This window comes from Ceratotherium simum, chromosome 8, assembly GCF_057802395.1.
Source record: "Ceratotherium simum simum isolate JZ-2026a chromosome 8, ASM5780239v1, whole genome shotgun sequence".
NCBI classification, from domain to species: domain Eukaryota; kingdom Metazoa; phylum Chordata; class Mammalia; order Perissodactyla; family Rhinocerotidae; genus Ceratotherium; species Ceratotherium simum.
Genome location: NC_141907.1, coordinates 34,801,171 through 34,925,814, shown reverse-complemented (window position 1 = coordinate 34,925,814; position 124,644 = coordinate 34,801,171). Strand labels below are relative to the sequence as shown.

The 124,644-nt window shown below is 36.6% G+C and overlaps 1 protein-coding gene across 2 annotated transcripts; it reads right to left on the bottom strand.

The window, feature by feature from the left end:
* Nucleotides 1–29,575: 29,575 nt before the first annotated feature.
* On the bottom strand, nt 29,576–117,655 carry SLC30A9 (solute carrier family 30 member 9). Of its 2 annotated transcripts, XM_004419016.3 has the most exons (18): nt 117,425–117,652; nt 108,622–108,789; nt 96,692–96,754; nt 92,588–92,687; nt 90,860–90,952; nt 90,019–90,101; nt 78,881–78,939; nt 71,669–71,736; nt 69,104–69,206; nt 58,387–58,442; nt 54,921–55,056; nt 51,997–52,036; nt 50,856–50,927; nt 50,288–50,395; nt 47,826–47,991; nt 42,933–43,062; nt 40,602–40,715; nt 29,576–33,723 (listed from the first exon to the last, which is right to left on the bottom strand). In XM_004419016.3, exons 1-18 carry the CDS (start codon nt 117,534–117,536, stop codon nt 33,679–33,681), a joined length of 1,716 nt encoding a protein of 571 aa, XP_004419073.1. In that variant the 5' UTR covers nt 117,537–117,652; the 3' UTR covers nt 29,576–33,678. The 2 variants fall into 2 exon arrangements, with proteins under 2 accessions (XP_004419073.1, XP_087290378.1); XM_087434252.1 differs by lacking the exon at nt 96,692–96,754 and having other exon boundaries at nt 117,425–117,655.
* Between the last annotated feature and the right edge of the window lie 6,989 nt (nt 117,656–124,644).

Sequence of the window (124,644 nt, the reverse complement as noted above, 5' to 3'; positions counted from 1 at the left end):
AAAAATGAACAAATGTTGGGGCCAGTCTGGTGGCATAGTGGTTAAGTTCGCCCGCTCCACTTTGGTGGCCCGGGGTTCGCAGGTTCAGATCCTGGGTGTGGACCTACGCACCACTTGTGAAGCCATGCTGTGGCAGGCGTCCCACATATAAAGTAGAGGAAGATGGGCACGGATGTTAGCCCAGGGCCAATCTTCCTCAGTAAAAAGGGGAGGATTGGCGACAGATGTTTGCTCAGGGCCAATCTTTCTCACAAAAAAAAAAAGAACAAATGTTGCTTGCTTGTGGTTTTCAAACCGTGATCTGAGTACAAAAGCAAAGTAGCTATGGCTAAATAAGGTGGCATGGCTGTGGCTTCCCACTTTCAGTTATTGCATAAAACATAAATCTGACGTATCATCCATTACAAAAGAGCAAAATTGAATAAATATCATTTTATAAATCAGACTTAGTAAAAGCTAAGACAAAACATATTGTTTCATTTTAGGGAAAATAAGAAGATGTTTTATTTTTGTACTAGAAGATGCAACGTTTTAACCAGCAGATTTGGATGAAAAAGCCATAATTTAGTCCAAATAATTTGGGTTTGAATTCGGATGTCAGTTAAAATGAAATTAAAATTTTGTTATTCACCAAGCATTAAAAGAGGAATATTAAGTAATTCAGGTTTATTAATATTTTGTAGCAGGACACATGGGGTAAAGCTGCAGAACAAGAGTATTAGGAACAAATTCAGCAAGGTTGCAGGATACAAGATCAATATACAAAAGTCAATTATATTTCTATACACTAGCAATAAATCTGAAAATGAAATTAAGAAAACAATTCCATTTACAATAATATCAGAAGTAGTAATATATTTAGGAATTTAACAAAATAAGTGACAGACTTATACAATGAAAGCTACAAAACATTGGAAGAAATATAAAAAGATCTAAATAATGGAACAATGTCCCATGATAATGGAGTGGAAGACTTAATATTGTTAAGATGGCAGTACTCCCCAAACTGATCTACAGAGTCATTGCAATCCCTATCTAAATCTCAGTGACTTCTTTGCAGAAATTGACGTGCTGATCCTAAAATGCATATGTAAATACAGGAACCCAGATAGCCAACAGAAATAAATCCTTACATTTATGGTCAAATAATTTTTAGCGAGGGTACCAAGACAATTTAATGGCAAAAGAATAGTCTTTTCAACAAAAGGTGCTGGGACAACAGGATATCCACAGCAAAAAAAATGAAGTTGGACCCTAACTCAACACCATATGCAAAAAATTACTCAAAATAGATCATAGACCTAAATGGAGGAGCTAAAATTATAAAACTCTTAGAAGAAAACATAGGATGAAATCTTTATGGTCTTGGATTAGGCAGTGGATTCTTCTTCAATATGACACCCAATAGCAGAAGCAACAAAAGAAAACAGTAGATTAATTGGACTTCATCACTTTTGTGCTTCAAAGAACACCGTGAAGAACAACATGACAAACCACAGAATGGGAGAAAATATTTGCAAATCATTTATCTGGTAAGAGAATTGTAGCCAGAATATATAGAACTCTTAAAACTCAACAATAAAGACAAATAGGCCAATTAAAAGTGGGCAGAGGATCTGAATATACATTCTCCAAGAAAGATATACAAATGGCCAATAAGCACATGAAAAGATGCTCAACATCATTTGTCACTAGGGAAACGCAAATCAAACTACAATGAAATACCACTTCACTAGGATATAGGATAGCTAAAATGAAAAAGACAGTAACAAATGATGAGGAAATGGAGAGATTGAAATCTTCAAGCATTGCTGGTAGAAATGTAAAATAGTGCAGTCATTTTGAAAAACAGTTTGGCATTTCCTTAAAAAGCTAAATACAGAGTTATCATATGACCCAGCAATTCCACTCATAGGTATGTACCCAAGAGGATTGAAAACACATCTCTACACAAAAACTTGTACACAAATGTTCATAGGAGCATTGTTTATAAGGGCCAAAAAGTGGAAACAACCCAAATTTCCATCAGTTGATGACTGGATAAACAAAATGTGGTTTAGCCACACAATGGAATGTTATTCGGCCATAAAAAGGAATGAAACACTGTTACATACTACAACATGGATGAGCCTTGACAACATTATGCTAAATGAAAAAAGCCAGACAAAAAAGGCCACATATTACATGGTCCCATTTGTATAAAATATCCTAAATAGTCAAAATACGAGGTAGGTAAATTTTGGACAATGCTACTCAGTACACAGTTCACACAATTAAGGAACCAAATGTATTATGATATAATGTCTTTAAAGTTGATTGTACATTCATGCAACATATATTTATTGAGAGACTGATGTCCTGGCACTTCATCGGGCACCATGTCCCAAGAACCAAAATAATAGCCAGTGGCTGGGTAACCATTTGGAGAAAAATGACAAAGACGTATTATAAGAAAATTCCAAGTTCCACTGAGCAACTCATTGTCCCAAATAAAGCTGTATTCCAAAGCTGAATCAGGCATAAACTAGACAAAATAAGTGCCACGAAGACTGTGTCTCTGTCACACCAAGACAGTTAAATTTGACCACCTCAGCCACAGTACATGCCAGTTCAGGGAAAGAATCATTCATATATGATTTGGTGTACTCCCAAATCCTGACTGAATCATTCTTTTTTTCTCTTTTCCTTTTATCCCCCTCTTAAAGTTGACGTTCAGACCTCACGCAGACACAGTCAATGATACACAGTCTGTCAGGAAACAGATGGCACCATCAATTTGGGAAGAGTTTAATAAAGACACTTGGTACAAAGGCATGGGCAAAGTGGACTGGCACTAAGGGAGAGTGTAGTATCCAGACCTAGTATCACCAGGGCACTGTTACTAGCGTGAAGGCATGAGGCGAGTGAGTGGTGGGTGGCACTGGAATTAGGGCTGTGTGGAGAGGGCTCCCTGCTGGGACATGTGACCTGCATGTGAGGAACATAGTTAGACTTAGCAGAGCCTGCAGGGAAGGACCCAAGGGAATCAATACTCTGACCTCTCTTCTCTCTCCCATCTCCTTCTGATGCTCCCCTTTAGCTGAAAGCAGCTGAAAACCAGAGGGCAGGAGAACCCATTGACGTCCCTACAGGTCAGCCTCCTGGGACACAGAGCAAGGTGGAGAAGGGATCCAGGGAAGATATTCAGCACAATGGATAATGGAGATGAGTCAGATAGTTCAGAGGTCTCTTTGGTTTCACTTCATTGATCCTGATAGTTGACTTCTTTACATCAATGACCTCTTAATTCTTAATAATTTGAAAAGTTAACATTTATTAAATCAGTAGGTTAAGTGCTTTGCTATCATCATCGCATTGAATCTTAACGAGCCTTTGAGGTCAACTCTAATAGTATCCACACTCTACGGATGAGTAAACTGATGCTTAGAGAGATGTGCCCAAGGTCACAGAGCTGGAAGTCATGAGGTGGTGAAGCCGAGCTCCTTATCCAGGCAGTCCAACTCCAGGTGAGACCCACTCCAATAAAACTGATCTTTGAAGGTAACATCTATAAGACTCTCAAGACTGACCAAAAAGCTAATAAAATGATTAGGCTAATAAAACAGTAACTGCCTCTTAAGTCTACCCAGCTCTGGCTCATCAAACTATGATTCATCTCTCAATTTGCACAGATGAATATTGGTGCCATTCCTGGGTTTCAGGTGAGTCTTGGTTCTGATTCAGTCCTAACGCTCCATGGACACACAGTCTCAATGCCTCTGCCAACAGTCCTCTATGATCCTTTGTCCTGAAGTTTAAGAAACATGCTTACTGCTATCAATAAACAGATAAATGAAGTGGGATAAAATACATCTAAAATAGAAACATGCTGGCTACAATAAATAAACAAACAAGGTGAGATAAAATTCATCTAAAGTAGAATATCTTGGTCCTCATACTTATCAATTGTGAATTTTAATAAAATGGGTTAAACCGTGGTTTTGAAATACAGCTTTAAGATAAACATTCATTCTTATTTCACAAAAATATTACGGACCAAATAATCCTGATTTTTTTTTTTTACCTTCTTTAGTATTAAAATCAAAATTCATCAAGGCACAAGAATGTTTACTACCACTCGTGAAAATGAAATATGAACAGTAGGCTGCATGGTTAAATGGAAACAGAGGGACTAGTAAATGTAACTATAAATACAGACATTTTTTAAAACCCAGGGTCTACTTCCCAACAGCAAGTGAGATTAAAAACAGAGACTCTTCACTCTCCACCAGCTTCTAGGGAGAAAGTCAGGCCCTGTGGAGATGTGAGGAACAGGTGGATGAAAATGTCTTCTAGTCTGTGTCTTTTTTTGTACCAATGACAATGATTCTTTCTTCTTCCTGGCAACACAGAATTATTTTCAATTCAATTCAAAAAACATAATAATTGTGTTTGATTATGGCTTGTGTTGTGTTTTCTATTAACATTTTGTGCTAAATAATTACCCTTTCAGTTTCTGGTGTATTTTTGGATAGACTGTTTTTCTATCTGTATTTTGGATAGACTGCAGAAGAATGTCAAAGCCAAAACTAGGCACATGACATGAAATATATGATAGCTTTAAAATTGGTAAAGATTGGGGAATTCTGTCACATTTCTCTCTTTTTTTTTTTTTTTTTGTGAGGAAGATCCGCCCTGAGCTAACATCTGATGCCAATTCTCCTCTTTTTGCTGAGGAAGATTGGCCCTGGGCTAACATCGGTGCCCATCTTCCTCTGCTTTATATGGGACGCCGCCACAGCATGGCTTGCCAAGCAGTGCGTCGGTGCGCGCCCGGGATCCTAACCAGCAAACCCCTGGCCACCGGAGTGGAGTGCAGGCACTTAACCACTGCACCCCCGGGCTGGCCACTGTCACATTTCTCTTTAAGGATACCTAATGGGGAAAATCATCATGAATCTATGGGGAACTATAAACATTTGTTTAATGAAGAAATGTATAATCCTGGTGAAAGGCATAAAAGAAATCCTTTCTTTTGTGTCATTAATAATTGAGAAGTTGTGGATAGAAGGAATTTAGAGATCTTCTAATTCAGCAGGCAATTAACATCACTTATGGGAAAGTAAGGCCTAGAAAATTCTAGTAATGTGCTCAAGTTCATGCAGCTATTTACCAGCAGTGCCTAAATGAATATCGAAATAATGCAGTCCCCTAGAACCGTAAGGTTTTTACAACCACTTGTCCAAATTTCTTATTGGTGTCTCCATTTATTCCTTGGCTGCAGGGAAGCCCAATGTTAAGTTATACCTTAGTATTCCCTTAGCTCAGCTTTTCTGGTATGCTTATTGTCTACCACTGTCAACCATCTTTTTCTGTTCTTGTCTTGGCATTTATCTGTGAAAGTTTTTTGTCACGGTGCTTTATTATTACAAGGTGTGTATTTCTACGTGGAAATAGTTGAAGTCAGATAATAAGTATATTAGAATGCTTCCTGGAACGTAAATTGTAGTGTTCAAAACCTGACCTCAGAAATAAGACATTTCCTTCACCTCTCCCTACCACCTACTCCCCACCAACTCCAACACTAACAAAAACATTACAAACTGTTTGTTCCAATTTATCAATCTGGAATCTACCTTCTCAACCTTGCTGTCACTTCCCCACAAGGGTTCTGTCCCCTCTTTGTCTGCAATGAGGATAGAGTCTGATGGATAAGGAAAAGTGAGGAACTTGCCCAGAGGTAAGTAAGGACATGTGATGTCCGGGGGACCTGATCCCTCCCTCCCTGGAGTCCTAGTTAGGAGCCTTTGAGCAGAGCAAGCTCTGAACACAGATCTGCTGTCTGACAGGAGCTGGAAAGGGAGGTAACTTAAGGAGTGAGAAGCAACTGTGGTTTTAAGCTACCAAGGTCTCAGGGTTAGTTTGTTCCTGCAGCATAACCTAAGTCTATCTTGACTCGTATTACAAGAGTGATTCTGACTCTTGGGTCAAGACCACTCTGAGAATCATAAAAACTAGGGACTCTCTCCCTAGATGAACATATACTCAGGGTTGTCCAGGAAATTCCAAGGGGTTCTTGAAATGCCTAAAGCTTATCCATGGTCCCCATATTAAGGACTCCTAATCTAGAACCTTCTCCTCTGCTCAGAATCACTTTTTCCATGACAGCTTATCTTACGGCATTTTGTTTCTTCCCATAGTACTTGTTGGCTACATAGAAAGGCTTTGGAGTGAAATATACTGCTCTAAAATGTTAACATGAAGTGCCCAAATTATTAGTCTGGAAAGAGGGTATCAGAAAGATAAATGAATGAGCCTGTTCCAAAAATGAAAATTCCACTTTTAAAAAAGCATGGTGTTTGGACCGGCCCCGTGGCTTAGCGGTTAAGTGCGCGCGCTCCGCTGCTGGTGGCCCGGGTTCGGATCCCGGGCGCGCACTGACGCACCCCTTCTCCGGCCATGCTGAGGCCACGTCCCACATACAGCAACTAGAAGGATGTGCAGCTATGACATACAACTATCTACTGGGGCTTTGGGGGAAAAAATAAATAAATAAAATTATAAAAAATAAATAAATAAAAAAGCATCATGCTATAGTCGTTATTGAAACAAAGCAGCTTTGCTCCCCAAAATACCCTAAAAACTAATGCATATACCTTCTCAAAATTATGCCAAGCCTTAATCTGGTAGTTTCCTTAATATTAAAAACTTTATGGTACACTAATAAAAATATTTATAAGGAAACATTTTTTAAGGACAATTATTCCACACTAGAAACAATCCTTCCCACTTAGTTAGCCAGACAAGCCTGCCCATTTGTATTGCAGGCTGGCACACACTGCAGACTCAGCCACCCACAGCATTCCCTGCATGCCCCTGCACTCCCCCTGCTCGCCTTTGCTGTAATCAGAAAAACAAATGGAAATGTTTGAGTGCCTTTACTCTGTGCAATGATATCTGTTCAGAGAGCAGATGTTTCTGTTGCCTAGGTTCTAAGGGCCTAACCGTGAAAATACTTGGGGAGAATATTTAAAATCTGGTCTCTTAAATTTGTTCCTAAAATAAAGCTAATTTTAGAAACAACCATATAATGACCCAATGCTTCTGTAAAGTACCTTTAAAGTCGTTGTTTCTTGTCTCTTCCTGCTCTGCCTCTTACCCAACATCTAACAAAAATTAACTTTAGTTCCATTTCCCTTTTGAGCTATCTGAAGCCAAACACCCATTTTACTTTATATTTCCTTTTATTTCTTTCTTCTTCCTTTTTTTTCTTTTCTTTTTTAAGCATTTGTTGAGTGTTTAGTATGTGCTGGATGCTATGCAAGTGGTCAGTCCTGGGCCCTGCCCTTGGGTCTCCAGTTCCCTTTCACCAGAAGAAGATGGGGTATGGAGGAAGAGTGCTGTGATCGTTTCAGAGCGACATTGACGCACCTTTCACACCAGCTGCAGCTGGTCCCTGGGCTCCAACCAGTGGGCTCTGGTTGGAGAGAATCAGAAACAGCCCCTGCAAGATCTGGTCTTGGTCTTGGTGAGGCAGGGAAGAGGGATCCTCCCAGTACCACACCTGGCTCGGTTTCTCCCAGGACACAGCTCGCGATGAAGGCAGTAGGATCTGGGTGTGCCCCTTATGTGCTGTAAGTTACATGGTTATAGCTGATCTTACAACTTCTTATAAATGGTCCACACTCATTTTTTTTTTTTTTTTTTGATGAGGAAGATCAGCCCTGAGCTAACATCCATGCTAATCCTCCTCTTTTTGCTGAGGAAGACCGGCTCTGAGCTAACATCTATTGCCAATCCTCCTCCTTTTTTTTTTTCCCCAAAGCCCCAGTAGATACATAGTTGTTATGTCATAGTTGCACATCCTTGTAGTTGCTGTATGTGGGGCGTGGCCTCAGCATGGCCGGAGAAGCAGTGCGTCAGTGCGCGCCTGGGATCCAAACCCGGGCCGCCAGTAGCCAAGCGCACGCACTTAACCGCTAAGCCACAGGACCGGCCCCAGTCCACACTCATTTTTAAACAGAGTGCTGGAAGTGAGGCGTTTTCTTCTAAAGTCCTATGGTTAAAGCCTATGTTACAAAGAAAAATTCCTAGTTAAATCTTTATTCCTAAAACCATCACCCTTTTATCAGAGTGGAAAGAAAAGGATAAATAACTTGCAAAATGATTGCAGGTGACAGCCCATCCTACTCAAGAGACTACACTAGAAATATCTTGTGAAAAGTAAATCACTTGGGTCCAAGCATGCTAAAGTTGAAAGAATTGTTTTATTACTAAACTATATCATTTATTGTCAACTTCTGGCTTGGTGGCTTTGTGATAGTTTCAAAGTCTTCAATATGTTGGTAAAAGAAGAAAACGGCTATTCCCATTGAATTTGTGGATAACAATGAATAGCCACAGGAATATCCTGGAAATTTGAAAGGAAAACAAGCAACATCACCTGGTAATAATTCTTTGGGGGGGGAGGGGACAATCTCCTCAAATTGTTCCAAATAGGTCATCCTGTTATCTATCATGGTATTCGGTTGCTTTCATAGCACTTATGACAATATGATAATTACATATTTGTGTGATTCTTTGTATAAAGCTTGTATGCCTCATGAAACTTTTAGCTCTATGATGTCAGGGGACATGATTAATTTTTTCCCCTTTTTATGTCTTTTTCTAGCACAGTACCTGGCATAATGCATGGAGCTCCAAAATATTTTTTAACATGTTAGTGTACTGTGCTCATATATGTGTATATACGTAGATGATGAACACAGCAAAAGGCTTTTAAAGATTTGAAGAGATTTGTGGGAAATAATTTAGGTTGTGCTAATTGTGGTCAGTGAGAAACCCTCAACTGGAGAGAATCTAGGCATACCCTGACCTGTGAGCGAGAGTGAAGACAGATGGGAAAACACTCAAGAAATAATTTTATGTAGCTTCACTGTAATTTGAAAAGTGAGAATATATTTTAGTTATATAGGCATGCAGAAATTTAAGTGTCAAAAATATACATCACTGATGAAGACAAAAGCTTAGTTCTCCAAAGTATTCTACACACACAAGTAGCTAGAATGCATACACACACACGATACTACAATACCTTGGCGTTAAATAAAGTGCATAGACCTTGAAAGACACGTAGAACCTGAACTGAAACCCCAGCCCCGGTACATCCTGGGTGTGTCATCTTGGGCAAGCTATTTAAAGCTATTTGAGTCTCAGTTTCCTTATTTGTAAAATGATATCTACTTCTTCCAGTTAATGTAAGAATTAAAGCTAACATCTTGCTATTTGTTTTTTGTCTCATCTTTCTTTTATTCCTTATTCACTGCCTTGTTTTGGATTAACTGAGTATTTATTATGATTCCATTTGATCTTCACTGTTGGGTTATTAGCTATACCTCTGTGTGTGCATGTATGTGTGTGTTAGTGGTTGCTCTACGATTTACAATATACATCTTTAACTTCTCACAGTCTGCCTTGAAATAAAGTCATACCATTTCATGAATAGTGTAAGAATCTTACAATAATGCACTTCCATTTCTTCCTTCGTGTTCTTTGTGCTATTGTTGTCATATATTTTAATGCTACATTTTATAGGTTTTGAATTCAATTCCATTTTGGTCAAAGAACATACTTTGTATGATTTAAATCCTTTTAACTTTACTGACACTTTTTTTATGGCCAAGCATATGGTCTTTATTGGTAAATATTCTGAGTGCCCTTCAAAAGAATGTGCATTTCTGTTTGGGGGTGGAATGAACTATAAATGTCAAATAGGTCAAGTTGGTTGGCAGTGTTGTTCACATCTTCTATATACTTACTAATTTTTCGGTCTACTTCTATTGATTATTGTGAGAAGGGTGTTGTATGGATTTCTCTATTGCTCCTTTCAGTTCTTTCAGTTTTTGCTTCATATATTTCGAAGCTCTGTTTTTAAATACCTAAATACTTAGGATTGTTCTGAACTTTTGAAGAATTAACCCTTCTGTCCTTATGAACTAACCTTCTAGATCCCTGGTAATACCTTTTATTCTAAAATCTACTTTGTCTTATGTTAAGACATCTATTCCAGCTTTCTTTTGATTGATCTTGGCGTGGTATAGCTCGTTCCATCCTATTACGCTTAACCTATATGAATGTTTATAATTACAGCGGATTTCTTATAGGCATCATATTGTTGGGTCTTGCTTTTTTTTGTCTAACCTGACAAGCTCTGCCCTTTAATTGACGTGCTCAGACTATTTTACATTAACTGCTGTTGTTGATATCGTTCAGTTTAAATCTATCATATTGCTATTGGTTGTCCCAGCCTTTGTCTCCTTTTTTCCTCTATTTCTGCCCTGTTTTAGATTGTATATCTTTTATGATTCCACTTTATGTCTTTTGTAGGCTTATTCGCTGTACCTCTTTGTCTTCTCTTTTTCTTTCTTTTTTCAGTGGTTGCTTTACAGGTTAGAGTGTATATCTTCAACTTATCACGTTCTGCCTTCAAGTATTATCCTAGCACTGCAGGTGTAAGAACCTCATAACAGTTACTATTTCTTCTCTGCTAGTATTTGTGCCATTGTTGTCATACATTTTAGTTCTACATTTGATATTTACCCCATAATATGTAATAATAATAATAATAATAATAAATTATTTTTGCTTTAAACAGTCAACTATCCATTAAAGTAATTTTAAAAATAAGAAAACATTTTTATATTTAATCACTTATTTCAGTGCTTTTCATTCCTTTGTGTTGATTCAGATTTCCTTCTGGTTTCATTTTCCTTCTGCCCAAAGGACTTGCTTTAACAACTCTTGTAGTGAGGCCTGCTGGTGATGAATTCTCCCAGCTTTGTGTGTCTGAAAAATTCTTTTTTTTCACCTTCATTGTTGTAAGATATTTTCACTGAATACAGAATTGTAGCTTGAGAATTTTTCTCTTTTGGCATTTTAAAAATGCCAGTCCATTTTCTTCTGGCTTGCATAGTTTCTGATGTGGAGTTTCCTCTATTTCTTATCTAAGTATCTCTACATATATGTCCTTGTTTCTCCAGCTGCTTTGAAGATTCTTTCTTTATCACTGGTTTCTCAACTTTGATTATGATGTGTCTTGGGTGGTTTTCTTTATATTTATTCTGCTTGGAGTTTGTTGAACTTCTTGGATCTGTGGGTTTATATTTTTCATCATATTTGGAAAATTTTTCAGCCATCATTTCTTCAAATATTTTTCTGTCCTCCCTTCTTTCTCCTATCCTTCTGGCACTCCAATTACATGTTGTAGAAGGCAGCATAATGGCTCCCCAAAGATGTCCACATCCTAACCCCCAGAATCTGTGAATGTTAGGTTACATGGCAAAGGGGACCTTTAAAAAGGGAGATTATCCTGGATTATCTGAGAGGGCCCAATGTAATCGCAAAAGTCCTTAAAAGTGTAAGAGAGAAGCATAAGAGAAAGTTAGAGTGATGCAACAAGAGGCCTTGACTCACTGTTGCCGGTTTTAAAGATGGAGGAAAGAGGCCATGAGCCAAAAAATGCAGGCGGCCTCTAGAAGGTGGAAAAGGCAAAGAAAAGGATTCTTCCCTAGAGCCTCAAGAAACAAATGCAGCCCTGTCAACACCAGTGAGACCCTAGTTGGACTTCTAACCTACAGAACTGTAAGGTAATAAATGTGTGTTGTTTTAAGCCACTAAATTTGTGGTAATTTGTTACAGCAGCCATAGCAAACTAATACACACTAATATGTTAGACTACTCGGTATTGTCCCAGAGGTCACATGGATTTTTTTTTTCTGTCTATGCTTTATTTTGCATGGTGTATATTGCTTCAAGTTCACTAATCTTGTCTTTTGCAGTGCCTAATATGCTATTAATCCCATCCAGTGTTTTTTTCTTTTAGGATATGGTATTTTTTATTTCTTGAAGTTCCATTTGTTATAAATATACATATATTCATTTATATCTGTCCTCATTACACTCATGTTTTCATTTACGTTCTTGAGCATATCTATATTTATATAGCTGTCTTTAGGTCCTTGTCTGCCAATTCCTTCGTCTCTTGTCATTTCCTGGTCTGTTTTTCTCCTAGATGTGGGTCATCTTTTCCTGCTGGGAATTATTGGTTGGATGCTAAACATAGTGAATTTTATGTTGCTGACTGCTGGATTTTGTTGTATTCTTTTATGAAGTGTTGGATTTTGTTTTGGTTTGTAGTTAACTTTCTTGAAGATCAGTTTGATTCTTTTGAGGCTTGTGTTTAAGCTTTGTTCAGGTAGGTCCAGAGAAGCCTTTACCCTAGGGCTAATTGAACCTCACTATGGTGTGACCCTTTCAAGGATGCTACCAAACATCCTATGTATCATAAGGCCTCTCCCTCCCGAATGATGAAAAAGCTAACTATTCCCAGCTTTGTGTGAACTCTGGGAATTCTTAGGTCTATTGATTTCCAATTATTGTTTCCCCAGTTCTGAGGAGTTTCACCACTTGCGTGCACAGATCAATACTTAACCAAAGACTTCAAGGGAATGTCTTTACAGATACGTAGAGATCTCTTTCTCTGTACCTCCCTCCTCTCCTATAACACGATCAACAAATTCTATCTTCCTTGAACTTCAGTTTCATCTCAACTCAACAAGACCTCCAGGCTCTGTGTGGGTTACCCTTACCTGTGCTGCAGCCTGGAGACTGCTTGAGGCAGTAACCTGGGGCAGTAGCCAAGGCCACTTCTTTTTTTTTTCTCTTCTCTGGGGAATCCTCCTCTGCCTCCTGTCCAGTGTCTGAAAACAGTGCTTCCTTCATATATTTTGTCTGGGTTTCTAGTTGTTTACAGCAGAAGACAATGCCCATTGCAGTTAATCCTTCATGGACAGAAGTGGAAGTATATGACTAGAATTAAATAAGATAATATGTAAAAATGCGTAGTAAGAAGGCACTCAAGTGATTATATGAATCAATGAATGATTTGAAATACCTTCAATAATGATAGTAATAATATCAGCTAAGGCTAATTAGGCTCTTACTAGGTGTGAAATAATATAGTATTTTACATCTGAGATCTTATTTAATCCATATGAGGTTGGGTAATGCTGTTATCTCCGTTTAATAGATAAGAAAACAGAAGTACAGTGAGTAAAGCAATTTGCATAAGGCTACACATATAGTAAGCAGCAGAGTCAGAACTGGAACCAAATACGCCTCAAAACCAGTAGCTATATGACCCCGAGTACAGTGCTTTTTGGTGTATAGGAATACTTAAAATGAGTCAAGATGATAAAACAGTGAGATTGATTCCTTTAATCAACAAACCAGAATTTATATCTTCAAGTGAGTATTATTCTTCAACCCTTGAAAGAACAAGAACTTATTTTAACAATATTCATAGCAGGGTTAGGGCTCCTGCTGCAAAATGAACTGAGTGAGCCACAAACACAAAGTGGATTTTATTATAGTGTCCTTATTTTTAACCCCAAATAATAATAACCAGCTTACCCATGCGCAGTATTCGTCAGTCTTGGATCCAACTAGTTTTGATTGCTTCCAAAAAATCAAATTTATCCTTAAAAGATGAAGATATCCATCATTTCATCAAGGCTGTTTTTAGAAATGGGTCACAGATACTCTGGTTAACTCCCAAGCAGGTGTTCCAAACACATCCTAAAGATGGCAGCATCATTAGAATCAGATGATAGCCTCACAAGGGATTACTTTTAAAGGAACACTTAGTTGATCTTTAATGTTTATTAAAAATACTATTGACATTATTTCATGGTCATACTTTGGATACAATTCCAAATTTACCCTCAAAAATTAATTAGATAATAATGCATTCCCTTATAAGAGAATGCATAGTATCTTTCTTTAAAAAGTGTTTCAATTTTGCAACCACAATAATTACCTATATGTCTTTAAAGATATATCTATTTTAAAAGATGAGATATTCCTGTGCCAGTAGGCTGCATATCCAAACATCTGAAAATAATCTTAGTCCTTGATAGTCAAAGTGTGGTCCATGGGCCAGCAGTTTTAGAATTAATTACCTATGAGCTTGTTAGGAACACAGAATCTCACCCTTACTCCAGATCTACTGAATCAGAAAATCTGTATTTTAACAAGATTCCCAGGTGATTTTTATGCAGGTTGAAATTTGAAACACAGCTCTAGCTGATCCTGTGAAGAGACAACATAATTTACAATGCCAATGAAACAACTATGAAGATAAGGAAATTCTTTCCCTATAGAATAGTCAGTGATGACTATCTTAATTAAGGAGAAAGTTAATTCCACAGTTAAGTTTTAGGAATGTAAATCTTCAAGGGGACTTTAGCCAAATTTAGGTGGACCAGAGATGAGTATCAAAAAATTAAGTAACTAAGCCATAAAATTCCTAAAAGAAAACATAGGCAGTAAGCTCCTTGACATCAATCTTGGTGAAGATTTTTTGGATTTGATACCAAAAGAAAAGGCAACAAAAGCAAAAACAAACAAGTGGGACTACATCAAACTAAAAAGCTTCTGCACAGCAAAGGAAACCATCAACAAAATGAAAAGGCCACCTACTGAATGGGAGAAAATATTTGCAAATCATATATGTGATAAAAGGTTAACATCTAAAATATGTAAAGAACTCATACAACTTAATAGCAAAAAACCAAACAATCAGATTTAAAAATGGACAGACGATCTGAAGAGGCATTTTTCCAAAGAAGATGTACAGGTGCCCAACAGGTACATGAAAAGATGCTCAACATCACTAATCATCAGGAAAATGCAAATCAAAACCACAATGAGATATCACCTCACACCTGTTAGAATGGCTATTATCAAAAAGATAAGAAATAGCAAGGGTTGGCCGGGAAGTAGAGAAAAAGGAACACTTGTGCACTGTTGGTGGGAATGTAAATTGGTTCAGCCACTATCAAAAACAGTATGGAGGTTCCTCAAAAAATTAAAAATGGAGCTACCATATGATCCAGCAATTCCACTTCTGGTTATATATCAGAAGAAAACAAAAACGCTAACTTGAAAAGATATATGCACCCCCACGTTCATTGCAGCATTATTTACCATAGCCAAGATAGGGAAACAACTTAAGTGTCCATCGATAGATGAATGGATAAAGAAATTGTGGTATATATATACAATGGAATATTATTCAACCATAAAAAGAATGAAATCTTGCCATTTGTGACAACATGGATGGACCTTGAGGGCGTTTATGCTAAGTGAAATAAGTCAGAGAAAGACAAATACCATATGATCTTACTTATATGTGGAATCTTAAAAAAAGAAAAAAAAAAAAAAACAAGCTTATAGATACAGAGAACAAGATTGGTGGTAGCCAGAGGTGGGGATGGGGTGGGCAAAATGGGTGAAAGGAATCAAAGCTACAAACTTCCAGTTATAAAATAAATAAGTCATGGGGATGTTATGTACAGCATGGTGACTATAGTTAATAATACTGTCTTACATATTTGAAAGTTGCTAAGAAAGTAGATCTTAGAAGTTCTCATCACAAGAAAAAAATTTTTCTAACTGTGTAAGGTGATGGATGTTAACTAGAATTAGTGTGGTGATCATTTCAAAATATATACAAATATTGAATCATTATGCTGTACACCTGAAACATAATTTTATATGTCAATTATACCTCAATAAAATAAAGTAAGTAACTTATAAGAAAGTTGAACCCCTTTAATCTGAAAACACTGCCAAGCTTTGAGGGGTGGTCCTACTGCAACACCAGGCCTGTCTTCAGGACACAGCAAGGTCCTGGGCCTCAGAGAAATAAAGGTAGCTAAGAGATCCCAGGAGGAACCTTACAGGGCTGGGGCAGAAAAGGAGTCCCATGGAACAAATGAGGTGGAAACAGCTGTGACATCTATTTCTTTCCTTCTGGAAGTCCAAACATTTTCCCATTTAGAATAAACTGAGAAATTCTATATCAAATATAACTGCCTGTAAAATTTTAAATTGCTTCAATCTGAGTTTAACAGCCACCTCTCCTTTCATCTCTTACTAAGTCATCTTAAAGCTACATCTAGAATTCAATAAGAAAAATTACAATAAAAATGGGTTTTAGAGTTTTCTCAGATTTATTTAATATTTCTACTGAGAAGGGATAAATCACAATTCAGAACTCCAGCAAGAAACAATACCTTGAAGCTACACTTATGAGGAAACAAGTTAAATATACAGAACCTCCAGAGACAGTATATATACCATTTCAAAATAGGCATGAGACTCTTATACATTTTGATTCTCCAGATCCAGCAGAAATGTAGCAAAGTGGAATTCACTCAATATTGAATGCTAGCGTCAATCTGTATTAACACTCAGGGGAAGGGGTCTCAGGAATGAAAATGTACTCTAATATTCCTGTTAGAATAAGATTGCATTAGCCTAATTAGACATAGCGACCAATTGAAGATCAATAGCTGTATTTTTGTACACATTCTGTCCTTCCTGCCTAGAACACTCTCCACCCCGCTCCCTCTGTGCCTGGCCTTAAAGGGCACTTCCTCGAGGAGGTTTTCCCAGCCCCACTGCCTGGGTAGTTATGAGGTAGCACAGTGCCTAGTGACACAAGGGATGCAAAAAATATTTGTTGAGTGAATGCAATAATTGAAAGCTGTTTTTTAAAGTTTTTAGTTTTCCAACTTAATAGGACAATTGCCCTAGTCTTCTCTGACATATTATTTTTATGATGAACCATAGAGAGATCAGAGAGTGTTTCAGATTATATTAACAAAGAATTAAGCACACTACCATGTTGAGTTCCAACAGTATATGTCCCTATGGCTAGGGGTGGAAATCCCTGTGGGAAACTTTTGAAATCTAATGGTATTAAACCCAAGTTTAAAAATAACTAAAAGAAACCAGCTTATCTTCAGTCTTTTCCCTTTAAAATATTTGGCTCTCACCTCCTTTTGAAAGAAGGTATTAAAATTAAAATTCTAATTCAAGGATTCTCACATCTTAGCTTTGTAATACTCTAATGTTTTCAATTATCTCAAGATCAAACAATTGTTTTTCCTATTTAATTATCTTTTTATTATAAAAGACAAGCTCATTATAGGAAATCTGTAAATGACAAAAAAAAGAAAAGAAAAATTGCCCATGTATGAGCATTGTTAATATTTAGTGTATTTCCTTTCAGTCCTTTTTCTATGGACCCAAAATTAGAATTATTCTGAATATAGTCATGTATTCTGTTTTTATTTTCCCACTAAAAAATGAATCTTAAGCACTTTCTAAATTTAACAAAACTAATAGTTGTTCAAAACAATATTTTTAGTGTGCACAATAAAAAGTAAGGCTGTCTCCCACTGCAATCCCAAACCTGAACAGTAACAACTGGAATTGCTGGGTGTGGATTCTTACATTTTTCTCTTTCATAAGCATTTTGCCATATTATTAAATACTCTGCAAGAAATTCTTCCAAAGACTGCGTTATATTCTACCTTATAAATATGCCATGCTTTATTTAACCATTTTCCTAAATTTTTTCTAGTTTTTTCATACTGAAGCAGCTCTGTTTCCTTAGATTGTATTCCTAGAAGTGGAACGACTAGGGCAAAAGGTACGGACTTTCTCCAGACTCTTGAAACTTACGGCAAAATACCCTCCACATAGGTGGCCCCAATTCACACTCCCATCAGCAGCACATCAGCACACCTATCTCACAAATCTAGTTTTGATGAAGATTAATATTAATCCACTTAAATGATATTTGATAAGCACATTATTACACTGTACTAGAGCCGGCCCCGTGGCTTAGCGGTTGAGTGCGCGCGCTCCACTGCTGGCGGCCTGGGTTCGGATCCCGGGTTCGCACCGACGCACCGCTTCTCCGGCCATGCTGAGGCCGCGTCCCACATACAGCAACTAGAAGAATGTGCAACTATGACATACAACTATCTACTGGGGCTTTGGGGGGAAAAATAAATAAATAAATAAATTATTACACTGTACTGTAATCATTTATATGAGTTTATTCTTGTCAGTTAACTAGACTGTGAGTCAGTAGACTGAGTCCTTGTCTTTTTTATCTTCATACCTCTTGAGACTAGCATCATACATGAAACATTCACTTATTCAACAGATATTTTTTGAATGCCTATTATGTGTCAGATGGCATTCTAGTTTCAGCTCTAATGTATATTACATTCTAGTGGAGAGACAGAAAATAAACAAGAGTAAAATTATAGTATGCTAGGTAATAAATGCTATGGTCAAAAATAAAGCAGGGCAAAAATAGGGGTGTGAGAAATGGAGAGGGTTTGCTATTTGTTATAGGGCAGTGAGGAAAGGCCTCACTGATAAGATGGAATTTGAGCAGATATGTAAAGAAGCATGCTGTGCAGGTATGTGGCAGGAAGGATATTTCAGGCAGGGCAAAGGCCCTGAGTTGAGAGCATGCTTAGGATGTATGAAAAGCAGAAAGAAGGCCAGTCTGGCTGGAACAGTAAGGGACAGAATAGTAGAAAACGGGGTCAGAGAGAGTGGGGAAACTCATCATGGAGGACTTGTAAGCCTTGTCAGGACTCTGTTATTCTGTGCGAGATGAGAAGCCATTAGGAGGGCTTTGAGAAGACAGATGACATGACCTGACATATTTTCAAAAAATCACAAGCTGCTGTGTTGAAATAGAACATGGGGGAAACAGTTGAGGCTTTTTTGAAAATTCATGTGAGATATGATGATGGCCGACATTAAGATAATAATTGAGATGATGAGAAATGGATTCTAAATATATGTTGGAGGTATAGCCAGTGAATCTTGCTAAGCTGTTGAATGTCCATTGTATGAGAAATGGAAAGGAGCCAGGCATGAATCCAAGGTTTTGGGCTACTGAGAGGATGATGGTGCCATTTACTCAGAAGGAAAAGATTGCAGAGGAGATTTTTTTGAAGGTGAGGTGAAGAAATTGGGAGTTTTGCTTTTGGGTATGTTGATTTTGAGATAGTAGTCATCTCCCAAATCTCAGTGATTACATTGGTTGTGGGTTACTTTTCTTTCTGTCCCATGTCTTTTTTATTCAGGAATCTAGGTTGAAAAAAGCCCCTATCTGGAACATGTCACTCTCACGGAGGAGGGAAAACAGCTATGGCAGAATCACGCAATAGCTTTTAAAACGTCTGCTCAGATATGGCATATGTCACTTATACAAGCCAAAGCCTGTCACATGACTAAGCCTAATGTCAATGGGCAGTATGGCAAGTCATATGGCTACGGGATGATTATTCACCAGGAACGTATAATATTCTTACCACAGGGCAGTGAATAATTGGGAACAATCATATAATTTACCACATGACCCAAGTGGAGATGTCAAGTAGGCCACTGGGTTTATGAGTCTGGGGTTCAATGCAGGGAATTCAGGTTTTAAGTCATGGGATTGAATTACTCAATGAATGAGTGTAGACAGAGAAGAGACATAGCCCTGGGACACTCCAATGCTTGGAGGTAAGGGAAATGAGGAGGCACTTGCAAAAGAGACTGAAAGAGAGTGGCCAGTAAGGTAGGTGGAGAACTGAGAGAGTGGAGTTCTGCAGGTCAAAGATTCAGTGTCAAATGCTGCTGATAGGTAAAGATGAAAATTTAAGACTGCCCATTGTATCTAGTAGTATGGAGGTCAAGGGCAGGGTTAGTCGAGAGATATTGACCAATGCCTAATTGGAGTGGGCTTCTGAGAAAATGGGAGAAGAGGAGAGCAGCAAGTGTAGATGACTCCTTTGGGTTTTGCTGTAAAGAGAAACAGAGAAATGGGAAAGTAGTTGCAGGGTTTTTTGTTTTTAGGGTTTTTTTGTGGGTGTGTCATTGTTTTAGTCTGTTTTTCTGAGATGGGAGAAATAACAGCGTGTTTATAAAAATCCAGAAATTTTGTGAAGATCTTATACATTGTCAAAATTAGGAAGCTTAAGTGAACCTGGAAAAGCAAACAAATTAATTCTTCATGGGCATTGCTCAGAATACCTTCCATTAAGTGGCCTCAGATTAGGATCCCAACATCTTCTATACTTGAAATAGCCTGCCCATCACTGGCCCATGATTACCAATTGCTTGGTTCTCATCCAGGCAGGCCTTAGTGACCCCAAGAAGGCCAGAGGCCACAGCCATGAGTAACTCCTCTCTTCTGGTTCTTGAAAGAGGGGATGATCTGGATGAGACATCCGCCACCTTTGACCATCAGGAATGATTTAGCTTATCTGGTTGACAACACTGCCATTACCGTCCGTCTAGAAGGGTGCTACTGGCTTCTAGTACATCACATGTATCATAGTATATAGTAAGTGCTCAACAAATTTTGACATGGGCTGCCAGTCCATACGAAAGTATCATAAAGAAATTGGATGAATCTGAATAATTCCTTAGAACTTCAAGAACTATTGATGTTAGACCATCTATCACCCAATCCCTTAATGCTCTTCTAATCCAACCTGATCTGCCATAGTTCCAGGAGTAATCTAGAGTTAATCTCCTTTCAACAAAATTTAACAAAACAGAGATAATAGCATTCATATTGCAAAAGGATTTCTTTCAATTGTGAGCTCCTCTAGTGCATTTAAAAATACAGATTTAAAAATATTTAATTTACATACCTTCCAGGAACTTATTTCTTGTATAAAATGTGGTAAACTAAACCTGTAACTTCTTCCTTTCTCACCATTTGAGCCCACCAACCCCATTTTCATCCCTAAGGCCTTTAGATGACCAATGGTGTCATACTGATTTAGCTCTTTGCTGGAACACCACGTAAACTAACATTAACCCTCAGAATCACATAATTTATCAACCTGAGAATTTTTGATGTCTCAAGAACACTTTTTTAGGGTTGACTTATTCCTTAATGTTCGGCATGCTGATTGTGTATTTGAGAGATGAAGTCAAATTCAAACTGTTTTGAAGATGAGAAATTTACTTGTCCAAAGTAACACTAGTTGGTAGCCTAAAGTTACAGCCCAAGAGCTAATTTATATATCAATACATTTCTAAGAACTAAGCTAGAATTTCTTTCTTCTGCTTCCAACAACAGGAACTACAATTTTTTTTTATTGTGAAATTTTTGTTGTACATTTTTGTTTATCAGTCACCATATAAGTGCATCCCCGCACCCCTTTTGCCCACCTCCCACCCCCCTAGGCCCTGGTAACCACCAAACAGTTCTATCTGTGCGTGTGTTGGTTTATCTTCCACATTTGAGTGAAATCATGCACTGTTTGTCTTTCTCTTTCTGGCTTATTTCACTTAACCTAATACCCTCCAGGTCCATCCATGTTGTTGCAAATGGGACGGTTTTGTCTTTTTTTATGGCTGAGTAGTATTCCATGGTATATATATACCACATCTTCTTTATCCATTCATCAGTCGAGGGACACTTGGGTTGCTTCCATGTCTTGGCTATAGTGAATAATGCTGCGATGAACATAGGGGTGCATAAGCCTCTTTGGATTGTTGATTTCAGGTTCGTTGGGTAGATACCCAGTAGTGGGTCATAAGCTGGATCATAAGGTATTTCTATTTTTAATTTTTTGAGGCCTCTCCCTAGTGTTTTCCATAGAGGCTGCACCAGTTTGCATTCCCACCAGCAGTGGATTAGGGTTCCCAATTCTCCACAGCCTCTCCAGCATTTGTTGCTTTCTGTCTTGGTGATTATAGCCATTCTAACGGGTGTAAGGTGATATCTTACTGTGGTTTTGATTTGCATTTCCCTGATGACTAGTGATGTTGAGCATCTTTTCGTATGCCTATTGGCCATCTGTATATCTTCTTTGGAGAAGTGTCTGTTCATTTCCACTGCCCATTTTTTGATTGGGTTGTTTTATTTTTGTTATTCAGTTGTGTGAGTTCTTTATATATTATGGAGATTAATCCCTTGTCAGATATATGGTTTGCAAATATTGTTTGCCAGCTGGTGGGTTCCCTATTCATTTTGGTCCTGGTTTCTTTTGCCTTGTAGAAGCTCTTTAAGCTGATGAAGTCCCACTTGTTTATTTTTTCTTTTGTTTCTCTTGTCTGAGTAGACATGGAATTCAAGAAGATCCCTTTATGGCTGATGGTGAGTAGTGTACTACCTATATTTTCCTCCAGGAGTTTTATACTTTCAGGTCTCACCTTCAGGTCTTTGATCCATTTTGAGTTAATTTTTGTGTATGGCGAAAGAAGGTGATCTACTTTCATTCTTTGGCAAGTGGCTGTCCAGTTTTCCTGGCACCATTTATTGAAGAGAATTCCTTTCTCCACTGTATGTCCTTAGCTCCTTTGTCAAAGATTAGCTGCCCATAGATATGAGGTTTTATTTCTGGACTTTCAATTCTGTTCCATTGATCTGTGTGTCTGTTTTTGTACCAGTACCATGCTGTTTTAATTACTATCACTCTGTAGTATGTTTTGAAGTCAGGGATTGTGATGCCTCCAGCCTTGTTCTTCTTTTTCAGGATTGCTTTAGCTATACGGGGTCTTTTGTTGCCCCAGATGAATTTTAGTATTCTTTGTTCTATTTCTGTGAAGAATGTCCTTGGGATTATGATTGGGATTGCACTGAATCTGTAGATTGCTTTAGGTAGTATGGATATTTTAACTATGTTTATTCTTCCAATCCAAGTGCATGGAATATTTTTCCATTTCTTTATGTCATCATTGATTTTGCTCAATAATGTCTTATAGTTTTCATTGGATAGGTCTTTCACTTCCTTGGTTAAATTTACCCCTAGATATTTTATTCTTTTTGTTGCAATTGTAAATGGGATTGTCTTCTTGAGTTCTCTGTTAGTTCGTTGTTGGTATATAGAAATGCAACTGATTTCTGTAAGTTGATTTTGTACCCTGCCACTTGGCTGTAGTTGTTGATTATTTCTAAAAGTTTTCCAATGGATTCTTTAGGGTTTTCTATATATAAGATCATGTCCTCTACAAACAGCGAGAGTTTCACTTCTTCCTTGCCTGTTTGGATTCCTTTTGTTCCTTGTTCTTGCCTAATTGCTCTGGCCAGAACCTCCACTACTGTGTTGAATAAGAGTGGCAAGAGTGGGCACCCTTGTCTTGTCCCTGTTTTCAGAGGGATGGCTTTCAGTTTTTCCCCATTGAGTATGATGTTGGCTGTGGGTTTGTCATATATGGCCTTTATTATGTTAAGGTACTTTCCTTCTATACCCATTTTGTTGAGAGTTTTTATCATAAATGGATGTTGGATCTTGTCAAAAGCCTTCTCTGCATCTATTGAGATGATCATATGGTTTTTATTCCTAATTTTGTTAATGTGGTATATCACGTTGATTGATTTGCAGATGTTGAACCATCTCTGTGTCCCTGGTATAAATCCCACTTGATCATGGTGTATGATCTTTTTAATGTATTGCTGTTTTTGGTTTGCCAATGTTTTGTTGAGAATTTTTGCATCTATGTTCATCAGGGATATTGGTCTGGAGTCTGGCTAAGGGTTTGTCAATTTTGTTTATCTTCTCAAAGAACCAGCTCTTTGTTTCATTGATGCTTTCTACTGTTTTTTTTTAATGTCAATTTCCTGTATTTCTGCTCTGATTTTTATTATTTCCCTCCTTTTGCTGACTTTAGGCTTTGTTTGTTCTTCTTTTTCTAATTATGTTAGGCCTAGCCTTAGGTTGCTTATTTGGGCTTTTTCTTGTTTGTTAAGGTGGGCCTGTATTGCTATGAGTTTCCCTCTCAGGACTGCTTTTGCTGCATCCCATATGAGTTGGTACGGTGTATTTTCATTTTCATTTGTCTCCAGATATGCTTTGATTTCTCCTTTAATTTCATCAGCGATCCATTGGTGGTTTAGTAGCGTGTTGTTGAGTCTCCACAGCTTTGTCACTTTCTCGGTTTTTTCCTTGTAGTTGATTTCTAACTTCATGGCATTATGGTCTGAAAAGATGCTTGTTATGATTTCAATATTCTTAAATTTATATAAGCATAGCTTGTTTCCCAACATATGGTCTATTCTTGAGAATGTTCCATGCACGCTTGAGAAGAATGTGTAATCTGCTGTGTTTGGATGGAGTGCTCTGTATATGTCTGTTAAGTCCATCTCATCTAGTTTTTCATTTAGGTCCCTTATTTCCTTATTTATTTTCTGTCTGGATGATCTGTCCATTGATGAGAGTGAGGTGTTAAGATTCCCTACTATTATTGTGTTGTTGTTAATATCTCCTTTTAGGTTTGTTAATAGTTGCTTTATGTACCTTGGTGCTCCTGTATTGGGTGCATATATATTTAAAAGTGATATGTCTTCTTGGTGGAGTGTCCCTTTTATCATTATATATTGCCCCTCTTTGTCTCTCATTACCTGTTTTATCTGGAAGTCAACTTTGTCTGATATAAGTATGGCAACACCTGCTTTCTTTTGTTGGCCATTAGCTTGGAGTATTGTCTTCCATCCTTTCACTCTGAGCCTGTGTTTGTCTTCAGAGCTGAGATGTGTTTCCTGGAGGCAGCATATTGTTGTGTCTTGTTTTTTAATCCATCACACCACTCTGTGTCTTTTTATTGGAGAGTTCAGTCCATTTACATTTAGGGTAATTATTGATATATGAGGGCTTGTTGTTATTTTATCGCTCTTTTTCCGGTTCTTTTGCATTTCTTTTGTTTCTCATCCCATGTGTTTTGGACTACCAATGCAGTTTGGTAGTTCTGTATGGGGTTTCTCTTAGTTTTCTCTTTCTTTATTGTGTGTGATTCTGTTCTGATTCTTTGGTTAGTGGTTACCATGAGGTTTGTATAAAAAATCTCATAGATGTGATAGTCCATTTTTTGATGGCCTCTTATTCTCTTAGACTAAGTTGATTCGATCCCTGTCCTCTTCCCCTTCTATGTTATTGTTGTTACATCTTATTCCTTCTTGTGTTGTGAGTTCGTGTTTAACATGATGAGGTTATATTTATGCTTGGTGCTTACCTTCCCTTGATCTTTGGTTTTATAATTAAGTATTTGCTAATCTATTTTGGTAGAGGACTGCAATTTTTCTGGTTTTGTCGACCTATTTTCCTCCTTGTCCAAAACTTTGAATCCCCTTTCTCTTTTTTTCCTCAGGGACGAGGGCCTTCTTGAGCACTTCTTGTAGTGGGGGTCTTGTGGCAATGAACTCCCTTAGCTTTTGTTTATCTGGGATAGTTATTATTTCTCCCTCATATCTGAAGGGTATTTTTGCTGGATAGAGTATTTTTGGCTGAAAGTTTTTGTCCTTTAGAATTTTGAATATATCGTTCCACTCTCTTCTAGCCCGTAAAGTTTCTGTGAAGAAATCGGCTAAGAGCCTGATAGGAAATCCTTTATATGTTATTTTATTTTTGTCTAGCTGCCCTTAATATTTTTTCTTTGTCGTTGACTTTTGCCAGCTTTACTACTATATGCCTTGGAGAGGGTCTTTTCTTGTTGATATATTTAGGAGATCTGTTGATTTCATTCACTGGTATTTCCAGCTCCTTCCCCAGGTTTGGGAAGTTCTCAGATATTATTTCTTTGAACAAGTTCTCTGCTCCTTTTTCCCTCTCTTCTCCCTCTGGAATACCTATAATCCTTATGTTGGATTTCCTAATTGAGTCGGATAGTTCTTTTAGTTTCTTCATTTCTTTTTAGTCTTAGTTTTCTTTCCTCCTCCTCCTCCATCTGGAGCACTTCTGCATTGCTGTCCTCAATATTGCTAATTCTTTCCTCCATATTGTCAGCTCTGGTGCTTAAGGCTTCCAGATTTGTCTTTATCTCCTCTATTGTGTTTTTCATCTCTAAGATTTCTGATTTTTTTTTTATAGTTTCAATCTCTTTTTTGAAGAAACTCCTGATTTCACTGAATTGTCTGTCTGTGTTTTTTTGTATTTCATTAAGGTTTTTTATGATGGCTATTTTGAACTCTCTGTTGTTAAGGTTATACATTTCTGTGCTTTCTGGATTGAATTCTGAATGCTTGTCATTTTCCTTTTGGTCTGGAGATTTAATATATTTTTGCATGGTGCCTGTCAGTGTTGGCTTACCTTTCCTCATAGTGAAAATATATGGTCACAGTTTCCTCTTGCTGCCGCTGGGTGGGGGTCAAGGGCTGTGTATTCTGGCCCACCTCAGTCTGTGGGCACTCTTGTCAGCCCCTGGCTGACCTGCAGTGTGGCTGAGTGGAGGCTGCTGGGTGGGAAGTGTGGAAACAGCTGGGGCTGGAGTGCAGCTAGAGGCTCGGGTGCGGGTGGGTTGAAGCAGCTGCAGCTGAAGTGCCGCTGGGCTAAGGAAGCTGGAACTGGAGTGCGCTGCGCCAAAGAAGCTGGAGCTGGAGTGCACTGGGCCAAAGAAGCTGGAACTGGAGTGCGCTGGGCCAAAGAAGCTGGACCTGGAGTGCACTGGGCCAAAGTCGCTGGCGCCAACTCAGCTGGAGCCTGAGCACAGGCCAAGCCAAAGCAGCTGGAGGGAGGAGGGGTGGTCTAGCCAAACGAGCTGGGGGCAGGGCACAGTGGAGCTGGGGAAGCTGAGGCCGTGGCTTGGTCCAGCTGGAGCAGCTGGGGCTGTGGCATGGTGGGGACTAAGCTGCCGCTGCCTCTAGTGCAGGGGCGCAGGCTCGCCCCACTGCTAGTTGGGCCTGGGCGCCTGGCAGCCGCTGCGTTGGGGACGGGGCTGAGCTGAAGCACTGCTGTGCTGAAGCACCAGTCGGGCGGGCCGGGTGGGGAAGAGGTGCTTACTTTTGCCTCACTGATCTCAGAGGTTTCTCGCCTTGCTGTCACTCTCTCCTCGCCTGAGGGGCTAACTTGTTGAAACTACCCTCACAGCAGTTCCCCTCCCTCCGTAGGGGGATCCCCTCAGGCTGTGAGGGATCTTGGAGAGCACCATTTCTCAAAGAGCGAGCCGCCCCTCCCCTTCCTCTGAGAGCCGCACAGTCTCAGTCTCTGGCTCGCAGTCCTTGGGGAAGGAAGGGAGCTCCTCTTACCTCCTTCCATTTCCTCTGGAGATTCCAGCACCTCAATCCTCGGCTGTACAGCTGCCTGGGTGCTTCAGACGTCCCATGTTGTGTGAATAGCTTATGTTGGAATATGAATGTCCTTTTTGTTGTGTCTTAGGGGGGAGAGTTCAATGGGGGAAGCTCACTCCGCCATGATGCTGATGTCACCAGGAACTACAATTTTGTTTTACACTATAAGGATGCTCTCAAATATTAAAAAAAAAGATTAGGATTACTTTAATCCACCATATTAGTGCTGTTCAAAAATAGTTTCTGTGAAAATGGAACTGTTCTATATCTGGACCATCCAACATGGTAGCCCCTAGCCACATATTTAGTACCTGAAAATGTGGCTAATGCAATTGGGGAACTGAATTTTTATTTTAATTTTTTTTTTTTTTTTAAAGTCTTTTTTTTTTTTTTTTAAAGATTTTATTTATTCAGCTTTTTCCCCCCAAAGCCCCAGCAGACAGCTGTATGTCATAGGTTCACATCCTTCTAGTTGCTGTACGCGGGACTCGGCCTCGCGTTGGACGGAGAAGTGGTGCCTCCGGGCGCTCCCGGGATCCGAACCCGGGCCGCCAGCATCAGAGCGCGCGCACTTAACCACCAAGCCACAGAGCCGGCCCTATTTTAATTAATTTTAATGTAAACAGCCCCAAGAGATAAGTGGCTATCATACGGTAAAGCCCAGCACTATACCGTGTTACATCCTCTTGATGTAATAATTTTCAGTGAGCACAAATATATATTAGGGGATATATAATATATATATGTATGTATGTGTATGTGTACAGATATACATCAAGTATCTATAAGGATACATCACAAGCATGTAACATCAGTTGCTTCTGGGAAAAGAAAATGAGTAGCTAGGGGTCAGAGTTGGGACTATGTTCCCTACATATCTGTTTGAACATTCTGAATTTTGGATATGAATATTTTATCTATTCAAATACAATTTTCAAGTATTTTTTAAAATTTTGATTAATGCTAATTTCCAAACCTTTCCATAAATTTCTTTCCTACATGGTTCAAATCTATGACCTGACAGTTGAACTAAATATTATGTTCTGGATATGCCTCTAAGGTGGCCTGTAAGTTATGCTTGAAAATAAATCTCAGAAGTGACAGACAATTCCTCAGCTTTCATAAAATGTCAATGTCACACCCCTGACCCCACCCCACAACCCCATCCCAAGCAGTCCAAGTTAGATCCAGCTAGTTGTCTGACTATGGAATATTAATTTTGTTCCTTATTTTATAGCAAAATGAATATTTCATTTCTACTTTCTATACAGTGTTACTTTTCTTGGGCTCTTCTGCTCAGTAAGCAGTGACCTGTAGAGAGCCAGACCTGAGTTCAAATCCTGACTCTACCTCTTACCAGCTGACAGTCCTCAGGCACATCTTATATCTACTGTATCTCAGTTTCCTCATCTGCAAAAAAGTGAATAAGCTCCACTTCACCGGCTCTTTTTAAGGATTAAATGGGCTAATACATGTAAAATGGTACCTGAAATAAAGAGCTCAAATTTTCCCGTTGGTAGCTTTTATAAATCAAACAGGTATGTTTTTACTTTCAAGTCTCTTTTTTTTAATTGAGGGAAACTTGGTATATAAATAAGTTTCAGGTGTATAACATTATACTTCGACATCTGTACACCCTACAAAGTGATCACTACCAAAATTCTAGTACCATCCATCACCATACAATAGACTCCTTTCATCCATTTCACCCACCCCTCATCCCCTTCCCTTCTGGTAACCACCCATCTGTTCTCTGTAACTATGAATTTTTGTTTTGATTTGTTTGTTCGTTTGTTTTAAGTCTATTTTAAAATCTCTATAAGCCCTTCAAGACATAGACACAATTCTGTATTTTGCTAAGCAAATTCTAAAGTATAGTGCTTCTGGGCCAGCCCCGTGGCTTAGCGGTTAAGTGCATGCGCTCCGGTGCTGGCGGCCTGGGTTCGGATCCCGGGCGCGCACCACTTCTCCGGCTATGCTGGGGCCGCGTCCCACATACAGCAACTGGAAGGATGTGCAGCTATGACATACAACTATCTACTGGGGCTTTGGGGGGAAAAAATAAATAAATAAAATCTTTAAAGTATAGTGCTTTTATTTTCAATACGTTTTGATTTTGGGGAGGGAACTGTACTCTCAAAATACCAAATTACTTTGAATAATTACTTTGGTTTAGTTTCTTGTGAAAAAGAAAAGAAAGTTGGAATTTCTACAGGATTAGTATAGAATTCAACTTGGACCCCAGTGCAGGCTGGCTCTGGGTTGTGGCTTTGGTGTTATGTTTTGTAATGTTTCCCCTTAATACACCATACAGATAAATCTCAAAAGAAATAACCTAATTAACATGTTTAAATAATCTAGTTTTCTCAAAATATAATGATAACGTTATCACTAAGAGACATAACTTTTTGGATTTGCACCTTACCAAACACATGATATCCTAACGGTATATTAATAATAGTTTTCTTTATACTGAAAACTGATTATAAAATGATTAAGAGTTGTTATATTTTGGCTTGGAAAAGCAGGAAACTTACAAACTAACAAGCATATTCAATGAATAATAAATTCTGTTCAAAAACATAGACATGATTTTTAAGGTAGAATTTATCAGATTACAACAGTTTAGTTCTTAGCACATGAAGTAGAGAAGGATTTATGTTTAACAAACATTTATTTATCAGAGGAAAAAAAATCCCAAACCAATAAGTGAACTGCTCTTATTTACATAAGACATTTATTATGGAAAAAAGCATCCTGAGAGACCAGGACCATCTTAATCTGCCAGCAAAATCAGACAGATTAAATACAATGTAATGGAAACAAAAATTTTCTTTTTCCATAAAACCAAGTGTACAGATGCTAGTAAACTTAAATGCAAATATAAAGGCTGCCAGACCAATCTTCTAAATACATGCCTTCCAAAGTTCCATTTCAGAGACAGGGATGAGGGATTTAGGGGAGACAATCTTTGAATCAACATTTTACCTTCAATTCTTTGCTTCACTGACTTCTGACAGTTTGGCAAATTGGGGGTCATCACATTTAAAAGAAATGCCAAAGCTTGACGAATGCAATCTAAGATAGATAGTATAAATTCCAAATGACTGTGCAATTTTCTGTAGTTCCCAGCATTCTACCTCAAAAAGTTATCAGATTCAAAACTTAAGGCATCTCCTTTAGATGGTATAATTTTAGCAAAATGCATTATTCAAATTATGGGATATTTAAGGTAACACTAAAATCCTATAGCCAAAATTCAAGTCTTATGTCATTTTGTTATTCTGGGTTATTTGGTATGTGTGTAGAAGTATGTAGGCAGAGATTTTGTTTTTGAAAAAACTGGAAAATTTTCCAATCTGATCCTATCTCAGTTTCCTCAGTTGTTAAGGAATCTCCCTCTTTGGAAATGGATACTATTGGCCACCAACATGGTCCACTTAAAAACAGGTCTCCATCTCTCATCGTTCCACTGCAATGGTCTAAAAAATGTGCCACTTTACATAGTTTGGGACCTGCTACTTACAGTTGATTAGAGATCCATTCTCAGCAAGAGCTGAAAACAGGTATACTTTACCTTTGATAGTTCCCAAATTTCAGTGTAGTACAGTAGGAGTTATGAGCCCTTGACTGCCCTCTTCTCTGTCCAATATTAGTTTTGCAATTATTCAACTACAGAAGCTATTTTCCTTGAAAATATTAAGATTTATATGCTTAAATATTCAAATACTATACATCAGGGCAAGACATAAAGTAAGAAGTATTAATTTGGAAAAAAGAAACCTGAACAACTAGATATGTATTATCTTATTTTTAAAGAAAGACACCCAAATCCATGGTTTTATATTCAAATTTGACTCTAGTTTAAAGAGAAAAACAAAAGGACTAGTGATGTCATACATTTCCTGATTTCACAGAAATACTCAAATTCCTAGATATGCTGTACTTCTTTATGTCAAATTTTGCTTAAACAAACTTTAAAATATCAGTGCAGAACAGAACTGGGAATAAAAGTCAGAAACATAAGCGTTCAATTATTATTTAAGAACAGGTATGACTTCAATCAAAATCAGAATAGAGGGGCCGGCCTGGTGGTGCAAACGGTTAAGTGCCTGCACTCCGCTGCGGCGGCCCAGGGTTCACCGGTTCGGATCCCTGGTGCACACCGACGCACTGCTTGGCAAGCCATGCTGTGGCGGCATCCCATATAAAGTGGAGGAAGATGGGCATGGATGTTAGCCCAGGGCCATTCTTCCTCGGCAAAAAAAAAAAAAAAAAAAAAAAGGGGAGGACTGGCAGATGTTAGTACAGGTCTGATCTCCTCACAAACACACACAGAAAAATCAGACTAGAAAACTCAAAGAAATATCAGGAAGTGGCCTCTTTTAGGAAGTCCTAAAAAATCTACCATTTGGAATAACTTCTGGACATCAACTTTGAGATTTTTTTTTTAGTTATTCTTGTCTAGCTATGTGAAATTTTTCAGAGTAATTTTACTAGGAGGAAATTGGATATAATTTGGTACCTTCCCATACAGCAGTGACATGAAATAAATGGCAGGTGGGAAAATGGAGAGAGGAAGACAAAGTATAGAGTGAATTATAATGGGTAAAAAATAGTTTTTAAAAAAGTAGGGGTGAAAAATTTGAAACCATAAGAACAGAGTATCAAATTGTGTGTATGTGTGTGTATATATATAAATAACAATTTTATATCTTAAAAAATAAAACTGGAGGGGCCAGCCCGGTGGCACAAGCGGTTAAGTGCGCGCGCTCTGCTGCGGTGGCCTGGGGTTCGCTGGTTCGGGTCCCGGGCGCGCACCAACGCACTGCTTGGCAAGCCATGCTGTGGCGGCATCCCATATAAAGTGGAGGAAGATGGGCACAGATGTTAGCCCAGGGCCGTCTTCCTCAGCAAAAAAAGAGGAGGATTGGCGGATGTTAGCACAGGGCTGATCTCCTCACCAAAAAAAAAAAATAAATAAAAAATAAAACTGGAATGTTATTTCACTTAAAATGTACAGCATAGGGCCGGCCCCGTGGCTTAGCGGTTAAGTGTGCGCACTCCACTTTTGGCGGCCCGGGTTCGGATCCCGGGTACTCACCGAGGCACGGCTTCCCCGGCCATGCTGAGGCCGCGTCCCACATACAGCAACTAGAGGGATGTGCAACTATGACATACAACTATCTACTGGGGCTTTGGGGGAAAAAAATAAATAAATAAAATTATAAAAAAAAAAAAATGTACAGCATGCAAAATGCTCTGTAATGGTAAAAAAAATGTACACCAATGTAAATTTTCACAATTTTCCAGTAAATGACATTTTTGGATCAAAAAATTATCATTACAAACCTTTTAAGCAAATGTTTATTTTTTGTTTCCAGCATTACAATTTGCTGTAATTCATAAACTTCCACGTAAGTTTTTAGACACTGACTTCACACCAGTAGTTAGGTCCTTATGTCAAGCACTCACTTATCCAGCAAAGAGCTCGCCCAGCCACCACTCTTCGTGGACAATGCTCAGTGAACTGGACAATGCTACCTGAACAATTTAAAGTGCATATGAGTTGTTTTGATGAATGGAGACACAGCTGTAGCTTTGCAATAAATTTTCAATTACTGAATTACATGTTTTTTCACCTTGAAACCTTATGATCATTAGAAAGTTACTTACTTATATAATGTTATAGTCATATATTATGTTAAATGCCCATTTGTAACTGCAAGAAACTCATGTTACAGACACACTATTGACTAGGATATTATACAAAATCACGGCCACAAGTTTCCGCATGAGAGACTTACTTCTTTCTCTTAAAGCAAGAAATATCCCACAGTTCAGATTTACATAAGTAGTGCCTCTTTTTAAATAAATTAAAAATAAAATGCTGTCCTGTCTGTAAAATTATAAATATTTCTAGTCCATTTTACAGAATGTTAAAATGCTTATAAATGCATTATCTCCTAGTAAATACACATTATGGCACTGAAGCCAGTTAAAAAACAAAAACAAAAAACCAGTCATCACACTGGCCTATGGAAACATCTAGGGTTATTTTATATCTTCTACCATTAGGAAAATTAAACTAAATAAGGAAAAAAAGGAAAGGTAAGAAATTTTACAAAATGGCAACTACTATGACCTAAAAGAATGTACTGAAATGTCTTCCTTCAATTCAGTAACTAAGCCATTTCTGGAATGAACATTTATGGATACCTAGGTTACGAGAGTGTTCTTCATAGTGCTCAGGGCAAAATTATAAGGTATGTAGAAATAACTGCCACATCCTATAGGAAAGATAAACTTTGAAACGGAGTGACTGTTTAAAAAGCACAAACCAAGATTTAGCCAGAATGTTCAAGATTGGCAGGATTTCATGGAGTGAAATATTCAGTGGCAACAAAAGTAAAAATCATAATCCTATGGATGCTGCTTATTTTTACCAATGTGAAAAAAGGAAACATGATCACGAGGTACAATACACCCTGACAGACTAAAATGAGAAATTATGAACAATTTAAGTAACTAAAATGTTTCCTACTGAAACATGAAAACATGATTTCCAATTGATTCAACTTGTAACGTCTCTCTTAGAAGTCGTTTTCATTCTGTGGACTGTTGAATTGCCCTTTACATAAAATATTTCCTCCATCTTCAAAAAAGTTGCTTCTGAATGGTGACTCCTTCAGTGTGGGAGAGCAGGCTGGACAAACTTGTTTCCAAGGCTCCCTCTGAGGTGATTCATTCCGTCAAATCTATAGGATCTCCAAATCCACGTGTCGAACTTCAGGATTTCGTTTCTGGAATGAAAAATCACAGCCACATTATTCAGAGCAAAACAAAACCTTATGTTTCCTTTTACTCCTTTTGATCACTAAAGCCACTGAAAACATTTGCTGAAACTATTTCATTGTAGCATACCAGAAAGAGAAATATTTGCATAAAGAAAAAAATCAGATCAATAGATCAATTACACACTATAAACAGTACAGGGAGTAGTCCTACCTCCCTGAGTTTGTTCATATGTTCATTAATACAATAATGGACTAGGAATCTAGTATGTGCCAAGCATTGCAAAGCACTGGAAATATACTCTTGTTCATGGTGAAAAGAAAATCACTGCAAAACAATAAGAATCAGAAAGAGTAAACTGATATTCACTTATTTTATATATTTTAGTAACAATCCATATAGTCTTGGGCCAGGCACTGTGCTAGAAAGTGGAGCTATGATTATTAAATAAGACTGTTCCTGACCCTGAGGGACTCAGTTTAGCCAGGGAGACAAGTGTATCAATAACCATCTACGAATTAAAGCATTATAGCTAATAATAACAGTTAACATTAATGAGCAGTGTCAAGTTTTGTGCTAAATAACAGGCTCCACATGCATGTGTGTGTTTTAAAATCCTTGTAATAATCCAATTATTTCCATTTTACACAAGAGAAAAACGAAGTTTGAAGACATTAACTAACCTGTCCTAAGTTACAAAGCTAGTAAGTGATGGAGCCAGGATAGATTCCAGGCTCCTATTACAATGTGCTAAATAATAACTCTAGGAACAAAAATGTGAGATCTGTTACTTTTGCTATGAGATCCAGAAAGACGTCACTGAGGATATAACATCTAAGCAAGGTTTGAACGTTGTGAGTTTTCCAGATAGATGCTGAAGAGGCAGACAGAAGAAACAGCATGAGCAAAGTCAGAGAGCCTGGAAAGTATGCACTGGCAGTATGGTCGAGTCAGCACAGAAGTTGTGAAAAGGGCAGGATTAGTAACAAGGCTAGAAAGGCAGGCAGAAACCAGCTTGTGAAAAATCTTAAATGATAGCTTAAGGAATTTCAATTTAGTAACAACAAAAAATATCTTGATTACACGCCTACTCTGTACCAGGCGCTGAAGAATATACAAAGATGAACAGGAAACGAACAGCACTTGCCTTCAATGAACTTACGTGTAGTGAGGAGACACAGGTAGGTAAGCAGGCAATTATAATATAGTCTGCTACTACAGAGCAAAGTAAAGGTTTTTGGGTTTTTTCCCCTATGAGTACATAAAATAAGGACACCTAACTCAATCTAGGGGGAATTAAAAGTGTAATACAGTGCAATATAAAGATATTATGAGAATGGAGAACAGAAAATAGTGTATAAAGTAACTAAATCTATGCCTATCAAAGAGGAAATAATGTTTAAATCAGAGAAACAGTATAAGACTTTTATGTAGAACAATGGCAATAAATATAAAATAAATAATAAAAGTATTAACAGTTATCTCTGAGAAGTAAAACTAAAGATTGAGGAGAGTGAGGCAGGCGGCCCTTATTTCTGTTAAAATCTTTTCAGTTCTGTTTGGCTTTATAAACTTTGTGTATTATTTGATAAAAATTGTAAAAAGAAATCAATGGGGGAAAAAAGCTCTTCTAAGTGATTCTAATAATCAGTCAGGATTAATAATTCCTAGCTGAAAAAACAGTATCCTAAAACATTTGAATATTACTCATATTAAAGAAATTCAATTATAAAGACAAAAATCTGGTATAATATTGGGAGTTTAGCTCCAGCTAGAGAATTCTATAAAGTGTACACTGGGATTGTTCTTATAACTAGTGTTGTTCAAGTGTACCTGGGGGTACTTTCCTCTTGGATCCTGCGAGTGGGCAAGGACCCCCAAACATAGGGGGTATACTTTTGTTCCCATGTTTTCTTTATCTTAAACTATGCCCTGTGTCTAGAATTCCTTAAATTCAATATGGAATAAGGAAGGATTTCCTCAAACAGAAATGAAACTGAATTTTATTTTCCCATTCCAATGAACCCTTATCCATCCCAGTATGAGGTGAAAAATTTCAGCTGTTCAAGGAAAGTTTGAAATTATTCTATCCAAAAAGCACTACATATAACAAATGCATACTAATAAAAATCTGATTTCAAGAAAAAGAAACTAAAAAGTTAATTTACTCTGCTTTTTTAAAATCAAGTTTTCAGAGAAAAGTAATAAAATTCCTAGAATGTAATATGCCCAATACAAAGTACATGTTTGCTAAATAAATGAATAAAAGAAATAGGATTAATATCCTTAAATTTGTATGTGTAGTGCATAATAAGATATCATGTACATAGTAGAAACTGAATAAATATCTGTTAAATAGAACTGAAAATCAATCATTGTTGTCCAACTTACAATTTTCATTCATTTATTCAACAAATACTTTTTGATCTATTTTATCCCAAGACCATTCAACATGAATTGGAACATTTTACACACTACAGACAGATTTTATTCCAACACTCATATTATGGAGAGATGAAAACCAAATTACATAATTTATTTTGTAACGCTGCAGTACTCAAGTTAAGAAAATACTATATAGGAGGATGCAATTAGAGAAGCAAAAGACAAAGTAAAGGGCAGGCAGAGCATTTAACTGGACCATTACTTATCAGGAATTTGCAAATGCTGTGGCATCTTCCCACTGACTCAATTTCCAACAGAATTATTTCCTCCCAAACACAAAAGACTTCATGGAGGGATAGGAGAAAGTTCTATCCACAGATTGAAATACAGAGGTAGAACAAAAAAAATTTATGTTAAATGGAGGGATAGGAGAAGGGTCTATCCATAGATTGAAATACAGAGGTAGAACAAAAAAATTTAAGTTAACAGTTCAAAGAACTTCAAAATAAGAACAAGATATATTGCACACATAATATAATACAGGGACTTTATAAATTAGCTGCTGTTATTTTTAACATCCTTACATAGAACTATGCATATAAATAGACTTTAAGCTAAAAATATCACCTATTCTAATACTTAGATCAATGGCATTACTCAACAGAGATGTCTATACTGCTGCAGAATTTTATCAGTGTCCTTCCAAATTCAATAATTATTATTAGAAGGCAACCATGCTTAGATACTAAAAAGGAGGGAATATGCCAACATACAAAGTTCTAGTTTTCAGAAGAAAATCAGCTTATTTTCATGACAAGAAAGAATTACATTCACGCATTCTCTTGGTTTGGCACCTCAACTATGAAGAACCTTCCTTTGACTTAAGATCAGTTATGCCTTATTATCTTAGAGATGTTTGCACCTGAAAGTGGGGGTTAAACTTGGCTTCCTGGTTTGAAAGGCTAATATAACTCAAAAACACTTATGAGATAGCTCAATCTATTAATGATTTAATAGCTTCTAATTAAAGCAAAAAGTTAGCTAAACAAAACAATAAGCTTATCTGATTGTGATAAGTAAATATAGTTAAAAATGACCAATTTGTTAATTATTCTTAAATCTGGCTTCTGACTTACTGCTTCTATTAAAAAGTAAAGCTAAAATAAAGATTTAGTTTAAAAGTCCATTATTTTCCTTGCCGAGGAAATAAACAGATAGAATAGAAAAGCAAAATTGATTCATTCTCAGGTCACCCTGCACAAAAACAATCATCTCACATTTTATTTAGAACAGTGGTTTTCAAAGTGTGGTCCAAGGATCTCTGGGCTCCTGAGACCTTTTCAGGGAGACTCCAAGGTCAAAACTATTTTCACAAAACACTGATGTTATCTGCCTTTTGTATTATGCTGACATTTCCTCTGATCGCATAAAAGCAATGGTGGATAAAAATGCTGGCACCTTTGCACAGTTCAAGGCAACTGGCACCAAAGTATACTGGTAGTCATTGTGTCCCTTTACTGCCAGACACTCAGTTAAAAAAAAAAAAGCCAGTTTCATTTTAAAGTGTCCTTCATGAAGTAGTAAAAAGTACTGATTTATTAAACCTCAACCCTTAAGCACACTTTTAAAAATATTCTGTGACAAAATAGGAAGTATGTATAAAGCCCTTCTGCTTCATACTGAAGTCTGATACTGTCAAAAGGAAAAGGGCCTGTGATTGCTTGATTTATGAGCTGAATCAGGTGCTTTTTTATCTGAACCCCATTTTCTTCTGCCGAGGAAGATTAGGCCTGAGCTAACATCTGTGCCAATCTTCCTCTATTTGGTATGTGGGTCGCCACCATAGCACAGCTAACAAGCGGTGTAGGCCTGCACCCAGGATCTGAACCCACAAACCCAGGCCACCGAAGCAGAACGTGCTGAACTTAACCACTACGCCACAGGGCCAGCCCCCTGAACACCATTTTTACTTGAAAGAATAATTAACAAACTATGATTATTCAAATTTGGGTATCTGGCAGGCAGCTTCTTAAAATATGAACAAAATGAGTCTGTTACTTTAAGGAAAACAACAGTATTTGCTGCTAATGATAAAATACAAGCTTTCAAATGAAAATTAGAATGTTGGAAAACTTATATCCACCACCATGAGCATGACAGCTTCTCAATACTTAGAAATGTATCAACATTTGAAAGATGAGCATAAATTCAGTGTATCAATATTTTCCAAATGACCAACTCACGTTACAGTCATGCATGGCTTAAAAGATCTATTCAGAGTACAAAAACAGACCAACAGACTTTAATATAATAGTGTTTAGTAGAGAATTAATCATACCCAAAGAGAGGTCTGGCCTTTGCTGTTGGCTACTTGCTGTTGGAGGTGATCTCTAGGCCCTTGGAACGTCCTGCCTGATAATTATGTCTTTGTTTATCTTTTGGCCACACAGTACCTGCTCTACCTCCAGAAGGGGCTGGTGACTAAAGGTGTCAGCTCTTTCTCAGAGGGGCTGGAGATAAAAAGTCAGCTACTCAAGCAGTCAACCATGAAGCCCCAATAAAATTTCCAGATACCAAGGCTCAGTTGAGCTTCCTTGGTTGACAATACTCTGTGCAAACTGTCACACATCATTGCCAGGAAAGTAATGCTGTCCATGATTCCACGGAGAGAGGACAACTGAAGCTCCATGTTTGGAAATCTGCCCTATGCACCTCTTCCCTTGGCTAGTATCAATCTGTGTCTTTTGATTGTAATAAACCATAACCGTGAGTATAACAGCATTCAGTGAGTTCTCTGAGTCCTTCTAGTGAATTATCAAACCTAAGGGTGGTCTTAGGAACCCCTCAAACTTTGCAATTTGTGTTAGAAACAAGGGTGGTCTTGTGGACTGTGGCCCCTAACTTCATGAACAGTATATGAAAAGTTCATTGATATGATTTCAGATTCCAAATTGCAACTAAGCTTTAAGAGGTTACCAGTGGTCAGGTTTTGGCATAATATCAAAAGAGAATATCACAATTATCTGGAAAGGCTATAAGAATACTTATGGAGGCTCATCTCTTTTCTTCATATTCTTCAACCAAAATAATATATGGCAACAGACTGAATGCAGAAGCAGATACGCGAATCTAGCTGTCAGATGTGCAGCAATACCACTCTTCTCACTATTTTTTTCATTTTGGAAAATACAGTTATTTCTTGTTAAAATGTTATTTTATATTAACATGTAATAGGTTTATTATGTTTTTGTAAAGAATAAATATTTTTAAATTTCTCAGTTTTAATTTATAATTTAGTAAATATCAGTAAGTAAAACTCAAATAAAAGCTCTTTGGGTCCTCAATAATTTTTAAGAATGTAAAGAGCCCTAAGACCAAAATATTTGAGAACTGCTCATCTACAAACTTTGAAAATCATGCCTGCTAAAGCTCATGACCTAGAAAATTAACAAAATCACCTTCTTTGAAGTGTTTCTATTAATCTGATATCTAGATTCTAAAAGAAAAGACAGTAAAGTAGTGATAGAAATATTTCCCTTCAATTTTTGTTTTTCTTTCCCTCCAATTATTTATTTATTTATTTTTTTGTGAGGGAGACCAGCCCTGAGCTAACATCCGATGCCAATCCTCCGTTTTTTTTTGTTTTTTTTTTTTTTTTTGCTGAGGAAGACTGGCCCTGTGCTAACATCTGTGCCCATCTTCCTCCACTTTATATGGGATGCCGCCACAGCATGGCTTGACAAGCGGTGCATCAGCGCGCGCCCGGGATCCAAACCAGCGAACCCCAGGCCACCGCAGCAGAGTGCGCACACTTAACCGCTTGCGCCACCGGGCCAGCCCCTCCCTTCAATTTTTAATAAAGCTAAAAATGGTCAACATCAACTGAAGAAAATGCATTGCCTTAAGCTACATATGTTAAATATCACTTATAAGTTTTATTCATTGCAAACAAACAGAACTCAAATGTCAATAAATGACAATTTGAGAGCACTGAGACATTTTTAAAGGCAGTCTGATCAGGCAATACTTCAGTAGAAAACCAATAGGTTGTAATGATCTCCAACTGAACAGAAACAAACAGAAAATATACAATAATGTCAGATGGACTAAAAGCAAGATGTATATATATGTTTAAGGTCACATTCTATTTTTCAAACTTTTGAACAGAATCTAAAGTTTCCCTTTTACCTTTCTCTAGAAACTTTTGAAGTGCTTCTTATTTAAAAACAAACAAAAAACCTTTGACTATTTTAGAACCTAAGCAAGCCGTATAGAATAGTAGTTAAAAGTACAGAATTTGGAATTGAACAACAAAGGTTCAAATCCCAATTCCCCTACTTCCAACTTCTCTACCTCAGTCATTTTCTCACCCATAACTACCAATACATCAGGAGGTTACTGAGAAGATAAAGTATACATGTAGTGCAATTAGCAAAGTGTCTGACACAGAGTAAGTGCTCAAAAAATAGTTGACATTATTATTATCATGAATACATCTTACTTTTAGTTCCTTCTCAAGTCTATCTACTTCAGCTCCTAAAGTATCAATAATATTTTCTCCATGTTTAAGCATAAAGGTCTCTAGTTCTTCAGGAGTTTTCACTTCTTGAATTTCCTATAAAGAAAATGACAGCAGGAAAACAAAATAAGTTTTTTAAAAATCATAGTGGTACACTGATATTTCTTTAAAAAAATTATAACAAACACCATTAAGTTTAATGAAAAATGAAAAACTTTCAAGCCATAGGCAAGAGACTACCTATTTCCTAAAAAATTCAATTCAAGAAAAAATTGAGTACAATGATCCTCAGAGGTAGTAATTACAAAATTAGCAGGAAAAGAATAAACTATTCAATGAATAGTGCCAAGGCAATTATTTTTCTATAAGAAAAAAATATTAAATCCCTACCTCAGACCATTAAACAAACAAACATTTCTAAGTGGATTAAAAACCTAAGAGTAAAAAACAAACCATAAAACTTTTAGAAGAAAAAGGACAATATTTTTATGATACTGGGATAAGGAAGGATTTCTCAAGTATGATAATAAAAAGCACAGAGAAAAAGATTACAAACTTGGTATAAAATTAAAAACCACATTAAGGGCCGGCCCCGTGGCTTGGCGGTTAAGTGCGCGTGCCCCGCTACGTGCCCCGCCCGGGTTCGGATCCCGGGCGCACACTGACGCACTGCTTCTCCAGCCATGCTGAAGCCATGTCCCACATACAGCAACTAGAAGGATGTGCAGCTATGACATACAACTATCTACTGGGGCTTTGGGGAACAAAAAAAAAAAAGGAGGAGGATTGGCAACGGATGTTAGCTCAGAGCTGGTCTTCCTCAGCAAAAAAGAGGAGGATTAGCACAGATGTTAGCTCAGGGCTGATCTTCCTCACAAAAGAAAAAAAAAAAACAAACAATACATTAAATCTTCTGTACAACTACAAATTGAAATGGTAAATCACAAATTAGAAAAAGACACTTGCATATACACAACTGAGGAACGATTAGTATCCAGCATTTAAAAAATAAAATGTTTACAAATCTGTCAGAATAACAGAAATCAACTAAACAAACAAAGAAGCAAATAGAGGAATTCCCAATGCTCAATAAATTTCAGTGGTTATTAACCTCACTACTGTCAGGGAAATATAAATTAAATCAGCAAGATAATATTTCACATCTCTTGTAATGACAAAAATTTCAAAACTCTGTCAATATAATCAAATGAAAATGTAAAGCAATAGAAACTTTGATACACTGATGACGGAAATTAAATTGACACACGTTAGAGAACATTTGCCAGTATCTAGGGAGGTTGAAGATATGGTCACTCAATGGCTCACCGATTTTAAATTTAGCTCTATAATCCTCAAGAAATTCTTGCACATGAGAACAACGAAACATGGATGAGAATGCCATTGTGGCACGGTTCCTAATAGTTTAACATTGGAAACAATATAATGTCCAACTGGATAAATAAATTGCAGCATATTCATAAGATGGACTATTATATAGCAATTAAAGTAAATTAACTAGGGGTATATATATTAGCATGGAGGAATCTCAAAAACATGCCGTTAAGCAAGTTGTAGAGAGAATCATAGAGTATGATACCATTTATATAAATTTTTAAACATCCAAATGTTATTATATATTATGCTAAGAAAAATATATTGAAAAGTATAAAAACCTAAATGGAAATGAGAGGTACTAAATTCAAGATAATTGTTAGTTCTAGAGATGGAGGAAGGAGAACAGGATCTAGGAGAAAACAAGGGCTTCAATTGTTTTTGTAACAATTTATTTCTTTTTTTAAGATCTTAAGCAAATACAGTAAAATGTTAAGATTTGACAAAGGCAAGTGGTAACCCCTGCACTGTTCATTATATTATCCTCTGTAAATTCTCTTTTAAACTACTCTTAATAAAAAAGCATGGGTTCTGGAGTCACAGAGATCTAAATTCATATGTGACTCCCTATTACAGCTCTGCAATTTTAGGCAAGTTACTTAATCCTTCTGTGTCTCAATTTGCCTATAAAAATGAAAATATAATTTCTTTACCTCACGGGGTTGTTGAGAGTAAATTAGATAACATATATAAAATGCCTGGCACATAACAAGCACTTTAATAATAAGTTTGCTCTTCTGCTGTCTCCTCTGACCCACTCTATAGTAAATAAAAGGGTCTCTGTCAAATTTTAGAACCCTAAGAAGTTGAAAGCTGAAGTGACTTTAAGACTTGTAAAAGAAAAAATTTTATTTTACCCACTTAAAAAGTAATTTTTCTAACCCTTGGCTATATAAGAAAACAATAAATACACAAACTTACTTGTAGCATTTGGTCAAAATCTTGCTTTTCCAAATAGGATCTTGTAACAACTCGTCCATCAAAATCTACTTCTGCCTTAAATCTTACTTTCCCTAATCCCAGATCTGTGGCTTTAACATCATGAATTGCCCTGCAATCAATAACAATGCATACAAATTTATATACACACACATACACACCTATACATTTTAATAGCACAAGGTCTAGAATTCTTGTTTTTTTCCACCAGTGATAAAAATGGACTAAGATGGCTTTCAGAGTGTTCACCATTGTCACCTATCATTTTCCAAACAAATGTCCATTTAAGCTTTTTCGGCATAATGCCATACAAAGGTGTAAACTTAATAAATATTATTTTATGGCAATTTGTATATATATAAATTATATAGATTGTGGTGGATTAAAAAATCAACTCTAAATTGCTTTTCTACAATGTTGTCATTTTCAATCCTTTTTTCAATAGCTTCTTAAAAGTCTTCAATACAAGTACTGTATTAGAATGAGGCTAATAATAAACCTAATGGGACTGATGTGGGGAATAATGAGCCAACACATATACAGAATGTTTAATATGGTACCAACTACATGGCAGGCATTTAATGAATGAGGTTCATAAAGTAGGTAAGATGGCATCTTTACCTTACAGATGATAAAACAGTCCTAGAGGGGCATAAATGACTTGCCTAAAGTAATTCAGCCAGTCAACAGCAGAACCAGGATTCACCCCCAGATCTTCAGATACCCAAACCCAGTGGTCTTCCCATTATACCATTCTGCCTTCCAGAAAGGGAAACAGATGTTCAAGCATAACTGCTTTTCATCCCTCCTGCCCTAACCCTCAGGAATCAATCTTCCCTAAAAAACTGTTGAGAAATTCTTTTCTTTCTTTACAGGATATATAAAAAATTTAAAAACACTCTGACTCCTGGGGACATAGAGAGCTACTGGGAAAACAAGCCTAAATGAGGCTCCAAGTACTCTAAAAGCATTTGACGCTAATTTCTGAGTGATCTGGAGCAAGTTACTAAATACTGAGCCTAAAATTCTTTATCCAGGGGCCGGCCCAGTACTGTAGCAGTTAAGTCTGCATGTTCCACTTCGGTGGCCTGGGGTTCTCCAGTTCGGATCCTGGGTGCGGACCTATGCAGCACTCATCAAGCCATGCTGAGGCGGCGTCCCACATAGAAGAACTAGAAGGACCTACAACTAGGATATACGACTATGTGGTGGGGCTTTGGGGAGGAAAAAGGGAAAAAAAAAAAAAAAAAGAGACTGGCAACAGATGTTAGCTCAGGGCCAATCTTCCTTAAAAAAAAAAAATTCTTTATCCATATAAAGAAAGAAGCATAAGTGAAAATACGGATTAATGATTTAATATTTATACAGCTGTAAGTACCCAAATTAAAAGAAAACTTGTCCAGACTGGCAAGAAGCTATATAATTTATCCATTTAAAAAAAGTCTATCTTACCTCAGTCCTAATAAAATATTTTATTTGACTAATACTTAAACAGCAGCTAATGAAAATATTCTGATATACTTTTTCCTTATGTTCTTACACATAACTAACTGTAGATATAAAACTGTTTGTAACAGGCAGATTCTATCATGGCTCCCAATGATCTCCACCTCCTGCATTTAAGCGCTTGTGCAATCCTTTCTCCTTGAATGTGGGCTAGATCTAGTGACATCTCCTAACCAACAGAATATGGTCAAGTGATGAGATGTCATTTCCAAGATTAGGTGACTAATCTGTGACTTTTATCACACTCAATATCTACTGCCTTCTCAGCCTGCATGCTTTGATTAAGCAAGCTGCCATGTTGGAGAGGCCCACATGCCAAAGAACTAAATCCTGTCACAATTATGTAAGTTTAGAAGCAGATCTTTCCCCAGGAGATGACTACAGTCCCAGCTAACATCTTGACTGCAGTCTGTGAGAAACCCTGAAGTAAAGGACCCAGGTAAACTGTGCCTAGATTCCTGACCCACAGAAACTGTGAGGTAATAAAGGCTGTTTTAAGTCACTAAGTTTTGGAGTGATTTGTCACTCAGCAATAGATAATTAATAAACTGTTTAAAAAGCTGTATGTACTTTAGAGATTACTAACATTTATTTTTTCCAACAATTTAATCTATACTCTGCCAGAAAATTTCAAATTTGCCACAATGAGTCTTTCCATTCACAGCTCTTTTTTAGACTTTAATTATAAACAATATATAAAAATTATAAACACACATATACCTAACAAAGCACTAAAATACATGAAGCAAAAACTGATGGAAATGAAACAAGAAATAGGCAATTCAACAATAATAGCTGGATACTTTAATATCCTACTTCCAATAATCGATAGAACAACCAGGCAAGAAGATCAACAGGGAAATTAAAGACTTGAACACTATAAACAAACTAAATCTAACAGACATCTACACAACACTCCACACAACAGCAGAATATACATCTTCTCAAGTATACACACAACATTATCCAAGATAGATCATATTCTAGGCCATAAAACAAACCTCAGTAAATTTAAAAGGAAAGAAATAATACAAAGAATGTTCTCCAACCATAATGGAATGAAATAAGAAATAATGAAATAAGAAATAACAGAAAGACATTTAGGAAACTCACAAATATGTGGAAATTGAACAACACACTCCTAAATAACCAACGGCCAAAGAAGACATCAAAAGTGAAATTAGAGGGGCCAGCCCTGTGGCTTAGCGGTTAAGTGCGCCCGCTCCGCTACTGGCGGCCCGGGTTCGGATCCCGGGCGCACACCGATGCACCGCTCCTCTGGCCATGCTGAGGCCGCGTCCCACATACAGCAACTAGAAGGATGTGCAACTATGACATACAACTATCCACTGGGGCTTTGGGGAGGGGGGGGGGAAAGGAGGAGGATTGGCAACAGATGTTAGCTCAGAGCCGGTCTTCCTCAGCAAAAAGAGGAGGATTGGCACGGATGTTAGCTCAGGGCTGATCTTCCTCACAGAAAAAAAAAAAAAGTGAAAATTAGAAAATAGTTTGAAATGAAAATGAAGACATAAAACACCATACTTTACAGGATGCAGCAAAAGTAGTGCTTAAAGGGAAATTTATAACTATAAAAGCCTGTATTAAAAAAGAATCTAGATATCAAATCAAAAATTTAACCTACCATCTTTAAGACACTGGAAAAAGAGCAAACTAAACCTAAAGTAAGCAGAAGGAAGGAAATAATATAGATTAGAGCAGAAATCCATGAAACAGAGAAGAGAAAAACAACAGAAAGTCAATCAAACCAAAAGCTGGTAGTCTGAAAAGATCAATGAAATTCACAAACCTTCAGCTAGACTGACTGAGGAAAAAAAGAGAGAAGACTCAAATTACTAGAATCAGAAATGAAAGAGGAGACACTACTAGTAACCCTAAAGAAAAAAAAAGGATTATAAAGGAATACTATGAACAGCCATATGCCAACAAATTAGATAACTCAGAAGTAATGGAAAAATTCCTAGAAAGACATAAACTACTGAAACTGACTAAAGAAGAAACAGACCATCTGAACAGGCCTATAACAAGTAAAGAGACAGAATAATTAATCAAAAAGCTACCCGCACAGAAAAGCCCATGCCCAGATGGCGTCACTGCTGAATTCTACCAGACATTTAAAGAAGAAATAATACCAATTCTTCATAAATTCTTCTAAAAAATAGAAGAGGAGGGAACACTGCCCAACTCATTCTATAAGGTCAGTATTACCTTGATACCAAAATCAGACAAAGATATCACAAGGAAAAGATATTAATATGGATTATCTCACATTAAGTTACTAAGCCTAATACTGATTCTAAGAATGTTCAGCTTCTTATCTTGATCCAGCTAGGTAACCACCTTTCAAGAGGAACCATATAGGGCTTAGAATATAAATCTAGTAGTCACTTAGTCATTTGTTTTACTGATTCAGATATACAGGTCATTCTTAAAAGATTTAACTTAAAAGAGTTTAATTATAACACAAAAGAAAAATATATTTTTATTTTCAAGTTTGATATATATATGTAGCTAGTAGAAAAATTGGGATTTTAAGGGTTGGTTCCTTCTACTTTGCTCTGAAACCACACTGCTGCTGAATTTCACTAAAAAGTACTATTAGAACTCTGAATCTCTTCTGATTATCTCCTAAGTCTTCTGTTCTTTATTCTTATGTCATTTAAAAGATAAAAATTATAAGGAAAAACTTTTAAAATAAGCCAAAACAAGAAGTCTATTTTCAGGAGTATAAATTATATTCAATTTGGTAATCACTTCCCCATAAATAAAGTACTTAAACTTAATATATTCAATTTTTAATTGTAATACAAATATAAGGCAAATATAAATACGAAGGTTACACATAAGTGGTTCCACATCAAGGAGGCAACTACTTTGCAAACTCCTGTTCCCATTACATCATCTAACTGTTCCTTATTCTAAAAAATTAAAGAGGGCCGGCCCTGTGGCTTGGTGGTTAAGTGCGCGCGCTGCGATGCTGGCGGCCCGGGTTCGGATCCCGGGTACGCATCGAGGCACCACTTCTCCGTTCATCCTGAGGCCGAGTCCCACATACAGCAACTAGAAGGATGTGCAGCTACGACACACAACTATCCACTGGGGCTTTGGGGGGAAAAAATAAAAAATAAATAAATAAAAATTAAAGATATACAGAATTTAAAAGGAAACTTAGAGAGTTTCCTAAATGCTTTCACTTGCTTTCTTGTAAGGCTGCAATTCTGAAAAGTAATTAAGATTAAAAAGTTCTGAAGGCTAAGGATCCAAAACCTCTTCTGAAAGTATTTACACACCAAGCATTTCTATTTCTTAATGTGTTTTTGTGGATCTTAACAGTCACTGGAATAAGCTGACCTTACGGATGGGTCGTTCTCCAGGAGCTCAGTAAGCCGCTGTACTTGTTCTGGCTGGATGGATCGCCCTAAGAGTGCTTCTGTGTTAGTGTAGATGAGGAATGCCGAGACCACTCCTAAGAGGGTGCCCACACCCAAAGAACCTAGGCTGTCATACAGTGGATTGCCTAAAGCAAGCACATAAGTCAGTAAATTAACATTTTCTATTATTTCAATGAGCTTTAGTGAGCAAAGAACCAGAATTAATAAATCAAGGGACTTGAAATTCATCCCTAATTTCTTTAACAACTTTCTCCTAATAGTACTATACTACAAAATGGGGATGTTACAACTTGCTTTATACTACAAAGGAGTATTATGCACTTTAATTACTTAGTCTGTTTCTTGCATCTGGCCATTACATGGGTGAGGGTCCAGAGCATTTTCAGATTAGAGACATGATATACATATTAATAATCTAATAAAGAGTCCATTTCTTTTTTATATATCAGTAGCACTTTTCCTACCCCAGGTTGACAAAATAATTGTGAGATCAAAAGCTGAAAGAAACAATCATTTTTTCCTGTCTTATTCTTACCAAGGCTCTGTGAGAGAATTAAACCATACAAAAATAATACGGGTCACTCTTTTCTCATGCAACCAAGGATGATACACGGCTAGCATGACTCTAGATACAAAGGAGAGATGTTAATTCACTGCATGCTATGGGTACCTTAGAGCAGTGGTTTTCAAAGTATGGTTCCTTGACTAGCAGCATTAGCATCACTCAAGAACTTGGCAGAAATGCAAATTCTCAGGCCTCACCCGAGTCCTTCTGAATCAGAAACTCTAGAGGTAGGGTCTGGCATTCTGTGTCTTCCCAAGCTCTCCAGGTGATTCTGATTCTAAAGTTTGCCTTAGGTTGTTAGAACTTAATTCTCTCCCAGAACCAAGGAGAAGAGTTGATTTATTATCTATGAATGTATAGGCTAATACTTACACAACAGACATCAATAAATATTATATTTTAAATCTCTCTAATAAATTTTACATACAAGGCTTTTATGATTAGAAGTCTTTTTATTCCAAAGATCAAATGTCAATATTAAATTTAACTCTCTTAACATTTGATAAAACATACATTTATTTTACTAAAATAATCTCAATTTACATACTAGTTTTACTAACGTAGTCAAAATATAACACTAAAAAGTAAACTGACATCTATTAAAGTGTTATAAATAATTCACTTGTAAAACATAATCCACTAGGACGTTTGCAATTACAGAGTTTAAAATCAAATACTGCTCTTTAGAAACTGGAATTTAACTAATTATTTTTATGTAAAAATATACATAAACAATGTATAAACAGTCCTACAGAAATCACAGGAATATTAGCTGGAAAATACTTCTTTCTTGGCATGTTATTTAATTTAATTTAAATGAATTAAACTAATTAAATAAAACAATGTGAAACTCTTAAAACACATATTTTTAAGTTTGATTTGACTGCTTTATATTATTATATAAAAGAAAATCATCTATTAAAAGTTGACTTATTCATCAAGTCACACTTTTCTTAAGCCAAAATTCTGCTAAGTATTAATTTATGCCTAAAAAATATCTAAAAAGGTAGGTCAACCAGAAAATCAAAACTTCTAGAATTATTTTAGATCACAGTGAACAGAATGCTGATTTAGTCTTAAAATGTACATTCAAAATGTAAGACCTACTCATATTTCAAACTATTTTAAGAAACACTGCAGAGCTATGGAAGCTCATTACCTAAAATTATTTTAAACATGCAAGGACAAATGAGTAAGAATGGAAGAAGTTCCATTCCAAGAGAATTCCAACCTCAGAAATTGAGTCTTTTCATACTAAATGATTCTTCTGTTTTAGAAAATACAAATAAAATGATTTTTTTTTTTTTTCGTCTTCTCATTCACCTGTACTGAACTGTCTTTCAAAACACTTAACTAGCTACCAAAACAAGGATGGAAGCAACTAGAGAGTCAAGGAAACAGGAAAGCAACAGCAGTCATTATTGGCACTAATAGTGGAAAAAGACAAATGAACAAGAGCCATAATATATATTTATTTAGAACTTTAGAGTTTATTGAAGTTCTCCCTCATCTATTATCTTAATAAACCTGTGAGGTCACTAGGACAAAGATTATCAATAATTTTATAGGTACAACTTAATATATTATGCAACTACTCTACTCTAAGCTTTAAGTCACAGCTAGAAAGGTTTAGATTACAGAAATGCTCTATTAACAGCTTTCCTTATTTCTAACTAAAAGAAATTTCTAACTCAGAAAAATCTGAAAATTTTACCATCTTATTTGTTTTATACAAATAAATGGTTTAACTATCTATTGGTTTAAAATTATTCAATAAATATAAAAGACAATCTCCACATATTAAAGAATTATTTAAGTAGTACAAACAAATCACCTGTAATTTAAGAAATATTTACCTGTTATAGAAGTAAGGCCCATACAAGTGGCTGCTATTGTCACTCCCAAGACTGCTGCAGTATCCTCCAATAATATAACATTTGTACTAGGATCACGACTTTCCATGACTTAATCATTGGGGTAGAGACAAGAAAAGAAACTTTCTGAAACCTTAACGATACTATCAGGTAACATTTTAGTAAGTATCCATTTAAAATTAAGATATAAATTAAGGTAAAAAATATATGAGACTGTGATTTTAAAAACCCTGTTTAATGTAAATATAATTTCTTGATTTAAATGTTAACAATAACTGATATTTAAAGTCAAATTACTTTCTCAAGTTATATAAGCATATAAAGGAGTACTGTAGTTCACTTAAGTTAAATCCAAATATAAAGTATTCATGTTCAAATTACGCTACATTTCTCTTTTTTAAAAGAGCTGATGTCTACATAAGAGCCACACAGGGAGGGAAGACACTGAGATATATTTTGTACATATCTATAAGGAACAAAGTAATAGTACTAGGCAATTTTAAGCAAATGAAGGAGATGAAATAATACACCTGGTTTCTAAAATACATACCATACTTGTAAAATGACAATCCTTTGGCCCGAGCACTCCTACGAAGTTCATTTACAGCAACAAGAAGTGTTGCTGAAAGAAAAGCATTCATATCAGCAAGGAAGAAACTTCATGCCTCCAAACTTTAAAGATGGCATCTCAAAAGATAAATAAATAGGCACAACACTTTAATGCCAGGTTGTCAATAAGGACAAGTTCTACATTAACTAGTCCTCATAAATACAATTAATCATCATAATACAATGAATCCCATATTTCTAAACCATAATAATTTAAATATCATTACCACAACAGCTGTCTTAATTTATTGGACAGCTACTGTTTGGCAGGCACCACACTAAGCACAATCACTTTGATCCTCCCAACCTTTTGAGGCAGGTGGTATTATCACCATTTTACAGACTGTCAAAGATGAAGGGAACATTATGCATAGAAAATGAAAATGTTTCAGAAGTAAATATACTATGAGTAGGGCAGTGAATTAGGCAGTATCATACATGATATTAGCACTTCTCTGTGATAATACTGCTACAGCTGTAACTTCTGGAAACTGAGTTATTTGTATCACAAAAAGAGACAGCCTTCTCTGATTGACAATATTAAAACATGATTTTTAAAAACTCAGTATATAGTTATGTTTTTACACTCCATTTCAAATGTTCTGAGTATTATGATATGATGCTCAAGAACAAAAAAACAGCTTTTCCCTTGCCCCCATCCATTACAGGAACAACCACAGTACATCATACAAAGTATTTCCTCCCTCAAGGTAGACAAAACTTAGATTCCAATTCCCACAGTTTTCTTTAATCAACGGAACTTAGCAACCTATAAAAATTGACTGCTGGGGCCGGCCCGGTGGCGTGCACGCGCTCCACTGCGGCGGCCCGGGGTTTGGATCCCGGGCGTGCACTGACGCACTGCTTGTCAAGCCATGCTGTGGCAGCGTCCCATATAAAGTGGAAGAAGATGGGCACAGATGTTAGCCCAGGGCCAGTCTTCCTCAGCAAAAAGAGGAGGATTGGCGATAGATGTTAGCTCAGGGCTAATCTTCCTCACACACAAAAAAAAACAAAACAAAACTGACTGCTGAATATATATTACTAAATTAAGAATAAAGAGATATTGTGACAGTACATACCTCCTTCCGATACTAATGATCCTGCTAAAATACAATATGCCTAGAAAATAAGTATTAAAGAATAAGTTAATATTTTACTGAAGAATCACAATGGTTCAGGCACAAAGTTTGTAATGTAAGACAGAAACATAAATTCAAATCCTAGCCAGATGAGGATCTTGTTGGGAAAAGCTCAAATGAGGACAATGAGATAGATGGTATCTTCATAAGAGGAAACAAATAAAAGTTAAAAATTTGGTGGCCATCTTACTTCTCAATACTTAGAAGAGTAATCTCTGTATACACTCTATGGAATGTTATACCATGACCTAAGTTAAATTCATGATATAAAAGGTGAAAGAAATACTTAATTAGTATAAAATTTTTTTTGAAATTCAACATGAAAAACATTTGAAATCTGGGGTGTGGATACCAGATACAGTAAGATCCACACCCATAACCAATAACTTCTAGATTTTGTTTGGATGCCCAGCACCAAGAGAATCCTTTCTGAATACTGATTCAGAAAGATAAGTAGTTATAAACAATCATCAATTTTTTGAGGGGAAGGTAACACCACTTCCCCTGTAGCACCAGGATACGCTTTTTTTTTTTTGCTGAGGAAGACTCGCCCTGTTGCCAATCTTCCTCTTTTTGTATGTGACCCGCCACCACAGGATGGCCACTAACAGAAGAGTGGAGTAGGTGCACGTCTGGGAACTGAACCTTGGCCACTCAAGCGGAGCACACGCACTTAACCGCTAGGCCACCAGGGCTGGCCCCAGGACACTCTTGAATTAAATAAAGATACCAAGAAAAGCTTTAATCTGACGTATACAGAGTTAATCTAGCAACACAAATTTTTAAAAATTTTAAATGAAACTCAAACCAAACATCTGTAGAATTTTCAACATTACCTTTTTGGAACCCTAGGGCTTCCCTGAAACAGAGGTTTGAAAATTTCTCACCTAGTCCAACACTCTCATATTTCTGTTAAGGCAACTGAGATTTCCCAAGGCTATGTGATTTGCTTGGGTGCATAGAAATGATACCAGAGGAAGAACTAGAATACTAGCTTTTCAGTCTCAATTCTAGGTGCTTTCCACTGAATCTTACTGATAATCTGAAATTTAATTAAAATAATAAACAGCCCAACTTCCCAATAATTCTTTTCAATCCTTCTGTCTCCTTCCTGAAAGGATTTAAGACAAGTAAACGTCTCATCCAATAAAGGAGACAGCATATATCAGCCAAGGAATCCAAGACAATATCAAACAAACAAACTGGTCTATGGTGTGTTAAATCTATTTATTAAAGAAGAGTCACAGTCTGATGGAACCCCATTTAGTTACAAAAAGATTTAAGAGCTTCTAGGAGCTTTAAAACTTCTACACAATTAAAAGTTTAACTAATTAATCAGTCCCTAACTCCAGAGTCACTGACCTCTCTGCCTCTGTAAAGTAATACTATACACATCAGATGAATGCTAAGAGAATAAGGTGGCCAAACCTTTTCAGAATGGAGAAAATATACTCGCTCTTTTTAATTATATGAAATGTGTTATGGTAAGAAATTAGTCAATAAAAAATGTAGGAAAAGCCTAGTTTAATAGGCTTGTTATTGTGTAGGTGTGTAGGTGTAACAAGATGTTAAAATGAGATGCATTCCAGTTGAGAACAAAATAGGTTACAAGTACCCCCACATTCCAAAATGAGGTGCTATACCATCCATTCAAGCCTTGCACAGAAGGGGTCCCAAGCCTGGTATTATAACTCCTAGCTCCACACCCACTAGCCCATATAAGAAGAGCTGAGGTTTAAGAGGCCAAAAGTGAAGATTTCTTTGGAGAAAGCTGTTGAGCTATTGAGATTGCTCAGAAAGCTTAATGTGTGTACACCCTGGAGTTTAAGATCACAATGAACTGTGTCTAATGAACACCTTAAAAATAAATTTATAGGCAAGTCTACTAATTGATAATGGCTATGTCAGCACAGTAGATGTTTGTGTTTGGGGAAAAAACTGCATTCTCACAGAGAGTGTGTTAAAGATGTCTATTTTAACACACAGAGCTCCTACTCAGAATTCCACATCCATTCCTACTCAGACATGGAATTCTCAGCAGGAATCTTTTGAAAAGAGATCAACTGCCCAAAAGGCCTTCTTGCCAAATGCAAGACAACATTAGCAGAAATAGTCTGGAACTACACCATAAGAAACAGAAGCTAAGAGGGGATGCCACATGACCAAGTTGTGCTCGTCAAGGGAGCTACAGTAAAAGTGGCCAAGGAGGGTAATCTCCAAGAAGTTCCCAACAAGGAAAAAGACAGCTGTAAGTATCTACCACAGCCAGAGGAAACAAGTGCAAAATGACGTTGGTACCAGTTAATTAGCACTCTTCTGTCCCCTATCCCTACCTTCAATGCTGCCAGAGGCAACTAGGGAATAGAAGAGAAGGGCAAAAGCCCTAGGTGGGAAAACACAGAAAATGACCATGCCCCCTTCCTCTCATTCTACTAGCTACCTACCAAGAGGAAAGTAGAAGGTTTAACTTTAAATACAGTTCCAACATACAACTATTACATGGGACTGGATATTTTAATTACTGATAGGATATTACTCTTGAGACTAAAAGTGAGGAGAGGTTTTCTTGCTCTCTAACAGTAACTAGAGAAACTAATGGAACTCCAAGATTTTAACCAAGGAGGCAGTGCTTAATGACTGTACCTACAGAGATACTCTTGTTCAACATCATTGAATCACACGGATTTAGAGGTCATCTACAGTCGTGTTCTAAAAATCACAACTACAGATATATAACCCTATATTACAGTCAAAAGGTATATGTTAATCCCTTTCTTTAACATCAGTATGGACAATGGCATTCTACTGTACCTAACCACTACTTCACATTACTTTAAAACTGATGGGGAAAAAAAAAGGATTACCCATAGAAGAGATTCCATTGGTTGAGGATTAAGCAATCCCATGATTCCATGGTACCAAGATAATCCTGCACCCATCATGAAAATACCAACACCACTAATCAGCGAAACAATATAGCGCATATTTGAAAATCCATACCTGAAAAATAAAAAAGAAAACATAGTTTACAAGAAATACAGATGGTTTCCTTTCGAAATATATGTCTAATAGGTCAATGAAAAAGAAAACAAAAAACTTCTTACAATATCAAGATGTTATGGTTTTATACTTAAGTAAAATGTAAGTGCCAAACTCAAATCTCATCAGAAAATCAATATATGAAGTGGAAGAAACTGCAAGATCTTTGAAAGTACATAAAAATAGAGTGAACATGATTTAATTCAGGTATTTTCTAATCCCTTTTCCATATAGTCTGTTTTGATTTAGTAGAGCTACTTTGCTATTATGTATTACAAATGCTGGTAAAATTAATCTCTTTTTAAATGCATTCAGATGTTCAATGAAGAAGACAACACAAATTTCCTTGTAATGCAGCTTTTAATTGAATATTTTGGTCTTCTTGTACAGCCAATCAATGATTTACAGTACCTATAATTTGATGCTGGATACGTGTTGCTGGTTCTGAATTGTTTAGCACACAGCAGCTAACTACTGTTACTAGGACTAAGAGCTTCAGTTTTTTGGGTGTTTTTACAGCAATTTTTATTTTTAAATCTCAATTATTTTTCAAGAATCTTTGGTCAATATGTGCATTATTTTGTATTATTGTATGTACCAATAAAATACTGAGTATTGAGAAGTTCAAAAATATGACATACTGTAAAAGGAAAAGAATCTCTCATTAATAAAAATATTTCTTGGGGCCGGCCCTGTGGTGTAGCGGTTGCTGCTGGCAGCCCAGGTTTGGATCCCGGGTGCGCACCGACACACTGCTTGTCAGGCCATGCTGTGGCGGTGTCCCATATAAAGTGGAGGAAGGTGGGCAAGGATGTTAGCTCAGGGCCAGTCTTCCTCAGCAAAAAGAGGAGGATTGGCATGGATGTTAGCTCAGGGCTGATCTTACACACACACACACACACACACACACACACACACTAAATGAATGAATGAATTAATTAATTAAAAAAAATATTTCCTGGGAAATTTACTGCCAAAATCAAACTATATGGCACCCTTCTGGCAGATACAAATTTAAACAAGAGTTCTCAATTAAAATTGTTTTTTGAATTCTTTTTGTAAATATGTTAACCTTGTCATAGTGAATTCTAAGTTTATAGATGTGACAGTGTTCTACCAGCTTGATTTAGAAAAATTTACTTTCTTCTAAAGTTTCCCCCCAACGTAATATATAATATATATATTTATTTAGGTTAAAGTAAATTAAGATCTAAATCAAATGGCATTAATTTCATTTTATGTGTTTTCAAAGAATTTATAGGTACTTATGAAAAAATTTTTTTTTTTACCCCCCAAAGCCCCAGTAGATAGTTGTATGTTATAGCTGCACATGCTTCTAGTTGCTGTATGTGGGACGCGGCCTCAGCAAGGCCGGAGAAGCGGTGGGTTGGTGCGCGCCCGGGATCTGAACCCAGGCCACCAGCAGCGGAGTGTGTGCACTTAACCACTAAGCCACGGGGCCAGCCCTGAAAATTTTAATCATGCAGATCTGCACTATCCAATATAAGTCACTAGCCACATAAGGCTATTTAAATTTAAATTAATTAAAACTAAATAAAATTTTAGGGGCCGGCCCCGTGGCTTAGCGCTTAAGTGCGCGCACTCCGCTGCTGGCGGCCTGGGTTCGGATACCGGGCACGCACCGACCCACCGCTTCTCCGGCCATGCTGAGGCCGTGTCCCACATACAGCAACTAGAAGGATGTGCAGCTATAACATACAACTATCTACTGGGGCTTTGGGGGAAAAATAAATTAAAAAAAAAATTATAAAAAAAAAAAAAACTAAATAAAATTTTAAATGTAGTTCTTCAATGCACTAGCCACATTTCAAGTGCTCAACAGCCACATGTAGCTGGTGACTACCATATTGGACAGATATAAAATATTTCTATCACTGTAGAAAATTCTATTGGGCAACACTAAAGTAGCTTGTTGAAAATACCGCATGATTTCCTTCATTAAGTAGTAGATAATAACAACAATAAACAAACACATAGGGACTTAGATTGGATTGGTGGTTACCAGTGGGAAGGGGAGAGGGAGGAGGGTGAAAAGGATAATTCGGTACATGTGTGTGGTGATGGGTTGTAATTAGTATTTTGGTGGTGAACATGATGTAATCTATGCAGAAATAGAAGTACAATGATGTACACCTGAAATTTTTACAATGTTATAAACCAATGTTACTGCAATAAACAAAAAATTAAAAAATAAAAAAAAAATAAAAAAAAAAAACTAAATAAAATTTTAAATGTAGTTCTTCAATGCACTAGCCACATTTCAAGTGCTCAACAGCCACATGTAGCTGGTGACTACCATATTGGACAGATATAAAATATTTCTATCACTGTAGAAAATTCTATTGGGCAACACTAAAGTAGCTTGTTGAAAATACTTTAAGAAGAAATCTTTACAACCTAAAATTTTATCCTGTTTTTAAATTTTTGGTGTATAAAACTGGTCAGGAAAAAATTTTTTTTCTTAAGATAGTAAAATATTGTAATGATCTGTAATTAGCAGACTAGAAAGCTAGTTGTTCTCTATACTAGCTTATTGATAGTTCTAGGATATTTAAAATATGTTATCATTTATAAGAAAACAGTAGTGTCTTCCTTTTAAGTAAAGTATTTATATAAAGCATAGAGGTAGATTCCTTTACAGAAATAAAGGTGAACTTTTTATGCCTTAAGAATGAATAAATTTGATTACTGAAGCTTGTTTAAAAAAAATGATACATGTGGAATTCAAAAGTTTGTGCTAGTAGAAGCAGCACAGAAAAATCTCTATCAAATAACTCATATGATGCAAAATAATATATTCTAAAAAGCATACTCATTTTACAAATAAACAATTTTTGAAATATTAACAGAAAACCATTTCCAAATTACAACAGGGGGATTAAAATACATTAAGTATGGATTTAATAGAGCTTAAAACTAGAATTTTAGATTGAGTGGCCTACTAGTCTAAATGTGGAATGTTTCCGTTGAAACATGAACATCAAAATATGTGCTTTGTTATTAATTATCAAATATGAAGAGGACAAGAGCTCTATGCTATGTTACAAAGCAAAAAAGTAATTTAAACTCCATTTTCAAATTATATCTTGAATTTACTTGGACTCAGTGGTGAGTCTGGCATTTCAGATACATAGTACAGTGGAAGAAATGACCAAATCTTGAACACAAAAGTGTAGGTACATAAACTGCAGGTTTCTAAAATTCAGTTGCTTTTATTTCAATGACTTGCTGCCAAAACAAACAAAAGCAAAATAAAAGCAATGTCCTTACGGATGAGTAGGATCTGGTGTCTGAACAGACTTACTGATGCCCAATGCTAGTAAACCCTATGGAGATGGAGAAAAAAAGGTAAATAATCATTAGCAAGAAGGGAGTATAATGTGGTAAAGCCAATCTGGAGGGTGCAATCTGACAATGACAAAGAAACACTTAATATGCATATGTCTAATAGCCCAGCAATTCCGGTTTCCAGTACTTACCTTAGAGACCATAAAGATGAACCCAAAGGGGTTCAAAACACCATTGCTTATAAAGATGAAAAATGTGAAAGCAACCTAAAACTCCATCAAAGGGAATGGAAAAATAAATGATGGTATAGCCAAACCATAAATTACTTCTACAACAGTTAAAAAAAAATGGAGTTGGCATAGAGCTTTCTGTACTGATATGGTAAAAGCTCCCACACATACCTTTAGGTGGAAGGGAAAAAAGCAAGTTTAGGAACAGTATGTGCAGTACAGAAGAACTTACGTTTTTATAGTCTTTGTAAACTACATATAATGTAAAGAATAGGAAAAGGTCTGGAAGAACACACGTTTAACCATATTTATATCTCTGAAGAGAGAAGTAGGATTAGGGCGGTCTGATTTTTTACAGAAGACTAACTTGTATAGCTGTACAAATAAAAAATAGTAAAAATTTTAAAGAGTATATTGTGTATGGACACATACATTTCCAGTAAAACTGCAAAACCCTGCACAGGAAGGATACACATCGATGTATATAGAGCAGTAATTATCTGGCGTGTGGAAGGAGGAAATAAAGATGTAGGACTAGTTGTAATTAAAATTTTATTTCTTTAAAAAAACAAAACTCTCAAGTAAATATGGCAAAAATGCAAACATGTCTTTAATTCTGGTCACCACCTTTCTCTCTTCCTTTCCTTTCTCCTGTGCCTTCATCTTTTCTTCCTTTCTTTCTTTCATTTCTATTTATTTGGTTTTTCGATTCTATCTTTTGTTAGAAAGTGTTATCCACTGGAACCTCTCAATATTAGTATGCTTGCCCCTAGTGTCCTTTCCATTCTAATTTGATGTGAATTTAGAAATCTGAAAAAGATTACCATATCAGAATTATTTATTTAATAAAAAAAATAAAACCTCTGAGTGAATACCCTATGTGATTTTATTTGACTAATCTCGGACTTTTCCATTTTTTCAGCATGGTATCAAATAATCATACAGGTAAAGCTTCAAGATAACCAAATTATTCATGGATAGGTTTCCCTGTAGCTTACAAGACATTTAATAGAAATATTCTCTCTAGTAAAATATATGGAGATTACATCACCTTGAAAATGGCTAAAACAAATATATATTGGATTTTTAAATTTTGATATTGGAAATCCTACCCTAAATACACAGAATATTACCAGTTGTTTTCTACTGGATTCCAAAGGAAAAGAGGGTGAAAACTAAAACACAGATGATGGCCTTTCAGTGAATTAAACCATAAGAATGAGTGTAAATCAAAAACAACATATAATTTTAAACCTATACATTAAAATTGAAATATTCCTAATATTCTTTATTAATTCACACCATGTGTGTATACATAACATGTGTGCGTGTGTGTGTTTACAATGCTTATGAAAAAGTCAATGAGTATTCAATTATTATTATTTTTTCCTTGATGTATAATTGACATACATTAAATTAGCTTCAGGTGTACAATACGATTTGATATTTGTATGTATTGCGAAATCATCACCACAAGTCTAGTTAACATCCGTTACCATACATGGTTACAGAATTTTTTTTCTTGTGATGAGAACTTTTAAGATTTACTTTCTTAGCAACTTTAAAAAATGTGATATAGTATTATTAACTACAGTCGCCATGCTATACATAACATCCTCATGACTTGTTTATTTTATAACTGGAAGTTTGTACCTTTTGATCCCGTTCACCCATTTGTCCCAGCCCCCTCCCCACCCCCCACCTCTGGCAACCACCAATCTGTTCTCTGTATCTATGAGCTTGTTCTTTTTTTTTTTTAGATTCCACATATAAGTGAGATCAAATGGTATTTGTCTTTGTCTGACTTATTTTACTTAAATAATGCCATCGAGGTCCATTCATGTTGTCACAAATGGCAAGATTTCATTCTTTCCCATAGCTGAGTAATAGTCCATGATATGTTTTATACACCACATCTTCTTTATCCCTTCATCCATCAGTGGACACTTAGGTTGTTTCCATATCTTGGCTACTGTAAATAATGCTGCAATGAACACGGCGGGGCAGGGGACATACGTCTCTTTGAGTTACTGTTTTCGTTTTCTTGGGATAAATATCCAGAAGTGGAATTGCTGGATCATAAGGTAGTTCTATTTTTAATTTTTTGAGGAACCTCCATACTGTTTTTCATAGTGGCTGAACCAATTTACATTCCCACCAACAGTGCATAAGGGTTTCCTTTTCTCTACATCCTCCCCAACACTTATTTCTTGTCTTGTTAACAGCCATTCTAACAGGTGTAACGTGATATCTCACTGTGGTTTTGATTTGCGTTTCCCTGATGATTAGTGATGCTGACCATCTTCTCATGTACCTGTTGGCCATCTGTATGTCTTCTTTAGAAAAATGTCTGTTTAGATCCTCAAATAATTTTTAATCGGATTTTTTTTTGGTATTAAGTCGTATGAGTTCTTTATATATTTTGGATATTAACCCCTTATCACATATATGATTTGCAAATAATTTTTCCCATTCAGTAAGTTGCCTTTTCATTTTGTTGGTTTCCTTTGCTGTGCAGAAGCTTTTTAGTTTGATGTAGTTCCACTTGTTTATTTTTGCTTTTGTTGCCTTTGCTTTTGTTGTCAAATCCAAAAAATCATCACCAAGACCAGTGATGGAGCTTACAGCCTGTATTTTCTTCTAGGAGTTTCATGGTTTCAGGTCTTAAATTCAAGTCTTTAATCCATTTTGAGTTAATTTTCGTGAATGGTATAAAATAGTGGTCCAGTTTCATACTTCTGCATGTGGTTGCCCCGTTTTTTCCAATACCATTTATTGAAGAGACTGCCCTTTCCTTGTTGTATATTCTTGGCTCCTGTGTTATAAATTAATTGACCATATATGCATGAGTTTACTTCTGGGCTCTATTCTGTTTCATTGATCTATGTGTCTGTTTTTACACCAATACTGTACTGTTTTTTTTTTTTTAAAGATTTTATTTATTTTCTTTTCCCCCCAAAGCCCCAGTAGATAGTTGTGTGTCACAGCTGCACATCCTTCTAGTTGCTGTATGTGGGACGCGGCCTCAGCATGGCCGGAGAAGCGGTGCGTCGGTGCGAGCCCGGGATCCGAACCCGGGTCGCCAGCAGTGGAGCGCGCTCACCCAACCACCAAGCCACGGGGCCGGCCCTGTACTGTTTTAATTACTATAGCTTTGTAAGATAGTTTGAAATCAGGAAGTGTGAAGCCGCCAGCTTGGTTCTTCTTTCTCAAGATTGCTTTGGCTCTTCAGGGTCTTTTGTGGTTCCATATAAATTTCAGAATTGTTTGTTCTACTTCTGTGAAAAATGCCATTGGAATTCTGATAGGGATTGCACTGCATCTGCAGATTGGTTTGGGTAGTATGGACATTTCAACAATATTAATCCTTCCAATCCATAAGCACAGAATATCTTTCCATTTATTTGTGCCTTCTTCAGTTTATTTCATCAATGTCTTAACAGTTTTCAGTGTATAGGCCTTTCACTTCCTTGGTTAAATTTATTCCTAAGTATTTTGCTCTTTTTGACACAATTGTAAATGGGATTGTTTTCTTAATTTCTCTTTCTGCTGGTTCATTATTAGACACAATAGATTTCTGTATATTGATTTTGTATCCTGCAACTTTACTGAATTTATTTATTAGGTCTAACGATTTTTTTAGTGGTGTCTTTAAGGTTTTCTATATACAGTATCATGCCATCTACAAATAGTGAACCTTTTTACTTCTTCTTTTCTAATTTGGATACCTTTTCTCTTTTCCTGCTTAAGTGCTCTGGCTAGGACTTCCAACACTATGTTGAATAAAAGTGGTGAAGGTGGGCATCCTTGTCTTGTTCCTGATCTTCGAGGAAAAGCTTTCAGCTTTTCACCATTGAGTATGATGTTAGCTGTGGACTTGTCATATAAGGTCTTTATTATGTTGAGGTATGTTACCTTTATTCCAACATTGTTGAGAGTTTTTTATCATATCAATTATTTTAAAAATCCTTAATATTCAGGTTGGCTGAAGTGTGGGATATCATCAAATATTTCATAAATTGAACGTGGACCATATTTATTGGTTCTTCTTATAAAAATAAGACATCACAGACCATCCTTAATCCTGTTCCCCCAGAGGTACAGAAGTATCAGTTATGTTTGATGTGTCCTTCCAGACCTTTTTCTGCACATTCACAACATATCTATGTGTGTGTGTATATCTATCAGTTATGCATATATAACCAACATTTGTTTGGTTTACAGCATCACGAATATAACATCTAGTATCTAAGAAGCATTATTAATGCTCCCCCCTCCATGATCATCTTTCCCTTTTTTGGTTTTCTGTCATACCATACTATCATGCAACTGCTTAAATGTTGCCTTGGAATATCCTTCTAGTTGTTTTGTGTGTATGACCCGCTTACAGAAGATAAAGCAAAGGGGCCGGCCCCGTGGCTTAGCGGTTAAGTGCGCGCGCTCCGCTACTGGTGGCTCGGGTTCGGATCCCGGGCGCACACCGACACACCACTTCTCCGGCCATGCTGAGGCCGCGTCCCACATACAGCAACTAGAAGGATGTGCAACTGTGACATACAACTATCTACTGGGGCTTTGGGGGAAAAAAAAAGGAGGATCGGCAATAGATGTTAGCTCAGAGCCGGTCTTTCTCAGCAAAAAGAGGAGGCTTAGCGTGGATGTTAGCTCAGGGCTGATCTTCCTCACAAAAAAAAAAAAAGAAGATAAAGCAAGGACTGTGTCGTCTTCCACACATTTACTACACTGCAAACTCAAGTGCTCAATAAATTCATATGAATTAATATAAAATGATATACTATTATTATTTAGCAGAAAAGTTTTCTAAAATGAACTGGCAAAGAAATTTTACAACTAGATATCATTAGAGACAGGTCTACTTTAATAGTTGGAGGTGTTTTACTCTCTCAAAAGGTAAAAAAAAATTAATACTATGGCATATAAACATTACAACAAATTAAATTTTTTCAAATGTTATTATAGGTTTCAAAAGAAATAGTTTTCAAAAGGACATGAGAAATACAATTTCCATTGTCTCAGTAAGGCTTAGTTGAAATTTTTTCATCAAAGTCTTTCTGACGACTCTAATCCAGACAAACTCTTCACCAAGGAGTTCTTCAAGCACTAGATATCATGTGATCTCAGCTTTTATTTACCTCTACAGTTGTTCAATCTGTTACAAAAGTTGTTATTCTAGTTACAAAACTAATACATGCTCATTGTAAAGACATTCAAACAGTATAGGAGAGGGGACCACTTAAGAGTTTGGAGTATATTTCAGACGACCTTTATATACACCTGTATACAGTTTTTAATGTTGCCTTTGTGAATATGTTTGTGCCAGATTTCAGGGCGGAGGGGTGTGTGTGCTTAAAAATATAATCACAATCTACATAATGTCTTTTTGCTCTTTATTTTATGGAAATTTTCTAAAGTACAGATACATGGATGGATAATACAATTCAAAAAACCCAAGAGAACATTTCAATAAACCCAACTCATCCATTACTCAGCTTCAACAATTACAAATACATGACCACATCTGTTTTATCTAATCTATACCCTACCCCCCGTGAATATTTTAAAGCAAATTCCAAGCATCATACCATTTCATCTTTAAATATTTTGGATGAATCTCTAAAAAAAAAACTAAGCCTTTTAGAAAATACAGTCACAAGACCATTATCATACTTTTAAAAATTAATACTAATTCTGTAATATTATCAATATTACTGAGTACAAATATGTACTCAGTAATCACACTTCCACAAATGAAAATTTTTAATTTTGATGTAAAAGTCATACAAAATGCAATGTACAAATCCTGAATGTACAGTTCTTTGAATTTTGACAAATTCACACCCTTGTACCATACATTCCTATCAAGACACAGAACCTTTTCATCACTTCAAAAAGTTCCCCTGTGCCTCTTTTCAACCAATCCTCTTCCACATTAGAGGAGGATTTTTCTGAAATTTTGAAACCAAAGATTAAAGTTCCATTCTAGAACTTCATATAAATGGAATCACATAAGTACTTTTTTGTATTTGCCTTCTTTTATTCAGCATATTGTTGGAGATGCATATATGCTGCTTACTGAATAAGTATTTCATTTCTTTTTATTGCTGGATAATATTCCATTCTATGAGTATATCACAATTTATCTACTCCACTGTTGATAAACATTTGGGTAGATTCCAGTCTTTTGTCCATTTTAAGTAAAGGTGTTATAAACATTCTTATTATGTCTTTGTGGACATTTCTTCCCATTTCTATTGGATGAATACTTAGAAGTAGAATTGCTGAGTCAAACAGCAGGCATATGTTTACAAGAAACTGAGAAATGTTTTCAAGAGCGGTCATAACATTTTACACTCCAACACCAATGTCTGAAAGTCTGGTTGCTCTACATCTTCACCAATATTTGGTTGTCAAGCTTTTTAATTTTAGCCATTATAGTGAATGTGTAAAGATGTCTTGTTGGGGTTTTAACATACATTTCCTGATGACTAATGGTGTTAAGCATCTTTTCGTGTATCCATTGGCCACCATTCATGTACACTTATTTGTGAAGTACCTATTCAAATCTTCAGCCTCTTAAAAAAACTGGGTTGTCTTTTTATTTTTTTATTTTTACTATTATTTTATGGTGAGGAAGATTCACTCTAAGCTAACATCTGTTGCCAATCTTCCTCCTTTTTTTTTTTTGGCTTGAGGAAGATTAGCCCTGAGCTAACATCTGTACCAATCTTCCTCTATTTTGTATGTGGGATGCCACCACAGAATGGCTTGACGAGTGGTGTAGGTCTGCACCCAAGATCCAAACCCGCAAACCGGGGCCGCAGAAGCAGAGCATGCCAGACTTAACCACTACGCCACAGGGCCAGCCCCTGGGTTGTCATTTTAATACTGAGTTGTAGAAGGTATTTATGCTAGATACTAGTCCTTTGTCAGATTATATGCTTTGTGAATATTTTCTCCCTACCTATGGCTTGCCTATTTAGTTTAAGAGTATCCATTAATAAGTAAAAATTTTAATTTTGATAATTGGTAAATTTTTTTCTTTTATGGTTTTGTTTCTGTGTTCTGTTTAAGAAATCTCTGTCTACCCAAAGGCCTAGAAGATATTCTCCTAGCTTTTCTTCTATAATCTTCATCGTCTTAGCTTGTACATTTGGGCCTACAACCCATCTTGAATTTGCATACAGTATGAGGTGGGGGTCAAGGTCCTTTGTTTTTTTTCCACATGGATATCCAATTTTTCCAACACCATTTATTGAAAAGAGTTTCTTTTCTTCATTGAATTGCTTTGATGCCTTTTTCAAAAATCAACTGACCATGTAACTGTGGGTCTGATGCTGGACTCTCTATTCTGTTCCATTCGTCTGTGAATCCTTATCCCAATAGCTCACTGTCTGAATTATTGTGGCTTTACAATAAGTCTTGAAGTTCTTTAAATTTCCTTCTTTCTTTCCAAGATTGTTTTTTTGAATATTCCAGGTTCTTTGCATTTCCACATAAATTTAAGAATTTATTAGTTTTGCAATTTCTACAAAAAAAGTCTGGTGGGATTATATTAAATCTATAGACCAATTTAGGGAGATTTGACATATTAACACCATGTTTTCCAATCCATGATCATGGTATATCTTTCCATTTCTTTAGATCATCTTTAATTTCCCCCAGTCACATTTTAAGTTTTCAGTGTAAAACTCTTACACATCTTTTGTTAAATTTACTAAGTATTTAATATTTTGTGATACCACTGTAAATGGAATTTATTAAAAATTTCATTCTCCATTCGTTTGTTGATAGTAGGAATGCAATTGATTTTTGCATACTAACCTTCTTTACCTATTGATTTTGAATGTTAAACTAACCTTGTATTCCTGGAATACTCACCTGATTATGATGTATTATCATTTTTATATATTGCTGGATTCAATTTGATTATATCTTAAGGATTTTTGCATCTAGGTTCATGAGGGATACTGGTCTGTATTTTTTTCTTGTAATGTCTGCAAGGTTTTGGCGTCAGGGTTACGCTGGTCTTATTTGAGGAGCTGAAAAATGGTTCCTTCTCCTCTATATCTGAAAGTCTATGTACTACTGGTATTATTTCTTCCTTAAATGTTTGACAGAATTCTCTTGATACTATTCCACAGGTCACTGAGGCTCCCTTCATTTTTTTCAGTCTTTTTTCACTCTAGTTTCAGTATGAATGTTTCCTACTGTGATACATTTAAGTTTACTAATAATTTTTTCCACAGTGTCTAATCTGCTGTTAATTCTATATACTGAATTTTTCATATCAGATATATTTTTCAGCTCTAAAACTTCATTTGGTTCTTTTTCATGTCTTCCATTTCTCTTCTCATTATGTTCATGTTTTCCTTTTCAATACATGAACATAGTTGTAACAGCCATTTAACATCCTTAACATCCTTGTCTGCTAACTCTATCATATGTCAATTGAGTTTGTCTCTATTGACTGATTTTTCTCCTGGTTGTGAGTCAGATTTTCTGCTTCTTGGCTGTCTAGTAATTTTTTCATTAGATGCTAAACATCGTGAATGTTATACTGAGTGTTTGGATTTTACTGTCTTTCCTTATAGAGTGTGAGGCTTTGTTCTGGCAGGTAATTAAGTTACTTGTAGATCAGCATGATCCTTGAGAGCTTTGTTATGGAGGTTCTAGAAAAGTCTTTACATCAAGGATAATTTAGTCCTACTACTAAGGTACAAGCCTTCCACTGGCCTGGGTAATCAATGAGGACTCTCTCTCTCAGATGGCCAGAACTTGAAATGCTCCCAGGTCTGTGTGAGCTCCAGGATTTACTCAGCTTAATGCGCCCTGCTGGTTCTTTGCCCAGACTCATAGAGCTTTACCCCACACATGTGTAACTTAACATTCAGCAAAGATTCAACTCAACGAAAACCCTATGCAGACTTCTGCAGCTTTCTGTTTGCGTAGCTCCCTTCTCTGTGGAACTCTGCCTTGTAATTTCTAGCTACTTCAGACTCACTGAACTCTAATTTCTGCCTTCTCAACTCAATGAGACTGTTATCTCCCACAGTTCATCTGTTTCCCTTCTCTCAGCGATCATGGTCTTGCACTGCTATTGTCCAATGTTTGAAAATATTGTTTCATATCTTTTGTCTAGTTTTTTGGTTGTTTACAGCAAAAGACTAAGTCCAGTCCCTACTAGTCCATCATGGCTGGAAAAAGAAGTTCTGTACATGTGTAGCAACTTGATTTTTTTACTCAAATCATGGTTATTATTCCAAGTCAATACAAAGCTATCTACTACCATATTCTTTTAAACTCCTGAATAGTATTTCAGACTATGGACACTTAAAAATTGTCTTTGATATTTTAAGTAACAATACTGAAATTAATACATACATAATTAGTACATATCTTCTTGCTTGTATGTACAAATATTTTTGCATTTCAATTTTCTAATGTTCAGATAAGCTTTCACCAAAATAGATATGTGTTATATATCTCTCTCCCATCCCATCTCCCCCCACTCCACATCACAACTGACTGGCAAAATATTATATAGATAGTAGTTACTAAGTATTTATGGAGTATAAAAATTTAATTCAAGAGAAAGATTGTTAGTACTAATAACAAATGTTCATTTTCTTTCTTTACTTTTACAAAAGGTTTTAATCCATTTGGCAGTGACTTAGACAAGTTCTCACATTTAATTTTGAGTTATGATTGCTCTCCCTGCTCCTTACCATTTTATTATTATTTTTGACTTTGTCTTAAATATTTTTATTGTACCTGTGTTTTTACTGTGTTTTCCCAAATCTGTTCTTACATAACAGGAGTATAAATAAATAAATACTGGAAAAGTTTTCTTTTAATAGACTACATTCTTTAAAATGTGAAATGATACCCAAGTAGAAATTCTGTATTCTTAAAAAAGGCTTAGATTTGTAGTATTCAAAACTCGGATTAAAGGGGGTTTAAGAAGGTATTTTAATTTTATAAAAATCTTGCTTCATGTGCAAATTCAAGGAAAGGAATTCAAAATACTAGTCTAATGTGAAAATCATTTTAATTCATCAATCATATATAACTACTTTATATCTTTTTTCAAAACACTTAAATTCACTGGCTCTTACAGTCATAAGAACTCATTTTCAGACACCAAATTTCTACCTAACATAAGAATCCCTTCTACAAAACACGTACAAAAAATCTCTGCGCAAACACTTAGTCAGTGATAATCTTATACTTTATATTCCACTGTTGGAAGTTCTTAAAGCATAACAACCTGCTTTAAAATTACTATGATCATATTTCTATGTACTTCATCATTCAAAAGTAAAATAATTTTGATCTTCTTCCACAAGCCAACTATAGGAATCATTCAGTTTTTAAATAGGTCAACTTTTAGACTAAAGCTTAAAAAAAATTACTTTAAAATTAATAAGATAGAAGCTTTTATCACTCACCTGATTACAAGTATCAGATAAAGAGTGTATAGCTTCTGAGAACATACTTGCTGAACCCGTATAAATCCAGGCAAGAAATTTAAAGAAGCAGTTTAATCCATTGCTAGGAGAGAAAGAGAAAATTATTTAGCATAGGTTTGGATGAAAATTTCCACCACAAGCTTATTTAATTGATATATATATCTTGATACTAGATTCTGTTCAAAGTAAATTCTGTTCAAGAATCCCTAGGGGCCGGCCAGGTGGTGGAGCAGTTAAGCGTACGTGCTCCACTTTGGCGGCCCAGGGTTCACAGGTTTGGATCCCAGGCGCGCACTGATGCAACTGCTTGTCAAGCCATGCTGTGGCAGCATCCCATATAAAGTAGGAAGATGGGCATGGATGTTAGCCCAGGGCCAATCTTCCTCAGCAAAAAGAGGAGGATTGGTGACGGACGTTAGCTCAGAGCTAATCTTCCTCACAAAAAACAAACGAACAAAAAAAAAAAACAGAGGAATCCCTAGCCTTCAAGACCTATTATGTTTTAGGTAATAAGTAAAAATTTGAAAAATACAGATTATGGTATCATTAAATACTCAAATGAAGAGGCATGATATGTGTAAGCAAGTTACTTAAGTGAATTTGGAGAACTGATGAGAAAAGAGGGTGTTCTACATCTGGACAGAATGAAATTAGAAAAGAAATTATGTGTCTTAGGTAGGTACAGGAGGATCTGCACTTGATATAGTCCAGTAGGCCAGTGTCAAAGGCAAGACTTTGGTGAAGGTCTGTTTACTTAAGTAGACAGATGCCAGAGGTAAAGACAAAGCTAGACCAAAGCAGTCTCTGTGTCACAGCAGTAGACCAGAGACACTAAAAGAAACATGGTTAGCTCTGAGGAAGCTAGCTGCTCAGATTCCAACAATAATGACTAGTATGATTTATCCCAGGCACTTACTATAGTCACTTACCATGTTTTATTACATCTATTATACAAATATTAACAGATATTAATATCCTCATTTTATAAATGAGGAAACTGTACATCCCCTTTCAGCTCCCCTTTTCCCCTCCCTCCACTTCAGAAAATTTCTTGAAAGAATCATATCTACTCTTGCTGTCTCAGTTTTCCTCACTTTGCACTAAGTCTTCAACCCACTAAACAATGGCTTCTGCCTCCAATATCTCATTAGATTGTTCTTAGCAATACCACCAACCATTTCTTGCTATTAAATTCCCGGAAACATTTTAATATTTTCCTTAATCTCACAGAAGCATTTGCCACTATTTTCTTAAAACAATGACTTCCTTAGCTTCCTTGATATCCCTGGTTTTCTTCCTACCTCTCTCCTTACTTTTCCTCACTCTTCTCTACAGACTGTTTTTCCTCAACTCATTTCTTAAATGTTAGCATTCTTCAAGGTTTTTTCCTGAGGGCTTTTTCTTCCTCACACTATATACACATTCTCCAGGTGTTCTTAAGTACTCTGATGGCTTTAATTATCATCCATATACTAATAACTCTCAACTCTAAATCTCTAATCCAGATGTCCCGCTTCAGCTTCAAACCAATATATATTAACAGTAATAATAATTAAGGACATTTTATATACCAGATACTATGCTAAACAGTTTACATACATTCCTCCAATGATGAAAGCTTTAATTATTAACCTTGTTTTAATGATGAAAAGAATTAATTCTGTTGACCAACTCTACATAAGTGCCCTATAGCTAACTCAAGCTAAAAATGAACTCATCATTTCCTTTGCTCTCACCCAGCCTCTCCTTCCAGTGTTCCTTCTCTCAGTGATGGTGTAACATCTAGCCAATTGTCCAAAGCAGAAACCTGGGCCCCATCCTTAACCATACTTTCTAAATACATTTTGAACCCAACCATGTCTCTCCATCCCTACCATCACTACCCGAGTTTATTGCATCATCTTTTTTTTTATTATTGTAAATGAATTCCTCTAGTCTAGTGCCCCTCCAATTCTTGATAAGAATTATGTATTATATCTTTATATTTTAAGACCCTAGTACAATTTCTGACACATGTAATATATAAATATTTTAGAAATAAGAGAACTAATGAATCATGGAGTTAATGCTTTTAGAAATCCTAAAATAGATTAATCAGCAAAATGGATAAAAGGTAAACAAAACAATTGCAATCAAGAAGACAGAGGAAAAAAGAAAGGCAAAAACATGAAGTATGTTCTTCTAAGGTAAGCGGCAGGAAAAATAAGAGTATAGATATTGCTCAGTAGCTATAACTCAAACTGGTTTTTAGTTACTCTAAAAATAACCTTGGGCAATTCAACTTTTTAAAAAAGACTTCTATCAATTAAGCAAAAAAGATATTCTTAGATCTTAACCACACATACATGGCACAAACATGGGTATATCTATGCAGACTCTTCCCCCATCACTTTATTGACAATAACAAAGACTTACTCAACTGCCTCCTAAAACAATATAAACCTCTAACTCTTCATCTAGATACCAAATAATACATTCATTCAAAGATACACACATTAAAAATAATATATTTCTATTCTAAAAGGCTTCTTTTTCAGTACTTACATGCAAATGGCAACCGTCACCACTTTTCCTGGCCCCTTAAAAAAAACTGATGTAGTTCTGGAGCGTGGCTATAAAAGAACAAAAACAAAACATCTCTAAAGTTTCCCAAAGAAGCACTATAAGGCTTACAAGTGACTCTGACACACCAGAAAATATCTCCTCTATCAAAGCCTCTGAATAACTAGGTCAAATGTTTTTTTTCCTCCAGAATTTCCTCTTTAAAAAGTAGGAAGATGGAAATTGAAAGTGCATCTGAGTCCTTTTCCAGAACCTTAATTGTTTAGTTTCTTTGTCATTCATTTCCCGCCTACTTCCAGAAAGGATCTGAGTTGGTTACGTAGTAACTAGTGGTAAAATGATAAAAATGTATTGAACTAAAATTGATACTCTAAAATTTTTCCATTTCTTGAGCAACTTCTTAACTTTTAAACAAGCAACAGTCAAAGCCAACAAGTTTGCTGCTCTAATTTAACTCCTAAAGACCAAAGACCTCAAGTGATAATAATGTGTTTAATTCCAAAACAGACCAAAACAAAAGGAAATAAAACAAGTAGAAAAATACATTCAGGGAAAATATTTTTCCAGAGTTAAATGTTCTTTTACTGTTCCTTGAATATATACACTCCGTGTTTTTTCTCTCCTTTCTGTGTTCTTCCTCTCCCTGGAATGCTATCATCTTCTACTGCAGTCTGTCCAAATTTTACTCGTCCTCTTCTATTGCCGGCCAAGTGTCACCTTTCTATGTAAATCTTTCCTTGGTCCCCCACAGAGAATAAATACTCACTCTGCTACAAATTTATTATTATACTTTACATTTCTATTAAAGCACTTCATATATTTCTGCCTTATGTCATTTATTCAAGAAATATTTATTGTGCAACTACTATATGCCTGGTACAGTTCTAGATGCTGGGGCATGACAGTAAACAAAACAGAGTCCCTGCCTTCATAAATCACACAGTCTAGTATAGGAAGATAGAGAATAAATCCATAGACAAATATACAATATCAGACAGTGATGAATATAATAAAGAAAATAAAACAGAGAACTGAGAGAATAATGTGTGTTGAGAGGGTGGTTATGGTGGGAAGGGTTATTTTAACTACACTAGACAGGGAAAGAGGCTCAATGATGAGAAGGAGGCAACCATGAAAAAATCTGGAAGAAGAATGTTTCAGGCAGAATATACAGCATGTTCAAATACTCTGGAACAGAAATAATTTTGGTGTGTACAAAAGACAAAAATAAGGCTGGTATGGCTCAAGCATAGAGAGCAGGGGAAATGGCAGGAGTTGAGGGGAGAGGAGGAGGCAGGGCCACATCGCACAGGACTCTGCAGACTAAAGTAATTGAGTGTGAACCTTACTATAACGGCAAAAAGAAGCCACTGATGAGTATTTTAAGCAGATACTCGACATAGTCTGATTTATGTTTTAAAAAGATATAGTTTATGATGTAGAGAATGAATTATGAGGGCAAAAGCAAAGGTGGAGACATCAATTTGGAGGGTATTCCAGGTAAGAGATGGTGATGGTTTAGACTAAGGAACAGGGTGCGAAGCAGTCACACTTGGTATCTATTTTAGAGGAAATGTCTATGGGACTTGCTAATGGATTTAAATATAAAAGCCTCTATAATGAATCTCTGATGTTTGGAGGCTGGGTAAAAACAGCAGGGTCTTTAGCAAAGGAGACAGAGGAGAAAGAGGAATTAATGAAATAAGAGGAAAACCAAGAGAAAGATTGTCTTGAGCTCCTAGAGAATTAAGGTATTCCAAGGAAAAGGAATACCTGCTACTGATGGTAGGAACTTAAACACTTCTTCCTTACTTCTCTGATTTCCACGAAGAGCGGTTTTTTTTCCCCCTGATACTGTTGGTGTCTTGCACATAAACCTCTCCTCCTCCCCGCTGGCCCCCTGTAGGCTGACTAGGTTTAGTGAAGTAGATAAACTGGTAAGCTTAGGAGAGAACGCTGGGCATGCTTAGCTATCTCCTTTACTTTGGGATTTGGTACACATTTTCTTCTGTTCAACCATGGCTCTGTATCTGGGCAAAATGGGGAGAGCTGGCTACAATTTCCTGTGTAAGTCTAAATAGAAGAGTCTTTAAAATCTAATGCACTGGCTTGGAACTTGGAGAAACTGCTAAGGAAAATAAATAAAGAGTGAATTTTAGGTTGTTAGTGGGACCATGCCATGTAAGGATTTGTTCTTGCGGGGCCGGCCCGGTGGCACAAGCGGTTAAGTGCGCACGCTCTGCTGCGGCGGCCCGGGGTTCACCAGTTCGGATCCCAGGCACGCACCAACGCACCACTTGTCAAGCCATGTTGTGGCAGCGTCCCATATAAAGTGGAGGAAGATAGGCATGGATGTTAGCCCAGGGCCAGTCTTCCTCAGCAAAAAAAAAAAAAAAAAAAAAGAAGAGGAGGATTGGCAGATGTTAGCTCAGAGCCGATCTTCTTCACAAAAAAAAAAAAAAGAATTTGTTTTTGGTAAGTTCACCACAGCTTATGGCAGTCTTGTCCCCTGGCAGGCAGGCCACAATGATCTTGAGTAAGTAGAAACAGCCCTCATCGAAAGTGCAGGTTCTGGAGCACAGGCTACTGCAGCTTCAACCTGAACTCTTTTTTTTTTTTTGGTGAGAAAAATCAGCCCTGAGCTAACATCCAACACCAATCCTCCTCTTTTTGCTGAGGAAGACTGGCCCTGGGCTAACATCTGTGCCCATCTTCCTCCACTTTATATGGGACACTGCCACAGCATGACTTGATAAGTGGGGCATCGGTGCGCGCCCGGGATCCGAACCCGGGCCACCAGCAGCAGAGCATGCACACCTAACCGCTACGCCATGGGGCTGGGCCCTTAAACATGAATTCTACAGATGCATCTGGGTCTGATTTTGCCAAGAAAGCTGAGATGGGATTCTGTTTCAGGTGTGAGGGGAGAAAAATGCCTTTTTTAATTTTTTGCACTTTAACAGCATTTTGCAGTCAAGTCTGCAGGCCAGGATTTTAAAGAGCACCTCCTAAGTTCCCTGTGGACAACAGAGCAAAAGATAGTTTAAAGCAAACTTTAAACTATCAGGGTCAGGTCTTGACAAACAGTGTGTAATTAGATGCCCCAAATTCTGTTTTGAACTGCTTTCAAGGATAAAACAAGGAACTAGGCAGGGACAAACCTTGTCCATATGGTTTCAACTTGAACTTAGATTTGTAAAACTATAAAATCTAATCGCGGCTCTAGATTTCCAAGTTCTACTGATTATTGATAAATTAAAGACTAGATGATGTGTATTTTATTATATTATTATAATAAAAATATGCTGTATCCTTTGGTTGAATAGAGGAAAAAAACAGTGAAATTATTATAGGAACAGTAAGTAGAAAATGAATACAAATAAATGAAAACATGCTGCTTCAAGTGGAAGATGAGAGAGATTTCTTTAGAAGAAAAGTTTGAGAACTTATGGGATGAACAAGACAGATAGGGAAGGGAACTGAGATCTTTAAAACCAGAACAGAATGTTATAATAAGGAAAAAGAGATTCACTGAGCTCAAACTGCTCTGATAAAGAAGGCTGGTGAAAAGGTGAAAATGTGTTGGTAGTAACTAAGTCAGAAATAGCAACAAGGTCCATGGAAATCTAGCAGCAAGAGAAGCAAAACCTGCACAGCAAAGGAAACTATCAACAAAATGAAAAGACAACCTAACAATTGGGAGAAGATATTTGCAAACCATACATCTGATAAGGGGTTAATACCCAAAATATATAAAGAACTCATACATCTCAACAACAAAAAAACAAACAACCCAATTAAAAAATGAGCAAAAGATCTAAACAGACATTTCTCCAAAGACGATACACAGATGGCCAACAGGCACATGAAAAGATGTTCAACATCACTGATTATCAGGGAAATCCAAATCAAAACTACAATGAGATTTCACCTCGCGGCCGTCAGACTGGCTATAATTAAGATGACCAGAAATAACAAGTGTTGGAGAGGATGTGGAGAAAGGGAACTCTCTTACACTGCTGGTGGGAATGCAAACTGGTGCAACCACTACAGAAAACAGTATGGAGATGGAGATTCCTCAAAAAATTAAGGTGGGTATTTATCCAAAGAACATGAAAACAGGAATGCGTAAAGATATATGTTCCCCTATGTTCACTGCAGCACTATTCACAATAGCCAAGATTTGGAAACAACCTAAGTGCCCAAGAAGGGATGAACAGATAAAGAAGATGTGGTATATATACACAATGGAAACTACTCAGCTATAAAAAAAAGATGAAATCTTGCCATTTGCCACATCATGGATGGACCTTGAGGGTATTATGCTAAGTGAAATAAGTAAGAGGGATAAAGTCAAATACCATATGATCTCACTCATAAACAGAAGATAACAACAACAAACACAAACATAGATACAGAGATTAGACTGGTGGTTACCAGAGGGGAAGGGGGGAGAGAGGAGGGTTAAAGGGGTGACAGGACGCATGTGTATGGTGATGGACGGTAATTAGTCTTTGAGTGGTGAATATGATGTAGCCTACACAGAAGTCAAAATATAATGATGTACACCTGAAATTTATATAATATTATAAGCCAATGTTATCTCAACAACAAAAAAAAGGAAAAAAGAAAAGAGAAGCAAAATCTGGAAAAGCAAGAGATCCACAAGGACCCAAGATTCACAACCCTCTTGGGAAGCATCTTGTTAAAGCCACTCATAAGTTCCACAATAAAAGCAATTGGAGGACTGCTCCTTAAAGATCAGAATGGCCAAACTGTTGATAATTATTGAAATTGAATGATGGTTATATCAAATATCTATTTTTTCTATTTTTGTGTATATTTGAAAATGTTCATAGTAAGTTTTTTAAATATTGGAACAAAAATAGAAAATTTGGAAAGATTTCAGAGAACACTACTAGGAAAATCAGCACAAAATACTCAAAGAACTACTGGCGCATTTCAAGGTGACACTATCATTGCAAATGGAGATAACGGTACTTCCAATGCTCTGAAGGACTATCCCAAGAAATTCACAGAATTAGGATTCTAAGGGAAGGCACAAAAAAGTAGAAACAGGAGGCACAAGAAAGTAGAAATGTATTAAAGGGGAAATATATTAAAGGACAATGAGAAATTAGATATCAGAGGGTTAGATATTGTTCTGATGATGGAGTGCTTTAAGCAGATGCAGAACATAGCGAGTTCGTATATCTCACTACTGGAGTTCCCATAAGACAAAGAAGACTATAACAAAAAAACAAGCGTCTGGGTCAGAAAGGAAAAAAAGAAGTAAAAGTAAAGATTTAATTCTAGCAAAAAGTACTAACTCCATATGTTTTATTTATTTTTTTGTGTGAGAAGATCAGCCCTGAGCTAACATCTATTGCCAACCTTCCTCCTTTTTTTTCACTTTTTCTCCCCAAAGCCCCAGTAGATAGTTGTATGTCATAGTTGCACATCCTTCTAGTTGCTGTATGTGGGATGCCACCTCAGCATGGCCGGACAAGCGGTGCGTTGGTGCGCACCCGGGATCCGAACCCGGGCCGCCAGTAGTGGAGCACGCGCACTTAACCGCTAAGCCATGGGGCCGGCCTCCTGCCCCCATGTGTTCTAGAGAAGGAATGCAACCATCTTCAGGAGGCTAGCAAGTGTTCCTAACAGGAATATGGGAACAGTAGAGGGAAATTAAATACTAAAGTCTTATCCTACTACTACAAAAAAGAGTGTAATAAAAAGAAATCCTATTCGAAATCTGGAACATTTCAAAGTTGAGGAGTACTAATCTTCAAAAGGCCTCTAGTGACACAGATTTCAGAAGTCAACAGCTACTATTGAAAATCTGGTGAGTAAGATCCTCCATGTGAACTGACAGAAGGGCTAGGAATAAATCTTCCCAGGAAGCAGGTCTCACCAGCCTTAGTTATTCCACAGCAAGAGGCAGTGGCAGCAGCTGTCATGGCACAGAAGTAAAATGCTGGCTCACAAGACACATGAAAGCTCTACCACTGAATAGAGTTCACACCTTCAGTGCAACACTGGGGTGCCAGAAATACAGGGCTCAAGGGGAAATGGAAATTAAGAGGTTCTGAATATAAAGAGTGGGAAAGAAAAGCAAATCAAATAAGATATGATTAGAGTTGTCATTACTGCGAAATTCTAAATTTTACAAGGGAGCAATGTCTGAAATGTAACTCAGAAGAAAAAATGTAACTCAGAAGAAAAGAGACAATTTGTATAGACAGCCTTTTCTCCAGACAGGACATTCGCTTCTTGATAGGAGATCCCTCCCAGCTAAGTTTAGATGCAAAGCTGACTCTGGACATGACTACTTGGCATCTTGGAGGTGTTGGTGACTTTGGTAAGAGCCATTTCAGTGGAGTGGTGGGGATGAAAGTTCAATTGAAGAAGATTCAGGAGAGAATAAGAGGTGAGATAATAAAGGCAAACTTTCTATGCTGGTCCCAATATTAATTTCTTTCTAGTAGGAAGAAAAACAGAGTATTCTGGCACACATGTAGATAAGTTAGCAAATTTGGTAATGGAAAGATGAGGTACTTTTATCAGATTGCATCTATTTTTTCAATGAAATATGCAGCAAGGTCATCAACTGAAGAGTGAAGAGAGGCTGTAGGAAATTTAGGAAGAGAAGAAAGCGTATGCAACAGCTATCTTAGAGAGTGGGAGAGTGAATGTAATATGGAAGTTTAGTAAGACTGTCAAATAATCTTGAGTGTCCATTGATTTTGTATACTCATATAATAAAGAAAGAATAATCGAAATGGCTGTGTAATTTTCTCCTCCAAGGGTTGAGCTTCTTGGGTTCAAGCAGAGAATTGGCAGTTTGAATGTTTAACCGTAGGACTAGGAGAAAGGATAAAGGAAATTAAGAGTGTATATGAGAGAGCTAAATCTTGCTAAAAACCTAAGAAAATAGTCTTTTCCCTCATCTAATCTATATGCTTATGGCTTCTAACACAGTTATGAATTTATAGAGAACGTATCCCCCAATTTTTAAAATTTCAAGAAAATCAGACAGAAGCAAATAGAATGTAATTCAGTAAATTAAAATGTGTTCAAGAAAATTCTGGATTAGGATCACTGACATACTTCTTAGAATTTCACAATGGTCTGATACCAGGATTTCACTGTGCAACACATACACACATAACATTATCAGAAAGATATCCTTACCTTGGTGTTTCCCAGAAAGTCTCTATATTCTCTTAATATTTTTTGGTTTCTAAATAGCCCTATAAGAAAAGAATTACAAAATACATTTAGCTCACATATATTCTTATCATTCACATTTTAGATTAACACAATATATTCTCTTTATGACTATGTTAAATATGTTCTACTAACTACCAGCAAAAAATCAGGTTATTAAAGAAATCTGGATTTGCAACCTGATTAAAAAACAGGCCAAGGACTTGAACAGACCTTTCTCCAAAGATGATATACAAATGGCCAACAAGCACATGAAAAGGTGCTCAAACCACTAATCATCAGAGAAATGCAAATCAAAACCAGAATGAGGTATCACCTCACACCCAAAAGAATGGCTCCTAGCAAAACAACAACAACAAAAGACCCCAAAAAATAACAAGTGTTGGCAAGGAGACAGAAAAATTGGAAAACTTGTGCATGTTGGTGGGATTGTAAATTGGGACAACCACTATGGAAAACAATATGGAGGTTCCTCAAAAATTAAAAACTACCATATGACCTAGCAATCCCACTTTTGGGACATACCCAAAAAATTGAAAGCAGGCTCTCAAAGAGATATTTACACACTCATGTTCACAGCAGCACTATTCACAATAGCCAAGAGGTGGAAGCAACCAAAATGTTCACAGACGCATGACTGAATAAACAAATTATGGTATATACATACAATGGAATATTATTCAGCCTTAAAAAGGAAGGAAATCCTGTCACATGGATGAACCTTGAGGACATTATGCTAAGTTAAATGTCAGTCAAACAGACAAATATTGTATGATTCCATTTATATGAGGTATCTAGAGTAGTCAAATGCATAGAAACAGAAAGCAGAATGCTGGTTACCAGAGGCTAGGGAGAGCAGGAAAGGGGAGTTGTTTAATGGGCACAGTTTTAATTTTGCAAAACAGAAAAGTTCTAGAGATCTGTTTCATAACAATGTGAATATACTTAATGTGAATGTGAATATACTTAACACTTAACACTTGTGAACTGTACACTTAAAAATGTATAAGACGAGGGGCCAGCCCAGTGGCACAGCAGTTAAGTTCACGCATTCCATTTCGGTGGCCCAGGGTTCACGGGCTCGGATCCTGGGTGCAAACCTACTCACCGCTCATCAAGCCATGCTGAGGCGGTGTCCCACATAGAAGAACTAGAGGGACCTACAAGTAGGATATACAACTATGTACTGGGGCTCTGGGAAGAAAAAATAAAAAGAGAAAGATTGGCAACAGACGTTAGCTCAGCGCCAATGCTCCTCAAAAGAAAAAAAGCATATAAGGCATAAAACAAAAATGTATAAGATGATAAATTTTATGTTATGTTTTTTACCACAATAAAAAAAAGGGGAGGGAGAAATCTGGATTTGCAATGAGATAAAAGCAGTTTAATAAGATTCTGTTCTCAATGTTACCTAAAATATATGAGTTATTTAAGCTTTATATAAGAACCAATTCTTCACTTTTAGCTCAGAGTTCAAAAATACAGGAAAAAATATTATTCTATGATTGTGTTTTCTCAAATTTTAAACTTTAAATATCTCCTTTGACATACGTACAAGGCTATTCATGGTATTTAAATAGCAAAAGACTGGAAATGACTATGGCGTAATGATTGAATAAACCATGGTGTATCAAACAAAATGGAGTATTATAAGAAGAACAAAGAAATGTCTCTATTTACTGCTATGGAATGCTGCCCAAGACATACTGTCAAGAAAAAAAAAAAAAGCAAGGACAGAAAGTATGTATAGTAGGCCTTATTTATGAAAAGGCAGTGGGTTAATACCAGCATGTATGTTATCGTATCATATTTTTTAATGGAAAAAAATAACCCCAAAACTTAAATTAAAATGCTTAGCTATGGGGCCGCCCCGTGGCTAAGTGGTTAAGTGCGTGTGCTCCGCTGTGGTGGCCCGGGGTTCGCAGGTTCGGATCCCGGGTAGGCACCGATGCACCGCTTGTTAAGCCATGCTGTGGCAGCGTCCCATATAAAGTGGAGGAAGATGGGCACAGATGTTAGCCCAGGGCCAGTCTTCCTCAAGAAAAAAGGGGAGGATTGGCATTGGATGTTAGCTCACGGCTAGTCCTCCTCACAAAAAAAAAAAAAAAAAAAATGGTTAGCTATGAGAGAGGGAGGGAATAGGTTGGAGAGGACAGGGATGGAAGCTAGATTTCTCTGAAGTATTTTGTCCAGTGGATTTGATTTTGGAACCATGTAAATGTTCTATAAACTATAAAATAAAAATAAATCAAAGTTATTTTTAAAAATCAAAAGCAGGGGGCTGGCCCGGTGGCACAGTGGTTGGGTTTGTGTGCTCTGCTTCAGCAGCCCGGGGTTTGCAGGTTCTAATCCTGGGCGCAGACCTCCACACCGCTCATCAAGCCATTCAGTAGTGGCGAACCAAATACAAAAAATGGAGGAAGACTGGCACAGATGTTAGCTCAGGGACAATCTTTCTCAAGCAAAAAGAGGAAGACTGGCAATAGATGTTAGCTCAGGGCCAATCTTCCTCACCAGGAAAAAAATCAAAAGCAAAATGAAATGAACCTAATTTTATATCTATTTGATAGTTTATCCATAGAGAAATTTCAAGTGACTTTAAAACATAGAAATTTGACTATACACCCTGAGTGAGATATATATTAAAGACAAAGAGAACAGCCAAGACATCTTAAATCACCCTGATAGCAACAATGTTGATACTGTTATTCTGAAACTGCACTACATTCTCTCTATATGTGTGTATACACATATAAGAATAAACCAAATATATAATGACTCTAGTTATGTTAATGAATTAGGAATTAAGATTTTCAGTGATAAAAAAGATACCAAAAAAAAAAAAAAACCAACAGATTTATCAGAATAACTTATGTATTTTCTCTCTTAAGAAGGAAAAAAAAAGTATATCCTAGCTCTGTCCACTGCAAAGACCTTAAAAATATGCCAACCTATTAAAAATGAGTACCCCTAATGCCCAGGGTACGGTCTATCAATTTTATTTACCACTAAAAGGAAAAGGGGCTCCTTTTAGAAATGGCTGATTCTCAATCTGGGGCAGGAAACGTACAAGATGATCCAAAAACATCTTATTGTCACCTAAAAGCAAGGATGCCCAAGTACTAGAGTGGTAATAAAAGGACTTAGGAGGCAACCTGAGGTGCTTCCACTGGTCAACAATGGGACAATCTGAGCACCACTACTTTGCCACTTTGTGCTTTCTTTCCTTGCACGTCTTCTCCACCCTCTTCCCCTTTTCCTTGATCTCCTTCCTATCCCAGTACTCTCCCTCTTGCTACTGAACTCTCATACTCTCAAGAAACTCTCTATGCCTTTTCTGCCTGTGTTACTGATCATAATTCTCTCACAATTTCCACTTAGAAATTTCACCAAATCATCAGGGGAAGGAAATATTGTCATCTTTAAACTTTGGTCCTGTGCAGAATTTAGAAATATAAAGAATTCAGAGTCCTCCTCAATATTTGTACTCCAGGGCTTCTACTTTTAGATCCTCTTATTAGGTTACTAGCTGCTCCTTCAAAAACACCAAAACAAAATGGGCTGGAGAGGCCAGCCCTGTGGCCTAGTGGTTAAGTTCGGCGTGCTGCACTTCGGCTGCCTGGGTTTGGTTCCTGGGTGCAGAACTACACTTGTCGCAGCCATGCTGTGGTGGCAACCCACATACAAGATAGAGAAGACTGGCACAGATGTCAGCTCAGGGTGAATGTTCCTCAGCAAAATAAAAAGGCTGGAATCTTAATGAGACCATTGAGATGGGGTTGGCAAACTTTCTATAAAGGGCTAGAGAGCAAATATCTTATGCTTTGGAAGCCAAGAAGCAATATATAGGATATTACGAAGGTACTTACGTAACAAGAGAAAACAACTTCCCATTTTTCGGGGAAATAATTTAAAATATAATAAAAATATGTGAGTATAATTCTTGCAGTACAGGTTTACTAATGAGAAGAATGGAATTCTTTTTTGGAGGTGGAATAACGTTTCACTTAATTGGGATTCGAAGTTAGTGTTCTCTATCATGAAAAATGATTGTGCTATGGAAAACTGTGTGAAAGTTCCTCAAAAAATTAAAAGTAGAACTATCATATGATCCAGCAATTCCACTTCTGGGTATATATCCAAAGGAAACGAAATCAGCATCTCAGAGAGATAGCTGCACTTCCATGTTCACTGCAGTATTATTCACAATAGTTAAGCTAGGGAAACTAAGTGTTCATCAACTGATGAATGGATAAAGTAAATGTTACATATATATATACACACACACACAATGGAATATTATTCAGTCACAGAAAAGAAAGAAATCCTATTATTTGCAACAGCATGGATGAACCTAGAAGACATTATGCTAAGTGAAATAAGCCAGACAAAGAAAGATAAATACTGTATGATCTCACTTATATGCAGAATCTAAAAAAGTGGAACTCACAGAGGCAGAGAGTAGAATGGTGGTTGCCAGGGGTCAGGGAGGGGGAAATATGGAGATGTTGGACAAAGGGTACAAACTTACTTATATAATGAATAAGTTCTGGAGATTTAATGTACAACATAATTACTATAGCTAATAATACTGTATTGTATATTTGAAATTTGCTAAGAGAGTAGATCTTAAGTGTTTTCACCACACACACAAAAAAGGTAACTATGTGAGGTGATAGATGTGTTAATTAGTTTGATTATGGTAATCACTTCACAATTATAAGTATACAGAATCATCACACTGTCCACCTTAACCATATACAATGTCTATTGTCAACTGTACCTCATAAAGCTGGAAAAAACTGATTGTAAAGGGTGGCAGAATATGCCACTCCCAAATTACTTTGGCATAAAGATTATTTTGAGCTAAAGACACTTAAAAAAAAGCAGGTATAAGAACATTCTGACCTCCCCTTTTCTTCCTAAGAGCTGGAGATAAAACTCGCATGTAAAAGATAGATATCCTCCCTATATGAGGAGGAAAGAAACATTCTTATCACTAGAGAGGGAGAGACAAGGTGGAGAAAATTCTGTACAAACAGACCTTGTCAAAAACAACTTACGTTCTTCCCCATACATTTTAGTTACTTTTCCACAGCTGCCTCTCTTTGTTCAACCTAGTATAAAAACATTTAGGTTTGCCACTTCTTTGGGTCTCCACTTCCTTATAAGAGCTACCATGTCACGTAAAACTTATACCAAATAAACCTGCATGCTTTTCTCACGTTAATCTGCTTTATGTTGATTCAATTCTCAGGCCCAGCCAAAAACCCTAAGAGGGTAAAGGTAATATTTTGCCTCCCCTATAATTGCAAATGTTCATCTGTTAATGCTGACCTATAATGAGATTCTACATATTTCCTAGTTGAAAATTTCTTTTCTTACAGATCATCTTACATTGATGCCAAATACTGGCATCAATGCATGAGCATATTTTAAATAAGCATACTCATTGCTTGGAAAGCATTTATAGACTCCTAGTAAATTCTTCTCTCCTATTTGCCTTTTAGCATGTCAATACATTGATTTAATCACTTCCAATTGAAGATGAGGTAGAAGCTCCTCAAAAAAGAAAAATCCACAGTTCAATGGATTTTGGAATATGGAAATTTCCTCTGTATTTGCAACAAGGTCTGAAAAACACTTCTGGAACCGTAGGTTGGCCTTAGAAAATATATCTGCTACAAATTCCTTCTGTTTTAATTTTTAACAGCACAGGAAGCACATAAAAGCAGACTGACATTACTCATGATTTAAACAATGCTAGCTATTGTGGAAATGACTTTATTACAGAGTAAGTTTTGTATTTAAGCACTGTTTTGCCTTGTAATTTTACACTGAAAGCATAGGAAACATTATCTGGTGTGCAGGAAAAGCTAATTTTCAAAACCATTCAGTGTTTGATAATAGTGTTGATGAGCATGTCTTCTTAATCAGAAAAAATTTCGATCTTAGCCCTGAGCTCAAAAATTGCAGTAAAACTGCCAAGCCATTGAACTGCTGTAGAGTAGGGCAAATCAGGATTATCAGCTTCTATTTCTGACAAAAAATTCACAGAACAGTGATAATGGTGAAGTCCACAAGAGTAAATGAAGTTCACTGTTGACGCTACTGGTTCAATTACAAATGACAGGTTAAGTATTTCCCCTAAGCACCTGCTGATGACAAGTATTTTACACAAAGTATCTACTGATGAATAGGCTTTAAACAGCTTACATTTTCACAAGCTTTGTAAGTTTGTCCAACTAAGCTTTTTGCTGCACCACACATATTTTTACCACCATCAGCTGTAACACATCTTAGCAGATTCCACTTCAGGTTTACTGAATTAGTAAACATCTTTGAAAATATTCATCTTTCACATCTTTGAAAATATTCTTGCCTGTAGTTGTTCCACACAGACTATTCATAAAAGGTAACTCTTCAGTTGCTTCAAACTCAGCACTGACTCCTCAAATAAACAATGATGGAGTAGTATCAGTAGCATCTGTCAACTTAACCAAGAGCCAAGGAAAACCTCTCAAAATCATCTGCCTTGTTTTTTAATTGACTATCAATGTTGCTCCTAATGTCCTCAACTCTTAGAGCAACTATTATTGCCTAAAGACTACTAGACCTGGACAGGTTTCTCTAGCTGCTCTATTTAATTTAATTCAAAACAGCTTTCCTTGCTTGGCTAACAAATGAGCCACTCAGCAACCTTATTTTCATTTTTTATTTTTGTGAAAAATTCCACTGTGATAATATTCCATTTTAAATTTTCTAATTTTTCTGACCATTGCTTTCCAGTCAGTAAGGAATATTGTGATGGGCGATTAGTCTGGTAAGGTCAACATTTACTCTATTCTCTTCACTCTTACATCTCTGCATAATCAACACAGTGCTCTGCCATCTAATTCAGTAACAAAATAATCCACACTCAACTGTGCCTTGAAAGCATGATACTAGACAACTACTTTTCTCTCCTTATTTTGACAAGATAGGTATGCAATGTTATTAAAAAATAAAATGTCACATACAGTGATACCCATGGCACTCGAAACACTACTGAATTGTAAATATGTTACTGCAATTTGTAGTGCACTGAGCAGCAGTGTGAAGCAAAAGGAGTGCCATGTATGGTCACTGTTGGGACCACTCAACTCTGCTGTTGGTAGTGCAAAGGTAGCCATAGAAAATATGTAAATAAATAAGCATTGTTGTGTTCCAATAAAATTTTATTTATGGGCTCTAAATTTAAATTCCATGTAATTTTCATGTGTCATGAAATATTCTTCTGATGTTTTTGTTAATCACTAAAAATATAAAAATCATTCTTGGCTCACAGACTATACAAAATCAGGCAGCAAGTCAGATTTGCTCCATAGGCCATGGTTTGCCAAGCCTGGCTACTGAAGAGACAGATTCCACAGCAACAAGAAAAGTTTAATAAAAGCCAAGGATATAGGTTGTTATATAAGCTATCCAGAAAGCCTCCCTCTATTAAAATTGATTAGACTATGCTCTAAAACTATAAACAAAAAAACACAGACTCAATAGGTAATTTTTGAATTAGACTTGCTAGAAATGAACAATATTTGGACATTGACCCTGATGCAAAATGCCAAGAGACCCTTTAAGCCCTCTTTGGCAAAGGGCCTTAAAACAAAAATAGTTAACGGTAAGAAGAATTAGAATGGACTAGCAGTTAGTTTATTTTGGAAGAATTAAAACAGACTGCAGAGCACTGTCAGGAAACCATAAAAGAAGATCAAAGGAAAGGAAGAAACTTATGTCACTAAAATCAGACAATTAAGAAACTAAGGGCTTTCAACAGCCATACAAGCCAAAATTTATTAACTCCTCAAACTCTAAGCAAGTCTAGCCCCTTTTTAATACTGATAAAAATTAATGTCATTATTATAAAGGAATATGAACACTATAAAAAAGAATGTCCTATAAAACTGAAAAAAAGTAATCAAAGCAATGATACACTTCTGAGAAACCTAAAGATGCTCAGTCACATATGTTAGTCAATTTACAGATAAAAATAAAGTAAGCCTAACTGTCAAAGAAAAACGTGTACATTTTTTGTAGATACTAGCACCTCTATCTCTAATCCTGCCACATTACCATATCAGTTCCCCAAAGTAACAGAATATAACCGTAGCGCGAATATCTAATTCTTCAATGGAATATGCTCTATTGGGACTACATTTAATTGTATCCTATATTTGCATCTGTATTACCTACAAAGAAACCCAATGGAAGCCATTTACGGAAGAGTGATACCACAATTCTGGGGCTCCATGATCCCAGTATGTATTTTTTCCACTAAAAGTAAATATTCACTCCTGTGAATTTAAGTGCAGCTCTCTTCAGTGTATCTGTGGATATAAAGATAGTCAACAACTCTTTGCTTCTTCTGAGGGGCCAAAACCCCTTAGACACTAGGATTCACTGACTCTCCTTCATACTTTTCAAAAGGAAAAACCAATGATTTAAAAGACCTGGATTTTGCAAGGAAATCTATACTTACTCAATATGCAGATACCTTAGTATTATATATTCCAGGCCTACAAGAATCTCAAATATGTTCCTTATTCCTCCTGACTAGATTAGCTGGAGAGGGACACAATGTTTTCAATTCTGTCAGGAAAAGGAATCATCAGCAGAAGGTCACTCACTTTCTTGGCCAGAGTTAAAGCTATACAAGAACATCCTAGACCTTCAATATGAAGGGGCAACTGAGAGGATATTGAGACTGACAGACTAATGCAGGCAGTGGATAGTGAACTTTTCCAAAACAGTTCAACCATCACTATCACATGAACTAACAAAAACAAACATCTGATCTGTTAGAAATATATACTGAAATATTTACAGATGAAATGATATAATAGCTAGGCCTGGTTTCAAAGTAATTCATTAGAGTGAGGGGTAGTGATGGGGATATAGATGAAACAAGGTTGGCCATGTTGACGATTGTAAAGCTGGGAAATAGGTATTTAAGGGGTTATTATACTTTCCTCTGCATTTCTGAATGTTTGAAATTTCCCTACTAAAATGGGGGAAAACAAAAGAAAATTTGAAGAATGTCAGAAAATATTTAGAACATACAAAACTAAGTATTAAAATCCACCAAAAATTTATGAAAATCAATTTAAAAAGACACACAATCTAATAGAAGAGTAAAGGATATAAAAATTATTACGAAAGAACTAACAAAAACCAATAAAAAGACTAAAAGATAACCAACCTCAGTAGAGATAAGAGAAATTCAAAATTAAATTAAAGGTACCATCTGTTGCCCATCAAATACACACAAAAGTTAAAACACTGTTAATATACAGCATTGTCAAGGGTACGCAGAAAGAGCCACCCTCACACATTTGTGAGTGTAAATGTAAACTGGTACCATGTTCCCTTTGGAGAATAAATCTTCAGGATCTATCAAATTTTAAAATGCCCATGTCCTTTTACTCTGAAATTCTACTATTAACATTTTATCCAGCATAAATATTCATAACAATAGTATTACATGTTAAAAAAAAAAAGAAAATGCAAAGTATGAGGACATTCATTGATTATGCTTCAAAATGGCAAAAACTTGGAGAAATAAAGCTTGCTATATCCATACGATGGAACACTATGCAGCTGTTAAGAAAGAATGAGGTAGAGGTAGATTTCTATATGTAGACATAAAAAGACGTTTATTATTACACTACTAAGTACAAAGAGCAAGATGCAAAACAACATGCATAGTGTCATCCAATTTATGTTTAAGTGAAAAAATGTGTGTATATAAATTTGAAAATGCATTGGAAATATTCTGGAAAGATATATACCAAACTGTCAACAACAGTTATCTCTAGGAAGGAGAATGAGAGGGTGTATTAGAGGAAATGAAAGGAGACATTTTATTCTTTATATTTCTGTATTCCTTTTTAAATCACAAATATGCATCACTTTTGTCATTAATAAATACATACATATATAAACAAATTCTAAAACATATTTCACATTAACCTAAATCCTAATTCTATAAAGGTAGCTTTGTCACTAAACCACTGGATTGTTAAATTCCCTGTGAGTTTTATTTGCATCTGAATTTCAAGCACCAAGCACAGCTTCTGGTTCATAGTAAATGTCTGATAAATATCTGCTGAATGAATTAATTGAAGTAGAAATGTGGTAGCTGAATAACAGACTTTTCTGTAAGAAAGCACTGTCTAGAGTCTATCACTTTTAGAACAAGTATCTTCAAATCAGACCATAGGTTTTAATATTCATATGTCTTATTAAAGAAACCACAAACTAGTTTTGCTTTCTCTCATCATTTAAAAAAGCTATAAATGGGGCCGGCCCAGTGGCGCAGTGGTTAAGTGCACACGCTCCACTTCGGCGGCCAGGGGTTCGCAGGTTTGGATTCCGGGCGCACACTGACGCACCGCTTGTCAAGCCACACTATGGCGGTATCCTACATAAAGTAGAGGAAGATGGGCACGGATGTTAGCCCAGGGCTGATTTTCCTCAGTAAAAACAGGAGGACTGGCATTGGATGTTAGCTCAGGGCTGATCTTCCTCATAAAAAAAAAAAAGGCTCTAGAGGAGAAAACCAAAAAGTAGATATTGTTTTAATAAAATAATTTATTCCCAAAATGAAAACTGGTATTTGCTAGAAACAACAAAGCCAGAGCCAAGAGGTACACAACCACTAGGGAGTGCACAGTTATTACAGGCATAGGTCTTACCTACAAGTTACTTTTCTTTTTTTTTTTTGTGAGGAAGATCAGCCCTGAGCTAACATCCATGCCAATCCTCCTCTTTTTGCTGAGGAAGACCGGCCCTGAGCTAACATCTATTGCCAATCCTCCCCCTTTTTTTCCCTTTTTCTCCCCAAAGCCCCAGCAGATAGTTGTATGTCATAGGTGCACATCCTTCTAGTTGCTGTTACGTGGGACGCCACCTCAGCATGGCCGGCCAAGCAGTGTGTCGGTGCGCGCCCGGGGTCTGAACCCGGGCTGCCAGTAGCGGAGCGCATGCACTTAATTGCTAAGCCACGGGGCCAGCCCCTACAAGTTACTTTTCAATTGACTCAGCTTTAAATTGAATATACTTACTTTCTCTGTATTCTATTTCTGCTTCCTTCCGCAGTTTTTTCTCTCTGGCAAGAGCTTCTGGGCTTCCCCAAACTTCCAAAGATCTGCGCATACACACATGGCCACCAACAATGGGCAATTTTAATGACTTTACTGTAATCATATTTAAATCTAGATGAACTATAACTACATGAGAACTTTACAAGAAAGTACAAGGTCCTTTAGGAAAAATATAAAGCACTTAAGGAACTTTGCTAAATTAAACCTAAATAAGAGTAAATTCAACAGCAAATTTTCTTATAAATTATGACATATTTTTACTTAATTATTACATACTAGTAACTCCCAGGTAAACAAATTTGCAAATATAAGAATATTCTGCTTTTAAAATATGTCATTTAAGGGTGGGGGGTGGGCACAGGGGATGAAGGGATGCAATTATATGGTGACTGACAAACAATAATGTACAACAAAAATTGCAAAGAAAGGAAAAAAATGTAATTTAAAAAATGCTGAATCTGTCTAAAATGTGTTTTTATTAATCTCAAATTCAGCTTGTACTTTTATTCTAAAAGAACTACGTTCTTGGGACCAGCTGGGTGGTTAAGTTTGCATGCTCTGCTTCGGCGGCTCAGGGTTTGCAGGTTCGGATCCCAGGCACGGACCTACACACTGCTCATCAAGCCATGCTGTGGCAGCCATCCTACATACAAAGTAGAGGAAAATGGGCACAGAGGTTAGCCCAGGGCGAATCTTCCTCAGCAAAAAGAGGAGGATTGGCAACAGATGTCAGCTCAGGGCTAGTCTTCCTCACCAAAAAAAATAATAATAAAATAAAAAAATAAAAGAACTACATTCTTACTTTGCCTCCACATCTGATCTCAAGTATACAGTAAAGGACTCAGTATCTTCATGGGGACTTCGTCGCCTGATTTTTCGAAGTTGTTCTAGATCACTGAAGAAAGAAATGTTGAATTTATTCAGACAAGGTTCATATAGTTTATGCAGTTAAAAGAATTAGGGACAGATGAAAGCAACTACATTGATCCTCATCTTAAAAGACTATAGATCTATATAGTCTTTAAAGATTTTAAAGATTGTATTTTATACACAAAAATTAGCCTAGAGACAGTGAAAAAAACAGAATTATTCTTGATGCTCAATATAGATACCATAACATGATATGTAGAGATTCAATTTCTTTATCAGTGTTTATATTTTATTTGCTATGGACACACCACTGCAATGTCTAATGTAGAAAAAAAAACTGAAAAGTAGAAAGAGCATGGATGAGAGTATCATTCCTCTATTTAGGAATTTAAATTTAAAAGTTTAAGTCATATTTGTTTACATCCAGATTAACAGTAAGTGGTAAAACCATTGAAAGGTATCAAGTCGTAAAGAGGACATGTCAATTCCACGCTAATTATTTTTCTTTCTCTTAAATTCTAAAAAGTTTATATATATATTCATCAAGTCATTGCCAAATAGTCATTCTATATTTGATCATTCATCTTCCTAAGAAAATTCTGTAATGGTAATAAAAAGACCTATAAATAAAAATCTGGAATGTTATTAAGTTCTAGAAATTAAACCTGGAGTTAAAAAAAACCAAAAAAAAAAAAAAAATCAACAACCATCACGTTAGTTAAAAAGTCTGGACAAGGTAGCAAAAGATATGTATTCTAGTCTCCTTTGTCGCTGACTCACTAAAGGAGCTGCGTCATCACTAACTTCTTTCTTATGTTTCCTGACCTCTAATGTGGAGACAGCAATACCTAACCTACTTAATTCACAAAGTTTTTATGAAAACTAAATGAAACACTTTTTGTGAAACAATATAGTTTTACAACAATATTATAACTGATTGTCGTTTTAACTGTTATGTAAGTTATAAAACTGATTACGGGAATCTTTATTTCTTGATACAATACCATAGGGGATATAACTTCGAGGGAGAAGGAAAAAAGAGGTTAGATCATCGATCTCTCTAAAACACCAATAAATCTTCCACATAAATACGGCTTTTGTACGTAAACACACAAAGGAGGAGGAAAATTTTAAATTTGTGACAAATATAATCTCAATATATCTCTATGATTACAAGAAAATTAGTAACGAAAAATACCAGAAAGAAGAAAAAATAACTTATACTCAACAGAAACCGCAGTTGCAATGTGAACATAAATATAACTAGCTAAATTAAGTACTCAATTCTGACAGCCAAAAAAGCAACAAAACTTTAAAAAGTCAAACATAAATATGCAAATAATTTTATTAATAATTCTGCCATATATTAACATAACAATGAAATTCATAAGGTCTTGTGTGATACAGAGATTTTGAAGTACCTGCCTTTTTGAATTTAAGAAGCCCAGAAAGACTGGAATTGCTCATGCTGGGGCAGAATTCAGTTTAGTAAGTTAACATATTTAACATTTTCTTAACTGAATAAAAATATTTCTTCAATTTAGGAAGGAGCCATGGGAAAGTTTCCACATGGATGGCAGGCAAGTAACACATTCTAAGAAACAAATGGTTATTTAGATTAGATAGAGCAAACTACCACATTTTTTTTAAATCACTGTACCTGGATTTAAGGCAGAACTCATTTATTGCTCTGACTCCAGTAATGAAATTATTCTGAGTATACTTTGGTCCATATTCCCTCTTCTTAAGCACTGCTTTGACTAAAAGCAAAAATATAGGAAAACATAATAAATATGGACATCGAAAGTCATAATTAAAGATGAACATATGCTGAGAGTCACTAATAAATTCCATAGAATATTGATCTTTTTCCTGATGCACTGAATGGCATCAGAAAAAAACATTCTTCAAGTGCAGAACAGGATGGAATTACATTTGCACTCATCTAGCTTTCATTTCCGTAGTTCATCCGTACCTGATGCCAAAATGTCAACTCTTTGTCTAACGGACACCTTGTATAGGTATTACTGGTTGGTTTAAATTGTACTAATAGGGCCTGGCCCGGTGGCGTAGCCGTTAAGTGCATGTGCTCTGCTGCGGCGGCCCAGGGTTCAGATCCCGGGCGCGCACTGATGCACCGCTTGTCGGGCCATGCTGTGGCAGCGTCCCATGTAAAGTAGAGGAAGATGGGCATGGATGTTAGCCCAGGGCCAGTCTTCCTCAGCAAAGAGAGGATTGGCACGGATGTTAGCTCAGGGCTGATCTTCCTCACACACACACACACAAAAATTGTACTAATACAATCGAAATTGCTTAGGACCTAAATGAAAACGAACTGAAGTTTCAATTAAAAATTACAGGCTAGGGGCCGGCCCGGTGGCACAAGCATTTGAGTGCACACGCTCCACTGCAGCTGCCCAGGGTTCGCCGGTTCGGATCCCAGGCACGCACCGATGCACCGCTTGTCAAGCCATGCTGTGGCGGCGTCCCATATAAAGTGGATGAAGATGGGCATGGATGTGAGCCCAGGGCTAGTCTTCCTCAGCAAAAACAGGAGGATTGGCGACAGATGTTAGCTCAGGGCCGATCTTCCTCACAATAAATAAATAAATAAATTGCTAAAAAAAAAATTACAGGCTAGTTCAGTGTTTTTCAAACTGTGGGGAAACCAGCATTTTATAAAAAATGAAAATAGAAAGTAACCAAAGAGTACTGCATGTAATTAAGAATACAGTCATGCGCCACAGAAAGACATTTCCAGTCAATGAAGGACCGCATATACGACATTAGTCCCATGAGATTAGTATCACACAGCCTAGGTGTGTAGTAAGCTTGTATATACAATCCAGGTTTGTGTAAGTATACTCTATGATGTTCGCACAATGATGAAATTGCCCAACAATGTGCATTTCTCAGAACAAATCCCCGTCATTATTCAACACATGACTGTAAGTACTTTCTGTGAAAACTTTTGTTCCAGTTACATAAAATAATCTATATATATACTAAGTCATTAAGTAATATTTCTTATGTGAGTTGCAAAAGAAAAAGTTTGAAAGCCACTGGACTATTTCACATAATGTAACAAAGGTGAAGTAAACTAAAGGAATATTTTTATCAGTTAAAAATTATAGGAAGTTTATTACAGATTATAGGGAAAATACTACCTTCTACTAAATTATTTGCCTATTATCAAGTATCAAATTGTTCATAAAAAGGCCAAAGACGAGCCTGGCCCTGTGGCCAAGTGGTTAAAGTTCTGCACGCTCTGCTTCAGCGGCCCGAATTCGCTGGTTTGGATCTCAGGCGCAGACCTACTCCACTCACCAGCCATGGCGGTGTCCCACATATAAAGCAGAGGAAGACTGGCCCAGATGTTAGCTCAGGGCTAATCTTCCTCAAGCCAAAAAAAGAGTAAGATTGGCAAAGGATGTTAGCTCAGGGTCAATCTTCCTCATCAAAAAAAAAAAAAAAGGCCAAAGACATCAACAACAAAATATCAAGTTGGCATTAATTATAGTCTATGAATTAAAAATTATACTCAACATTGGTCTATGTTTATAAATTATGATAAAGTGAGACTTTTGGTTACATGATATAGACAAATAACATAAGTAAATATCTTAAGAGCAAGAGCAAAACAACAGAAACTCATGTGTTCTGTTTCAAACTGTCACCTAGTCACTTTCATATTCTATTCTCCTATGTATTAATTCATGAGTTTTCTGTTCTACTTTCAAGTTGAAAGAGCAAATTAAGACTAAAAATCCTTTAAAAAAAAAAAAAAAAAAAACAAGCTCATAGATACAGAGAACAGATTGGTGGTTGCCAGAGATAGGGGTGGGAGGATGGGCAAAATGTGTGAAGGAAATCAAAAGGTGCAAACTTCCAGTTATAAAATAAGTAAGTCATGGGGATGTAATGTTATGGCAACTATCATTAATAATACTGTATTGCATATCTGAGTTGCTAAGAGTAGATCTTAAAAATTCTCATCACAAGAAAAAAAAAGTTCTGTACCTATGTATGGTGATAGATGTTAATTAGACTTATTGTGGTGATCATTGTGCAATATATACAAATGTTGAATCATTATGTTGTACACCTGAAACTAATATAATGTGGTATGTCAGTTATACCTCAATTAAAAAAAAAAAGACTAAAACTATCCATCACTACAGTAGGTAAAAAGACTTAAAACAACACACTATTAAAATCAAATGCACAAATAATACTTAATTAGAACATTTCGAAAATAAAGTTCAATGTAAAAATTAAAAGCTTTCTTAAAGTATACAAGGCAGTTCAGGTTTCTTTTTACATGAGTTTCAAATCTCTAAACTGCCTTACTCCAATAATTCTAAAACTCAAAATCCAGATGAACTCCTCTGGAGCAGAGAGCAGAATTACATCTCTCTTTTAAAAGATCAGTTTTTTTAATAAAATACTTTTTAGGGCCGGCCCCGTGGCCTGGCGGTTAAGTGCGCGCGCTCCGCTGCTGGCGGCCCGGGTTCGTATCCCGGGCGCGCACCGACGCACCGCTTCTCCGGCCACGCTGGAGCCGTGTCCCACATACAGCAACTAGAAGGATGTGCAGCTATGACATACAACTACCTACTGGGGCTTTAAGGGGAAAAAAATAAATAAATAAAATCTTTAAAAGATCAGTTTTTTTAATAAAATACTTTTTAAAAATTTCTTCAAAGTAGCTAGAAAACCATGTTGGCCTGTCCTGGTCCAGATTATTGATGATGATGACTGCTATAACATTAATTATTCTTAATCGTCACTGTACATTGACATGTACACCATGTATCATCTTCAAAGTTGTCCTGGAAAAGTCCCATTTTTAGCACCATCTTATAAGAAAGAAAATTATGGTTCAGAGAAGTGAAGTAAATTGCCCAAGGTGATAAAGCTAGTATGTACTGGAGCCACAAACTGAATCCAGTTTTGTCTGACACCAAAGCCACAGTGCTCCTTATCATACAGTTACTGCTTCCATGAAACATGCTGCGTTGGAGATGGCAGCCATAGCTCACTATAAACAACAGAGCTGCCAACAAGAATTCCTTCATCACTCAATTACTCCCAGGAAAGAAAGTCAGACAAGAATGTCCAAACTCTATTTGGATTTGAACAAGCTGTAGCTGAAAGGTGTTGGCCTCTTGTTCTTTAATCATACTACTTTTCTTAAAATGATAAAGCAATTGATGATTTTTATTTGCCATTACTCCTTTCTTTGGGCTTTTGAAAAAACAATTACCACAAAATTTATGACCAAAATGCAAAGTAAACTTCAGTAGAAAATTAGCTTATAAATAGGAGAATAAATCCTTATGGTCAATATATTTAAAGAAAAGTAAAAATGAACTATATCTTTAGAATAAGATAACAATATGGGGCTGGGCCAGTGGCGCAGCAGTTAAGTGCGTGCACTCCGCTTCGGCGGCCCGGGGTTCGCCGGTTCGGATCCCAGGCATGCACCAATGCACCACTTGTCAAGCCATGCTGTGGCAGTGTCCCATATAAGGTAGAGGAAGATAGGCACGGATGTTAGCCCAGGGCCAATATTCCTCAGAGAATAGAGGAGGACTGGCAACAGAGTTAGCTCAGGGCTAGTCTTCCTCACAAAAAATACATAAATAAACAAAATAAAACTTTAAAAGAAAAATAAGATAACTATAAAGAGCTCTATATAAACTAATTTTATATATTTAATTCAAAATACCAATAAATAAAAAATAGAATAAAATATATTTACCTCTTACTTGGAGAGGTTCTTGCTTAATAAGTGGAGCTTTGAGTTCTGCACCTATATTTTCTGCTGTAAAGTTTATTAAAAAAAAGTTACATTAAACAGTTGCTTTCATACAACCCTATAAACTTAATATGAGCTAAAAATCTGGCAATGTATACAAAAGATAATATATCACAGACCACACTGGATTTATCCTAAGAATGTTTAAGAGTGGTTAAACGTTAGAAAAGCAATTAATTCTCCTCATTAACAAAGTGAAGGAGAAAAACTATAGAATCATTTCAGGAGCTAAAGAAAAAGCATTTAATAAAATTCAACACCCACGCAAGTTTCAAACCTTTTTAGAAAAGTAGGACAAAAAGGAATTTCCTCAAAGGTTAAAACAAACCTATAACAAACACTGTATTCAATGGTGGAAATTTAGATGCATTCCTTTAAAATAAGGAGCAAAACAAGGACACACACTGTTGGATCTTATACTCAGAACTGTTCTAGAGATACTATTCAATGAAGAAAAGGATGACTACTAAGTGGTTACTGGAACAACTGTACAACTCCCTTCTCCCCCCCAAAAAATTAAATAAAAAGGAAATTGGAATCAATCTCACACCATAAACAACAAATTCCTGGTAGATTAATGACTTAAATGTTAAAGCATTTACATGTCTAATAGGCAACAATATAGAATATTTTTACAGGAGAGACAGATTTCTTAAACAAGGAAAAACAGATATATTCTGCTAAATTAAAATGCAGAACATCTGTTCATCAAAAGAGCCTATTAAAAAAAGAAAAGAGAAGCCTCAAACTGGGAGAAAATATTTCCAACAAATAATCAACAAAAGAGAAGTATCAAGAATATTTAAGAATTCCTCCAAATTAATAAGAAAAAGACAATCCATTAGGAAAAAAGGGCAGAAGAACTTGCACAGGAAAGGAAATACAAATAGCCAATAAACATATGAAGAGATGATTGCCTTATTATTAACAGAATCAAAATGAAACCACAAGATGCCATTTTACAACCATCAGATTAGGAAAAATGAAAAAATATGACAAAATATCTAAAGTTGGCAAGGGTATGGAGCAATGGGAACTCATACAGTGCTGGTGGAAATATTAATAGGCACAATTACCTTGGCAAACAAGTTGGCATTATCTATTAGAATTGAACACAAGCACAACTTATGACCTAGCAATTCTACTTCCAGGTCAATATACTTGACTTACAGAAACTTGCACAAGGGTAGGAGAGAGGTATATGAATGTTCAGAGCAGCACCGTGTTCTGTTGTTTCAAATCGGAAACAAATCAAATGCCCATAAGCATGAAAACAGATACATAAACCATGTTATATTCATACAACATTTCACACAGCAGTGAATAATAATAAACATAATGGCTATCTTTCTTTGAGCTCTTACTATGGGCCAAGCACTAGTCTAAGCGCTTTACATGTATCAACTCATTTAATTCACAAAACAGCCCCCAAAAGTATGTGCTATAATTATCTCCATGAAAATTAATGAACTAGACACATATACCGCTAGGATAAATCTCAGCAACAAAATTTAATGAAAAAAGTAAATCACAAAAGAATACATATAACAAGCTATCACAATAAAGTACAAAAACAAGCCAAACTAAACAATTAGGGATATATACAAATGTCTAAATCTATTTCTTTTTTTTTTTTAAATCGAGAGACTGAAACAGAAAATTCAGGCTAGTCTCATGTATACACAGGGTGAAAAGGGATGTGAGAAGGAGAATGTGATCAAGAATGTAAGGTTCTCAGGTTGGGTGGTAAATTCCCAGGGGTTGATTTTATTATGTTTTCTAACTTACATATACATTGTATATATTCTTTTATATGTATCAACTATTTTGTAATAAAAATCTTACCCTTAAAACATTTTCCATTATTATATTTATATTCTCGTTAAATAATAACATTTCAGAGTTTATTAATAATAGCTAACATTTACTAAGCACTTACCATGTGCCATGTACTATACTATGTGCTTTATGTGCCTTATTTCATTTAATCCTCACAAAACTGCTCTGAGGTAAGTACTATTATTATCTTCATCTTACAGATAAAGAAACTGAGGCACAGAGAAGTTCTGTAATTTCCTCCAAAATCAGACAGCTAGTATTTTAAACATGGAGGCACAGTCAGGATTGAAACCCAAGTCATTCTGATTAGTCTATGCCCTTAACCACTTTCCTATATTGCCTTTAAGTTTAAAATAATATTGAGGGGCCAGCCCGGTGGCACAGCAGTTAAGTTCACACACTCCGCTTTGGAGGCCTAGGGTTCGAAGGTTCGGATTCCAGGTGCACACCTACACATCGCTTATCAAGCCATGCTGTGGCAGGCATCCCACGCAGAAAGCAGAGGAAGATGGGCACGGATGTTAGCCGAGGGTCAATCTTCCTCAGCAAAAGGAGGAGGACTGGCAACAGATACTAGCTCAGGGCTAATCTTCCTCACCAAAAAAATAAAAAGTAAAAAAAATAAAATAATATTTGATTTATGAGTAGATATTTGTGTATTTTTCATGGGCGGAAAAGAGGATAGCAGACGAAAATGGAGATCCCTGGTAACCTTTTGACAATAGCAGTTTCAGAGGGAAGAGTGGGGATGGAGGCAAGAGGTTGAGGTGAGAACGGGAGATAAGGAAGTGAAAGCAATATCTGGACTTTCAGCAGGAGCCAGAAAGGAGCATGGAATCAAGGAAAGAGTGATTGTATTTTATATAGAGATGAGAACGAAGTAAAGAGGGAGAAACTGTTGGTGTAGTAGATTAAGAGGATAATCACATGAGCAAAGTCCTTGAGCAGATGAGATTACAGTAGAGGATCAAGAACACATCTCTGAAAACACGTCATGAAACAGAAACTGTTTCCACATATTTAGAATATGAGTGTATTTAAATGATATGTAACACCATGAAAGCTGAGTGACTACTTGATTAGTGGTACACTTGGACTTCTGTCATCTTATTGTCAGTTTTCAGTTTACCATCCTTTCTTCTTTCCTTTTTTATTTTGCCTTTCCTGCCATCTGCTAGATTGATAACGTTTTCTGTATCCTTCTCCCACTCCATCTCCCATACTGGCTGGAATTTATAAGATTATATATTCTATTGGTTTAATGATTCCACTTAAAAATTTAACATATATACTTTCCTGTAAATCTTTCTAACCATCTGTAAAGTTATTCAGTATCTCTACCTTCCTCTGGACAAGGAAAAAACCTTGAACCACTGAAAACTTCTTTCATCTTATTACTCTTGATTAAAATTTTAGCATTTAAAGTAAAAAAAAAGTTTGCTATTACTTTTACTATCAATAGTTAATTTTATCAACACATTTTATCTATTTCTTTTCATTGTCTTTTATACCCCAACCATTCTTTCCTCTGGGCTTACCTTGCATCTTAGAGAAATACATACTTTAATTGCTTTTTCTTTAATGTGGTTGGGTTAGTAGCAAATGACATTCATCTTTATATATGTGAAATGTTATTTTGCCTTCACGCTACTGTAAAATTCTAGGGTAACATTTATTTTTCCTCCTATCTTTTCATGGATATTACTCCAAATCACTCCTCCTTTTGTTTTCTGCATATTGTTGCAGATAAAAAGTGTACTTCAAAAGAGCAACAATTGGACCAAGAGCATTCCAACTTTTCTCTTTGGAAGCTTTTGATTTGTGTTGTTTCTTGTTTTGTTTTTTTATTTGTTTTTTTTGCTGAGGAAGATTCGTCCTGAGCTAACATCTGTTGCCAATCTTCCTCTTTTTACTTGAGGAAGATTCGCCCTGAGCTAACCATTTGCGCCAATCTTCCTCTATTTTGTATGTGGGCCACCGCCACAGCGCAGCCACCAACAAGTGGTGTATGTCTGCCCCCAGGAACCAAACCCAGGTCACCAAAGCAGAGTGCGCCGAACCTAACCCACTAGGCCACGGGGCCGGCCCTTGTTTTTAAACCTGTGGATTTCTTTTCACTTACCCTGCTTAGTACTCAAAATGTATTTTGGATCTGAAGATCCTTGTTTTTCTCAAACTCTGAAAAATTTTCATCCATTATCTCTTTATATATTTTTCCACCATTTCTCTATTCTCTCTGAAATGCCTATTAAAGGTAGGCTAAGGCTTCACACTTCTTAAACGCTTTTTCATTTTCTTTTGAAAATCTTTTTGCTTTCCTATGAGCATTCAGAATGAATTTCAATTTACTAATTCTCTACTTGACTATGACTATTTAATCTATTAAACTTTTATTTTAGTGACTACACTTTCATTGCTAGGATTTCTAGTTGGTTCTTTTCCAGATTCATTTATTTTGGTTTATTTATTTATTTATTTAGTTAGTTAGTGAGGAGATCAGCCCTGTGCTAACATCTGCCAATCCTCTTTTTTTTTTTTTTTTTGCTGAGGAAGACTGGCCCCAAGCTAACATCCGTGCCCATCTTCCTCCACTTTATATGGGACGCCGCCACAGCATGGCTTGCCAAGCAGTGCCTCAGTGCACACCTGGGATCCGAACCGGCGAACCCCGGGCCGCCGCAGCAGAGTGTGCACACTTAACCACTTGCACCACCAGGCCGGCCCCTATTTTGGTTTTATTTCTGCCAGTTTGTGTTTCAAAATACATTAGTACTTCATTTATTCTTTTGAGGATACTAAACTTATCTTAAAGCAACCCAGGCTGTTATTTTAATACCATCTGAAGTTAATTCATATTTGATTGTTGATTTTGTTGGTTTTCTTAGCATTAAGATTTTTTCTGTATTTTTTTTATTTTTTATTGACATATAATTGACATATAACATTTTATAAGTTTAAAATCTACAATGTGTTGATTTAATACATTTTATATATTGCAATATGACCTTTTGTGTACTTTTAAATTTTGGAATTTGCAATCTATTCTGATGATATATCCTTTTATTCTCCTCATGCTATAGTGTTCAGAACTCAATCTGATCCTTCTGTCCTGAACCAGATCTCATACTACCAGTTCGAAATTCCTACATCTCAATCCAGTCTCCAAGCCAGCAAATAGCAGGCTTCAGTTCTTGTTCTTCCTCATGCCTCCCTACTCTACAGCCTCCAACAAGACACAGCCTCAGGTAATAAATGGAATAGGCTAGTTTCAGCCTCCAGTATGGGGTGGGTGGGTAAGTTCAAAGAGTCTGACTCCAGTACCTGGCTATGCATGTAGCATTTATAGATCCATTATCCCAACAAACCAAACTCCTGGCTGCCAGGGCCTGCTTACAGACCCAGAGCCAGGGACCTTGTGTTCTACTTCTTGGACATAGCATATCTTTTCTTGAGCCCAGCTGTTTCTTCAGTTTTCTCTTTCTATATTTTATCTACCCCTCCAATAAGTGAGAAGTAGAGCGAGTACCTCAAAGCATCTATTCACAATGCCATCTTGATCAGAATTTCTGCCTATCCACTGATTTACCTTCTTTCAAGGTTTTTATTGATAAATTAAATGCCAACAGACTAGGCACTAACAAAGGTAAAACTCTCTTTGAAATAAAAGAAAAATATCTTACATGTAATTAGTATATTTCTTAATTATTTTCACTAAAAGCCACTGTGGAAATTATTTAACGTGGCATATTATGTTTTGATAATTAAAACATGTACAGAAAATCCAAAAAGGCTCTATTTTAACTACTCATCAAATTCTAAGCAGGTTATGATGGCATAACGGTAAGTTAAAGATAGGCTTAAAGGGGCTGGCCCAGTGGCGCAAGTGGTTAAGTGCATGCACTCCGCTTCGGCGGCCCAGGGTTCTCAGGTTCAGATCCTGGGCACGCACCGATGCACCGCTTGTCAAGCCATGCTGTGGCGGCGTCCCATGTAAAGTAGAGGAAGATGGGCACGAATGTTAGCTCAGGGTCAATCTTCCTCAGCAAAAAAAGAGGAGGATTGGCATCGGATGTTAGCTCAGGGCTGATCTTCCTCACAAAAAAAAGATAGGCTTAAAAATACTTCTATTTAATTAACTACAGCTTGTAACATTTGACACTGAACAGTTAAATGATTAATACGATTTTATTTTTGTCTAGCTACAGAGCACGGAAATTCTAAAGCATCTTTACAGAATCTATATACCAATTTCTTAAAATTTTGTTTTAGGGAACAGGTGCAGGGCAGACAAAAGTGAAGGGAAAGGAGTGGTAGAATAATAAGCTTTCAACACTCACCTAACGTCTGAATAACTGAAATCTACTGTCAAAAGTTTCAGAGAGCCCTCCTTTCCACAGTGATCAAAGTCGTTCAACCAAATCACACAACATGAGTTGCTCTAAGACTAATATTTTTGTATATTCTTCTCACCACAAACTGTTTACATGTTACTAATTATATAGGGCTATGAATCACAAACAAGAAATGCTAGTAAATGGCTCAAACACATGTATGAATACTTATTTGCACACCACCATCTTAATAGACTTACACTGTCTCATTGGAGCAGAATCTTTATGATTTCAATAAGTAACTAGACATTCTATCCATGAATATCTCTAGACATTTTGTTTTAAGCACAAACCCTGGCTGTACGCCACACATCTGCTGTCATTAGCAAAATTAAAACTCATTTTACTAAAATTTAAAACATCTTAATGCTCCTTAAAAACTTAAGGATTCCTCAGCAGTCTCTCTTAATGAGCTGTTCCTGACTTTCTCATGTGATTTGAATTATTCAAAAGTCAATCTCAAACCCTTAAATATACAAATTATCTTTCAGTCAAGCAATTACTTGCTGTCTATTTGATGGCTAACAAGGTCTAATTTGGCCTAAGCAAATTCTGAAAAATTGAGCCCAAAATAAAACGATCAATAAACAATATATTTCTAATATAAGATAATAAACTAACATCTTTATTTTAGTCAGCAGAGAAAAAAGAAAACCTAGTCATGAATTTCTATTTCAAGCATTTTGTGTAGTAGAACCAACATTAATTATTTTTGCCTGAGTCTATGTTCACCTCAGAAGAGCACTATAACATATTTTACCCTTAATTATATTATTTCATCACTTGTTTCTTCTTCCATTTCTATGTTCTAATAAACATGCTTATTTCTGGAACTTAGGGACAAATTACACTCTCCATTCCTTCATCCTCCAATATCAAACTCTCAATCAATACCTACCCAAGCAATTCTCCGTCACCACAAGGAAAAGAGAAGAAATTGGTTAAAACTGCACAGTAAGCCTAAAGGAAGGATGGGGCTTAGGGAAAAGGATGAAAAACAGGCATCATAAACATAAATACAGGTTTCTCAAGGAATCTGTAAAATCTTTCCCTGTGAAAGACATCCAACGAAAAGAAAGATAGTCTTGAAATGTTTATTCTCCTTCAAACACTCTCTTCTCCTGACACCATACTCTCCTTGGTTTTTCTCCTACTTCTCTGAGCTGCTCCTCCTCAAGTATTCTTTGCAGGCTCCTCTTCTTCCACCTGTCCCTTACTCGGTAAGGATTTTGTATTAAAAGATCTCATCTCCTAACTCTAAACTCTCTCCCTATACTGTCTCAAACACACTCACGACTTCAGTTACCACCTGGGTATAGCTAATAACTCCTAAGCCTCTATCCCCAGGTTAGAACTCTATGCATTCACTCATTTACAAATATTTATTAAACCCCTACTATGTGCAAACCACTGCTCTAGGCACTGAGTTTCCTGCTGTCATGGGGCTTGGAAACAAGTGAGAGATGAAGAAATAAGTAAAATAAATACTGAAAATATCAGTCAATAAGAAGTGTTACCTACACAGAGAATTAAAATTAGGGTGATATTAGAGACTGAGTGGCTAGTTTAGATTGAGTGATTAGAGAATGACTGTGCAGAGGTGAAATTTCAACTAAGATATAAATGCCCAGAAGGGGTCAGCCATGTATAAAAGGGCACCTTGGAGAGAGAAAGCAACTAAAGTAAAGGCCCTGTAACAAGAATAAGCTTGGTATTTTCCAAGAACCAAAAGGAAACTGGTTTGGCTGAAACATAATGAGCAAGTAAGAGAGTGGAAGCAGGGAGCCCAGGGAGAAGGCTATTGCAGTAATCCAGCCAAGAGATGATGTCTCACAGCAGAAAAGTAGTATACCTAACCACCTACCAGCCATCTGTTAAGATGTCCCAGAAGCACCTACAATTCAGATGTCTGAAACTGAATCATATTCTCATTAAAATATGTTCTTGCTTTGCTATTCCTAATTTAAGAAGTCAGTGAAATCAACTACACAATCGCCCAATCCAGGCACTGTCCTTTACTTGACCCTCTTCTTTATTTCCCCAAATACAATCACCAAGTCCTGATTATTCCATTCCTAAATCTCGAGTTCATCTACTCTCCTAAAAAAAACCATTGCCGTTATCCTGGTCTAGAACCTCATTTGTATTACTGCTTTCAGTCTCCCTGCTTTGCAATGTGTTCTCCAGTCTACAACTCGTTATCTTTCTAAAACCTTAAATCTGATCAAGGACTCCCTCTACTTAAAATACTCCAACAGATTCCCACTGCCCACAAAACAAAGTCCAAACTTCTGAACAAGACTTTGATCTGACTACCACTTACTTCTTGAGTTTCATCCCTTGGACTGTCAAAACTACCAACCCCACCACCAGGTCCTCTAGTCATACTAAATTACTTGCAATTTTACCTTCTTTCGCCACCATTCATCCCACCAATATACCTACTTTTCTTTCAGGTCCCCAGTCAGATATCATTTCCTTATGGAAATCTTTCTCAACCACTTAAGACTCAGGGGCCCCTCCCATGTGCTCCTGCATCACACAGTATTTCCTTTATCACAGTACTTACTACACAGTATCATATTTGTTTGCTTAATTTTCTGTATTAGTAACAAAGAGAATATAAACTCAGTCATTCTAATTTGCTTCTATATAAAAAGTGCCCAATAAATACTTGAATACATTAATGAATAAATAAATAAATAAGGGACTTCTTTTTACTGCTGCACAGCAGACTAGATATCCTGAACAAATCTTTTCAAATGCATTGCTAAGCTAGCAAAAAATGATCTGAAGAGGGCAAAAACAAAGGGAAAGCAGGACCTCTACAGAGTAAGTGAATACATCAAAGCCAGCTTTTTCCCTGATGATTTCTGTTGAAGCTTATGCTCTTTGAGCTTCTACCACCACAGCTGCAAGGAGCATGGGAGACCAGAGAACAATAGGTTCTGCTCAAGATGGAATACAGGAGACACCCAGAAAAAAAGCTATTCACGTCGTATAACTGTGAACTAGAAAAAATACACACAGAAGGGAACAGCAAGGAAGCATGACTGCCTTTACTTTGGTGTCAAGCAATGGGGACAGAAAACAGTCCCCTGAAAATCCTAAGGATAAGCCAGCTCTCACACAAGTTTGTAGTCTGAATTCATGCTACCAATGTGGTCCAAAAAATCTAAAGCAGAGAATTTAATTTAATGTGATCCCAAGTTGTGTCCCCAGCAGCTAACAGAGGCAAAAGCAAACTCTCTACGGAGGAATGCATCTTAAGTACAGAGAGAGACATCAAATAGTTCCAAGATAGTAACCTGTATGGAAAATGAAAACGAACAACTCTCAGTTAAAAAACACAGATGTGGCAACATGAATGAAAGGAAGAAACAGAGGAAAAAGATAATATAGTGAGAACCAAAAGATTTCAGATAGCAAAATTTTCAGTCACGGAATATAAAATAGCTTTGTTTAATATGGCTAAGTAATAAAAGAGAAGTTTGAAAACATAAGTAAGGAACAAGAGACCAACCAAGTAAGGTGAAAAATAATTTCTAGAAATGAAAAATATAATCACTGAAATTAAAAACTCAACATATGTATCAATCAGCAGATTCGAAGCAACTAAAGAGGGAATTATTGAACTAGGTAGACCTAAGAAAATAATCCAGAATTCAGGCCAGAAAGATAAAGAAATACAAAATATGACAGGTTTAGAGACATGGAAAATAAAGCAAGAAGATGTAATATATTTCTAATTAGAATTCCAAAAGGAGATAAAAGAGAAATGAGAAGAGGTAATACTTGAAGGGATAGTGACAGAGAATTGTAGAATTCCAGAGCTGTAAAAAAATACCAATACTCAGATCCAGGAAGCCCAAAAAATCTCAAGCAGGATAAACACAAAGAAATACCTACCTAGTCACTTCATAGTAAAACTTCAGTTTACACCGAAGAAAAAGAAATTTAAAGATAAAGTTAATCAAATTTAAAAAGCAGTCAAACAGAAAAGAATGACAACAAAGGCATGATATCTAATTTCTCAACAGCAACAGTGGAAGCCAGACACTGGAGTAACATCTTAAATGTGCCTTTACCATAACAATTTCCACACCTAAAGGAACTTCTATGGGGATGCACATCAAACAGAAAGATAGAGAAATAAGAATAGGTAGTTAAAGATTTCTAGATAAACTTAAACAAGTAACAATGTATATTTTATAGAAAGGAAAAAGCAGAATAGACACAAAATACTAGCCAACAACTAGCATGTAGGTTGGGAGGGAGTGACCAGAGTTAAAGCATTCTAAGTTCTTTACGTTTTTAAGAAGAAAAGTAAACATTTCAATTACCTTTAGACTTTGAAGTACAGACACAGAGTATATAATTCCTAAACAAATGTGTGGGGGCCTGGGGGGGCCGAGGGGGAATAGTGGAATGAGGAAAAAAAGAAAAAATTTTAAAAGGCAAAAAAGGAATTAAAATAAATAGCACAAGCAAGCTCACGATGCAATGGCAGAAATATGTCCAAACATATCAGCAACGATTATAGTAAATGTAAACAGACTAAACTTTCAGTTAAAAGACAAAGATTATCAAATTAGGAGGAAAAAAGTTTAAAGTCAAAGGATGGGAAAAATTTTATCAGGCAAATACTAATGAAATTTGGTGGAAATGCCTCTAAAAAAAAAGAGCTGTTACATAACAATAAAAGGTGTAATTCAGCAGTGTTATGTAACAATTCTAAATGTGTATGCATCTAATATCATAGCCTCAAAATACGTAAAGCAAAATTTTAGGGAGAACTATAAGGAAAGACTGTCAAATCTACCATCAGAGCTACCATGGCTTAAATGCCTACCTTAGAAAAGAATGAAGGTTCAAAATTAATGAAGATAGCTAACCGCTAGTTAAAAAATCAATGACAGAGGGCCGGCTCCGTGGCTTAGCGGTTAAGTGCGCGCGCTCTGATGCTGGCGGCCCGGGTTCGGATCCCGGGCGCGCCCCGAGGCACCACTTCTCCGTCCAACGTGAGGCCGAGTCCCACGTACAGCAACTAGAGGGATGTGAACCTATGACATACAACTATCTACTGGGGCTTTGGGGGGAAAAACTGAATAAATAAAAATCTTTAAAAAAAAAAAAAAAAAAGAGAATCAATGACAGAAAACCACAAAGAGAGTAGAAAGGAGGGTATAAGTAAGGTAAGAGTAGTAATTAATGAAATAGGAAACATACAATATAAAGGTTCAAAGCAAAAAAAAGTTATTACTTGGAAAAATGATAAAATGGTCAAAGCTCTGGCAAGATTAATTAAGAAAATAAGACAAACACCATTAAGAATGAAAAAAAAGGATATAACTACATATGCTACTAAGAGTATAGAGAGAGTATCACGAACTTTATGCCAATAAATTAAAAATTTAGTTTAAGTGGATAAATTCCTAGAAAAAAATAGAACTTACCAAAACTGCATCAAAAAGAAATAGAAAAATTAAAAGAAATTAAATTAGCAGTTTAATAGCTCCCCACAAAGAAAACACTAGTCCAGATAGTTTTATAAGTAAGTTCTAGCAAACATTCAAGGAACGAATCTTATACAAACTATTCCAGTACAGAGAAAAAAAATGATTTTAAAAGATTTATACATACCTGTTTCATCAAATGATGGTACTTTTTCCACTCCGAGAGTTTGTGATCCCTGTCCTTCTTTCTGAACATTAGTAGAGTACAACTTTACTTGATTCAGTGTACTAATGCATGGGTGACTACAGGGAACCATACTTGAAAAGCTTCCAAATGTCACTAAATTCTGCCATTCTAAAAGAAAAAAAATTTTTTTTTAATTTCAAATTCACAATAAGAATTTTATACCCAATAAAACATACCTACTATGATTAGAAAGAGAATAATGTTACAGAATAAAATTAACAGTAAAACTTTCATTCTGTTAGATACTCAAATGCACAATGCCAAGCCATCCTCTCCATGGAGGTGTTTCATTGACCCCGTAGGTGTAGAGGGACTACATTTTGTAAAGAAAAAATAAGGATAGTATTCCTATTCTCTAATTTGTAAATTTATTTGTATGGAAACTTTTTAAATATATAAAATCAAATAAAACATTCATATTATTCAGCCATTCTGAAAGGTCTCTGGCATATAATACTATTTTGTATGCTCTTTGCATGCTAAAAAAAATGTTGGCATAATGTACTTTTCAGAATAGAGAACTCTGAGAGGGGGGAGGTCAGGAGGGCTTCCTACTCAAAATTACCACGTGTCTTCCTCCTGTTAGCTAGAGATTTATTCCTCTTTCATTTCACAATCAATAAAGTGAATTATATTAATCAGGCTTTCATACTATCACTGATTTTTTTAATCAGATAATTAGATCAACATTTGGTGAGATTCCTCAGTACATGGGAATTCTAATTGAGGGAAGAATAGAGGACTAATTACAAAGCACTTCAGCTGCTGCATCTGGGTTGCCTGTAGGCTTTGGAGGGGTGAAATAGAGAGGAAAAATATATTCCACAGTTGCACTGGAGAGGTAGAAAAGTAAATTTGTCTGACTCTACTCTCATGTGACTCTCTTTCTCTTTTATTTTTTACTATGAGTACTTAGAGCTTGAAAACCTTGTCTAGATATAATTTACATATTTTCTAAAGTTTTAGGTAAAATAATGAAATTATATCATTACAGATAGGCAAGTTTTTCCGAGAGTGGAGGGTTAAGCGTTTAAGAGTTGAAACTTTTCTAGCTGCTTATAATGATCTTCCAAAAATGTTAATCATGTATATGCATGTACAGATATATGCCTTTTGAAATCAAGAAAAATAAACCTTTTCTTAATGGCTCAAAGAATTCATCAGGAACACAAGTTACTGTGAATTTTCAAGATAATTTGAAAAGCATGAGGGACATTAGGCAGCATAAGTAGTCACTCAAGTTTCAGGCTTGGAACTTGTTTTCTTGAAAAACTTCCTGAAGTCAACTTACTCTTTCATTTATTTGGCAAATAATTGTTGAAGGCCCAGTATGTTTTTTTGGTCATTTGCCTCTATTTCTTAAAAGCTGAGTAAAGCACATATAACAATGTATCTTCTTGCACATTAAAATATGTAGCCTACTAGCAAAATTCATTAGTGAAGCAAAGGCTAAAGCAAATTCTCCTAAGAAACCCACCCTCCAGGAAAGCATCTTCACCATGTCCGCTGGTGTTCTGACTTGTCAGCCCTATTCAAAATACCTTTGTGATGATTACCTAACAAAGACAACATGCCACCAATACTTTTTTTGTCACCCACTAATGAAATGCTTTTATAGAGATTGTGCTAAGGTGTTTAAACAGGGATTACTCCACAGTCTAAAAATCCTTTCTCAGATGATGACAACATTTCCCTGACTTGATCCTGGATTTTTTTCAAGGTTCTTCTTAGTTTTTAAAACATTTTATTACAGGAAATTTCACACATATGCAAAAGGTAGAAAAAACAGTGCAATAAATGTTCACGTACTCATTGCCTACCATCAACAGTTATCAACTCACGGTCAACCTTGTCTCATCTCTACTTGCACCAGTATCTCCTCATCTGCACATTAATTTGATGCAAATCTCAGACATGAAATAATTTCATTCATAAATATTTCCATATGTAGTCTAAGAGATAAGAACTTTTTAAAACATAGAGACACCACCATTACAAGTAAAAAAAATAAATAATTCCTTATGCTTAATATAATCAAATATCCTCAATTTCTAATTTCCAATTGTTACAAGTGGCAGAATTTTTTTTTTGTAAACAGATCCTAATAAGGTCCACATACTGTGACTGAGATGTCTTTTAAGTCTCTTTTAAGCTACAGGATGTCTTTTTTTAGAGCAATTTTTATATTGAAGAAACAAAGTTGTTTGTCCTAAATTTTTATCCTGATAGTTTTCCAGTCTCAATTTTGCTGATTTAATTCCCATGGTGTTGTTTAACCTGTTCTATATGTTCTATAAATCAATGGATGTAAAGGCTGTATCCAAATTCAGGTTCTTTGTCTTAGGACAACACTACTTGTGAAGAGGTGATGAGCTCTTTCATCAGGAGCCACATAATATTTGTCTGTCTCTTTATTTAGGATAGTGTCTGCCGTTGCTCAATGCCTAGAACCATTTATTCATTAGGTGGTTACAAAATGGTGATATTTTAATTTTATCACTTCATTTATTAATCAGAATACTTCTACAAAGAGAAAATTCCCCTCATTTATTTGGTTATCCAGCAGTATAGTTCATATAGGAAAGTCAGGCTAAATGGTTCATTCTTTCCCTTTATTTACCAGTTCTCAAAATAATGAGTTTACTACCTACCATCCTGCAATAGTGACACATTAATTTTTGTGTATGTACCATTATGATTTCATAGATTTAAACATTATTTGAGGTATTTCAATCCATTTTAGTCATTATCTTGATTAATGTTCCAACTGTCCCATTTCTGGCGAGTAGGGGTCTTCTGTGTCCTTTTGACACTATCCTAGCTACCTTTGATAGCTTCCTTGCTAGCTGTTTCAAAAAGTCCTTAGTCTTTAACTTCAGTAGAATTTCAGGTACCAGTAACGTTGAAAGTACACATTTGGCATTAATACAAGATCGAAAATCGCACAGAACTTGCAGAACACCACCTTTAACATTTTATATTCTAAAAATATATAGGACATTTGATTCGATAAAACAAATATAATACCTAACACATAGTAGTAGAAACACAACCATCTGCTGAATAAATTACTGAATTCATTAATTCTAGGAGGCAGAATGACAGTAGAAAATATTACCCACAATTAATACCCTTTCTTCAAGGTGACTTCTAAAATAAGCAACCTATGGAAGATTAGTCTTCAATTTGGCGCTCACTGTTCCATGGACCTGGACAAGGACGTTCTCACTGCTGCCTTTGTAAGGACTGTTTCCTCAACAAGACTGCAGAGCTACCGGTATCTTACCAGTCTAGTCACAACAATCACTCTTTCTGCTGTTACTTTACTGTTAATGCCTCTGCAGCTCCTAAGGACCACTGCTACTGATCACCACTTGTCTCTCTCCCATCTGGTTTGTCACCTACCACTTACTCTGGCTTTCAGAGGAAATTTGGCCTTCTTTTTCAGACTACAACAACAAACCACACAAGAAACTCTTTTTCTCCCACGCAAACTGACAATTCTGTCTACTGTGTACATTGCTTCTGCAACAAACAACAATAAAAACAAACAAAAACATTTCTTGCAGTTTGCAATGTTTTCTTTCTGGCTAATTTCAGGACCAGAGTCAAACTTGTAGCCTAAGTCTTCCAGAGGTCAGCCTCTTTACCGAAGAGACTATTTCAGGAGTTTTTCCCAAAATTTCTAAAGCACTGATATATTAAAAACTAAATCATTATTACAATTATTTTGGAAGTTAGTAAGTGTGAATTTAAAATACACAATAATAAGCAGAGTAGCACAGCAGAAGCTTGTTGGGCCCATAAAATACACAATAAAATACAATGCAAAAACTGTTCCTCATGGTACTATTTATCACAACAAAAACTGAAAACAACTTAAATGCTCCTTAACAGAAGGATTAAGTTATGAGAGGTTCCTCTATTTTCATTATGTATTAATTAAAGACTTTTAATAACATGGAAAAACACTCATGTTATAATGTTGCATAAAAAAAAGCAGAAGACAAAATAATACAGTATGATTTCAACTATTAAAAATGTGACTAGGGGGGCCAGCCTGGTGGTGCAAGCGGTTGGCGGCCCAGGGTTCGCTGGTTCGGATCCCAGGTGCGCACCGATGCACCGCTTGTCAAGCCATGCTGTGGCGGCGTCCCATATAAAGTGGAGGAAGATGGGCACGGATGTTAGCCCAGGGCCAGTCTTCCTTGGCAAAAAAAGAGGAGGATTGGCAGGGTTAGCACAGGGCTGATCTTCCTCACGAAAAAAAAAAAAAAATGTGACTGGTGTGGGGTTGGCCCAGCCCTATAGCGGTTAAGTTCACATGCTTTGCTTCTGCAGCCAAGGGTTCATGGGTTTGGATCCTGGGCGCTGACATACACACTGCTTATCAAGCCATGCTGTGGCAGGAGTCCCACATATAAAGTAGAGGAAGATGGGCATGGATGCTAGCCCAGGGCCAATCTTCCTCAGCAAAAAGAGGAGGAGTGGCAATAGATGTTAGCTCAGGGCTAATCTTCCTCATCAAGAAAAAAAAAAGCGACTGGAGAAATATCTGGATTATGCATATACCCAATACTTTTTTATATTTTCAAAAAAATGTCTAAACTTAAAAAAACTAAAAATATATCCACTGCTAAATAACTTCTAATATTATCACCACTAATATTAATACACTATTTCTAGTATAATGCTTTCAGCTAGCCAAATATGCAGGAAGAATCCCTTTTATGCCAAATCATCTAGCAAGCAAAAATGTGACCTAGACCAGGCAGCTCACAACCTAGAGGACTACTGCTGAGGTGATTTTTCTCCAGAGCAGAGTAAGCAACAGGTAATCCTTTTTTTTGAGTAAGAATATGAGATGCTGGCAAATTCCTGCACTGCCTCTTGGCAGATATCTCTACTACCTTCCTTAATTCTTGTTAATATTTGCTTAGAAAAAGTAAAAACAATAACAATACCTAATACATTAAGGATTGACCAAGGCCATTGTCCTAAATGCTTTACCTATATTATCACATTTTATAATTTATATTCCAAAACATATCTCAAAGCCATCTACTTCTCTCCATCTCCATGCTAACTACCACACCCAACCACAATCTTGTTTGTGTAGATAATTATAATAGCCCCCTAACGATCTCCTTATTCACACAGATTAGCCCAGGGCTAATCTTCCTCACCAAAAAAAAAAAAAAAAAAATTCTATCACTAACTTTAACTATATAGAATCATGCTGTCAGCCTGCCACAATGGTCTTTTATAACTGTCAATGTTCCTGTTAGTCATTTAAGGGGGGCAGGGGGCTGGGCAAAAAAGTTCAATTCCCACTCTACTTTTCTTATAGTAATAAATACTAGCAGATTAGAGACAGGAATAAAATACAAAGGTTTAATTTCTATATTCTTCTTTAAAAACGACACTTCTATTAATTTTAGATTTAAGTAAAAGCACGTATCTGTTAATCTGGTATGCAGTACTTAAAGGAGCATCGTCTCATCTCAAATTTTTATTCAATGAGGCAAGGCATAAATACATGAAAAAATAAGTACTCTATGCAAAGCCAAAGGAACTTTAAAAAAAAGGATATATTTACTATAAAAACTAAGTAACATTTTTATTATTTAAAAATATGTTTATTGTAGATCATTTGAAAAACAAGAAGTTAAAAAAATCTCCTAGAGAAACTCACTGTTAGTATCACAGGATATATAATGAACTTACCGTATTTTTTCTAGTTTTATCTAATAGTACATCAAGAGCATTTTCTCATGTTACTAAATGTTCTTGTAAACTATAGTTTTTTTAAAAAATTGTTGGGGGCCGACCCAGTGGCACAGTGGTTAAGTTTGCACACTCTGCTTCAGTCGCCCAGGGTTCGCAGGTTCGGATCCCAGGCACGGACCTACGCGCCACTTATCAAGCCACCCTGTGGCAGGTGTCCCAGATAAAGTAGAGGAAGATGGGCACAGATGTTAGCCCAGGGCCAGTCTTCCTCAGCAAACAGAGGAGGACTGGCAATGGATGTTAGCTCAGGGCTAATCTTCCTCACAAAAGAAAAAAAAAAATGTTGCATATAAATGTATCATAATATATTTCCGTTTCCAACTCTTCATAACTACGGATGTTACCAATTTATTACTATGAATAATGAAGTTGTGTACACATTTTAATACGTATCTGATTATTTCTTTAAAGTAAACCCATTTAAGTAGAACTGTTGGGTTAGAAGGCATAACCCTTTGAAGTTCTTTTTATACAAAGAATAACTCACCTCCAAAACACTGCTCAACTGTCCTAATCAGTGGTAAGAAAAGTTTCCGCTTTCCTGTACCCTCAATATGAGGTATCATTATGAAAAACTTGGCCAACGAGAGACAGGCAAGTGCTAAATCCTTTACACTTATATTTCTATGCTTATTAGTGAGTATGGAACATTTTTGCATTTTTATTGGCCACTTGAACTCCTTTATGAACTCCTTACTCATTTTCTTTGTCCATTTTTCTACTGGAATGTACACTGGCTTGTAAAAATTCTTTACAAATTAGGGATACTAACTCTAAACAGTAGTCACTTTTACTGAGCACTTGAATTGTCATTAGTCTGAACTAAGATGCGTTGTTAAGTGTAAAATACACACTGGACTTCAAAGATTTAGTACAAAAAGATAATGTAAAATATATCAATAAATTTTATATTGATTACATATTGAAAGATTTTTAATATACTGGATAAATATATTATTAAAATTAATTTCATCTGTTTTTATTTTTTTAATGTGGCTATCAGACAACTCAAAATTACATACGTGGCTTACATAGTATTTCTTTTGGACAGTGCTGCTCTAGAATATTGTTTTCCTTTTTACCTTTAAATGTTTTCAGTGTTAGTTTGACATACAGGCATTTTTCATTTTTAAGTATGCAAATTAAGCAACTGTTTCCCTCTCTCCTTGTAAGTTTTTCCCAGTCGCATAGGAATTTTAGAAGCATAAACTAAACTTTACTTCTTGACAAGAAAAATATCTTTTTAGAATTTTTTCCCAAAACTTCTTCAAATAGTCTTTTCTTCTTACATGCATCCAACTTAAACAGTACTTTTTTTAAACGATTTTTAAATTTTACCATAATTATGACTGCCCTTTTAAAAACTGTTTCAGTATTATTGAAACTAAATTTTCACAAACAAGGTTATTTTTAAAACCTACTAAGTGTTTTTTTAAAAGTGAAACATATTTTAATTTTTTGGTAATAAACATTCCAAAGAACTTAGCAAAGTCAGTTTGGTGAAAACACGTAATTATTACCTGTGGTTCACAGACAGATGAGACAGAGCACATAATTTTCGACATGATGACAGCTACAGAGAATAGGTATTACAAATTAGACTATTTCCACTCCTTTTTACCAACACTTAAAGGGCAGTTTAGACTCAATTCAACAGCCACTACACCTAATTTAAGCGTAAATTGCTTGGTCAACAGAAACAATTACACTTGAAAGTCTACTTGGGGATTTGAGTACAGCATAACTAGATGATTCCTTTTGTTCATAAGAGAACCAAGTATATTGCCGATATAGGAAAACTCAACAATTATACTTTTCTATCACCACCAAAAAGCCCCAAGAACAGTGCTGTTAAAATTAACCCTTCTGGAATTTTAAGAGCCAGTTTCTACATATATTGCAAATAAAAGACACGAATATATTCTAATTTATTTGCACAGCCCGGGCGTTACTATAGCTTATATTACTCATAAACTTGAATGACTGGACTACAACTTCCAACTTCTACTGCGAGGTCACAAACAGGCTCCAAGTTTTTTCAAACATAAATTTTTGAGAAATGTTTCTGTAAATACTCTTTGCATCCCCAAGAATCCGGGGGATTAGATTAGGGGCGGATTTGGTTCTCTCTTCTCCCTCATTGTTCCTATCAGTTCTCAAGTGTCAAGCTACAGTATGCCAAGCTATGACAAAAACGGAGGTAAGCCTGATTAAAACTGACAAGTTCAATGTTATTTTGGAAACTGTCAGAAATTTTAAATTTGAGTCCGAAAAGAATGTTGAAGGAGAGGGTAAAAATTCTCGTCAACCACCTTTTTCTGGGTTACAGCCTCCAGCTTTTTCACCAAAAAGATTGTTCAACAGAACTGAAGAGTTCGTTTTTCTATCCCAAACTGGGCTCATTCAATGACTGTAGGATGGTCCTACCTTCAAACTTATGAATGAATTGTACAAGCTGAGCAGCATCCCCTCCCTTCCTCCTTTTAGAAAATTTAAGAAAACAAGTTGGGAGTATGAGAAAAGGAGATCAAAAAAACCTACTCAGCCAGTAGTGCTCAATGGAGGTGAGTCGGTGAGCTCAAATGACCCTGGAACTTGGAATCCGCAATTGCTCACTGCCAGGATAGCGGGGAGGGGTCACCGAGGGACACTGCGACGCACGTAACGTTTTACTTGGTACAAAGCGCTTGGCTTCAAGGATGCGACCCGCCCCAAGAGCTGCCCTTAAGTTTCCGCGGGGGTCTCGTTAAGGCCGTAGGCGAAACCAGGGTAGGGGAGACCTGCCGGGAGCCCCCGCGGGCTGCGGAAGCTGAAAGGCAAAGGCGAGACCCGAAACGAAGGTTCTGGAGTTGGGGAGGGCAAGCGGGCGTACGGGCCGAGGCGGCGAAGCGCCGAACCCGACCTGGTCCGCCAGGCCGGCTTTCGCAGTCAGTGACCGGAGCGGGACACTCACCCTGGCGCTCGCTGGAGCGGCGGGCCGCCGCCCTGCAATGCAGACGGAGCCGGCACAGGGAGGACCAGCTACATCTGTGGGCCGCAGCGGCGGCGGCCAAGCCCGGTAACATCCTGGCGGGGCAAAGGCCCCCACTCGGACACCGCCTCCTGCCTCCGCGCCGCCGCCCGCACCAACTGACTCCATAGACCAGACACCGGCTAATAGCGACGCCCGCGCCGCCGTGGGCGGCCTGGGCCACCCGGAAATGGTAACATCATTGGGCGACGCCGGCCGCCGAGGCGGCGGAAGTGATGTGCGCGCGGAGCCAGACTCGCGTGGCTTTGCCGCCGCAGACCGGGTCTGGGCGGCGAGGGGCGGGCGTGGCTGCAGAGGCAGTGAGGTTCCGCCCAGTCTATTTCCGTAAGTGTCTTTTGCACCTTGGTTGGACGTCGTTGCGTAAATTGTTTGCGTTATAACAACCGGAAAAGCCTCGGGAGAAGTGACAGCCTTTGGGACCTCTGCTTACTTCTTTTTCTTTTCTGGGCTCGAAACCTGGGCCATGGTTGTTGGAAATGGAACTCCAGCCTTCTGAGCCTCTCTCTCCAGGGCTTTCCTAGATTAAGCCCAAGCGGCGGCTAACGTATTCTCAGTACTCCGAACTTTTACCACAGTACATCGTTCTCCTTGTAACACCATTTTGTAGCCAGTACATGAAGGCAAGTACCCACTTCGGAATCAGTTACTTGCCCTACTAAACTCTGAACCTCAGATTCTCGTATGTAATATAATAAAGGATTTTTTTATGTGTTCAAGATTTGTCTGGGGAAACGGAGATGTGCAGGTGTTGGAGCAGGAGTAGTCTAGTCCTAGAGAGAAAGAGACCGGAACAGTACTCAGCATAGCGTTAACTGTGTTTATCTCTGATATCGTCGTTCAGGTCTGAGCTCAAACTTGACAGTCTTCCTTGATCACCCTCGCTATGGTAGGCCTGGTTAGTCTCTACCCCGTTGCCCTATTAAATTTTCTTCAAAACGCTTATCACTATTTGAAATTATCTGTGTATTTATTTTTATATTTTCTGTCTCTCAGAATAGAAAATAAGCATCATGATGCTGGAATCTTGTGTATTGTACATTGCTGCTTCCAAGCCGCTAAAAGAATGCCTGGCACAAGTAAATTAATTGAATGGAATGCATGGTGGTTTGTTTTAATATTAATCTGAGTCGCTTAACTGTATTACTACAAAATAACGATTTCAAGGGGAAATAAATTAGCATGTTACTAATTTAGGGAGAATCAACGCAGTCTTTTATGCTGATTGAGATAAGTATAACCAGATTAATGAGGTCGTGGTGATTAAATTATCACAAGAATGGTAAGCAAATTTAACTTCCTCTGACAAACATAGTTTAAAACGTTGTGGTCAAACATTAAAAAATGCTTTCCCATAAATATTCATAACCTCAAGATTACTCAAAAATCTGAATATTACTGGAAAGTTCCTATCACGTCCTTGTAAATAGATTTGAGATTGTAAAGAGATTGTAAACAGAAATTCAACTTTATAATACAAAATACATAAAAGCTTAACCCTAATTTTATGTTGACTGTATGTAAATATACATTAACTTTTGCTATAAAGCTAACCTAAATGCTTTGTATTGTTAAAGTAGCCCCTGGTTTCAACTATCATTAATGAAAATTGATCAAAGCTTCTTAGGGTTTATTTTTATTACGTACAATAGGATTTTATTTTCTTTTTGTTTATATATTTTCTAATCATTCTTTGAGGAATATTCGTTCCTTTTGTGATAAGAAACATTTTTTAAATACATTTTTTGCAGGGTTATTAAAATAATTTTAATAAGAGCAGGGTGATGTGTAGAATATAATGCTGGTGCATGATACGTTTTCACCATGCGTTAGTTTTTTCCTACCCTCCTTTCCCCTGATATAGCTGGGGTGTTACTTGACTTAGACACTGTATTTTGATAAACCTCCAGAAGCCTTGACTTGCCAAATAAGTTTGAAGAATAGTGGATCATGCTGTGTTTAACCCTCACAATGCTGTATCACATAATAAGGTCTCCATGGACTTGGATTAAAATACTTCTGCAGTCTTGGTGTTTACACCTGTATTGTCATGATATACTTGTCCTGCTGGATAGTCCTCAGAATTTCCCCAAGTGCTGAAAATTAAGGCAATGTCAATTTTAGAGTTCCTTAGGGGAATTTCCTTTGACTCTAAATTCTTTGAGAAATTCCATCCTTATGAAGAGACTTTGCTTTAATGCTCCACTTGAGACATTCAGCAACTGCCTATATGTACTGAACAGGTAAGATTCTAGTGCATCATGGAGCTTATTTTCTATTAGAGGAGACAGAAAATTTAAAAATAAGCACATAGATAATTTGAAATAGTGATATTAGAGTAATATTGATCATTTACTATTTGCCATACCGTCTGTGCATTATCTCATTCATAACATCTGAGCAAGTTAGAGATGAGGAAACTGAGGCACAAAGATCTTGCTCTTAGCCACCACACTTTACTTTCTAAATCAGTGGGTTTCTCTTTTGGAAGACAATATGAGGTATTTCAAAAGACTTGAATGACAGTGTGGTCTTTCATTGTTTTCTGAAATGTGGGTCAAGAGAGAGCATTTCCCCAGTTTTTTTTAACAGCATTTTATGTGTGATCAACATGATATTAAATTGTCTGAGTTTCATGCAGATTTGTGGTATAAATAGATGGCTAAATATAGGTAACTATTAAGTCAGATGGATGGAAATAGAAGTAGAAAAAGGGAGAGGTGTCATTTGATTATTACCATAACGCCACAACTCCTGCATGGTTTTCCATTTACTCTGTAGAAGTTTCAACATCTTTCAGAAATTTGCTTCTCTAATTGAGCTGACTATTCCTTGATTTCATCCTGTTTGTAGCTTTGGGAAAATAATGATTCTCATCATAGGACAAACTTGGCTGTTTATCTGGAAAACTGACTTAGATAATCCATTACACGATAAAGTGAGTGGTTCTATCATGAGGCTTACCAAGAACACAAATTTAATTTTGAACACAGATGTATTTGTTGGCATAATGTTTTTGCCTGCAGAATTGGAGGAGGAGGGAGCTTTCGCACCTGAGCACTTCAAAAAAAAAAATGGTTTACACGTGGATAAAAGGGAGACTATCTGACCACACCCAAGGGGGTCATTCCCTACCATTTCCTGGGCAGAAGCAGTGTGGGTCTGCACAAACACATTTTGCATCTATAGGCAAACATCTCTTGCATAAGCAAAGGAAGTGAATTGCGAAGTTGGTACGGTTTCTGACCAGGTTGCTAATCTTAGTCTCCGTTTTTCAGAGAAGTCATAGGATTTTCCTAAGATTGCTCAGCAGGGATGGGCTAGAACATAAAAGCAGACTCAGGTCCTCTGACTTCAAATCTGTGTTTGTGCTTGAGTGAGCATGAGGTTGGGGGGATGGGGATTGGTTGCTCTGATGTGTTTTCTCCCCATGTTATTCTGTGAAGTTACTTGTGGGGTTTTTTTAATCACAATTATTATGTGAAATAACCATATAATACTCCACTACCATTCAACTTAGGTTCACTCTTTGCCACTTCCATCCAGGAATAAAAAGGAGAATGATTTCTCCAATGATGACCATATTTCTGGGTCCTAGCTCTCTTATTCAACTCTTCTTAGCTTCTTCAATAATACCCCCCTCTCAGTAAATTAGGAAAAAAATTTATCTACATATCTTCCACCTGCATTCCCCCCCCCCCCCGCCCCCAGAGATTAGTGAACAGGATTGGGATTATAGGTATTACAGATAGGACAATCAAGTTACTAAATACTCCTGGGGGCAAAAGAGACTGAACTGTTTGATAACCTTTATCCTTGAGGAAATAAGCTGGGGACTGAGAGCATGTAGATTTGGTACTTTTGGGGAGGGCAGCATTTGTGAAGAGTCAATTTCTTCCCCAAAGCCACAGGCGGGGGCACCAAGAGAAATTCTCATTAAGTTTTTCAAAATTTAAATTTTTATTGAAGTATACGACACAGAAGAAGGCACAAATCTTAAGGGGTATAGCTGTAAGAATTTTAACTAGTGAACAAAACTGTGTAACCAATATATAGCATTACCAGCTTCCCAGAAGCCTCTCTTCCAGTCACTCCCCTCCCCTCAAGTGTACCACTCATCCTGCTTCCAACAACATGGATTAATTTTCCCTGTGTGGGGACTTTATATGCATGAATTGTACACTATGTACTCTTTCAGTGTACATATGAATGAGGCTGGCTTCTTTTTCTCAACATTATGGTACAATAAGGAATAAATCAATTGAAGAATTTCACATTCCTCTTCATACTTAAATAAAAGTAGATCATAAGAGATTTTCCAAATCCCTTTCCAAAGAATTGGAGTAAATGGAAGAATATCATAAATAGAAAAGAACTAACCAAACAAAAGGAGATTAAAAAATTAGGAGCAAAAATGTTTTTAGAAAGTTAAAAACATTTTAGAAAGTGTCAAAAGAATAATTACTAAACCCGTATGGCTGTGACAAATGACTTGTAATCAGAGGCCAGAGTACAAAAAATAATTATTCAGTTACTTGCACTGTAGCATCTGCTACAGATGTTATTTCAGCAACTGAATTGTGTAGTAATGACACTGAATTCTAAACTTAAATATCTAATGATTTAGCAAAGTCATTCCTGTTCCATACTTGCAAAAAAAAAAAAAGGTTATAGAAAAAGCAGTTAAATGGTATCAGGACTAGTCATAGAATCTAATGTACCATTTAAACTGGGCAGCAGCCTGCTCCGTGACCTAGCTGCTGAATACAGCAGATTTCATGGGAACAGGCGAGAAGCTCTGAGACAGCCCAATATTTTACACCCTTGCTGCTTTTTCTGATAATAGGCTCACACTCATTCCTTTTCCATAAGTAAAGCATCAAGTTGTTTACTCACTCCATGCCCCACCCCCCAAGAAGTACATGTTCATGATGGAAACCATACTCCAGGCAATGGATTTTGGCTATTTACCAGGATGTCAATGAGAAAATATGCAACTGATAAAGCTTAGAAACAAGGTCAGGAATGAAGAAAAATAAATTTGAAAACAGATAGATTTTTTTAACAGTTGCTATTGGAAACAAATTCTGGATTAAACATAAAGTTTTTAACCAAATTCAGGTCTCCTGACCTGGAATTGTTTTTAAAAAATTATAGAATTCAGTGCCAGCGAAGGACATTTATCATATTTGCTGTCAGCCCAGCATAGTTTGAACATAATTCAAATATCTGGGGAATTTTCCACCTTGTGGGTCCACCTCCCCCAGGTGGGAGGCTGGAACTTGCTTTCCCAGGCTCCTTTGCAGCTAGGGCCCACAGACGTGACAGAGGCTCCAACCATCAGAAATCTATGAGAGGCTTCAATTTGAAAGAAAGTAATGGGAAAAGCAGAGCATCTCATGGAATGTATTGTGGTGAGGGGAGAGGTGCGAAGCAAAGATACATCCAGTTTTCAGAGGTAGTAGGGACAGAAGTGCTGGAGAGTGTCTGGGTAAGAACGGTGACTGTCTCCAATAGAAACTGCAATAAGAAGCTGCCTCGTTCCTGGTTGTATAGCTCCCAAGCCTGATTCTCCACTCCTTCCAGACTTTGTTAGCTACACAGTATTCTTGGGAAAAAAAAGATCCTTTTCTGTTTAGGGTGGATTTATTGAGTGCCTACTATATTCTAGGAACTGCCTTTTAGCAATGAAAAAACAGAAACAGGTTCTTGTCCTGATGAAGCTTACACACTGTGGTGGGGGAGACAAATGATAAATAAAATAAATATATGATAATGCTATTTGCTATATGATAAGCATTATAAGACAATGATAAGTACTATGGAGAAAAATCAAGGAGGAAAGGAGAAGAAGAAAGGCCAGTGTAGAGGTGGCATGTAGGGTATTTAAATAGGGTGGTCAGGAAAGGTCTCACCAAGGTGACAGATGAATAAAGATCTGAAGGGGTAAAGGAATAGTCAAATGGATGTCTAGGACCACATTCTAGGTAGAAGTGACACAAGGAGTACTTGTGTGCTTGGAGCAGGAGTGTGTTTGGCACATTCAAGGACGAGTAAGGAAGCTGGTCTGGCTGGAACACAGTGAACAAGGAAAAAAGTAGTAGGGGATGAACACTAAGAGGAGAAAATGAAGTAGGTGCTGGTAGGTCACTGGAGGGGCTTCGAGAGTGGAAGTCACTGAAGGGTTCTGAGCAGAGGAGACGTGTTTGGATGTACGATTTAACAGGGTCATGGTGAGGTGTTGCATTGAGAACAGAAACGGGAAGGGGGCTGGCAAAAGCAGAAGAAAGAGAAAAGTGAGGAAGCCATTGTAACAATCTAGGTGAGAGATGAAGGTGGTTTGGTCCATGGTGGTAATTGAGGCTACTGAAGAGAAATAGTCCGGTTCTGGATGTATTTTGCAGGTATAAATGATATGACTTATTGACGGATTGGTTTGGGGACATTCTGATGTCTTAACACTTCTGACAACTAGGATTAGCATATATGATTTACTGTGCTTTCTAAGAATCAAAAGGTAAAAATATATGCATTCTCAACATTATTAGTAATGGTATAAACCCTCTTACATTGATATAGAGCTTTAGCATTAACACTATCTGATACATATAATGACATATATCATCATGGAAGACAAGGGTGGTTTAATCTATAACAAAAGTCTTAATGTTGGCCAATTTAATATACACACGAAATCCCAAAGAATGTTCAGTCACGACTTCATTTTCAGGCCATGTAATCCAAACCACACAAAGTCCACAAGTCCACAGGCCAGCAGAGACGAGAGTCACTGTTTTAATCTATTCAGCTTGCCCCTAAGCTGCATTCAGAGCCATGGAGTCTTAGTCCTAGACTCTGGGGGAGCAACATGTAGTAACACCAATGTCACCAGAGAATCTCCAACAATCTCCTTCATACCTTCAGTATCTGCATTGTCCAATACATTAGCCACTAGTCATATGTGGAGAGTGAGCATTTGATATATGACTAGTCTGAATTGAGATGTGTTATAAGAACAAAATGCATACTGGATTTCAAAGACTTAATAAGAAAAAAGAATGTAAAATATATTAATAATTAATAACTGTTGAAATGATAATATTTTTGATACAGTGGGTTAAATAAAATATATTACAAAAATTAAT

Coding starts and splice junctions, on each gene's coding strand:
- SLC30A9 (XM_004419016.3), bottom strand. CDS start 117,536: ATGTTACCGGGCTTGGCCGCCGCCGCTGCGGCCCACAGATGTAGCTGG. Junction 50,928..51,996: donor ATCATTAGTATCGGAAGGAG/GTATGTACTGTC, acceptor CTTTTCTTTCAG/CAACACTTCTTGTTGCTGTA. Junction 50,396..50,855: donor ATTGTCATTTTACAAGTATG/GTATGTATTTTA, acceptor CCAATGATTAAG/TCATGGAAAGTCGTGATCCT.